Below are 144,179 nucleotides of genomic sequence, written 5' to 3' on the forward strand. Positions count from 1 at the left end.
CTTATAATCAATGGGAACATTGTCCAACACCGCCAAAAGGCAGCTCGAAAACATTTTATGAGAAATTCCCATACTTCTCAGGGTTTAATAACACTGATCTAGAAACGTTTTATTTTAAAATTATGAATAAGACAGGAATGAAAAACATGTTGACGAATACTAAACTGGTTTATTCTGCAATATTTTATGAAAAATTGTCTACATTTGGTTTTGAATTTGGGAAAAACAACATTGCGACAAAAATTGTCTGGGGTACAAAAGAATGGCAGGTACAAGGTTTGGAATCACTATTCAGAGCCTGCATGATCCCAGAACAAATAATGTTCCTGAATGACACCATTCAACAAACAACCTGTCTTGGCCTAGGCAGGATAAAGGACTTAAACAAACCGTCTATACCAAAGCCCATACCTGATAGTAATAGCACTACAGATGTGGAGATAGACGTATCCCATATTTTACACCAAAACAGAACTAATCCTGATTGGAGAAAATGGTTGATCTGGCCCACAGACACTAATAAGTGTTAAGATAGATTCCTGAACAAAACACAGGGGTTCAAACAGAATAGGTCAGACCCAAGATATTCCCAGAGACAACATCCAGGGATAATAACAGCGTACAGTGTAGGAAAACTATGCCTCGAATGGCTACAGAAATCCACACTACCTGAAATTAAGCAACACTTGACCTTACTTAAAGAAGGTTCTGACTTGCGAGATTTTTTATTGGGACATCGCAAACAGCGTCAAAAACGTTTCATATACGCCGGTATATATGCTGCTTACAACGAAGCTTGGAAAGTAGCGCAAATTGAAACTTCTGAGAAATATGAGAAATTGATCGTATTAATTTGTAAAAAACACTGTCTGTAGTGGACAATGGGTTAAAGACTCTGTCCTCCAGAATTTATTCACTGGAGAGCATTGTATCATCTTCTATTGATATAATAGAACAGGATATGCTAATATTACAACATGGCCAGTCCCAATTACGTTCTATTGTACAGTTAGGCTGGACGTTACAAAATCTCCGTTCAGGCTATGTGCCATGGCGTCTAATCAACACAACGTCATTGTTTTCTGTCTTTAACCTTACAGATAAACAAATCTCTTTGGCACAGAGAGGGGCAGACTATACGGTGCTGAGCATTGAAAAACTAGAAATATTACCATTGACAGTCTCCGAAAAACCTGTCATTGAATGGATAATACATGGCACCATTACAATTCCGATAACGACTTTTCAGTTTCAATATTGCCAAAAGCACATACCAGCGGGCCTGTATGAAAGGTTGGGTAAAGGGTACATCAAGTCAACCTGGAATTTACCTTACATACATAGATGTTGGAGTGGGGGGGAAAAGAGGTATTTCTTAGTGGTAACAACTGTAAAAATTCACCTAGCGGTACACTTTTGTGTCAAGTAATTAACTTGCATGGAGCCTGCGAAGGTTCATCAAATAACCTTTTGTGCCACCTGCACGGCACCCCTGCTACACAAATAGAGCCTTTTTTCAGACAACTTTCCAACGCAGTTACGTTATGATAAGTGACCGCAGCTGTTGTGTTATGGTGCCAGGTACGGCCTATCTCGTCAGTGTTACATCCAGGGTCACTTGCTGTATGCAAGTATTGTATCCAAACAGCAAACCAGACAAGGAGGCAACAATTTGGCCTTCGTTGAATATCTCTTCCATTTGAATTGATACTTTAAGCGGAATGAAGTCCATTCTTTTGCAAACAACTGTGCCTTTAACCTTGTCTAGAGAAACGTATGATCTGCAAGTTGCAGAGATACATGCATTATTATCGACAAATTGCTCCGTGCATTTCGTAGAAATGTTAAGTCAAATCTTAAACATGTCAGATACCAGTGGCATCGCACATGTATTTAAGACAATTTTTTCGGGACTGTTAGCACCCTTTGAAGCAGTCCTGAGCATCTTCCCGAATTTCGTGCACTCTGTGTTCGGCGGCCTGCCTCTCATCTTGGGACTCGTAGCAGGAATCTTATTTTTGTTCCTTCTGCTCCGATATGGCAAGTCAAGTCACAGACAACATTCAGACTACAATGGAAGAAACGATCCTAGCAATGCGAATACCAAGATCGGATTACTAAAGTCCTCGGCTTGGCTCGGCTAAGAGATCGGAATACTACCTGGTTTCTTTTATTCAGATCAATCTGGCAAGATTGCATCCTACCTGTTCTATGATGCCTGCTCTGCAGGGAAGAATGCGTGTTAGACGTCTGTCTCACACTACCATCAGCAGTACCTATGGATATCGATACTTTGCTTGGTTCGGTAACGGCTCATGCAACGTGTTGTCCCCAGCGGCTACTTATTCTGATGACGGCATTCGTTGAGCCCTCACCATTACGATTAGGTGGCGGTGAGGTATGAGATGAAAGCGGCACACAGGTACAACCTTCTGTGACCATTGCTGATCTAGACAACTATGAAGGCAATGCATCACACATATGCACTATTTCTACTTTTTCTGACATGGTCCAACTTTCACCTACTGTTGTAGACGAATTCTTTGCCAGCCTATCTCAGTTAATGTTCTCTCCTAACAATGAGAATAACTTTTGAAAACACGAGCACACAGCGTTCCCTGAACTCTGAATTCGGCCTTCAGTTTTGATGAACATAACTTCTAAAAAACTCTGAAACTATTTTTTCCCTGAAAGCGAAAATATATTTTTCCACATTCCCAAAATGTTTTTCTTTTGGCACATGATACTCTGCTTAAAGTAGAACTATTCTTAGAGAACAAGATTTCTATTTTTAAAACACTAGAGACAATATTTTGACTTAGCCTCTAGCCCATGTACAGTCTTGTATAGATATGTGATGAAATGGTCTCGACCTTCTCTTTTGTATTAAGAGCCATTTCATAAAATGTAAATTTCGTGATTCATTCAGTGAACATTCCAATGTACTGTATATGCAATATCTGAATGATACCACTGCTTGATAACGCACAGTATAATACTCATTTCTCGTGTTTATACCATTTCAAATGCGTTTTATGTATTTTGGGGTAGGCTGGAAAACACATGCATAGATATGTTTAAAATTGCTTAGTATTTAGTAATGATGGACATTATACGTGGAGTGGGTGTTGTAGACGAATCTAGGACTCTACTTAAATATTCCGATTTATGCCCTTATGTGGTTATATCAAATCATATCCTAATAAAGGCATAAGAATCAAACCCATATTAAGTCATAGCCAATGCAGTCCAAATACGGCAAGGCTACTCCCATAGACTCCTGGAAAGCACAACGCGTTCTTAAACAAACCAAGCCTCCAGCTGCCCGGGAATTCCCCCTGCTTCTGTATTGATTTGTCCTAGAACTCCTGGAGTCCTGAGAGAACTGCGAGTTTTTAGTGACGTCTAATGTCCAACCTTACGTCAAACTCGGCACCTTCCAGGCATAAATATATCAGCATCTGCACTAGCAAAACACACGGTGTTTTGGAGCAGATTGGCTATCTACTTGCCCGACGCCCTGCTGTAGCGAGCGCCGAAGGAAGCCGACCCTCCCATTGACGCACTGAGAGAGACGCTGTCTTTTCTCCAACCGAGAAATCCAGCTCCAGTGTTTCCATGTGGTAGGTGATAATGGGGTAAACCCTAAGTACACCGACCTGGGTCAGTATGTAGTTGCAAAAAGGAGTGGTCGGTTACAAAACAGTGTTCATTACATTTGTTTCATCAAAGAGTAATTAGAAAGGTACACATCTGTTATATCAGATTGAGACTGAATTTAATTCAGGTATAAACAGTGGTATACAAACACAGTTATTAAGTATTTTAATTCATACATTGCATAACGGTGAGTATTACTCATTATTCAAAATAGTGCTCTGTGGGTGACAAAAGGAGGGATTCCAGATTCAGTAGGGTAGGGGGTGGTTGGAATAGATAGAGGGACAAGGAAAAGGAATTGTGTCCTGTAGACAATTCAAATTTAATAACGAAGCATTTCCTTTCTGTGAATAGATCACATAGTTCCCTGTACAATCACTACACGAAAACCATTTAGGCAGATTCTAGAGTAACGTGTATGTTGGAGAAAAAATGTCGACGTTTCGACCCCGATATGTAAGGGCGGGTGTTTCCTCAGTTTAGGGTCTTCATCAGGACAGTGAAGATAGTGTTAAGGAGCACCTACGGAAATAGATATGAATGTCACTTAGTGGGTGAGTTTAAAAGGAAAAATTGAAAATTATTTAAAAAACCTATGGGATCAGTGAATGGTCCCGAAATACGTGTACCTACATGGATTCCGGCGTATCGGGTAGTCCCACCTCGGTTGAAGACTTGCGCCGTAGTGAATGTTCTGTGAAAGAACGAATTACATTAAGGAAGGTATGAGAAGGGCAGGTCAGGAAGGAAACCTCCCAGGCATGAGAAGGCCCTACTTACTAAGTTCTTTGGGATTGTCAGCCTTGGATAGATGTATGGGGTCCCAGGTCGAATGGGAAATGGCGTAGCATCTGTGGATACAAAAATATATCCTTGTATCTCTCTGCCATTGTATGGGTGCACAGTTGAACATGCAAACAGGTGAAGTTCGGAGAATAGAAGAATGATGAACTTACTTAAAAATGTCTGGATTTTGTATAAGTAGGTGAGGGTTCAGTCAAGCACCAACTCGAAGGAATTATTCTTCCACAAATTATTCTTTCAACATCTGTAAAAACCACAATGCACAAAGACGTTCAATGTGTATGGTTCCTGATTAACGGTATAGGGAGCACTAATCAAGTTAAATAAACCCCTTCTATCTCGTTAGGGACAAATCACAGTTGGGAAAACAAGACGGGGCTCTTGGGGTAGCGCGGGTGTACTGTCAACGCTAGAATAAGCGTCAAGGTTGCATGGATGCCAGGAGCGCTATACCTCTGACACTAGATCAGGGTTGGAAAAAACCACGTCCCCGGTTGCGCTGTGTAAATAGAGCGACCGGGATGTAAAGCCTCTGAAGCTGGATCGTGGTTGGGAAAATGCAACCCGGGAGTGCGGGGAAGGTGTAATAAAGTGCCCGGTTGCGCTGTGTGGTGAATGGGTTTCACCGAAGGCGGGGGGCTGTCTCGCTACACCACGTACCTGAGCTGAGATGCGAAAGCTCCAAAGCCGGTCCAGTCGGCGCCCGCACAGAATCGCTATTAAGAGGCTGGATGCGGGGGGCGTGGCTTGCAAGGCGTGGCAGAGTGCCTCGCGGTGCCGGCGCTGAATGCTGCTGCTGCCGCGATGGCTAGACTGCGCATGGGCAAAGGTGAGAACACTGTCCCTAGCGTGCGGCTGTGAGGGAATGCACTAAGGCAACCACAAGAGCTGGCTGCATTAAAGGCAAAAAGTGTAAAACGACACTGGAGGCAACCAATTTACCCGTGGAGGATAGGAAGGACATATGATTATTTAGTTAGTATATCGGTCTATGAACACTAATGGAAAAAGATGTGGGTCACCATAGAGACTAAGGTTTGGGAGTATCGGAACCACAAGGTGAATCTCAAAACAATGACCAACTGTAATACAAGTGGGGTTATCTATGCCATTATATGTCCATGTGATCTTGTATACATTGGACAAACTAAACAACATGTGAAGAAGCGCATTCTCCAACACTGTAGTCGGATAAGGTGTCAAACACCGGGCTCCCCCTTGGTCGAACACTTTGTGTTTAAAGCCCACTCTCCTGATTCCATCAAATGGCTGGTGGTTGAGAAAATCGATATTGGCCCTAGAGGGGGGGATTTGGATTCACTTCTGAACTTACGAGAATGTAAATGGATGTATACTCTGGACACTGTGGACAATGGGCTGAATGAACTGGATGCTACCTATTCCCAGCTAGCGGGATTATCACCTGACCACTGATTTCTGTTAATGCTTTAAACTGGGATAGGTTGTGACATACATGATTTGTGAATTTGTGCCTCTCTCGGGCAAATGACGCTTAGTCCATCTGGATAATGTTAATCTAGAATGCTGTACTGATTATCATGCAACATTTAGCAAATGTCTATTTACACCGCCGTTAATACTGGGGGTCCGCTACCTATACTGAACGAAAAGGACCGTCCAATGTACATAGATGATGTAGATATTTTGGATGCATCTCTCTCTTTTTTTGCCTCTATGTCCAATCATGCAACATGCAGGACCTGTGGCTTATTGTGTACTGGGAGAATCTCCCACTACAGTGGTCAATGCATGAGTACAAACTGACACTTGATGTGAATTTTTATTTAACAAAGGGATCTCAGACCTACCTCCGCCAACATTTGAAGGTTTACCCACATCTTTTTCCATTAGTGTTCATAGACCGATATACTAACTAAATAATCATATGTCCTTCCTATCCTCCACGGGTAAATTGGTTGCCTCCAGTGTCGTTTTACACTTTTTGCCTTTAATGCAGCCAGCTCTTGTGGTTGCCTTAGTGCATTCCCTCACAGCCGCACGCTAGGGACAGTGTTCTCACCTTTGCCCATGCGCAGTCTAGCCATCGCGGCAGCAGCAGCATTCAGCGCCGGCACCGCGAGGCACTCTGCCATGCCTTGCAAGCCACGCCCCCCGCATCCAGCCTCTTAGTAGCGATTCTGTGCGGGCGCCGACTGGACCGGCTTTGGAGCTTTCGCATCTCAGCTCAGGTACGTGGTGTAGCGAGACAGCCCCCCGCCTTCGGTGAAACCCATTCACCACACAGCGCAACCGGGCACTTTATTACACCTTCCCCGCACTCCCGGGTTGCATTTTCCCAACCACGATCCAGCTTCAGAGGCTTTACATCCCGGTCGCTCTATTTACACAGCGCAACCGGGGACGTGGTTTTTTCCAACCCTGATCTAGTGTCAGAGGTATAGCGCTCCTGGCATCCATGCAACCTTGACGCTTATTCTAGCGTTGACAGTACACCCGCGCTACCCCAAGAGCCCCGTCTTGTTTTCCCAACTGTGATTTGTCCCTAACGAGATAGAAGGGGTTTATTTAACTTGATTAGTGCTCCCTATACCGTTAATCAGGAACCATACACATTGAACGTCTTTGTGCATTGTGGTTTTTACAGATGTTGAAAGAATAATTTGTGGAAGAATAATTCCTTCGAGTTGGTGCTTGACTGAACCCTCACCTACTTATACAAAATCCAGACATTTTTAAGTAAGTTCATCATTCTTCTATTCTCCGAACTTCACCTGTTTGCATGTTCAACTGTGCACCCATACAATGGCAGAGAGATACAAGGATATATTTTTGTATCCACAGATGCTACGCCATTTCCCATTCGACCTGGGACCCCATACATCTATCCAAGGCTGACAATCCCAAAGAACTTAGTAAGTAGGGCCTTCTCATGCCTGGGAGGTTTCCTTCCTGACCTGCCCTTCTCATACCTTCCTTAATGTAATTCGTTCTTTCACAGAACATTCACTACGGCGCAAGTCTTCAACCGAGGTGGGACTACCCGATACGCCGGAATCCATGTAGGTACACGTATTTCGGGACCATTCACTGATCCCATAGGTTTTTTAAATAATTTTCAATTTTTCCTTTTAAACTCACCCACTAAGTGACATTCATATCTATTTCCGTAGGTGCTCCTTAACACTATCTTCACTGTCCTGATGAAGACCCTAAACTGAGGAAACACCCGCCCTTACATATCGGGGTCGAAACGTCGACATTTTTTCTCCAACATACACGTTACTCTAGAATCTGCCTAAATGGTTTTCGTGTAGTGATTGTACAGGGAACTATGTGATCTATTCACAGAAAGGAAATGCTTCGTTATTAAATTTGAATTGTCTACAGGACACAATTCCTTTTCCTTGTCCCTCTATCTATTCCAACCACCCCCTACCCTACTGAATCTGGAATCCCTCCTTTTGTCACCCACAGAGCACTATTTTGAACAATGAGTAATACTCACCGTTATGCAATGTATGAATTAAAATACTTAATAACTGTGTTTGTATACCACTGTTTATACCTGAATTAAATTCAGTCTCAATCTGATATAACAGATGTGTACCTTTCTAATTACCCAGTGTTTCCATGTCACCCTTGCGGGTTGCTGTGTTATCGAGTCCCAAGAGAGAGATACCAGACCTCCTTCATTCTATAACCAAGGTATGGAGTTGATTAGACCCTTAGAGAATTCTTGACATACCCCCAGATTCATCAAAGTCATGTTTTGCGAGTCCTTAATAGCGAATTTTAAGGATTCGCTATTAAAGACTCGCAAAACGGGATGCATGAGCCAAAGCAAATCATGAAATGTCAACAGGAGATCAACTCATTTATTTGGAACTACAAGTTCACCAGGATAGCTTGGAAGAAACTGAGGAGGAGGAGGGAAAAGGGCGGGCTCTCTCTTCCAGACATACAGTACTACGCTTGGGCCTTTCAGCTGTCATTCTCCAGAATGTTGCTGAAAACTCCAACAGACTCATCAGCAGGGAGAATGTACAGGGCCATGTTAACTGGAACAGGCTTGCCAATGGACTTTTTTAATTTAAATTTGGGGAACAGAAGTTCTTCAAAAAGGTGAGGCTGAAGGTCTTGCAGTCGCTGGCCAGGGCCTGGACAAGGATTAAGAGGACGGCAGGGTTTGCTTAATATTCAAATCTGGCTCCAATCTGGGGGTCTCCGGGGCTCCCCCCGTGCCTGGGCGTCAACCTCTCGATACCCCTAAGAGAGGGGGGATACTGAGATGGGGTGACTTAATGGCAGGCGGGGTACTAATACAGTGGGACACATTTATGAAAGGGTCGGCCCAAGATTATCAAGGTTTAAATACATACAACTTGTAAGCTGGTCTAGAGAGCTCCTTCAAAAGAACGCCCTAGTGGGGAGGTGTAGTGTGTTAGAACAACAGCTTGTGGAGAAACCTCCGGGGGGAAGGAGGTGGCGCACTGGTATTGGGCAATCCTGGAGGAGGTGGATGGGGACTTTGACCTCCCAGATGAACTGTGGGCTGAGGACATGGATCTTCGAGGGGAGGACTGGTGGATAAGATCATTCGCTCTTCTTTATAAAACTGTCAAGCCTGCTTGGTTGAGGCGGAATCACCTGTTCTCGGTTCATCGAGCCTATTGGTCACCACAAAGGCTTGCGAAGTTTCAACCCGGAAAATGCTGCAACAAGTGTAGTCTCCAGGGCGCCTCAGATGTTCACATGTTCATGGAATGTCCCCCAATCAAGGCTTTCTGGGCAGAAGTCCTGTCTACTTTGGGCTCGATACTCAAAGTAACCTTACCCTGCACATTAACACTGGTAATCTCTGGGATGGATGACAATGTCACTGGCTTAGCAAGGCCGCTGTTGTTTTATGCAATCCTACTCGCGCGGCTACAGATATGTAAATTTTGGGTCGATTCTAAGGCGCCAACACATGCCAGCTGGTTATCATCCCTATATGAAACATCAAAAGTCGATCTGGCCAGACCATGTAGTAGCAACAACCTCACCTTTTGGAATCTTTTGATTTCTTGGAGTTAGTGGTCGAGTGTCCAACACCAGGTTTTGTTTTTTTTTGGTTTTTTTTCCCCCGGGTCCTATGATTATGCCTCCAAACTCCAAGGTCCTTTGTGGTGGTTTCGATAGATATGAGTTGGGCCTGGTGGTAGTTTCTACCTTGACGGAGTCTGGGATGGGTTTGTCAGGTTGCCACTCGTCATCAATGCCTCAGTTAACCCAATTCTAGTCTCCCGCCAGGCTTGTGTATAAGGTTATGGTGGTGGAGAGTGCGCTCCATTTCCGTCGCACGAATAGGTGGTTGGCTATATAGTTTCTGGTAATGAGGTACAGGCAAATGAGGACACACAAAAAAAAACGGGATGCATGTAGGAATGGCAATATTAATTGCGATTCTTACTGATTCCTAATTTGCGAATAGCTAATTGCTAATTGATAATAAGGAATGGCTCCCCATTCATTCCTATGGGCCTAATCGCAAATGTGCCGCAATTTCAAGAGTGCCAGGGTGTCCAAAGGACACCCTGTTGCACCCCTGAAATGATAATGTTCACTTGTGTTGCGCACACACATGTCCCAAGGACATGTGTGTAACATACAACTTAAAAAAATGCACTAAAGTGCATTTTTCGAAGTTTTTGCTATTTACCACGTAGTTTGACTTCACGGTAAATAGCGGCCCCAGATTGCGAATTTGCAATCTAGGAATGGTTCATGCATTGCATTTAAGGAATTGCAAATTGCGATTCCTTAAATGCAAATAATCGCAATTTAGCGATTTCTAAAATTGCGATTTTTGCATTTGGGATGATGCATCCCAAATGCAAAAATACCGGTCGCAAAGGGCCAGATTCTCAGAATCTGGCCCTTTGCGAGCAGATTTTTGTTTGACTAATCTGGCCCTTAGATCCTTGACAGAATCTATCTTAAACTCAAACTACATCTCACTTACTCCTTCCCATGTACTAGGCTTAGGTTAGGTACACCGGGGTAGGCTTATCTTAGAAGCACCAGTTGAGTACGTTTAGTCATTGTATGTATTTTATCTATTTTAAACACTGTATGGCTTAGAAACCATACCATGATTTTACAGTATTATTTTATAATACTCCTTTTACTGTACGCACTTTACTTTATGACAAGTATTGCGATTTTAGCAATTCACTTCTCTTGCATGAGAAAGAAGACTGTTCAATAAATAACCTCTTTTATTGAAAACGCCCGTCTCTCCGTTACTCTGCGCTTCTGGTGAAACTAAGCATGCACGATTGACTGAGTAAAATTGCCATCTATTGATTCCGCGACTCTAGAGATATACTCCTTGTTCTAGGGGAGCAAAGTTATCATGTTTATGCGGTTGTCAGAAACGAATCCCTTCTTGTGTACTCGAGAAAGTTTCTAGTGACCTCTGAGCTAGCTGGCATTCATAATTAAGTCTAACATAGTCAATAGAGACCTAGTCGACCTAAGTCCTATGTCTAAACTATTGTTTATGTTATTCCAATGCGCAGAGCCTATTGGGAATATAGGAACTACACTACAAGATCCCAAGGTGTTTTTTTGGGGGGCCGTGGATCTGGTCACCGGCTCACAACAGTGGTTCAGCCGCGAGGCAGTGTGGGGACTGAGGCAGCAGTGCAGCTCAGCAGGGGCCAGTGCGCTTCCGCAAGAATCGGCTTCCGGGGGAGCCGGAGCAACACCAGTCCTGCAGCCTGCACCTGGAGCCTTGTTGGCCTCCTTGGACAGTGTGCATCTACACAAGGTGGTGGAGGTGGCAGTGAGGTGGAGATGGAGGATGCAGTCAAGAGACCCCTGATGACCCAGGTGAGGAAAGGGAAAGGGGATCGGGTGCCTGCTGGATTAGACGGGGCCCCAAGCACTCTGAAGTGGCTCTCTCAGAGAGCAAAGGGATAAGTGAGGTTTCTGCTTGGCCCACAAATAGGTATACCTTGAGAAGTAGGGACATTTGGGGAAGAGGGGAAAATACTTCAGGGGCCCCCTCTATAAGAAAAGTACCTCCCATTGGCCCCACCGAGGAGATCAAACAACAGAGCTTCTCGCACCCTCCTACTGCTCTCCCACATTCTACGGCTAAAAGATCACTCACTGATAAACCTCTATTGAGCGTAGGCATTCTAAAGCAATTGATCATTTAAAAATTACACCCTCACTCCGCACTTATTTCAAGGTTCAATCTGAAGGAGCCCAGGCTGTCCCTTCTCCTTCACCCATGTGCCCTGACTCTGTGCATACTTTTGAAAGTAGTGCTTTATCTGAAGCTATGGAGGCTACGGCCACCATTAAAGGAGGGAAAGACATATTTTTCTAGAAACTAGGTTTAGCCCCCTAGTAGCAGAGGATAATGTGAAGTTGGATCAGAATAACGCTAGGCCATTGACCACCTCGAACCAAATTCAAGATCAAAGAGGACTACTTACTGTAATTGATAGTCATGCCGAGCAAACCAGCATGGAGAGGCTTCTATCTACGCTAGTAACGGAGGTTAGGGAAAAGTTCTCAGTCTCTGAGCTAAATCAACAAAGGATCCAGAATGCATGTGAGGCTTTGGAAGATAAGATGGATAGATGGATGGACTTGATGGATAGAGTTGGGGCAATGGATGATCTCTCCAAAAAGGTTGATACTAATAAAGATGAGATTCAGAAGCTGAAGAACGGGGACAAAGAGCTTCAGGACAAACTTGAAGATCTTTGAAAACAGTGCAAGGAGAAACAACATTAGGATCCTGAATGTCCCAGAACGTCTCGTAGGAGACAACATTAGGAGTTTTACGATCAGTTTCCTGAAAGAATTCAATATGGATATGGAGGAACACAGCTTTGAAGACGACATCCAAAGAGTTCACTGCAACCCCTTCTTAAAGAGAAAAAGAGGGGAAAAATACGAAAAGGATCTTGGTGAATTTTAAATCGTACTCTCTTAAGGAGAAAATTCTCCCCTGGGCCCTCAAAGCAGGATTATACAAGAAAGGAGACTGGTCTTTCCGTATCACATCAGGCATTGCATGCACCACACAAGACAGACAGTGGGAGCTAGGGAAGTTTATTCTAGAACTGAGAGGGTTGGGCGCTAGTGCCAACCTCCGCTTCCCCGCCTCTCTAAAGGTGATGTGGAACAACAAAATGCACAATATTAGAGACCCCAACCAAACCAATACTTGTATTGCCCTTGCCATGATGTAGCGAGAGAGCTCAAATGAGGTAGTCACCAGAATACATCTAGGGCCAGATGTAGGTCGCCAATTACTGGTCGGTAACGGCCGATTTCGGCCGTTACTGACCGGTATTGGGATTTGACATGTAGGTGGGCTTATATTTACAGAATCGGTATATTTACCGAATCGGTAAATTTACCAATTCTGGAAAATACAGAATCGGTAAATTTACGGAATCGGTAAATACAGATGTAGGTGGCACTTCAAACACTGCCACAGGCCATTACCGATTCGTTATTTACCATGTAATAAAATTGCATGGTAAATAACGAATTCCAGTGTACATGCACATCTGTGCATGTACACCTGTGCCATGTGTGGCGGAACATGAAATGGGGTATACAATTTGTACAGTTTAGGGTTCCAATCAAGATGATCCCGAGGTTTTTAATCTATTGGAATTGGAATTAACTAATTGGCCAAGACCTATTATTATGTGTGGAGATTTTAATATATCTGCTGATCTGACTAATAACAGTGTTTATGGTGGTCGTAAACCTAAAGTTTTTTGTGCCTTGAGTTCTTTAATGGAATCACATGGTCTGGTGGAAGTCTGGGGGAATAAGGAGCCTAATAGTCAGGGATTTACTTATTTCTCATGTCCTTATAAAAAATATACCAAATTGGATTATTTTTAATCTCCTCCACTGAATTAAATAGGGTTGGGATTAAAAAGCTACCCAGACTCTTATCCGATCATAATCCGCTAATTTTGCAGTACAATATTGGTATTTCAGGCGAGAATCGGACAAGATGGACCTTCGAGCGGAAGCTATTACCTAACCCTATATTTGTAGAGCATTTAAGGAGCTGGGCCTTAGAATACTTTGATATAAATCGATATAGTGCTAATAGAAATATGGTGTGGGATGCATTTAAATCCGCCCTGAGAGGAGAAACAATAAGCTTCTCGACAAGAGTACAGAAACAAGATCGAGAAGTCAATGCAAAAAAAACTGCCCAGCTTGTGGATGCAGAAGAGCATCATATAAGGGATATTATCCAGGTCTGTGATGCCACTGAAAGTCAGCAGAAGATCCTGGCCATAAAAGCAGAATTATGTAAGGGGTTGGCACAGAAAGTTGCAGATGAATATCAGACACAGAAGGGCAGGCTTTATGAAACAGGGGAACAGGCGGAGAAGCTTCTAGCACTACGAATAAGGCAGAGCTCTAATAGGAATATAATATCTAATATCCAAGAAGGTACCCTGAACTATACAAAACCGGAAGACATCTTAAAGGTTTTTAGAAATTACTATCAAAAGGTATACATGGAAGAGATGCACTTCGATGGGGTTACCCCAGATTTTAAGGACGAAGGACCTCGACTGTCTGTGGCAGATAGAACTTTGCTTGATAGTGACATCAATATGGAAGAACTGATGGAGGCAATGCAAGAGCTAGCACCAGGGAAGGCCTCGGGTCCCGATAATATCCCACTCAAAGTTTATAAAAGCTTGCAGAATGAGCTTGCACCTACACTGTTAGATCTATTTAACGGCATTATTTGTTCTGGGGTTGTACCGCATTCGTGGAAGGTTAAACCGAAGGAAAAACCTGGCTCGTATCGTCCAATATCCCTCATAAATACTGACACAAAGATCTACGCCAAGGTCTAGGCTAAAAGGCTTGGAGGGGTCATTGGCGGTCTGGTCTCCCCGTGGCAGCATGGCTTTATCCCAGGTCGTGGCACAACGGACCATATTAGACGTGCCATCACGCTGTTCGATGTCCAGGCTGCCACGGGGGAAGGAGGAAGGATGGCCATGATCCTTCTGGACGCCGAAAAGGCCTTTGATTATGTCACGTGGAACTATTTGTGGGGCATATTGGGCCGAAGGGGCTTTGGCCCTAGAATCTCGAGAGCTATTAAGGCGATGTATTCCGATCCAAAAGCCAGAATTCAAGTAATGGGAGGTAGCTCAGAATTGTTCTCTATTGCAAGAGGGACATGACAGTCATGTCCCTGCTCCTCCATTCTTTTTGCTATGTACATAGATCCCCTGATACGTTGTCTTTTAGAATGTAGTCAGATTGATCCAGTAATTAGCAACAGGTTTGAAACTAAGCTGCTAGCCTATGCGGACGATTTGGCCATTATTACCCCGGAACCAGATAAGGCTTTGGCAATGATCACAGGGATAGCCAGGGATTTTGGGCAGAACTCAGGATACCTTTTAAATGAAAGTAAAACCCAGATAATCTGTACAAGGAATATCATACGGTCTGAATATAGGTATCTTAACGCAGCTGTTTATCTGGGCGTCAGAATAAGTTTGTTAACTAATGAAATTGTAAAGGATAATTTTAATCCATTGTTAAAATCTATTACGGCAGATTTGAAGAGAATAGATGTACTCCATCTTTCTATAATAGGAAGAGTTAATGTCCATAAAATGACTATGCTTCCTAAGATTTTATATATATTTCGTTCGGTCCCATATTTGATTGATGAGGCTGTCCTAAAAACTATTGAGACAGTTTTTGCAAATTTTATCTGTCGATACGGTAAGATCAGACGCTCATTGAAATACCTATCCCTACCACAACAAAGGGAAGGGCTGGCGGCGCCAAATATTAGATTTTATCAACTGGCCTGTCTACAGAGCCAGATGGCGATCTTAATTGAGCCTGCCGCAAATATATCTGATACTCGATATAATGACTAAGCAATTCCATCCATATATGAGCTGCTACTGGGCAGTGAGGCTTTGGGACTCATGCTACGCAAAAACGATAGACGATACTATAAAAAAATGCGATATAAGGTGCTGGATAGTCTCTGGGAAATATGTAAGCTAGGTTCGAAAGGCAATGGGAATTCCTAAAATCAATTACTATACATCTTTGTGGAATTCTAGTAGTCTCCCGCAATGTAGCAATGATAGAATGGCGAGAGTATGGGAACAACTAGGTGTTAAAAGAGTAGGGGATATTTTTGAAGGAGATATTTTGTTGAGCTTTGAAGAGATTCAGCAGATTTTTGGAATCCCGGCGAATCAGGGATTGAAGTATCTGCAGACTGCAGGAGTACTTGGGGGTATTAGACCTCGGATTATCCCAGGAGCTCAGATTAGTATAATAGAATATTTATTAAGGGGCGGAATTAAAATTAAGATGATTTATGGATGTCTACTGTCAAGTATACAGGATGACTTGGAAAAAAGCAAAACATCCTGGGCAACTAGACTGGGCGATCCAGGCATAGATTTAGATAAATCTCTACAGATGGCTAGTAAAGTTTTCCGCTTCTCCAATTTGAAAGCTCAGCAATATAAGACCCTCTTTAATTTGTATTTCATCCCTTCCAAATTATGTGAATGGGGGAAAAGACCCGACGATAAATGTCCAAGATGCCAGGAAGGCCCAGTTAACCTGTTGCATATGTTTTACAAATGTGATAAATTAACTCCAATCCAGGGGGAGATTGAGAAATTCTGGGAAGGGCTGCTAGGTTCTAAGATCAATCTATCCCCTACCCTAATGCTGATAGGAACCAATAGTAATTTGGGCCTCAATAAGGAGAATGAGGCATTCATTTTTATGAGTGTGGCTGTTCTCTGGATATTGTTAGCCTCCGCCTGGAAAGATGTAGCACCCCCTTCCTATCAGATGTGGCTGGTTAGGCTCCTTGGGATCTATAACATCGAATCCTCCCTCTACTTGCGGAGGGGTAAAAAGATGAGGGATTGGGGGCGGGCCATATGGGCACCGATCAGGGGCTGGTTGGATGCTCATACATAAATTTAAGGTCCCAATAAAGCTACTTGGTGGTACTATGGATGATCTTGTAATCAAATTCTGACTTGGTTGGCACTATATGATATAAATGAATTATGCTGCTCTTCTCTTTTTAGAAAACTTTAACTTGATCCAGTCCATCTTTTATACTTCTCTTGTGCATTTCTTGTAAATATTATTTCTAGATTTTTAATGAGGTTTATGAAGAAAAAATGTATGTATTTATGATTGAACCAGGTATTTTTTTTCCAATACATTTAAAAAAAAAAAAAGGATCCTGAATGTCCCAGAAGGTCTCGAAGGAGACAACATTAGGGGTATTACGATCAGTTTCCTGAAAGAATTCAATATGGATATGGAGGAACACAGCTTAGAAGACGTCATCCAAAGAGTTCACTGCAACCCCTTCTTAAAGAGAAAAAGAGGGGAAAAAAACTAAAAGGATCTTGGTGAATTTTAAATCGTACTCTCTTAAGGAGAAAATTCTCCCCTGGGCCCTCAAAGCAGGATCATACAAGAAAGGAGACTGCTCTTTCCGTATCACATCAGGCATTGCATGCACCACACAAGACAGACAGTGGGAGCTAGGGAATTTTATGCTAGAACTGAGGGGGTTGGGCGCTACTGCCAACCTCCGCTTCCCCGCCTCTCTAAAGTTGATGTAGAACAACAAAATGCACAATATTAGAGACCCCAACCAAGCCAATACTTTTATTACCCTTGCCATGATGTAACGAGAGAGCTCAAATGAGGTAGTCACCAGAATACCTCTAGTTATTTGTGGGGTTCCCTGGGGTGGGATAGGTGGGTCAATAGCAAAAAGAAAACACCAAAAATAAGCACAGTTTTTTTTCTTCACTGGGTGGGGGCGCATGTAGGTGAAAATAAAAAAAAATGTCCTCATTAGTTAAAATGGCTCAAGTGGATCCGTTAGACTCATTAGGCTCCCAGGCATGTTCATCAAACATATGCTATTGCAAACCTGCTCACTCAACTTATGGCAAATTCAGATAGAATTAGACATTTGAAAATTCTACCCTGGACCGTCAATGGTCTTAGAGAATAAAGAAAATCTTGGAGTACCTCAGACTCTCAGATAGCAAGGTTTTTCTTATACAGGAATCCCATCTGTGTAAAGAGGAATGGGCTGAGATACTTAAAGGGCAGAAGTGAATAGACCATTGCGTGTGTACCACTCAGTCATGTTCGGTAAAGGGGGTGTTGCTCCTTATTTAAAAATCCATTCAAGCTACCTTAGGGGATTGCGTGGTCGACCTTTTGGGCAGATGGGCAATAGCTAAGGCTAAAGTTTACGGCTCCTTTTTGACTTTTGTATGGCATTATGGTCCTAACTTAGATGACCCTTTTCCTCTTCGTGCCTTACTACTTCAACTGGTTGATATTAACGATCCTATCATACTGGGAGGGGACTTTAATGTAGTCATTGAGCCAGCCCAAGATACATCGTCCAGGATGGTGGTCGCCGCAACCCCTAATATGAGAATTGGCCTGAAACAGTTGATAGTGGACATTAGCCTCACGGATATCTGGAGACTTATGAGATGTACGGGAGAGATGGCAGGGGGCAAGTTTACCTTTCACAACAAAAAATACGGACATCGATCTAGGCTAGACCTTTTTCTTGTAGGCTCAGTTACTATCAAGAATATGATCAGAGTCATCCATGCCCTGGAACTCTTATCTGACCACTCTGCAGTTAGTTTTGAGATCATTCTTAGGAAGAGGCCCTCCTCTCGGAGAAGGACTCTAAATCGTTCTTTACTTCTAGATTCTCCGGTAGTGGAGAAATTGAAAGTTGAGATGAACAACGTTTACCTTTATAACATAGATTCATCTCCCCTGCATATTGTATGGGACACCTACAAGGCTTTCTTAAGAGGTATTCTAACCAGTCTAACTGTTGTGCGGAATAGGAAGATTAGGGAGGAAATTAATAAACTTGAAGCTTCAGTATACACCCTTCAGCTAGTCCCGGAACAGGCTCCCAATGGTCCAACTGTAGTACAAACTGAGCAAAAGTTACAACTATCAAGGTCTGAGCTTGCCGACTACCTTGAGGCAATTGTTAGGAGGAAATGGGAAGCCAGTAGGTTGTCTCACCATGAATACGGGGAGGGATGTGGCAAACTGCTTGCCTGGAAGACCAAAGCTAACCAGACAAGGAATATGATTAAGGAACTCAGATGTCAAAACTCAGTCAATAGAATCTCCGATGACGTTTGGATTGAAAATGCATTCGCACAGTTTTTTAAAGATCTCTATACAGAAGACCTGATAGTGGGTGGAGATCAAATTGAGAATTTCCTTTAAGACTTTGAACTTCCATCCTTACAGGGGGCCGCGAGAGACGTTCTGAATATCCCCATTTGTCTGGAGGAAATTCTCATAATTATCAGTAGCTTAAAAAGAGTGAAAGCTGCAGAGCCTGAATATCTTCCCAATGAGATCTATATGATATGAAAGGATGAGCTTGCGCCCAACTTGTACAGCTTTTTAACTTTGCTTTCACACATAGTCAGGATCTTCCGTCCTCTTGGAACCAGAGGGCCTGTGAGTCTTATAGACCCATCTCTTTTCTTCACAGTGATTATAAAATATACATCCAGATTTTAACAAAATGATTGGATAAGATGGTGGGAACTTTGATCCATACAGATCAGAAAGGTTTCATGAAAGAAAGACAACTTTATGAGTTTAGTCATGAACTAATAGGGGCAATCGACCTGGCTAGGGAATATGGGACCTTTGATGCTGCAAAACCTTAGGCAGGGTCAGTTAGCCCTTTATGTATAAGATGATTCAAGGTTTAAACCTAGGAGAGGTCTTCTTAGCAGGAGTTAGTACCCTGTATAAAAACTAAGTATGGGCGAAATTTGCGAATTCGCGTTCCGTGAATTCACGCGAAATCGAATTTGCAATCCGCAAAATCCGCGAATTCGTGCAAATTTGTGGATTTTTTAGTTTTTTACGTGTTCGCGGGGTTTTTTGCGTGTTCGTGGGTTTTTTGCATGTTCGCTGGGCTTTTTGCATGTTCGCGGGCCGCCTGCATGGCCAAGTTACCCATGCGGTCGTGTATGGGCACAGCACCCTCTGGTTCACCACTGCCACCCTCTGGTTCATCACTGCCACCCTCTGGTTCACCACTGCCAGACTCTAGTTCACCCCTGCCACCCTCTGGTTCACCACTGCCACCCTCTGGTTCAGCACTGCCACTCTCTGGTTCACCCCTGCCACCCTCTGGTTTAGCACTGTCACCCTCTGGTTCACCACTGCCACCTTCTGGTTCACGACTGCCACCCTCTGGTTCATCACAGCACCTCTGGTTCAACACTGCCACCCTCTGGTTCATCACAGTACCCTCTGGTTCCCCCCTGCCATCCTCTGGTTCAGCACGGTCACCCTCTGGTTCACCACTGCCACCCTCTGGTTCATCACAGCACCTCTGGTTCACCACTGTCACCCTCTGGTTAACCACTGTGACCCTCTGATTCAGCACTGCCACCCTCTGGTTCACCACTGCCACTCTCTGGTTCACCACTGTCACCCTCTGGTTCACCCATGCCACCCTCTGGTTCACCACTGCTACCCTCTGGTTCACCCCTGCCACCATCTGGTTCATCACTGCCACCCTCTGGTTCACCCCTGCCACTCTCTGGTTCACCCCTGCCACCCTCTGGTTCAGTACTGCCACCCTCTGGTTCAGCACTGTCACCCTCTGGTTCACCCCTGCCACCCTCTGGTTCATCACTGTCACCCTCTGGTTCATCACTGCCACCCTCTGGTTCACCACTGCCACCCTCTACCGAGACCTTTTGTGACGCAGCGGCAGCACAAAAGATGCGCCATGGTGCTGGGTATTAACACTGAGAGATGCGTCACGTTGTAAAGCCCTGCGCCATCAGGAGGCGTTCGGCGCAGGGGAGGGCGTTCCTGCGTAGGGACGCCTCCTAAAAGTGGCTACAATCTACAAGATTTCACTCAGTCACTTTTAGGCCAATGCTGCATCAAAACCCTGCGCCTGGTTGAAGCAGGCGCAAGGCTTGATGCAGCATTGGGGAGATAGGGCCCCCCAGAGCAATGCTGGAGCTGCGTCGCGCATGCACTGCTTTTACGGCACAGATGCGTGACGTTCCTTGTTTTTGTGCCCTTCTGCCCTCTGTTAGACTCGTTTTTTGTGCCCTTCTGCCCTTTGTTAGACTCGTTTTTGTGCCTTTCTGCCCCGTTAGACTAGTTTTTTGTGCCCTTCTGCCCTCTGTTAGACTCGTTTTCCCCTTGTTTTTCTGCTCTTCTGTTCTCTGTTAGACTGGTTTTTTGTACCCTTCTGCCCTCTGTTAGACTCGTTTTTCCCTTGTTTTTCTGCCCTTCTGCCCTTTGTTAGACTGCTTTTTGTGCCTTTCTGCCCTCTGCATCACCACATCATCACTCAGCGCTACCCCAGCATCACTCAGCACCATCACATTATCACTCAGCACCACCACAGCACCCCTTAGCACCACCACAGCATCACTCAGCGCCACCACAGCATCACTCAGCACCACCACAGCACCACTCAGCACCACCACAGCATCACTCAGCACCACCACAGCATCACTCAGCACCACCACATTATCACTCAGCACCACCACAGCACCACTCAGCACCACTACAGCATCACTCAGCACCACCACAGCATCACTCAGCACCACCACAGCACCACGCAGCACCACCACAGCATCACTCAGCACCACCACAGCACCACTCAGCATCACCACAGCACCACTCAGCGCCACCACAGCATCACTCAGCGCCACCACAGCATCACTCAGCGCTACCACATTATCACTCAGCACCACCGCAGCACCACTCAGCACTACCACAGCATCACTCAGCACCACCACAGCATCACTCAGCACCACCACAGCACCAATCAGCACCACCACAGCACCACTCAGCGCCACCACAGCATCACTCAGCACCACCCAGCATCACTCAGCACCACCACATTATCACTCAGCACCACCACAGCACCACTCAGCACCACCACAGCATCACTCAGCACCACCACAGCATCACTCAGCACCACCACAGCACCACTCAGCACCACCCCAGCATCACTCAGCACCATCCCAGTATCACTCAGCACCAACTCAGCACCACTCAGCATCACCACAGCACCACTCAGCACCACCACAGCACCACTCAGCGCCACCCCAGCATCAATCTGCGCAACCACTCAACAACAACTGGTTCAAACTTTATTACAAATGTCACAAAAAGATGTTAATATTTCACTTCTGTTCTTGGATTTTCGTCACAATAAAATACACTGAATATAATCTTCACAAAAGTTATTTACAAAAGTTTAATCTATTGCCATTATAAATTAAAATCACTTTTATTTAAGTATTAATTATTTAAAAAAATTAAAAGCCATTGTAATTTGTAATATCAATACAGCTAAGTCACGTAAATACAAAACATGTTGCATTACAAATGCTATAAGTGTCACATTTGCAAAAATTATAACTATTGGCATTGTAAATGACAAAGCTATTAATTTAGCTATTTTCAAAACCAACACATAAATAAAAAAAATTGTCATTTACAAGACCAATAGCTCAAACTTTCCTAATGCGAGACCTATTGCATTGCAAATGCTTGTTTTTATATCTGTCAGTGCTTCCTGTTGAGGTTTAATTTTCGTGACCGACGCCTCATTGCCTACTTGTAACTATTCTCTGACCCTGCTTCAAGGGTCAGAGCAGGGTCAGAAAATAGTTGCAAGTAGGCAACGAGGCGCCAGGAAACACTTACAGGTTTACAGCAGCAGGTGCCCAAGTTGAAGTTAATTTCTTTGTAACCCTTTTGTAAAAGGTTACAAAAAATTAGCTTCAACTTTTGCGACTGCTGCTGTAACCCTGTAAGTGCTTGGCTGAAAATTCGTCCCCGCTGATTAGCGGATTTTACCACGATTTCGCGAGATTCACGGATCGCTAAATCGCTTAAAATCCGCAAATTCCGCGAGCGGAACGAATTTTCAGCCCATGCTTAATAAAAACCCCTCGGCCACTGTCCTGGTTAACGGGAACCTTACTAAAATAATAAATTTCGGTAGGGGGACTAGACAGGGATGTCCTCTCTCCCTTCTTCTTTTTAACCTTTACATTGAGCCACGGGCGTGTAAACTAAGGACAAGCCTAGCTATCAGCTGCCGAGTCCCACAGGGATCTTCCCTGAGCCCCACAGTGTTTAATGTGTACATGCGGCCACTGGAGGAAATCATCTAGCCACATGGGATCAAAATTGTTACCTATGCAGATGACAAGTAACTGGTAATCACCCTCAATGGTCCCCAAAACTTCCCCTTTGACTTTGAAACCGGTCTGGAGAAAGTGACCTCCTGGATGGAGCATTCGTGCCTCAAGTTAAACGGAGGAAAAACAGAATTAAAGCTTCTGGGCAACACCTCTAGCAAGGATCTAAAACTGATATGGCCCAGCTTCCTGGGTCCAGCTCCAACTCCCAAGATCAGGATCAAAAGCCTGGGCGTCTGGCTATATAACTCTCTTAGGTTTGAAGACCAAGCAGTGACAGGGGACTGTTTTGGCACCATCGGACTACTTCGGAAGGTTCTACCCCTCCTTCCGATGGGTGCAAGCAGTACCCTGATACAGGCCTTGGTCCTATCGCACCTGGACTATTGAAACTCCCTCTACTTAGGAGCACCCAAGCAACAATAAGGAAGCTCCAAGTCACATAGAACTGTGCTGTTAGACTATTGCTGGGGGTGCCAAAAAACAAGCCGGCCAAACCAGCCCTGAAGAAGCTACACTGGCTACCTGTTTTGGAAAGAGTAAAATTCAAGGCTCTGTGTAAAGCCATAAGGCCTTATGGGGAAATGGCCCTGCTATCAACAGTTCTCTCATTACCTCCTACTTTCCCGGAAAAAATGCCTTTGTTCGGCCAATCTCCACCCCGCACTCATCCCTAAAATCAGAAGGGTAAGAAGCAGAGGAAGATCTTTTTCCTACAATGTTGCGAAACATAATGCCTCCACACCTTCGAGCGGAATCCCGTCATTTCCCCCGTCCGAAAACTACTCAAGACCCGGTTATTCAAACAATCTACCCTGTAAATCTAACCACGTACCCTTCTGTCTATGCGCTAGCACTGCGATGCCCTAGGGTAGCTATGTGCTTTACAAATGCTGAATAATAATAATAATGCTGGAATATCTTTCCCTTTGTTTGTAATGGTTGGAGGAAATAAATTGGGTTGTATGCCGATGACTTGATGATCTTTACAGGAGATTTGCCTAAGTCTCTCCCTACAATTTGGGAGATTTTGGAAGGATTTGGAAGGGTGTCAGGATGCTCATTTAGCAAGCAAAAAACTGAATTAATGCAGTGGAACACCCACTATACAAGTGATTTAATAAGGGAAGGCATGCGATATTTGGAAGTTCAAGTAGTGCACAATCTGGAAAAACGTACTCAAGTAAATTTCAAAAATTTAGGCACCGGTGTAAAAAAAACTACTACAGGTCTGGGGTGCCCCCCCCCCCCCCCCACTGTCCTTCTTAGGTAGATCTAAACTCCTGAAAATGTCTATCCTTCCCAAATGTACCTTCTTGTTTAACTCCATTCCCTTAGAATTTAAGAACGAGTGGTTTAGGAAAGTTTAAGGGGAGTTTACCAGTTTTATTTGGGGAGATAAAAGGCCTAGAATCTCCAGGAAGAAGCTTTGCAGAAAGAAAAAACATGGTGGTATCGCCAGCCCAGATCTTTATCAATAATACAGTGCTTTCCATCTAAAGAATTTCAAACTGCTTTTGATGGGTAGCTCGTCTGTCCCCGCTTTTTAGCGCTCTCACCGCAGGTTATCCAGATCAAGTAGATGTTTTTCTCATCAAATTTGGCCATCCCAATTTTTTTTTAAGTCAAGCTAAAGATCTTAGTGGGTGCATGTAAGATCTGGTACCAAGTAATACTTTCCCTACAAATATCCTATTATAGTGACTCAATATTCACCCCAATCTGGGACGCTCCCGGAACCCCAGCTTGTCTTCTTGATTCACTGGCAATTCCTCTGTGTGAGTGTGGTATTCACAGCTGGGGACAACTAATTGAGGATAGCCAAATATTCTCGTGGCAGGACTGCTGGAGATTTCTGAGGACTCGGTTTCAAAATTCAAATACTACCAATTAGCAGGCTGGGCAAAATCTTTGGGAAAGGACGGTAAGGGGAACCGACACCTGGAGGCCAGGATACGCTCACAACCGTTTTTGCGGAAAGAAGTTGCAGAATGGTACTGGATGTTAACCCAGGCCGTGGAAGAAGTGCACGTTTTGCTGACGGAGATCTGGAGGAGGGTACTACCAGACTAAGACCTCAAATTACTTTGGCAAGTATCTATGTCTTATATGTGGTCATATGTGCAGTCTGCACCACTCAGGAAGAACCATCTTTTTACTGTCCATAAGGCCTATTGGACGCCACTGAAACTCTTGAAGCTGGGAAGTCGGGAGGTGAAGAAATGTTCTAAGTGTGGAGAAGACAATGCGAATGATGTCCACATGTTCTGGCAGTGCCCATCAATCCAGATCTTTTGGCATAAAGTGGGTAAGACCCTATCGGGAATCCTGGGTCAAGAGATCAAGGTGAGCCTGGCTTTGGTAATCTTTGGGTGGTTCCGGGAGGGGAGTGTAATAGTTGTCTTCTAAAGATTCATAAAGCTCACATTTTTGTTTTAACTCTTCTTGCACGCAGAGAGCTGTGCATTAAGTGGATTCGCCCCTGTCCTCCTATAAAGGCAGAATAGATACGATCAGTACAAAAAATATCGAATCTTGATCAGGCTACTTTTCAAGTTAAGAGAACAAAGTTCTGGGAACTCTGGGTTGACTGGTTTCAGTTACATGTTCTTGATATGATCTCCTGAACTTTCTTAATCTCTCCCTCTTTCTTACCTCTCCGCTTTTTCGCTTCTTTTTTTCTTGTCTTTTGTGTAAAAACTACTGGTCCAATGATTAGTGGTATACTACACAGGCTGAATGGACGGGGCACCTCTGCTCCCATCCATTACTCCCGGGGTTATCTATTGCACCTGTACAGAGGAGTCAGTTCTTTCGACTAGGCAGGAGGCTCCGTTTTGCCCGGGATGTTTTGTCTACATCCCTCCCTTGCCGAGAGACCGGGTACTCATTGCCACAGTCAGCTAGATCTTTCTGACATCCTAGGGTAAGTTGATAAATAAGGACTAATAAAAGAAATTCACCACAAAATAGACTGTACATGTCCCCAAATCTACAGTCACTCACTATTTCAGACCACACACTAACACATTCACACTACGATCTCTCATTCCATTCCCTAGCCTGATCGAACATGCATATTGGAGTGAATCCAAGATAATTCTTTTTATTGTTGTGAGCCAGGATTCTCCAACATACAGTCGACGTACGTTTCGGTGGTATAAAAAATTTGTGAACCACCTTCATCAAGACCACACGAAGTGCATCTTAAAATATGGTGAGACTAAATGGGGAAATCAATCTATCCGATTTGTTTTTGCTGATGTGCCACCTGCACAGATTATTTTTGTATAATAGTGGTGCGCAGGCGTGTATGTAATCCAATGCCCTTTGCTTTAGATACTAAGTTCAATCAATCAATCAATCAAAATAAGCTTTATTCAATATCATAAAGTGAATCATAAAAGATGCAAATTTCATCCATGACATTACTTTAAAATAACCAAAATACAAGTTTAAAACAAGGTACACAATTCTTCTGTATAAAAACAAGAATGTTAAAAATGAGTAAAAACTGTAATTGCAGCACAATCATATGTTTACTATTTACAACTGCTTCCTGTAGTTGATAAGGGGCAGCAAAAAACGTGACATTACTGAACAGATACAAATATTCGGTAGCGTTTGCAGGTAAATAAACGCCGGGCGACACTGTGTAAAACCTAACTGTAATAACAAGGGCTTGATGAATTTCTGTCTCAAACCTGAGAAATGTTTACAGAAAAGCACGGTATGCATAGTGTTCTGAGGCGAAATATCATCACATGTGCAATTCCCCAGGTCAGGTGACCAGTTGTTAGTGATAGGAAAGCTAGTTATGCTATGGAAAATATCCAACCGAAAGCGGGTAAGCACAAACCTGTTACGAGGATTATACATATTGACTAGATATAGTTGCATATGAACTAGTCAGCATCATTTGATTCCTCAGCACAGTTGGTTTACAGATTTCAGACCAATAATGAGATGCATTTCAGTTTCAAAGCTTTCCTTTGCACATTGACCACACTCTCAGGGAGATTGAAATATTCAGGATGACCGAAGTCTGTCAGAAAGTTGTGCACATATTCGAGCCATGGAATGTTAAGGACGTTTGAGGATTTTTGGAAATCAGCAATTATGGCTCGATTTAAAGTTGTATATTCCAATTACCATATTTTGTGCCATAAAAGCACTGACTGGATCCTAATCAGGTCTGCTATGTAGGGGGCAGCTAGTTCAAAATGACAGGTTGGGATACTTTTCGAGAGAACAAGGAGAGACCTGAGAAAAACATTTTCTTCAAGCTGTAATATATCAATCTTTCCATGCCCCCAGAGCTCAGCCCCGTACATGGCAGAGGATCCACACTTTGCATTGAAATTGTCATCATCTCCTTTGGATGTTTAAAGCCAAGCTGCCTGGCAAAACTTAACAGGGCCATAGTAGTTTTCATGAAATGGAGTTGCCTTAATTTAATCGCCCCTTGCCAGTAACCTGATTGGTTGAAGACAATGCCTAAATATGAAAAAGACTCTGTAAACTGAATAGTGGAACCCTCAATAACGATGTCATGGTAGCTAGTGGCCTTCTTCCCGAGCTTCATGGCAAAGGTTTTGCCTATGTTGATCGTTAGACCAAGGTTTCGCATGAACTGAGCAAACTCGTCCACCAGGCGCTGCAGAACATTGGGAGTGCGGGCATTATTGGTAAACAACCTTTGCAACGCAACCATTACATCATACTACACTTACAACGCAGTCATTACATCAGAACATCCTTTTCAATGCATGTCACTACAACGCAGGCATTACAATGCATACCATTACAACGCATGACACTACATCACATGTCACTACAACGTGAGTTGTAACTTTAGTTTCTAAAAATGCAATGTAGTGTCATGCGATAAAATGGGATGCGTTGTAAGTGATGTTGCGATGTAAAAACTGCATTGTAAAGGCATGCATTGTAAATGTAAGCATTGTAACGTCATAAATTCGCCATTAACACTGCATCATTGGCATAAAATAATGCTGGTATAGGTCGGTGTCCCACCTGGGGCAGACTAAAACATTTGCTTGCCAGTATGTCTCCTATGCTGTTAATATAGAGGCAAATTAAGAAGGGGGCCATTACACATCCCTGGCGAACCCTTCTTTCTATTTTAAATGGCTCAGTACAAATACCATTAAGGCCATAACGTACTCTGCCTCTGCCGTGGGCATACAGATCTCTAAGGAAGTTCACGATGGTGCAGTCCACACACATGGTGGCCATGATTGCCCATAATTTATCATGAACTGCCAAATCAAAAGCAGAAGATAAATCCACAAAAACTAAAAACAGATTGCCCCCTTTCATGTACGCATATTTGCCAATTAATACATCTAAATTAATGGCCTGCTCTACAGTTCCCAAAAAACCCTAAACCCATACTGTAGGTCCTAGAGGATATTATTTGTTTCGGCCCAATCCTGAAGTCGTCCTAAAAGCATGCGACCAGCCACCTTGACTAGGCAGTCCAGAAGAGAGATGGGCCTGTATTGCGCTGGGTTGTTGCGGTCACCCTTCTTGAATATGGGGACAATAAGCGACTCAGGCCAGGTGGATAAAAATCCCTGTTCTTGGCAGGCTTTAAAAAGCAAAGTAAGGATGGGGCTCCAGAGCTCAATATTAAATGTTAACAGATCAATGGGGATCCCATCGGGCCCTTGGCCTTTGCCCCTCTTACTTTCTTTCAATGCCAGAACAACTTTGTCCAGGGAAAACTCTGGCTATCTTGAAGCCTCGAATGGGCCAATGGAATTGGCTGCATTGGCAAGAGGAGAGGGCCCATTATGGGCCGAAGCACTAACAGGGTCAATTACAGTGCCTTCCCTAGGGGAATACTGATTAGTAAAATGAGCAATCCAAGCGTCCTCTGTGATAGCTATCTCTGCACAGGGAGAGTCTGGGAGATTATGAGGTGGAGAATTGATGACACGCCAAAACATGGTATTATCCTTAGATAGACTAGCCTCAAGTAACTTATTCCAGATGTCCAACTTCAAATTTCTTTTCTGTCGTTTAATGGCTGATTTATATGTAGTCTACACTCCCGGACTTTCCTTGCAGTTCTAGGTTGTTCGGCTAGGGCTAATTTCAAATCTATGTGAGCTTTTGTACACGCTGAGTCAAACCAGCCACACACACCCGCCCTGGGTGTTTTCTGTTTTGCAACAAGCCCCTCGCCCATGCCCTTTTTGATACAATTAAATGCTGGAATAAATGTGTGCGCCACTGTGGTTTCATCTAGGCATACTTCAAAAGCCTCCCTCTCTTTACGAATCAGTTTAACTAGGAAGTTTGATGGATCCACTAGAGACCACCTTAACGCATACCCATTACGGCGAGAGATCACACTTTCCTCTAATGCAGTAACTTTTGATGCGCCACGTGACTGTCCAGCAAGATCAAAATTCAAGGTGGCACTTTGGGTGAAATGATCACTGAGTGCTATGTCATGAACAGTAAACTCTAAAACCAGTGTTGAATAACGTTGGGGGAACAATAGGAAATCTATCACATTGTTGTTCCCCCTTCCATTGTAAGTACACCTCACTATAACCAGTATATGAATTAATTCACTGCCGATCCCTAAATTGTGTTTAAAAACTTAAATCATTTAGAGTATCCCCATACTCCGAATGAAGAAAGTGAGTAATCTCACAATGGTCAGGGGATGTCATACCACATGCCATATTAGATGCCTCAGGGCATGTGCATATGTTGAAGTCTCTACCTCCAGAATCTTTTTGTATAATAGGGGCGCGCAGGCGTGTATGTCATCCAATGCCCTTTGTTTTAGATACTAAGTTAAATTCTGTGGATTTCCATCCATTATAGGTGCATCTTTTTCACTTATAATGGATGCCTATCGATTGTCCAAATAAAAGGAGAAGAGAGGCCTCTGCCTATTCCAACTCTTGATCTTGCCCCTGTAGTGAGAGAAAAGTGTGTGTGGGGGAACGACACACGCCAGCCCCAACACCCTCTTGTTGTGCATTAAGTGCCTCCCAAGAAAAATAGAGAGCGGTACGCATCAGTGCTGCACCTTCTCACTATTACGATGGCAATGGAACCGTTGGCCCTGATGCTCAGTACTGGTCTTTATTTCCATTGGTTGCAGATTGGTATTTCTGCCCTTTTGTATCTCATTGTACGCAGATGACCTCCTCCTTTACATGCGGGGAGAATACTCCGATGTAGAGGGCTCCATCTAAGCACTCGAGCGCTTTGGTACCTGTTCAGGTTTTTTAGTCAACTGGAATATGTTCTGTACTTCCCCACTGCACATCTTGCCCTCTAAAGCACCCCCACCCCCGAAAAAGATGTGTTGGGAGGCAGTTAAATTCCAGTATCTCAGAAGCAATGCATGACATACCAAGATGGAGATAATAGAGTGTAACATTAGAGCCACATTGGCTTCCTCACAACCATCCTGTGCATTTCTGGCTATCCCTCCTACTATCTATGATGGGCAGGGCTGCCTTATCAAGAGCAATATTTCCCCCCCACCTCCTTAATCATTTTGCTGCCCTCCCAATCCGTTTTCTTAAGTTCCTCTTTATTTAAAAGAATGGCCTATTGACTCAGTTCATTTGGGGAGCAGAATGTCACCAGATTGCCCTAAATAACCTGTGGCTGCAGATCAGGGGTCCTAGCAGGCTAAGATCTTGAGCTCTGCTATCTTGCTGCATAGTTAAAATGCACTACCTTTTGGAGGGACAGGCACTAGAGTGGGGTGGCAGATGGGCTGAGATTTATTCTCACTTGTTCCACCCTACTAGATCTATTGTTTTTGCCGTGACCCCAAAAACATACAGGATATGAGGGCCCACGGCTCTCTACCCTAACGTTTGCATGGACTCAAACACTCCAGAACACAGGGTCAAAGCTGCTGTATGCAAAGTACTTTCCTTTGATAGTGCTGCTGCAATTGCCATACAAGAATGACTGGTCTGGCTTGCATTACATAGAAAGGTGAGATATACACTGTCAGTAGCTGGCCTTCTACTTCTCATGCTCCCATAGACAAATAAACCCCTGTAAATAGTCTTACCAGTAGTAGGGGAGGCACTTTCTGGATCTTGAAAAGGAACTGCTTATTTTTCCCTGCAACTGGACATTCTGTTGCTGTGGTCTTTAGTTAGCAACAAACAGAAGTTGCTAGAAGGAACGCTTGAATTAGTCTCTGCCAATGGCGATTGCCCAAGGCTCCATTCCAGTTCTTCCATTTTTGCCCACTGTACCAACTGTAGACAGAAACCTGCCATATGAAACTCAGTTTTGATCCTGCTACATTATAAAAATGAAATTAAATTTAACAACACTAAAAGGAAAATTGGGTTAGATGTCAACATTTCAGTCTCTGTTACGATGCGACTTTGAACTCGTGCTGAGTGCCCACAGAGAACCCCGAAGACGGGCTGCGGCTTTATCCAATTTAAAGAGAGATCATGAAATGTTCTCCTTAAATTGAGCTTAACTCTAATACCATCTATAGCTTCTTTTCCAGATATATTAGAAATGCAATACTTTACAAGAACAGAGAGTGACTCACTCGTTAGGGGTCTTGAATCTTCATTTGAACCAACTGTCCTGAAGATGGCCCTGAACACACTAACAAAGGGGTTTGACATCTATTGCGACCCCAGACAATATGAAGCCAGGGTAGGGAAGCCGGAAATTCCAAGCACCTCGGGATGGTGGAAAACTCTAGAAGTCTCTCCTACTTCAAAGTGGGCATCAGATATAAATATTGCACCTCAGACCCCCAACTCTTCAGATCACTTCTGGACCTGTGGACTCTGCCAGGAAGAAAGACTGCCCAGCTGTGACGTCTGCCCTGCTGACCTGCTTTTCTGCCCAAGAACTAATGTGCAGCCCAAGGACTGCTGTTGCTATACCAGGACTCTTCTACTGTGAGCTGACCTGCTGAAACCAGTCTGCCTGTGTGTCCCAGGATTCCAAGATCGTCAAGGGCTAGTCAGCTGAACTCCTGTTTTCAAGCCACAGGGACACAACAGGCTTCTCTGTGCCAAGCATCCTTGACACAAAACCACGTATTGCCTTGACAGTTCCGCAAACTTGATCCAGCACAATCGATCTCGACGTCATCAACCTGCCCAGTGCCTGCTGCACCTCGCAGCCACAATGCAGTGCCACACACTGCCTCAGCAGGTCTACTAGCCCAACCCAGCTCAACGCATCTTGATGCCAACAACTGGCTCAACTCATGCAGCGCGGTGTATCTTGGTGAAAGTCCTTGCAACCCCTAGTGGCTTCACCAGCATCAGGCCTTCTAACAGCTGTGTGGCATATGTGATTGTGTGTTCTGGCTCCCTTTGCAAGACCATCAAATTGGTGTACAACTGAATATAAAATCACAGGGAATTTTTTTTTGATGAAGGATGACTTTGGTGATGGGTGATTTATAAAGAAAACCCCAGCATCAGTCGGATCATGCTGATGAAATTTGGTGAATACGTCTCATATTGAAACCGCTCAGCCAAAACTTAAGAGCATGGCATGGTGCTTGCACTGCTAGGACCAGGTTTCCCTAAGGTGTGGTGCAGATTATGGGTCCCCAATGTAAAAGCGTGCAGAATGTAGAGAGTAGGTAACAGCACACAGCATTTAACACCTTGCTTAAAAAGAAAGCCAGCTCTATTGGCTTTCCTTATGCATGTTTGATTATTTGATCCATATTTGCAACTAATTTTCATTATGCTTCAGCCACATGACCGCAGAGATTGTACCACATCAACATCATGTTGCTCCTGTCTACAACGACATTGCCCTTCGAGGTTTTCATATCGTCCTTTTTGCCTTAATCCCTGTCCATGGCCTACAGATGGTGCTGTGGTATTGTCATGTGGACTGTGTTGGCAAAGGCAGTGAACATCTGTTACTTATCTGTTGGTCACCTGAAGGACCTGAAATTGGTTTCTGTAAGTAATGCTGTGATGCTAGATTCCAGGTAGCCCGAAACGTTACCGCACACAATCCACTGCTGTTAACCTTTATTCCCAGGATACACTGATCTGAGCAGATGGAAAATAAAAAAAATACACTATTTCCAACCACTTAAATATTGTAAGTCTACAAAAAGAAACCGCGGCTTCCCGGATGTATCAAAAATAGAACTAGAAACTAGTATGAAACCAGAACCTCCCCTGTTCAGCATTCCCCATACCATAATTATGCAGCTAGAAATTACAGCTTCCATGATGCATTGTACTGAGAAAGCCGTACTTGCAGCGACTACCAGAAACAGCCTGAATTATCACCCAATGAGAGCCGGGACAGGAGGAGCGGTCCTGTCGGTAAGTGGCTCTCATTTCTGCAGATGAAGCTGGTCCTAGAATTTAAAATCAAGTTCATGACATAGATTTGAGGTAAGTGCAGACCAGTGGTGATCCCCTGTGGAAGCTTGATAGACCTTTCTCATGTCAGTTACAGTAGATCCCTAAAAGAGTTTGTTTGTGACAAGGCCCAGGCGAAGTTTCATCTGCAACGGCATCATATCACAGAATTCCCGGCATTTCACATCAGGCTGGTAGCTCATACTACTCAAGATTATACCATTTCACCACATTTTATGATTTAGATGCATTTTGGGTAAAAATCCTCTTGCAGAAGCATGGAAGCACTGCGAATCAAGAGAGCGCGAGTGGCATCTGTTCATTCCATACAAAATTTGGTGCTATTATTTTTTCACAAAATGTATCCCTGCATCACACGACGCAAGGATCTCTGAAATCGATTCAGTTATGCATTTCCCAATAAAAAATAGCACAGAATGATGCACCGACATTATACAAACTTCTGCATAATTTCTCATATCGTTGTGAGAAATTCCATTGAGGCCTACTTGTGACACCAATGTCTGATTCCAGATGGAAATAGCTCTTGGAAGAAGTATCCTTTGTTTCTTGGTGAAAGTGAGCAACAGCATTATTCACTCCCAGCATGCTTTAATGCCTTGTTTTCTTAGATTATCCTTTGTTTTTGACTTGATGTAGCCCGGCGTGCTGTTTCTTTACTTAAATTTCCTTTTAATCAAGGTGGACTGGCTCTTCCGGACTTTAAGCTTTATTATTGGTCGGCTTTTTTGATTCGTCTTCGTAGTTTAACAGTTAGCGATAAGTGCCTCTATTTTCATAAGTTTTTACTTGGACAGGATGCTAATATGTTTCTTTACAGGCTAAACGACCCTAACTATTTTAAAAGGGTAAAATTCAAGACGGTTCGAGATACCGTCAATATCTGGCGATCCATTTTGGCTAAGTGTAATGTTTCTCATCTACATTGTAAAACTCCTTTATGGGGCAATCCGGGCTTTCCTTTAATCTTTCATGATACATCTTGCCGAATATTCTCAGATTCAGGCATTAGATTCTTGGGAGATGTATATGATCATCAGGGATTTATGGCATTGGAAAAAATGAAGCAATGTTATAATTTACCTGAATTGGATAGGTTTAAATACTACCAGATTAAAGACTATCTAGTGAAGAAATTAGAACTTAATATGGTTTTAGATTCTACGCTATGGGACTGTATCTATAGAGAAGAAGACAAATCTATGATCAGTATGGGATATAACATTCTTTTTGGCTTTAACACTAATGATATCGTTAAATTAACTGAGAAATGGAATAGAAAATTGGCCTTGAGTGTACCAACTGATCTAATTACTTCATCTCTTAAAAGCTTAAATGTGTCAGTTCAATCCTCTAGTCTAAAACTGCAAATGTTTAAAACAGTATGTCAACTATACCATACTCCTGAGAGAATTCTTAAATGGACAACGAATAATAATTTTGGTGATCGTACGAAATGTCCTAAATGTGATCTGAGTGGTGCGGATATTGTCCATATGTTTTTTTCTTGCCCTCATCTTAGTGATTATTGGGATGGAATAATTAAGATAGTTTCTGATAGACTTGCTCAAACTATCTTATTATCACCCATTGATGTGTTGGTGGGTATTTGTGGGGGCATTTGCGCATTCAGGGATTTGCTGAATATCTTAGTCACCTGTGCAAGACTTACTATCGCTAGAGCTTGGATTAAAAAAAATCCACCCATGGTTATGGAATGGTGGAGCCTAGTTAAGGAAACATATAATATGGAGATAGCACTCGCTGCTTCAAGGGGTATACAGACCAAACTAAAAGTTGACAGAATTTGGGGTTTGTTTATGTCTTTATAACAGTTTGTGTCACTGTTTTTTTATGAAATGTCCTTCCTTGGTTGTGATTCCTTTTTCTTTCTGTATGACCTCTTTTTTTGTTTATGACTCATGGAATAGTTAATGGAATATCTAATGTTTACTTACTGCTGTTACAGATATCGATTGATTTTGTAAATGAAGGCTTTCTTTTTTCCTTTTTATGTGTCTATTTGATGCAAATAAAGATATTTAAAAAAAAAAAAAAAAAAAAAGATGTAGCTCCAGGCCTGAAAAGTGGTTTCATTCTGATGGTGAACTGTCCCTTGTGTAACCCAGTTACTTGCTTCTAAAAACTGCAAGCCTCATTTATGAGGCCCCTTTCCGCCATCGGAACGTCACTTTTTGTGAGTGACGTTCCGTGGCGCAGAAGCCTGCGTGATATTTATCAGGCAGCACTAAGCCACTTTTTTCGGCTTAATGCTGCCTGATAAATATCAGTCCCTTTAACACATTGTTCTACGTTAAAGGGGCGTGCAATGGGTGTTGCTGGGGTCGTTCCCAGCAACATCCATGGCCTTTTGACACGGCCCCAGATTTAAGATTTCTGGGGAGGCGTAAGGGAAGCGCAACAGGGAGAAATATCTTTATTTCTCCTCGCTTTTCCTTTTTCTATGTGTACTGCATTCTGCAGCACACATAGAAGAGGCAAAGCCTCTTGTGATTATTTTTGTACAGAAAGGTTACCATTGTGTAAAGGTGATTGCGTTGGCGCAGGCAGCCCATTGTGCACCGGCGCAGGGGAAAAGGACAGGAATGCGCCATATCTTATAGATAGGGCGCATTCCTGCCCTTTTCTTTTGCCATAGGGAAGCGCAGCAGGAAGAATGTCGGACAAAATATCAACAGACAGAAAATCCACCTACAAAAATATCGACACAGAAATATCGAAGGCAAACATATCGAGAAAAAAAAGAAGTCATATCTACATAAAGGTAAGTACAAAAATATCGAGGAAAAAATATCATTGTCAAAAATATCGCTGTTAAAAATATCGTTATTTAAAATGTTTCAATAATAATGTAAAAATAAGTCAATACTCCATATAATTAAAAAAATTATAGATATAAACATAAAAAAATATAAAAACATAATAACTATTACATATAATTTTTAAATTAATTAAACATCTACTTATAAATTAATATATATACTTACTCCACATACTGCAACTTTAGGGAAAGCGTTGGATAGTGTCAGGGTAAAAATTACTATTCCAACTCCAGGGAGTGCAACAGTAGGGAAAGCGTTGGATAGCGTAGGGGTAAAAATTTCTATTCCCACTCCACAGAGTGCAACAGTAGGAAAAGCGCTGGGTAGTGTAGGGGTTAAATTCACGTACTTATCAATTAAATAATAAAAAAAAACATATAAATTAATATATATACTTACTCCACATACTGCAACATCAGGGAAGGCGTTGGATAGTGTCAGGGTAAAAATTACTATTCCAACTCCAGTGAGTGCAACAGTAAGAAAACCGTTGGAGAGCGTAGGGGTGAAAATTACTATTCCCACTCCAGTGAGTGCAACAGTAGGGAAAGCGTTGGATAGCGTAGGGGTAAAAATTACTATTCCAACTCCAGAGAGTGCAACTGTAGGGAAAGCGCTGGATAGCGTAGGGGTTAAATTAACATACTTATCGATTAAATAAAAAAAACCATAATGATTAATTTACAAAAATGTATCAATAAATACCAATAACATAACATGAATATCTACTTAAATAACATTAAATTACATCCCACACTATTCCCCCTTTAACATACAACAAACAGCACATACAAAAAACCAATTAATTTAACTATCAATTAATCAATTATTAACAATTAATAATACATGAAGTATAATTAATATAATTATAAATTAACGAATTAATAAATATTAATTACCAATTAATAATTAATCACCAATTAAATATTAATCAGAAATACATTATTTAACAATAACAATAAATAATTATAATTAACTGATTAATAAAAAATGAATTACCAATTAATAATTAATTAACAAGTAATTAATAATAAATACCAATAAATAAAAATAATCTCATTAGTTAATTTAATTTAATTACTTCCCACCCTATTCCCCTATAAACCCAGAACCCACTACACATAAAAATAACATAATTCATTGAATTATCAATTAATCACTTGATAAACATTTATCACAAATTCATTATTAACAATAAATTAATTAACCGTATCAATGAATAAAATGAAAAATACATTAAATACAATTCATATAATTAACTAATTAATAAAAAATAAACTACCAATTAATAATTAATTAACAATTAATTAATAATCAATATCATTTAATTAAAACACATTAAATAATTAATTATAATTAAATTACTTCCCGCCCTATTCCCCTAGAAACCCACAACCCGCTCTGATACTAAATCGCAAAATTTCTTTAACAAAATTACTAATTTTTAAACAATTATTCTAATAACTAGCAGCCCGTCCCGACGTTGTCCGGGTATAAAATAGAATGTGTGTAATGTGTGTATTTGGCAAGGGCAATTTATTTTAAAATCTCGCGGTAGCCAAAATGTTTTGTTTCATTAGAATAGGGATGGAGAAGGCCCTGGTTGATGTTAGCAGGCGCGTGTAATTGGTGTAGTGATCCACCGCCTGAGCCCGGCTACAGCCCTGGTTGATGTTAGCAGGCGCGTGTAATGTCGTTGAATGAGAGAGTTATCAGCCGCGGGTAAATCCGTTTAATGAGAGAGTTGAGTGACATCAAGTAGGAGAGGCTGCAGTAATTGTCCATGCAGACACGCTCATTTGCGTGTCCCACCGCTTGAGGCCCAGATGCAGGCCTGTTTGATGTTAGCAGGTGCGTGTTCCCCCGCTTGAGGCCCAGCTGCAGCCCTGGTTGATGTTATCTGGCGCGTGTAATTAGTGTACTGATCCGCCGCCTGAGCCCGGCTAGAACCCTGGTTGATGGTAGCAGGCGCGTGTAATTTTGTTGAATGAGAGAGTTCAGTAACAGCGCGCAGGGGAGGCTGCAGTAACGTTACTTACCAGGCCTCCAGGTGAACGCGTTAGTCACGCCCCCAGCAGACGATCTTCTGATTAATGTACGACCCACATGGCATGAAGGGCGGAATGTAGCACACACCCCCAGCGTTTCTCATGCCCCCAGCGTGCCCCTTGATGTGGCTCAATTGTGTTCACATGGCATGAAGGCCGGACACACCCCAGCGTTTCCAACGCCCCAAGCGTGCCCCTTGATGCTGCGCAGCAATGTAATTGGCGCTTGTATGTACCACTCACATGGCATGAAGGGCGGACACACGCCCCCAGCACACGCCCACAGCCCATGATGTGATGGCCGTACCACACGCCCCCAGCGTTAGTCACACCCACGCCCACAGCACAATGCAAACACACCCACAAGGGACTACTTTGCTGGCACGGTTCTTTTACCTTTTAAATGTATAGAGGAGTTGTCCTAACGGCTAAGGCACTCGACCTCGGACCTGGGGATCTGGGTTCGAGTCTTGGTAACGACGCCAAACATCCTGTGATTCTGGGCAAATCACTTAATCTTCCCGTGCCTAACAAAAATGAATTTGTGTCCTCATGTAACGTAACTGGTGCTATGTAAAGCGATCTGATACCTGATTCAGTTCGGGTCAAGTTCGCGCTATATAAAACTCTGCAAAAAAATAAAAAATATGGTGGCCGTGAACATAGCCTATGTCCTTCTGCTGCAACTGCCCTTTCCAACTCTGTATTGGGTGTTGTGATTGGTGCTGTGGTTACTGATATTACCCGCCTCGAAGGTTTGGGCTCTCTCTTTATAATATTAGTATGGATTATGAAACTACATAAAAAATATTTAACATACATATAAAATACATACTAAATATATAACACTAAAAATAGCAATATTATTGACAAGGATATTTTTGCTTACGATATTACTGACTTCAATATTACCTAATTCAATATTAAATAAAATAATATTACTTACCTTGAGGTCGATATTCTGTTCAACGATATTCTTGACTTCGATATTCTGTACCTACGATATTAAAAACTCGATATTAATGTAGGTCGATATAAAAAATCGATATTTTGACTGCTCACTCAGCAGGAAGGCCTGCTGCGCTCCCCTACGGCAAAACCTCATAAATGAGGCCCTGATATTCACTTGTTGCGGTTCTCTGTGAGGAATTCCTGTTGGTGTGCTGCACCTTCAATCCTGGTCTTCTTTTCAGTGCTTAATTTGTGCCAATGTTTGCCGATGTACAGCACTGGCATTTCATTCTTCAAATCAACACTTGTTTATGACATTCCACCACAATGTGACCTAGTCTGACTATTTTTAGAAGCAGATCATTTAGCAATTCAATATATAGGAAAAATATATAATAACATTGAGTCCAAATTGTCCCACATGAAAGAGTACTATGGCATTTTGCAGCATTAGTGGGTGTGGTTGGTGGGTGGGGCAAGCAGTGGAGGCCTCCTGACAAATACCTTAGGCTCTAGCACTGAGGGCCTGACTTAGATCTTACTGAACCGGTTACTCTGTCAAAACCGTGACTGATATCCCTTCCACTGATAGAACGGACCACACCATGGTCCTTGCGTTGCTACGCCTCTTTCCTTCAAAGATTTTCATCACCTTCTCTATGTTATGATAAGGGCCAGTGGCACACAGTGGCTGCCAGTGTATTGAGTTCAGTCGAGGGAGGTAAAGACGTATCAGTTATCCTGATGTCCTGCTAAAGACCAAGGGATTTATCTCAGCTTTTTTGGCTTTAAAAGCCAAGAAAGCAGAGATAAAATGATCTCCCTATCAGCAACACGGTGCTAGCACGCAAATTCGCATGTTAGCACCCTTTTTCTCTACGCTCCCCCTTGCTTCTCTAATGAGATGCAAAGGGGGCGTTCCAGAGAAAAATAATAGGAGAAATGTTGTTAAGCGACATTTCTCCTATTATCAAGGATATCGCTAACCCTGTTAGTGATAAAAAAGCAGCGATAACCGCGGTTAGCTCTGCTTTTTTGTAGAACCTTGTATTTTCCTGACTTAGCCATGATATCCTATGGAAGGTGGGTATCATGGCTAAGTTTGTGAGCCCCTATCATCAAGCTAACGCCAAACATCGAGAGATTATCGTTAGTTTTCCAGCGATATTCTCTCATTTGGCAGTTAGCGTGAGGATTTTTATCACTTCTGAGATAAACGTTGCTAATAGCAAGTTATCACAGCGATAATTTCCGGCGATGCTTAGCGATAAAAAAATCGTTGCAAAGCCTAGTTAGCGATAAATATTGCTACTCGTTGGTAATATGCCCCCAGATTCATTCATTGTCCTGAACAGACATCAATTTTGAGCAAGAGCTAAAAAAGGTGTTTTTTTTGTTGCACAAATCTTTCTATATGATCTTTGTTATATTGAAAGTAAAATTGGCACAAATTGAAAAAAAAGCCTTTCTTAAATGTTACTTATTTGTTCATGGTACATTTGATAAAGTTTGTGTAAAAAAAAAAACCACAGCAAAAGCTTGCTTTTCACATGAATGCACGTTAACAGGTGAGAAAAATTGTGGACAGATGTTGAATTCATGATTAAGGGGCCTATTAGGATATCGTGCGGATCGCCCGCCTGCCAAATGTCCCTGGTCCACCCCCACCATATTAGTATGACGGGGGGCTCTGCAGCGGACGGAAAGACCGTCCGCCGCTTTTCCGCCGGTCGGATTGCCGACAGGGCGGAAAAGGGACACAATATTGTGGTGGTGCCAGCCATATTACTATGGCTGCGGTTGGATGCCTTTCCATGGCGGAGACTCCGCCATGGAAAGGCTTGCGAGAATTCACTGTTGGGTCCTGTTATGGGCCCCAGGGGGTGGATGGATTGCACTTGGGGGAGACCTATGGTATGCACAAGGTGGCAGGCACCGCGCAGTGCCTGTCACGTTGTGCAGGACAATGCACAAAATGCATTTTTGGCATTGTGGCGGGTGCTGCACAAAGCATCGCCCGCCACAATGTTAAATATGCAGGATGCGACCTCCAGGGTGGCGGTCACATCCTAATGGGCACAGCGGGACAGCCGCACCTCTAGCGGGCGGTCCTGTTTACCGTTATGGTATCCATCCGCCATCGTAATGGGCCCCTTAGTGTTTAGCAAGCAAGATTTTTTTTTTTGCTTAAAAAAACGTGCTTGCTAAAAAACTTTGTTCCAATTCGACATCTATGGGATTAAAACACCAATTTTACAATTTCACGTCAGAGTCTCCCACCGAAGGACCACAGAACTCTATATAGATGAGTCGTAAATGTGTAGATAAGAATAGCATAGGTATAAGTGAATATTTTAACCTTGATATTCTGATATACAATCCCCGATGGCCAAGGTGTATTTAACTCTTCCCAAATGAAAGCGCAGCTTCTCTACCGGCTTATGCAATTATGCAAACCAATGCTAGGGAAGGAAGTTTACAATAGAGGTAGAGTGCAAAGAAAGTAAGTTTATGTCCATATTTTCAAGCGAAAATGTACAAATATGTAATGATTTTACAAAATTCAACAGCAACTTGGCAAGAAATGTGGTAACATATTGTTAAATTAAAAAATATTTTATAGTTATGTGCTGTCCGGCTCTCAAATGCAGGTTGCAATGTGCAATATCAGGCACAGAGTAATCCACATGTGGACCAGTGTAACAAAGACCCAAAACGTTGCCTCTCCTCGGATGCTTTTGGAGCAAGTGACTCTCAGTTGGGTTAAAATGTTTATATTCATGAAATGACTGTTTAGAATCCTATTTCTGAGTCAGGCCTTGCAGAGGAAATGTAATGTAATTTTATGCCATTTCAACCTGCGTCAATCGAGCTCAAACTTCCCATCATTTCTGCTTTTACAAAAAGGGAAAGTGCTGTAAAGTAAAAAGTTGGAACCTAATAGGCAAGGACTGCGCAACATTGTCAATTAGAACTGAAGATGTTGAAACAATGTCTGAAACAGGACAGGGGTACACCAGAAACACCACCCTGCTTTGGTTATCATTACCATTGGTAACTTAAGTCTGGTGGGCTGCTAATACAAGCTGCTGAAATCTTTGGGTAAAAGTCTGACCAAAAATGAAAAATTGCCAGTGGAATTGGATCCAGAATTACAGATTCTCCTTGGTGACTCCTCATTTGTTAGTTGGCCTTCCAGGTTCAATCACAGTCGATCACATTTTCCCACCCAATGAGCACTTCCAAAGTGCAGGATTCTGTAAAGATCTTTCATATTAAATCCAACGATGTGCTTAGGTTTGAGAGTGAGGCATTGCTCCTGTACTGCTGATGAAAACCATGGGGCATATTACCAAGGGCCTTATCGCCGCTTTAGCGGGAATTTTTCCCGTTAAAGCGGCGATAATTTCATCGCCCTATTACCTAGCTGTCGCTAACACCAGTTAGCGACAGCTAGTAGGAGATAGCGGGCATTTAGGTGCCCACTTTGCATGTCAGCGATAATTATCGCTAATGACATGCAAAGTGGGCGTGCCAAGATGTTAGCGACTGGATACAGTCGCTAACATCTCTATCTCCTATTACCTACTTTTGGAAATAATCGCGCTAAGCGCGATTATCTCCAAAAGCTAACGCCTGCCCAGAGCTGTTCTTAGCCATGTTATCCAATGGTAGGTGGATTACATGGCTAAGAGCATTTGCTCGGTAATGCATGAATATCGCTGACTTTACAGCGATATTCATGCATTTCGTCCGATTTTTATTGCTTAGGAGATAAACCTTGATAATATCAAGGCTCCTAAGCGATACAAATTGGCGATGCTCGGCGATATAATTTTGGCCGCTAACCAAGCTGAGCGATATTTTTCGCTCATACTTGGTAATATGCCCCCATGTTTCTTAGATGTGGCACAACCAGTGATGCCTCTAAGGAAACACTTTCAACACTTGATGCAAGCAGATCACATAGTGATGGCTGGAGACCATAACTCTGACAGGACACTTGTCTCAGACTCCTACTACCCCCACTTGAAACATGAAGGAAACCAATTGTCTTCGTACCAGATTAGGGTGCTTTTACCTTTGTTATGGCCGAAGGAAGCAAGGATTTGTATTATAGAGAGGAATTTGAGTTTTTTTGTTTACCAGGCGTGGGTAGCCGAATGTGTAGAACGCCACACACTCTTGAATGTCCGTATGAGCTTGAGGAACCACTATTTTTAGAAGTTCCAAAATTCAAATTCAAAAGATTATAGATTGGTTGTTTAATATTATCATACATATATAGTTCTCATTTGGAGGGTATGCAGTGTTTACAGCTCGTAGGATTCCTGTGTCTTGCTGGGATTGCTCTGAGTCTTTGCTTCTGCGCACACGTTTCCAAACATTTACCTGGGCTCATAGACTGAAAGCATGAGCATATCTGGTCATTGTATGAAGGAAGCGGGATCTGATCCACAGCTACAGGAGAACACCCTGTTTCACTGAGCGGGTCTTCCAACATGCCCTGTAGAAATAATTTACCCAAATTAAATCTCATTAGCACCCTGGGCTCCCTCTCCACCCAGAGACTTCTTTCTCTTTCGTGATATTATCCAAGTGGTTACACCTGTAAGTGGAATTAAACCAACCAGGGCAGCTTACACCTGCCACTGGAGAACCAGGTAAGATGAATGTGAAGTTATTGGAGTGTGGGTAGCAACTGAGGTTACAGTGGTGGTGTTTAATTCTTCAAGCGTGGAGCTTCAAAGCCCTGATGAGACAGAAGCTGTGAATGGCAGACCATTTATTGTGGTTGATGTCTTTTCTTTTAGATTGAATTCAGGATCAGATTTGGGAACAGTCACTTTAAGTTGGTAGAGTGTTATCAGTACCTCGCCTCCCTGTACCGCAGCAGTACAGCCCCCGAGTCCTCCTCATTGAGGTGTGTGATGGTCACTGTGAATATACGAGTTGTGTGATTGTCTTTGATGGTAAACCGCCCCTTCGTCACCGCCTTCTCAGATCCTGTGCTTTGCATAACTATGGAGCCAGAGAACCAATAGTCTCCTTTACACAAGTAATGCAGATACTGTACACAATCCTCTACGTATCGACAGCCCACTGTGAGGAACCCTCCCACCTCTTCAGCATAGCTTCCTGCTGCTCCAAAGACATCTTAACATAGTGATCAAGCGAAAGGCCAGGGATAAACACATCACAGTCAACAAAAATTCAAATGGGCCCATATACACATTTAAGTTTCCTAGCTGTTTCGCTGGGGGGTCAAGTTTTGTAATTCACTTTGTTAATGATTAGTTAGCTCACTGTGGACCCAAAATTATTACTGAGAAAATGTATTCAATGTCTAACTAATCTTCACAGATCAACACTCTTCCTTTGGTCGATGGACTATTAGTTGAGTAGTTGATGGTGATATTAACAATTAACTAACTAACTTACAGATCTTAGTGAAATAACTACAGACTCTGGGTAAGATTCAATTAATTTTATTTAAATCTCAGTCATAAATGATCGCTCATTTAGTACAAATTCAGAGTGCACACTCCATCAACTTTAATGGGAAGGAAAAATTCATTTATCAATACATTCCATTCACAGAATCATTCAACAAATCACTGCATTAAGAGTGTATAGATGAAGAGACAAAAGGCATAATAATGCATTCATTTGTAAAAGAGATGCAAATTTAAAGACAGAATAATAGTTACCCAAGGTGATAATGGGAAAACCAGCACTCTGGCCAAAGGACTGGTGGAGGTCCCCTGATTAAGAATCAGGAGGCAAAGACTATAGGACAGGATCAGGACGGGGCAATATTTACTAAACTTCTCTATAGACCTGACGCACCAGGGCGCATCCCTCTCTTAGACTCACTCCCTCCTCGATATTCTTCCGGATTCTTCAATCTGATCAGGTTGTCATCGGGTATGAATCTTCCCAGTCTGTTCTCTCCTTCTCATCAACAGCAGATCTCGCCTCTCTCTCTCTCTCTCTCTCTCTCTCTCTCTCTCTCTCTCTCTCTCTCTCTCTCTCTCTCTCTCTCTCTCTCTCTCTCTCTCTCTCTCTCTCTCTCTCTCTCTCTTTCTCTCTCTCTCTCCGTCTCTCGCTCAATGAACAAACACCAACTAAACTTAAATCATTCTAGTTATAGTCTTTATTTCTGCATGTCCCATCCTCAAATGTTTCTAATATCAATGGATTACGGACTGTGATTGGGCAGGGACAGGGGAGTTGTCATCACCTCATGCTGACACAATCACTTCTTTAATAAACTCTTTTGTCATGCAAACCCCTCCCCTTTAGCTCATTAAGGGCCAGATGTAGGAGGCCATTTACTCACCGGTAACGGCCGATTTCGACCGTTACCGACCGGTAAATGGGTATTTGTGATGTAGGTGGCCAATTTTACCGATTCGGTAAATTGACCGAATCGGTAAAATACCGAATCGGTATTTTTACTGATTCGGTAACTGCCAGATGTAGGTGGGACTCTTCTGAGTCCCAATGGCCTTACAGATTCGGTATTTTACCACCCAATCCAATTGGGTGGTAAAATACCGAATCCAGGTGTGCATGCACATGTGTGCATGCACACCTATGCCATGTGACAGACAGACATGCCCTTAGGGCATGTCTGTGTGCCACATGGCACACATGCCTGTATTTTATGGTGCTAGAGGGTGTCAAAGTGACACCCCCTGCACCCTTGCTGGAATCGGTATTTACCGAATCTGTAAATACCGATTCGGTAATGCCCATTGATTCCTATGGGCTTCAATGCCCATAGCAATCAATGGGCATTACCGAATCGGTATTTAAAGAATCGGTAAATACTGAATCTTAACGATTCGGTATTTACCGATTCAGAAATACCTACATCCCCCCCCCCCCTCTATTTTACCACTTCTTAAATACCGAATCGGTAAAATTCGGTATTTAAGAAGTGGTAAAAAAGAATTACCTACATCTAGCCCTTAATATTCTATCTTATTTCCTTTCTCATGTATTTAATGTTACAAATCAAAACACATTTAAATACAGTTCCACAGTCCAGAAGAGGTTTCACATGGTGGTTGTCCTTGGCTCTTGGCAGCCTGTCAGTGACACGGTCAGCGGGTCACATCACTATTACACTGTGTTTGTCTCACTCGCCTCCATCTCCGACGACATTTTTTCCTTTGCATGCCATAAAAGGCCCAAACGTGCGCTATTAATAAAGGAATCATAAACAGATGTTAATTTCTCAAATATGTGATAATCACTGTTCAGCACCCACTTCTACTCTATCCCATGTTATTTTCTCTTTCTTTAAGCAAAAGCATTAGCAGCAACAGTCTACTTGAATTCAGGCAAGCATATGGAAGTCATGCCTCAGAATTAATGTTAGTATTTTTTGTGCATGCGTGAGAGTTTTCCCTCTCAAATGGGTTAGTCACGTTGTTATCTACGTCATTCTGGTTTGCACATGTGCATAAGCATTTCCCAGTTTAAAGCAGGTTTTAGTTGTGTTGCATTATATTCTTCATTAATTAAGCATGCGTAAATCTCCTTTCCCCATACGTAAATGCTGTGCGTATGTTAATTTAGTTTTCTATACTATTTTTACTGATTAGTACTGTTAATGAGAGATTGTTCCGAGCAAGTTTTGTTTTCTTGAATCCGTGCTCTTCAGTAGAGCAGGGCTGGAGGTCTCAGCTCAGGACAATCTTAGACTTCACCTGTCAAGGTTCCTTCAGCTCCACATTTGCATCTCCTCTAAAGCACCTTCATGGACCAGCACAATCCCAGGTTGCGTCGTCTGCGCAGCTCCTCATGTCATTCTGATTCACTCTATGGTCCAGTGTCTCTGCTGACACTAAAGAAGAGCTATTAGTTGTTATGGAACACTGATCAAAGGCGCTTCCAGTGGTGGGATATCCTGTGCATCTGCAGCCCCTTCTCTTGGAGGAAATGGCGGTCTATTTTGAGTCTGTCACTGGTTCACATATATTGCTGCTTGACGACACCTGCGAGAAATGTAATACCACAATGCTTTTCATTTTGATAAATAATAGGTTTTGAAGTTTCTTTCCCACATAGGATCTTATTTTACTACCAATACTAACAAGCATCATCAAGGCCAATTGTTTTGTCGTTTGTGCACTTCAAGGTGTTTGGTGCTGTGCTAGGTAGGCCTTGGTGTGTGTTCCGAGACACTTAACTTACAGCCCGGGGTTTGTGGAGACATTAACTCCCAAAGTCTCAAAGTATTGAGAGCGCCTTAGAGGAAAATGTTGCTCCCACTCAAACTTTTCACTACAATGCATTGGCCAGGTTGTAAGAGCATTGGTGCAGTGGCACCAGATCACAGGAGTGTATTGGGCCCCCTGTACCAAAAAAATGGCTATCTCTACTATTTAACAGCGTTTTTTTTCAGGCCTGTTTCCATGACTGTATTTGGGCCCACAGCATACTTGCCGCTACACTGCCTGGCTAGCTGACCATTTTCTAAGGAAGTTCATTATGTTTCTCAGTAGAAATGTGATTAAATGATATTCTTTGAAGATCAGAAAGAAGATTTTAAAATTAATGGCACATGAGTCCTTCCAAGTCCCCCACGCACTGGCACACAGAGTAGAGCTATGGGTGGGTGTGCTCATGTCTGGAACTGGTCCTGGTGGACAATGCCAGAAGCTGGCATGGATTGGTAGTGTACAAAACTGGAATTGGCTGCCAGTGCATGTTGTCTGAAAAGCTGACAATGGGAGTGGTGTGAGAAGCTGGCACTGGTGGGCAAATGATGTGCTGGCTGGTTAGGGCTTATAATGCAAGGAGGCTACAGAGATGAGCTAATGAGGTGCTGAATTTGTGGGCAGGGTGATATGGCTGCAAAGGTGGGCATTATGAGGAGCAAGCATTGGTGGGCAGTGTGAAAAGATTAGTCTAGTGGAAGATATGAGGTGGCTGCTTGTGTGTGGGATGTAAGGAGACCCTTACCCGGCAGAGAGAAGAAGGAGCTTAAACTGGTGGGCAATGTAGACTCAACACTCATGGGCAGTAGGAGGATCTAAAACTGGTGAGTGATGTGAGTGTGGGCATTGGTGGTCAGTAAAAGAATCGGCATTGGGGCAGTGTGAGAATCTGGCACCAGAGAGCACTATGAGCAGCAGACACTTGTGGACAGTTTAAGGAGACAGCATTGATGGGCAGAATGAAGAGTGGGCCAGTTGCTGCCAGCATGACGGGCGGGGTGGGAGGGGGTTAGAGGCCTAGGACGGTACTTAAAATAAAATAGAAAATGTACCTTCCCCCGGCCGGATCACGCGCCACTGCCTCAGCTCCTGCTGCTCCTGGCACGGTATGCTTTCGTTCTCCACTGACAGTGGGCACATATATGTAAAGTCATGAGTTAGTACTAGTGGGCAGGGTGAGACAGGTGCTGATGGAGTTAGTATTAGTGGGCAGGATGAGACAGATGCTGATGGAAACTGTGACACCTGTTGGTGGGCAGCATGAGGAACTGAGTCAAGTGGGCAGTATGAAAAAGAACACATTTTGGTAGGTTACGTGAATTGCCTCCATTGGCAGTGAGAGTCCATCAGAGCCTGGCTGCTACACCCTGCACTAGTTTCACCTCTCTCGAGATCACATGGAGCATGAAAGTGCCCTTCAGATACTACCAGAAGAAGCCCTTGTGCAGGTAGGGTTTTTTTAAAAGATAATCCTGATAACATGGGTTGCGATCTTGACTGATTCACTTGATCACATACTTTGATCCTGGGCAAATTGCTTAAATTATGTTCTTCGGTTTCCATACCTGCCAAAATGTGTGACACTGAGATGAAGGCTAAATGTTAAGATAACACATTAGAAGGAAGATTTACTAAAGTTTTGCCTGGGTCCACGTGTATATAGGCACAACATAAAAGTAGTGCTTATTTACTATAAATTATTAACACCCACAAGAGCAAACAAAACTGCTTTCTTATGCGACCACCGCTTCATCAAGGTCTGCTAATCAGCTCTGAGGTAGAAAGCATAAACTAATAAATTATCATACCTACTTGAGAGCATATGCATTTTAAATAATGCAAGCACTGAAAAGGAGATTCTGCTAAAGCTGGAGTTATAAGGGCACACCAGTATCCAATCTGGGGTGTACCCAATCTGCCGATGTTCACCTCTGAAGTTTGACTTACAGTATTTATTAGAAGAGGAAAGGTGGATTCCTTTGTATGTCTCTGTATTAGCATGACGCAAAATGAGGGAGAGGATAGTTTCCCCAGTGGAGGAGCTCAGCCTGCATTCCTGCGGCAGGGGGGTAGAGACCCTAAGATTGAAGTGATGAGCTAGTAGGAAGGGCCCCTCTTTAGAGATTCCATGAAGACATTGTTATCAAGGGGCTTGTGATCACTTCTTCCTGAGTACTGCCATTTGGTGGATGGTGGAGGTGAGGGTGCAACTAAACAATTTGTTGTCAAATGTGAGGAAGTATGGAGACCAGGCCAGCACTTTGTAAGTCCCTAATTGTTGCTTCGGGAAGGTTGATGACAAACAACCAGGTACTCGATCTCACACCTCATTGTGCTTATTCTGTGGGTTCTCCTGCCTGGAGACATGCCCTGTTTATCCAACGGTGAGAAGCATCACTTTACACAGAGGCTGTGTCTGGAGACAAGGCTGTGGAGGGCATTCGAAAGGGAACCAAGCCAAACTGATTCTGCAACAAGGGGTAGGGGCTGCGCTATACATCCACTTTTAAGTGCCAGGAAGGCAGGGCCGGACTGGGAACTGAAAGCAGCCCTGGCAAATTTTTCCAGAGCAGCCCCCATCTGGCGAGCGAGCCTGGCCACTACTAGGAGGGTTTGGGGGGACAGTTTAGGAAAAAGACAGACCAAAATAGTGCATTTTACAGCACATTTTTTATTACAAATTTAAGTGTACTCACTTTTAAAGCACAGTAAATAGTACATGATGACCTTAAAGAGCACCTGGTTATCCAGTCATTATGACTACAATTAAGGCAGGTCAGGTGCCTCAGTGCCTGCCTGGTCATGAGGGGAGGTGGTGGTAGACAGTGGTGTGGCGCTGAAAGTAAGTGTACGCGGGCCGCAGCCTACACGCACAGTGCAGTAGCTGGGTGGATTGGTATGGTAACTTGGGTTGAATTTAGTATTGCGTGTGTGAGGCACATGCACTACTACATTCAACCCAACTACCGCACTGCAGCACCTCTGTCTGTCTGTGCGGGTAAAAAGCACCACTGCCATTTATGATTGAGAGGTCACCTCACCAATGGCAGTTGTGCTTTTTCTCCGCAGAGCAGAGGCAGGAGTGCACACTGCACTGTGCATTGCTGCCAAGGTTTCAGATTGCTATGTGTGACATTTTCATAAATTCAGTGTAATTATGTGTGATATTCAATGACTATGAGTGACATGTTCTCGTGAGCAGAAATCGAGCAATGAACATTAGGAAAACATATAAATATCTGAAATTGCACCTATTTGAGCAACCAGAAACTCTAAGACCTAAAACTGTTGCACTAGTGCTGCTGGAAAATTCCATCTGTAACTGGCTCTGAGTGAGACTGCGATTGCACCAAGCAACCCACCCACTGCTCTAGTGGTCTCAAAAGGACAGAATATTAAAAAAATGGCAGTAGTCTGAAAATACAGACAATTAGAGCTTGTATGATAGCGGTTATAGTTAGTGGAGCTCTGTAAAGCTATGCAGACCAATGATTTGTCAAATTTCCAGGATTTCACTTCTGAAGTAGGCTGAAAAGTGCAAAGATGCATTTTAGCTTCCAGTACAGCGCTATAAAAAGTTCACAAAGAAATATAGTCAACAAAAGTGTATCATAATCGTTATGTGAAATATTAATTCTAAATAAAACATCAATATGAGGCAGGGCAGTACAAGAAGTTCAGGCAAAAAGCTAACAGCAACTGGTGGTGCTGTGGTTTGCGTTTACGCGCTTACGTCAGACCTCTTTCGCATAGCTGCCAAGGTTTCATACTGCTTATGTGTGACATTTTCTTAACCCGTTCCACGCTGATGACGAGCCCAGCTCGTCATGCAGTACACTGGTCGTGCGCTGATGAGGAGCTGGGCTCATGTAACGCGGCTTTTTTTTAAATGCCGCGCACAGCGGGAAAAGCCGCCGCAGCGATGCGGATAAAATCTGTGTAATTATAAGTGACATTTCAACAACTATGAGTGACACTTTATCCAGAGCAAAATTAAGCAATGAAGATAAGGGAAACATAAATATCAGATATTACACCCATTTGAGCAACAAGAAACTCTAAGAAGATGTTAAAACTGCTGCAAGATCACTAACCAGAGACAGACTGCATGACTGCAGTTCACAGTAACAGAGGGCAGCAGGCACTGCAGCAGCTTAGAAGATGATCTCATTGATCTGATCATTCATAGCCACACACTAGCCTAAAAGCTGAATTTATAGCATAGCAGTCACATTTTCAGATTGCTTATGTGTGAGATTTCCATGATTGTAGTGTACCTGTGAGAGACATTCTACTGCCTAATGAGTGGCAAAATCAGTGGCACTTTCTCCACAGTAGAAATAAGCAATGAAGTCCATATTGAGAGTTAAATATCACAAATGACTCACCTTTTGGGTAATGAGGAGCACTTACCAGACAATATTGTCCCTTTTAACACCTTTAACAGCCAATCAGGAGTAGCTTGACCCACTCAGTGCATCCTAACTTCTTTGCCCGGATCAGAAACAGCCAGGACCAGCCCAGTGTGTTGGAACCCTGAACACGTCCAGCAGAATTGCCCCCGCTCAATGCACTCTAACCCCTTTACCTCCATCAGTGCCATCCCAGCCAGCTGAATTTCATTCTAGCTCATTCGTATCCACCAGAACTAGTGTGACCCTGCCCAGTGCATTCTAAACCATTTAACCCTCAACACAACCATCCTGGCCCTGCCCAGTCCAATCTAGTAGCCTTTTCCCAGTATGATTTAGTCAGCCCTGCCCAGTGCATGCAAACACCATATCTATGCAACCCAGTCAGTTTAAGCAAATCCGGCCCACAGATACAGCAACCAGAATCAAAGTTGGTGCCTGGCTGTTTTTAAATCTGGCTGATTACAATTTTAATGTCTCAGCACACAAATCACCAAAAGTTTGCATTTTTCAGTGCACAATTAAAACAGCAAACATAAGAGTTAAAACACATTAAAATGTGAGGAGGAGCTGCTTTGATGGTCCCTGACTAATAAAGTAATAAAAGGCAGAAACTCAGTGTTAAAAAGGAATACGAACTATTTTTTATAGAGTCCTATTTATCATGTCTAGGTTTATGGAGAATCTTCCAACATTAGAAAGTGCCGGTATTATTCCCTGGGTAAGTTGGAAGCCGTACTCGTCTATCCCTCACCACCTTATCCCATTCACAGCACAACTCACCGGTGACAAGTGCCCCTCATTGCCTAACTGCCAGGATGAGCATCAACGTGTCCTCATTGGGTCGGGCTGGGGGCGACCGGGCGGTGCTCTTCTGTGCTGAATATTTATTTTTTTCAGACTTAATGCATTTGTATTGTGAAGTTATTGCTGGGTTTGTATTTTGCTCCCACTGTCTGATTCTCACCACCCCGACCCACTCTCCACCCGCTGTGTATTTTTGCTCAGTGCACAGGAGTTTGTGAATGCAGTGATCAGAGAACGGGCTTAATGCGTTTTTATTTTTGAAGTTATTGCTTTGATACCCAGCCTTACCTGCCTTCAGCTGCTTGAATAGATCCCTCAGAGCACAGCACTGACCCTCTCTCATCCCGATACCCACTGTCCTCAAGAAGAACCCTGCCTCTCTAGCTTTCGGACGGATGCGGGACTTTGGGTTTGTGCTGCTGAAAGCTAGTCCATTGACCTGTCCTCCTGATTTTGGAAAAGTGCTTTGCCATGATGCACATGATTGCCCAAGCACTAGTTTGCCTCTTCCAGCACGTTGAGATCGCTGTGCTTGACCTCACATTAGTAATCTGTTGAAGATGCACCTGAAAGCAACAGGGCCTCACCATGAGATCTATGCTGTACTGTGGACTTTCACATTCGTCCAACAGGAGTTGGGGCCATGAGGCGCTATAAAGCAAATAACCCCTTTACCTACCCCTTGCCAGCTTTGAGATTAAAAACCGTATTTCACTGACTTGGATGGAACGAGAGGCACTGATTGTAAAACATATACAGCAGCTACAGTTGCTGAAAGAAGTGCTTTTCACAACAGTCCTTAGAGTACAATTGCTCCCATTCTGGATGCATATGGCCTGATGTCTTCATACATATGGGTCCATCACATTTGAAGGTTGATTGGGTTTGAACCCGGTTTTTACGTTTTTGTATTTTTTGAGTAAGTTGTCCTTTTAAGATAATGGAAAAAAACTATTTCCTTTCAGCAAATGCTCCACATTGACAGTTATGGATATGTTAGGCATTGCGCTGGTGTTGTATACTGTATCTCATGCCCCACCGCCTGCTGTTCTTTGTCCTTCTCCTCTGACATCGCTGCCAAGGAGAAAGAATGAAGCAGAGAATGCAGGATGACCCCGATCAATGGATTGCAAGGCAGCTTACACAATATCCAGTGCCATCTTTGATACTTACTAGTTCTCTCAGCACTACCATGACTAGCAGCCCAGACCCAAACTAACACCCGTACCTAAAAACAAAAGTGCCTTTAACTAGGGTAACAACCAGGCCCGGCTCCAGGAATTTTTAATTGGGTGGGCCAAGGACGCATTTGGGTGGGCCACTGCGGGTTCGATTTGTCGCATATATGTCTAGGCAGGCCTGCTTCAGGGCCCTCCTTTACCTCTTCTTAGTCTTACAAGGCCCAGTAAAACTCACTCTTTTCCAAATCTCTTTTTAATGTTATCACTCACAAAAAGTGTTTTTTCTATGTAATGTTCCTTTGATGGGAAGAGGAGGTTTCTGAGGTGGGAGTATCAGGCAAGTGACACTTCTCTGGCTCCCTCTGTGTGAGCCTTCAGGGAGAATCCCTCTTCATTACTACCTCCACCTGACCACGGACTCTTCAACGCACTCCCTTACAGGCTTGATTAGCCACTATTCCTCTCCAGTGCACCTTATCTCAAAGATGACCTTGGGCCCCGCCCCATGTCAGACACCATCTCCCGGTAAAAACATTAGTAAAATCACCTTCATACTTAAAACATTGAATAGAGCAATAAATATAATTAGCACGCACTTTCAAGTATGTTCCACAGTGGCCCTTATGGCCCGACTGCTAATTAAATAAACAAAAACAGAAAGGCCATGACAGGGCCGGCTTCAGCGCTGATGCAAAAGTCTTTTTTGGCGATGCACCAAAAACCTCTTTCTCCATAAATACCTTTACTACCACCTTCCAACAGTGTACCTCATCCGTCCATGCCCCCCTATTGACCTCTTCCTCGGATTCCCTCACTGCCACATGCCACAAGTGCCCCTCACCTCCCCATAGCCCCTCCCCTTTATGACCTCCTCCTCGGATTCCCTTACTGCCACCCTCCCCCAGTGCCCCTCGTCTCTCTGTAGCCCCCCCCCTCATGACCTCCTCATCAGACTCCCTCAATACCACCATCCACCGGTGCCCCATATCTCTCCCTAGTTTCCTCCACCCCATGACCTCCTCTTTGGATTCCCTCACTGCCACCCTCCACCAGCGCCCCTCTTCTCTCTGTAGCCCATCCCCCTCATGACCTCCTCCTTAGACTCCCTCACTGCCACCCTCTACCAGTGCCCCTCATCTCTCCCTAGCTTCCCCCTCCACCCCATGACCTCTTCCTCGGATTCCCTCACTGTCATCCTCCAACAGTGCCCCTCATCGCTCCATAGCCCCTCCCACTACCTCCTCCTCGGATTCCCTCACTGGCACCCTCCACCAGCGCCCCTCATGTTTACGTATCCCCTCTCTCATATGCATTTAATTTGTTGTATAACGCTGCTCATATCAATGTAGTGTGTGTCAGTACTTTACACCACGCACACACTTACAGAGACAATGAATCATGCAAGTATGTAAATCAGTCTACAGGGAATGTCACATCAGCCAATGAGGATTACAAGGTGTAGGAATCATAGGTCATCCATTCTGGTGTAGTATATTTTAAGAGGGTTTGGTCTGGGGAAACACAACCTTAGGATTTAAAGAGTATTCCATGGGGGTCAGCTTTACTGATAAAAATGTATATCTGCCCAAACATACTCATTTTAGTAACATTAGAATTATGAAAAGACTAGGGAAGTTCTAACTATATCACAAAACACAAAAAAGCGAAGTTCTAATTATACCATTCATGTTTGTTTGCAGCTCTTTGGTGGCAGTTCATTGTTCACTGCCTTTTGTTAGGATTGTAACTTCTGAAGTAACACAAGGATCTCTGTGACAAAGGCAGTAACCCACTGAGCTATCCACATAAAATACAGTGCGTCTGCATTTAAAAAATACTAACAGACAAACGATTGCTCTAAAGCAGGATCATTAATCACCAACTTTATCTGGATATTGCCATTTTGTATTGTTTTATTGTTGACCAGCATCGGCTATGATGAAATGATAAAAACTGTTTAAATGAAGCACATACGAAGTATGCGTCCTGCTGGGCATGTGCAGATTTTAAAAAGAATTTTTTTTTGTAACACATTCTCTTACCTACTCCATTAGTCATATTTTGTGTCACCGCCTTAAGTGATAAGCAGCTGCAGGGGTCAGGGGGTGACTAGGAATAAACAGACCACTTTCCACTGCTCTGCATAGAAAAAGAAATATCAACGCAGAAGGACAGTAGGCAAAGGTTACCAAAGGTTACCGTTGTCAAAGAAAGGATTTGTCCCCTTTCACCATGCAGAGATGAAGGGGTGAAAAAAGTAAACAAAGCCTAATTAACATGTTAATGGTCTTTTAAAGACCTGTTAAGTACTTTGGTGCGGCTGCGATAATCTTAAACTGTCTGTATGTGTGTATGCGCCCGGGAAGCCGTCTCCCCGGGCTGACACACACGACCTGCGCGTTGCGCCTGCCTTCAAGCCCTCACTGCGAGGGCCAAGGCTCCTGTTTGGGTGGGCCAGGCGCATCTTTGGGTGGGCCGGGCCCACCCGGCCCACCCGCTAGAACCGGGCCTGGTAACAACACACAAGCTCAACAAAAGGGCTTCCAGACTAGGTACTTCCAAACCAGATTCTGTGCTGAATATTGCACAGAGAGTGAGTCCAGGCTGCCTTCCTTTAGAGCCTCCGTTGCTGCTAAAAAAAGGCTGCCCTGCTACCCAGCACCTCACACCTCACACTCTGTGTGAGACCTGGGAGTGACCCGGATGTAGGTAGAGAGCACGTGCAGTACTCCAACAGCGATGCTCTAATACACCTTCTTGAATGTGTGATTTCTGGCTGAGTTTTTGTCATATGGATCAGTAAAATACTGTGAGGCAGATAATGTTAATTCCCCAGGACGCAAACACCTAAGCAGGCGGGGTATACTGCTGCCGCCTGTTACTGTATTTTATTTGTTTTATTGAAATGTTTTCGTTTTACATTAGGAACATTTCAGTGTGAATATTTTGAGGTGCCCCGACATGTCAGGAGCAGGGTCGTTGACACCTAGTCTGTTTGTTTAATCCCAGCCCGGCCCGGCCCCCAGTGCCAATGCCATGATAAATCTGGTGATTGCAAATGCAATTTTCAAAAATACAAACAACATTAGTGACTCACGTGCGGGCGGCGCAGCAGGGAGGGACAGGCAGGCAGGTGCTAGGAAAAATTAGAGTATGGGGTGCCTGGGCCTCACTCAGTCTCTGGCTCAGTTGTTCTGGAATGCTCCTCTCGACCTGGCCTCACGTCACGGGTCACACAAACTTTTTAGTGTGTGAACTCCAATGCGCATGTCACCCCCACCAGCCGCCCCTGCCTAAGGTGGGTGAACTGAGATCTTGGAGACAGAAGCGGCGGCAGAGACATGTGGGCGCTGCGCGCAACCCACCCCCTAAGCACAGACATGCTCTCAATACATTTTACAGATGATAAATTATAATGATTGAGAAAGAGAATTCCGAAATTGTGCTTTGTTTTGCTACTGCATGGAGTGCGGAGCGAATTAACGTCTCAGATTTATTTTATCTGACTAACGCCAGACCAAAAATCTCCCCGAGGCCGAGCAACAAAAACGGCCCCCTGCCAATAAAACCGGCCCGGCGGCCCCCACCCCAGGCAGCCGACCGGGGGATTGCCCGGTGCCCGGCATTGCCAGTCCGGGCCTGCAGGAAGGTGTATCTACACTTTTTGCTGGCATCAGGAGAATGCTCATGTTGAAATGTCAATGTAAATACCAAGAGTATCCATGGCGGCTGTGGTAAGTAATGCTTTTACATGCATGTTCTGTGCATGCAGGTAAGAGTGTGTTTGTGTGAGAGAAGCATGTGTATGAGTGAGCATGTGTCTGTATGTTTGAGCATATCTTTGTGTGTGCACGTTATAGTGAGTGACAGTGAGTGACAAGTAGTGAAAAAGACTGTGATTGAGGGGCCGATTTATAAAGACTTTGCACTGGTGCAAAGTATCGATAAAGTGTTTGCTTCCCAGTGCAAAACTTTTTTTTTTAAATGAAAAATAGCTTTAAAGTAGCACAAATAATATTTTGTACTGCTTTGTGCTACTTTGCACCATGGGTGCTAAATGGGCACTCTCATGCTACAATCTAGGATTTGTGATGCAAAGTATTGTCTACTAAAAATGTTACACAGGGTTTTGCTCCTAAAACATAACATTTTCCTGAGGCAGGTGTTATGAAGGAGAAAGTGATTGACTAGGCACAGTATTTTGTACTTTATATTGGAAGGTTAGCTCGCAAAGACAAAACCTAAATCAGACATCATGTGCATACCTTAGCACCATGGAGCAAAATGAATGTGTGCATGGTGCTAGGTAGCCTGTTTGTGCACCAGTTGTGGAGAAGAGAGCAGTAGTGTAATTTCTTAGTAGTCATGGCTCTGCAGTGCTCGAATCCTCTAGTGTAATACAGCAGATCAACGTTGGTTAGTTTGCAGCATGTTGCTATTTTTTTGGTAAACGTTCTCCTAAGTTTTAGGGAGTATGAATAAGTAAGTGAGTCAAAATAAGTGAGATAAAGAGTGACTGATAAAAATAAATGAGCATGAATGTGAGAGAGTGTGAGCAAGAATGAGTGAAAGCGAGTAGCAGTGAGCGAGCGCAAGTGCAAGTTAGTGAGCATGAATGAGAGCGTGATAGTAAATATATGTGAGCATGAGTGAGAATGTGGTGTTATGCTTGTGAGTGTGCTTTTAACCCTGACATACTGAAGGTAATTTTTTCCTTATAGAGGCACCAAAGCAAAATTCTGGCATGGCATACTGGAGGCAATTCTTTGTAAGACAAGCACCTGAGACAAAATGCTAGCAAACGAGGGCACGCTAGACATTATATATGGCTTATGGAGATATCTATGAGAAAATGTTGGCATTTTCATGCTGGGTGCAGTTTGTGGCACTGTAAAATTGCTGGCGCTGGCACACTGCAGAAACTTCTTGGCATAGGGGGCACTCGTGACTAAGGGGCTCATTAGGATCGCGGACGGACTTGAGTCCGTCCGCGACCCTTGAGGAGGAGGGAACGTCCGCATGGGCTGCGGCGTTCCCTCCTCTGCAATTAGGATGTGACCGCCACCCTGGCGGTCACATCCTCTATTTTTAACATTGCGGCGGGTGCGGCTTCAAGCTGCTCCCGCCGCAATGGTAAAAATGCACACATTGCATTTACATGCAGAAAGCTGCAGGCACCGCGCGGTGCCTGCCGCTGTCTGCATGTAAATGCAAGGGGGTACCATAGGTACCCCCCATGTGCACCCCCACCCCCCCTTCACCCTGGGGGCCCGCAACGGGCCCCTGAGGTACACATCCGTATGCTTTTCCGCGGCGGGTTCATATCAGATACACAATCCTAATATGGCTGGCGGTGTCTGAGAGACACCGCCACCATATTAGAGCTTTTCCGCCGCGGTTGTAAGCCGACCGCGGCGGAAAAGCGGCGGACATAAACCAAGACCCACCAGCCATCCTAATTTGGCGGTGGGTCTTTGGAGGCTCCGCAGTGGTTTTCCCGTATCCTCCGGGCCGGCGGTGGCTTCCGCCGGCCCGGAGGATGCGGGAAAACCGCGATCCTAATGAGCCCCTAAATGCTGGTGCTGGCACATTGAAGGTCATTTTTGGCATATTGGAGGATAAACATGGTCATATAGCAGGGTGGATATTATGATAATGTGCTGGCCCAGATCATTTTAACATTTGGGTCACCCATGGTTTATTGACGCCACTAATGGCAAAATTCTGGCAATCAAATGCAAAAACAACAAGGTGATGGGTGGAATGCTTGAATTATTCTCAGCTACTGGCAATTGCTCGGGCCACATCCCAGTCCATTGTTATTCATGCGCCAAGCCACCTCAGTTGGGGACCAGCTATATGCAAATAACTCTTGCACCTGTTCCCAGGAAGACCATTTAAAAAACGGCACCACTAAGTGCATGGCAGAACTAGAACAAAGGGTCCTGCCAGGCACAAACCATCTCAGGCTCTTCCTAAAGCAGATGAGCCCCTGCATATAAAGAGTCTTATAAGCCATACATAAGGCTTAGAAAATGATTTGTTTCTTCACTGTGAACAAGTGCAGTGTGCTGATGGCTGCTGCTGCGGAAGGAAATGTAGGAATTTTCAAAAGAAAAAGCGCAGGCATGTGTTGAAGGGTTTGTAATGTATTTAAAGTGTTCTAGGCACATCTAAATAAAGACTATTAAAGTAATCCAATCTAGCCAAGACCGGTGTGATGACCACAGTTGGAAAAGATCAAGGGCCAGATGTAGGAGAGCAAATATCGGTCGGTAACAGCCGATTTCGGCCGTTGCTGACCGGTATTTGGTGTTTGACATGTAGGGGGCTTGAGATGTACAGAATCGGTAAATTTACCGATTCTGTAAATTTACCGATTCGGTAAAATACAGAACCGGTAAATTAACCGATTCTGTAAATCCAGATGTGGGTGGCACAGTAAACAGTGCCACAGGCCCCTAAGAATTTTTGGGATCACTCTAAGTGCATGGAACAAGGACGTAGTAACCGTACTGACTTAATCCTTATATTTCAGTTCATCTTCTATCAACAATCCAATCCAAGATTTTTGACCTTCGTAACAGATGCTGGAAGCTAACCCAGATCGTCGGGCCACCATGTAGGGGACCAAAAAGAAGTCTTACTCCCAAAAGAAATGATTGCTGTCTTGTGAGAACTCAGCTTTAGTCAACTGCTGTCCATCCATTTGCTGACTACGCTCACACAGTTCCTAAATAGATCACTATTTATGTATCATCCACATAAGACGCTATGAGAAACCAAAGGATTTTATCAGAGCAGTTAAAGGTATTACATAAAGGTTGAACAGCGTTGGGCTCAACGACGAACCCTGTGGGATGCCACAAGGCAAAGAGCAGGGTTCAGAGGTGAACCCATCAAAACACTCTGATTGAACCCGTCCAAACCAAAACGACTACAGCAATTCCAGCGCCGGGCCGTCTATTCCAAATTTATTGATACGGTCAACCAGAAGAACATGATTGACCAAATCAAAAGTTGCAGACAGATCTAGGAAGATAAGGGAAGCATTTCCACCCTCTCTACCACCGATCTGATTTCCGCAGTAGTCATTATTAGTGTATATTCTGTGCTGTGGCCTTGCCTAAAGCCAAACTGGTTATTGTTGAGGAGATGATTAACACCAATGAAATGAGCAATTTGCTCAATTATCACTTTCTCCACCAGTTTGAATGAAAAATGAAGCTGATTGATTGCATGATAATTAATCAAGTCCAGCACCTTTAAGTTGGGGATTTTTTAGCACAGTGAGAACTGAGGACAAATTCCAGTGAGTAGGAAAAAATCTTGCCTCAAACATGACAGATATGAATCTACTGCCTCTGATACTAAGTGAACTACTTCAGGTGGACACGAGTCCTGGGGAGATCCAGATTTAGTGGTCGATTACAATGTTGTTCAGAAACTCTTCTGACCAAATCAGTTTCGTAATCGTTTCCGACCGACTAGGGTTCTGCGATTCCAACCGACCGATGACGATGCTTCCATACATCGTTTGGTAGGATTCGCATTGACTTCAACGGGAGCCTGTGTTCTGAACGAGAACACAGGCTCCCATTGAAAAAAGGGGTGGTTGGGGAAAACCGTGCACCCTGTGACAGGCACTCCATGGTGCCTGCCACACGGTTCATGGTTGGTAAGAGGGGTCCTTTGGGTACCCCCATGGGCCCCAACCGAAGGGCTAAAGGTGAAGGGGCGCCTGCTACGGTCCCCCAAAGTAAGATTCCGACAGCTGTTTCATGTCGGGCAGACCAAATCACAACGGCTGTCCGAATCGGTCATCGTAATCGCTCGTTCGGAAACCATGTCCATAGAGCTGTACGATTTGGCTCCAAACGACTCAGGCTGTCCAAATGTCATATGGAACCAATTCAGACAGCCCAAACGGTTTTCTTGCATCAAAATCGGTTATCCGGAAAGGTGTCCGATACGGTCGGAAACATAGGATCAGGTTCTCTGAATCCAAATCCTGTTTGGAGTCTTTCCGGATGGCATTGTAATCAGCCCCTTAGTGCTAATGATGACAGCTTTTAACTGATCTACTGTGGGAGCCTCAAATTTCCATAGGTCCACATTTCCAGAAATCAGCTCAGATGACCGATTATTGTTATGGCAATTTGAGCCAACAGCAGCAAATTTTTTAAAGATTGTCACCATTTTCTCCTGAGAAAAACTCACTAGCGATTCACAGAAAACCTGACCTACGGCTGCTGAATTACTTACTAACGGCGAGGGCAATTTTTTTATTATCTGAAAAGGTGTTTCATTCAAATCTCTAGTTGATTTTATTTACTACAAATAGTATGTTGATTTGGCAATAAAATAAAGTTTTATATAATCTGCAATGCATAATTTATATTTTCCCCTTCTTTCAACTCATAGGCCCTGTGCCATATCTGCTCCTTCCCCTGACACATTTGTTTGGATGCCGTAAGTGACTAATCAAACCACGGTCAAATAGATTTTTTGATGGTAATACACCTAACTTTGACAGGAGTAATAGCTTTATGTGCAGAATTTAACAATTTGAATAATCCTCCACCATCTGGTCTATGTTGTGTGAAATTTCCAGTAGGGAAGCAGATAAGGAAGAGTTTAATTTGAGGGCTTGTATCTTATGTCATGCTTGACCTAAAGGCTTCTTATTACACCGTAAAGAAGGAGATTTTTTCTGAAGCTTCATCTCCCAAAGCACCGCATGGTGATCAGACTAAGTCAGTGGAGGATATGGGGACTACCAATGTATGGGCTGTTTATAAAAATCCCATCAAGCGTATGCCCCGCTAAATGAGTAGGACCATCAATGAATTAAGAAAGTCTAACGCAAGATAGAGTATCTATCAGACTCTTCAAGTCTGGATACAACTTGTTTTCCAAATGGAAATGAAAGTCATTCAATACCAAAAATTCAGATTTCCAAATCAATGATTCCGGACGCTTACTAATTTTACCAAAGAAAGTAGCTCTGGGCAATGGAGGGTGATAGATGAGGAGTCCATTAAACGATTGAGTCTTGACAAGCTCAATGGTAAAGAACAGCACCTCAAGCCCATCCAGAGAGGCAGGCGTAAAGATAGCAAGGAAACATTCACGATAAACATCCACCAACTCTCGACCCCTTTTACAGGGTCTAGCTAGACGAAAGATAAAATAAACAAAGGAAACTGCTGCCATGAACCCGAGGCCCGAAGTGTTGTGACAAGGACAAGGACATAACTCTACTATAAAATCAAATCTCACAGTGACATCCTTCATCTTAACATCACATTGAGTATGATTCAATCTTGGTTTTACTCCTACCATCTAAATTGAAACCCTAACAAAAAGGAAAACATTCAATCCTCCCCCAAAAGAAACCACACCCCTATCCAAAGCTGGATCACGCACCTCAAAGCCCTCAACTGTCCGCTCACTCTATCCAACACAGCTAAATCCCTAGGTTTCACCCATTACAAAGATCTGTCACTTTAGGACTGTTAGAACTGGGGGGTCTCTAGTTGGCAGAGGTAGGAACCACTGTCCAAATAGGAACCCTTGCTTCTAGTCAGGGTAAGGAGGAAACCCTCTGAGATAACCCCTGCTTACCCTCTAGGTAGCTTGGCACGAGCAGTCAAGGCTAATCAGAAGACAATGTGTAAAGTATTTGTACCAACACTCACAGTAACACAGTGACAACGCCACTAACTGACTCCACAAGAGTTTAGAAAAATAAAGGTATTTAATCTAAACTACACAAGACCAAATCAACAAAAATCCAACATACACAGTTCAAGAATATGATTTCAAAAGAGTTCTTAAGGTTGCGATAAAGTTCTTTAGGTTGCGATAAAATAATCCACAGTTGCGTGAAAAGTTCACAGTTGCGTCACGTTTAGCTCACAGTACCTTTAGTTGCGACAAAGTTCCAAAAGCAGAAGCTGGTGCGGTGGAAAACAAGTGATGCGTTGCTCCTGAGACCCTGGGGAGGCATTTGTGACAGCCCCGCTGCAGCAGCGGGCGTTTTGCGACGAATCCGGTCTGTATGGGGAGGAAGGCCACTTGTCTGGATTCCGGTGCGTAGGTTCGATAGGAAGTTTGTTCTCGAAAAGGCACGATGCGACGATCTTTGGAGTTGCGACGATCTCCGGGGTGATGATGCGTGGACCAGCGGTGATCTTCTCTCTCGCAGCTCCTCGATGCGATGGCTTCGGCGATGACTCTCGCAGCGACGTGATGCGGCCCGGAAGCAGGTGGTGCGGCGATCTCACCCGGCGACGACATGCTCTGCGACGACACTTGCAGCGATGTTAGACTTCCCGCACTGATCGGGTGCGTCCCGCACACAAAGAATGCAACGGCTCTAACAGCGGCAACAGGCGCTGCAACGATCTCGACCTTCGTAGCGGCGGGAAGTTCCTTGCACTGTCGGGGATGCGCTCCGCATGAGCGATGTGATAACTTTTCTGTAGCAAAGTCTCTCAAGCTTAGTTTCCAGCTTCCCAACACAGGTACAACTTCCAGAGGCACCACACATGGGCCAAGCACTCTAGGTAGGACAGAACTCTCTCAGTAGAGCTCAGGGGAAGCTAGGGGTGAAGTCCTTTTGTTCCTGGGGCTTCAGAACAGGTAGCCAGCTCTTCTCAGGCCCTTGGAGATTCCTTCAAGCAAGGGCACACAGCACAAAGCAAAGTCCTTCCCCTCTCCTTGGCAGCAAAGCAACAGCAGGGCAATCCAGCAGAGCAACAGCTGGACAATCTTCCTTCTTCAGTTTCATCTTTCTCCTTGGCAGAGGTTCCTTCTTTATTCCAGGATGATCTAATTTTCTGTTGTCCGGGGTCCTGTACTTATACCCCTAAAAGTCTTTGTTCTCTTTGTGCAAGTAGGCCCTGAGCCCGGTCTGAACCAGTTCTGGGTGTTTCTTGAGCACTTTGTTTTCCTGGCTTCTCCTTTCCTTTCAGAGTGAAGGGCAAGGGTCGTCAGCCGCCCAGCAGGCGGTGGAGCCAGCATTGTGGAAGGCAGGCACAGCCCCATTCTGGCCCAGGTGCTATCTCCACCCACCACTCAAGTTGCAAATGCAGTCCTTCAGCCTAGGGCTGACTCAGCCAGCCTCCTGGGGAATCCCCAGCCCATGTCACTCTCAAACCAGACAGTCAATACACAAACAGGCCAAGGCACACAGAAAGGTCAGACAAGAGAACAGCAACTTTCTAAAAGTGCTGTTCTCAAACACAGGTTTTAAAAATAACCTTTCCTAAAAGATGTGTTATTGAATTTTGAGTTCAGGGATACTAGACTCTTATGTCCTATCTTGTTCCTATGGGAAGATATGCTTGTAGCCACTGTAGCCAGCATCCCCCATGATAGCCTATGGAGCAAGATAGCCTTGCAGCAGTGAAAAACGAAAATGGCTGTAATTCACTGCCAGAGCATTTCACCTGCACAAGCACATGCTCTAACTTTCACATACACTGCACCCTGCCCAAGGGGGTACCTTGGGCCTTCCATAGGGGTGACCAATGTGCACAAAAAGGGAAGGGTTAGGTCTGGTCAGTGGGGACACTGACAGGGAAGATATGGCAGTTCCCAGATTGCACACAAGCACTGGAGTGGCATGCCTGAGACACAATTTTAGGGCTACTCATGTGGGTGACACAATCAGTGCTGCAGGCCCACTAGTAGCATTTGCCATCACCAGCCCTGGCACACCCAGTGCACTTTACTAGGGACTTCTTGGTGATACAAATATGCCAATCATGTATATCCAATCACAATAACAATTTACACAGAGAGCATATGCACTTTAGCACTGATCAGCAGTGGTAAAGTGCGCAGAGTCCTATTGCCAACAGCCACGGGTCAGGAAAAATAAGGCAGGAAGAAGCAAAAAGTTTGAGGATGACCCTGCAAGAAGGGCCAGTTCCAACAAGGACCATACCAAAAATGCAGCCAAAAGAGAGCTTTTCACTCTTAAACACCTCAACAAAATCAAACCTTTCATCCCTTCTCCAATGTACTCCCGTTACTAAAAAAGAACTCTACCTTGACTCGCTCTTTCTCAGGCAATGCTACCAGCATCTGGAATGCCCTCCAGAGGGACCGTCTCTGCAACCCTTCCTACCCAGGCGTCAAAAGATACCTGAAACACCATCTCCTCAATAAATACTGGAGCCCTGGAGCTCCGTTATCATTGGCTCTTGTCGATCCAACACTTTATGTCCCCTAAATTGTTTATTGTTTGGACTTCATTATCAGCAACTTGCTCCCTGTTGTCCCTACAAATCGTTCTTTGTAGTGATTTATGTGTTTTCTTTCTCTATTACGCTTCCCTTATTTTTAAGTGTATGTAATCATTGATCTTAAGAATATTACCTTGCTCCACATCTGTATTGACCTCTCACTTCCTTTACCATTTTGTATGTAACCCGTTCCATTGATTTTTGCCTGCTCTTAATTCTTTAAAGAGCTCTGATTCACCTTGGTCAAGCTAGCAATACATAAAACCTCTGAAGAAAAAAAAAAATTGTATGTTATATTTTGTTGCTAATGTACTGTTTAACCCCTTAGCTGCTCCGAGCAGCGCTAAGGGGGAGGTGGGGCCACGTGGCGCTCCCGTACTTGTGACGGAACCACTCCGTCACGAGCCTCGGGTGGGCTGTGCTTGTGACGGAACGGTCCCATCACGGCCCGCCCGCCTAATAGAACGCTCAGCGCAGGCGGGGAATTTGTGCCGTGCAGGCGCGGCCAGCGGGCCGTGACGGAACCGTTCTGTCACCAGCACAGCCCACCCGAGGCTTGTGACGGAACGGTTCCGTCACGAGCACGCAACGGGTTAAAGAAAGTTCGTATTGCATCGATATATATGTAACCCTCATAGGTTTTTATGTTATAGAGTAGAGGGACCAACATTTTCTGAAGATAGTTCTCAGTACTTGTGCCCCAAAACTTGCCATGGCAATTCTAAATTTTTAGTTCACTTTCTTTGGGATGAAAACATAAAAGATGTATTCACAAATGTAGCTAAAAAGACTGTATTCCTCTTCAACAGAAGCCTGAGGGGGTTTCGATTCCTGTTTACAAGGAACTCAAACTGTCATTGGAGGACATCGTTCAGAAATACATTATAGAAGAAGCTGAGTATTCTGAATGGGTTTCCTTATTGTTCTGATGAAGAAGAGCAATGGAGACATAACTTTGTATGTAGCCTTCAGGTCCCTTAAAGCTTCTATTGCTATGAACAGCCAACCTTCTACAACAAAAAGCGTAAAATATGTTGTTTGCTAGAAGGAGCTATGGTGTTTACTACACTTGATCTAAACATGGGCTACCACTATATTTAGTAAGAACATGAATCCAAACCTTTACCTACATTTGTCGCCCCTTTTTGTCTTCAGGGTTGAAGAGAATGCCTTTTGGGTTGTGTTCTACAACTTCAGTGTTACTGATAGGTATGTTTCATTTGTTTAAAAATTTGAAAAATTACAGAAAATGTATCTGAGACTCTATCTTGGTATTCACTAAAGACCATAGCTCACATTTAGATGTTCTTCATGAAGTGTTGTTAAGTCAGGCAGAAACCGGTTTTTCGCTGAGTGCAAAGAAGTGGCATCTATTTAAAATGTAAGCAAGTTTATTAAAGGCAATCAATTTCCAGTAAAAAAAGTTCTGGTGGATGCTATTAAGGGCGCACTCATACAGGACATCAAGAAAAAAATACTGCAATTCGCTGGGCCCCGCTATAGTATAGCAAGTTCATAGAGAGTTTTACTGGAGATATTGAATCAATATCACTTTGATTGAGACCAAATCACCTTGTATCATCACAGTGGATGCTGCTGCATTCAGACTTAAGGACATTATGTCACAGATTACCGGGGACAACAATTGGGTAATAGCTCTGGTCACCCATGCCCTCACTGCCACTGAAAGGAGATATGCTGTAACTGAGTGTGAATGGTTAGCCTACATGTGGGCAATTTTTTCAGGCACGATGCATTCACATTGATGTCTGACAATTAGCCATCAACGGCCATTCTTCCTTCAGGTGAGGAACCTTCTACCACTGCTCGTATCACCCATTCTTATTCTAGACTTCAGGAATTATATGATGTTTGGGACCAAGGAATAGTATGGATAGTTTGTCTTTTCTTCTGTGCAGAAATTGAAAAAGAATATATCGAAACAATCTGATGCGGTAGCCACAGTCCAAATAATCATAGATCTTTCTGGGGGAAATATTTCTGAAAAACAGTTGATGAATGCAAATCATCTTGCCAAGACTCTCACACTAGTAAGGAAACACATTAGAGAAGGGTGTCAAGATTTTTAAGGGGCCTTTAAAGTTACATGCCCCAGTGACATCTGTATTGAGCATTGTCGGATATTTCGTGATGAGAAATATGAATGAATGAATGATTTAGGCTTGTAAAGCACGTAGCTACTCCCACAGGATGGTCCCAGTGCTAATAGGTCTAGGTTTCTAGGAGGGTCACAAAGTCGTGGAAGAAAAGAGAAATCAGCCTGCCTAAAGAGCCAAGGGGCAGATTTACAAGCCCCTTGCACCACTTTTGCGTCACTTTCCCCATGTTAACAGTGACGCAAAAGTGGCGCAAGGGGCTCGTAAATCTGTCCCCTAGTCTTTAAATTCTTCCTTTCAAGTGAAGCGGAAGAGAGTTAATTAATGCATTTCACCACAAGGCATTAGGGATGTTTTGCTTCAGAATAGGCACTATCGACATATGGGCCTGTCAGCCCTAAAAAACAGTTAATAGCATATTTTATGGTGGAATGGAATGGATAATATGGTGGGTCAACTGACAACCGTGTATGCTGCCTCATTACCTCAACTAACACAGCAAAATTGTTCATTTGACATTGCTGGACCATGCATGCTCTATGCAGTATGCTGCTGTCCTTATTTATTTCCACTCCAAAAGACTTAAGATCATGTTTGCTGATAACCCAACCATATCTAACACTATAAAGTTTCTCATGAGTATTCAGTAAAGACGGATTACCTGAGATCCTAGTCCCAGACAAATGGATGAAGCTTGTGTCTGAATTGCCAGAATTATTATCTAGTCACTGTATAAAGCACATTACTAGTGCTCAGTTTTACATGGGCAGGTAGAATGTTTCAGTGGGTATCTTAGATGCTTGTAGTTGGATAAATAATGGGGACATGTACAATTACACCCAATTCTTTGATAGGGGTTAGTCTGTTTTGCCTTTTGAGAGATAAGACCCTATCTTTTGTTTTTTGTCCATGGTGAATGAAAAGGAAACGTGATGGTATTGATTCATAGAATATGATAGTGCAGATTGTCAACTCAGTAGAGAAAAGAGAGAGAAGGTACAATCAATAGAGTCCAACTGCCAGGAACCGTGGAAGAAGAGTGGGTCAATATCAGGTTCTTTTTGTCAAACAACTCTCCTCCTTTCCTTTTGGTCTCTGAAGGGTGGCTTTCACTCGGTCTCTTCTTTCAGTGCTAGGGCGCCCTTAGGGGGAGCAGTTTGCTTAATAAGTTAATAATCATTATCATCATCATCTGGGATACCCTACAAAAATGCAGTTCCAGATCAATAGAAACCACAGCAATGGAGCGCACACCGCTAGCCCTTCCTCCGGATCGCCCCTCGGGACTCTGGTACTTGTAGTTCAATAGTGGATCACCCAGGTGGGTGCAAGTCGGTACTTGTTGGACTGATGAATCTCTAGACCCGATACATGTCCCGGGTTTTTGGGTATTGCCCGAGACATGGCTCGGGTTTCGGGATAACTTCCCTCATCAGTAGAGAAAATGGTTAGGGGTGGAGGAGAAGGCCGCCAAAAAACCGTCAATGGCTTCGATGCCCGAACCGGCACGCAGGGCAGCATCCAGGAGCCCGTCGGCTCAACGCTCAAGGGAGCCAATTAATAGAAACCACAGCAATGGAGCGCACACCGCTAGCCCCTCCTCCGGATCGCCCCTCGGGACTCTGGTACTTGTAGTTCAATAGTGGATCACCCAGGTGGTTGCAAGTCGGTACTTGTTGGACTGATGAATCTCTAGACCCGATACATGTCCCGGGTTTTTGGGTATCGCCCGAGACATGGCTCGGGTTTCGGGATAACTTCCCTCATCAGTAGAGAAAATGATTCGGGGTGGAGGAGAAGGCCGCCAAACAACCGTCAATGGCTTCGATGCCCGAACCGGCACGCAGGGCAGCATCCAGGAGCCCGTCGGCTCAACGCTCAAGGGAGCCAATTAATAGAAACCACAGCAATGGAGCGCACACCACTAGCCCCTCCTCCGGATCGCCCCTCGGGACTCTGGTACTTGTAGTTCAATAGTGGATCACCCAGGTGGGTGCAAGTCGGTACTTGTTGGACTGATGAATCTCTAGACCCGATACATGTCCCGGGTTTTTGGGTATCGCCCGAGACATGGCTCGGGTTTCGGGATAACTTCCCTCATCAGTAGAGAAAATGGTTAGGGGTGGAGGAGAAGGCCGCCAAACAACCTTCAATGGCTTCGATGCCCGAACCGGCACGCAGGGCAGCATCCAGGAGCCCGTTGGCTCAACGCTCAAGGGAGCCAATTAATAGAAACCACAGCAATGGAGCGTACACCGCTAGCCCCTCCTCCGGATCGCCCCTCGGGACTCTGGTACTTGTAGTTCAATAGTGGATCACCCAGGTGGGTGCAAGTCGGTACTTGTTGGACTGATGAATCTCTAGACCCGATACATGTCCCGGGTTTTTGGGTATCGCCCGAGACATGGCTCGGGTTTCGGGATAACTTCCCTCATCAGTAGAGAAAATGGTTAGGGGTGGAGGAGAAGGCCGCCAAACAACCGTCAATGGCTTCGATGCCCGAACCGGCATGCAGGGCAGCATCCAGGAGCCCGTCGGCTCAACGTTCAAGGGAGCCAATTAATAGAAACCACAGCAATGGAGCGCACACCGCTAGCCCCTCCTCCGGATCGCCCCTCGGGACTCTGGTACTTGTAGTTCAATAGTGGATCACCCAGGTGGGTGCAAGTCGGTACTTGTTGGACTGATGAATCTCTAGACCCGATACATGTCCCGGGTTTTTGGGTATCGCCCGAGACATGGCTCGGGTTTCAGGATAACTTCCCTCATCAGTAGAGAAAATGGTTAGGGGTGGAGGAGAAGGCCGCCAAACAACCGTCAATGGCTTCGATGCCCGAACCGGCACGCAGGGCAGCATCCAGGAGCCCGTCGGCTCAACGCTCAAGGGAGCCAATTAATAGAAACCACAGAAATGGAGCGCACACCGCCAGAATTATTATCTAGTCACTGTATAAAGCACATTACTAGTGCTCAGTTTTACATGGGCAGGTAGAATGTTTCAGTGGGTATCTTAGATGCTTGTAGTTGGATAAATAATGGGGACATGTACAATTACACCCAATTCTTTGATAGGGGTTAGTCTGTTTTGCCTTTTGAGAGATAAGACCCTATCTTTTGTTTTTTGTCCATGGTGAATGAAAAGGAAACGTGATGGTATTGATTCATAGAATATGATAGTGCAGATTGTCAACTCAGTAGAGAAAAGAGAGAGAAGGTACAATCAATAGAGTCCAACTGCCAGGAACCGTGGAAGAAGAGTGGGTCAATATCAGGTTCTTTTTGTCAAACAACTCTCCTCCTTTCCTTTTGGTCTCTGAAGGGTGGCTTTCACTCGGTCTCTTCTTTCAGTGCTAGGGCGCCCTTAGGGGGAGCAGTTTGCTTAATAAGTTAATAATCATTATCATCATCATCTGGGATACCCTACAAAAATGCAGTTCCAGATCAAGCAAGCTTATCAATGTGGTTATAATGAAGAAAGGCAGTGTTATTATACATGTTGGGAAGTGTTGGAGTATGCCATATGGAAAGAGTGGATGACATTTCAAGGAGATGGAGGAGTATACATTTGGTGGAAGTTACTGAATGCTCAAATGGTTATAATTTCACCAATGTGAGATTACATTGTGTGAGTGCCAACAGACTTTTACTTATGCACAAATCAAATTACAAGGGCTCAATACCTGCAGACCCTTCAAGATATCTAGTAATCGTCCAATACACAGCGACAGGCATCTCCACTGTTGCATAGATCACGATGCCAAAAATATCCTATGGAGGAAGGTTACGCAAAATGATACCCACATAGTCATGGACAGATATCTACTTTTGTGTCTGTCTTTGATGGGAATACTCCATTCCTCCCTGCCACCTGCATTAACCCCGTGCTCTGTGCAATGATGCTGCAATGGAACTACCCGACTGTTTGAACAAGTAATCCCTGTGCTTTGCGACAGTACCTGTGCTGTAGTCCACGTACAGTGGGTGTCCCTTCCACATTTCCAAACACCACTCGTATAACGTGTTCTGTTGCCCAATAAACTTCTGAACAGAGGACCAACACCCAGACTGAGTCCTAATTCCAAGTTCTCGGGTCTGCTCCATCTTCCCCTCCACATACCTCCCATGAGTAGTCTCTTCTCTTGCAGTGCTCCTCGAGTTTATCAGGCCTGGAGGTATCTGCCCTGGGTAGACACCTGCCTCCCTTTTTCATGTTTTTTTGCAGCGTAATTCTCTTGATGCTCTTTCTCAAAGTGTCTTTGTTGGTTGGGCTCTGGAGTCTGGTATCTAGGAGTCTCTGGAGCTCTGACATACGTTGACCTGATGTCATTCTTTAAGGCTGAGCCTCACTCCCATCCTGTTTTATTATATATGTTTGCTTATAGTGACCATCGCTGGTGTGACAACCTAAATGTAGGGAACTTTACAGGAACTCAAGCCTTATTCTGACCACTTCACCAGCTGCACCGTCCTACCTCTTTTCCGGTTTTAAAATTATTGACCTTACGTTTTGATCAAGTACAATTTGTCACTGACATGCAGCAGATCTCTGGCGGTGGTTGAGGGCTACTTATGACAAAGAAAGAGGCCTATCTAGAAATAGAGAGATTCTTGGTGACCATGGACGAGAATTCTGGAGCTTCCCATGTCAAATTCACTGGGCAGTGGTGTCAGCACTGGCTGCTGGGCTGGATGAGCCCATTAAGGAGGGTGGGCAAGGACAGGAAGGGAGCTGAACCAAGTGAAGTGGTCAGAATATAAGGCAATGGACAAAGCTATGGGTTAATATCGAGGAGAATCTCAATCTACCTTCCAGTTGAAAATCATCGAGAGAAACGGACCAGGAGCAATGGATGTGCCCCAGCTCAGCTAAACACTGAGGAACATATGGAACAGTGTTTGAGGGCAGATTGCCTATTATGTCCATGTTCTGGTGTCAAGGGAGGTATGGCAGCAGTGGAGATAAAGCTCTTTTTTATATGTGTCAGTGTGCCACTGTGAGTCAGTTTGCCATTAGGTGTGCCAACACACATGCAACCAATATTTCATGAGTGGGAGTTTGGTTAAAAAAACAGTGTGTGCCAGCAAGTGGTTCATGTGGAGTTGTGCCACTGATGTGCTCACGTAACCCTATGCCTGTTGGTAGAGGGTGGATCATTGATGGAGTATGACATGCATGGCCCTATTGAGGATGGACCTTCTTCACCACTTGCATTATGACACTGGAGAAAGTGGGGACCGTAAGGAGAACATTGTCTTCAGGGCATGCCTGTTGTGAAGTTAGGGATCTCTTCACTGCAGGAGAATGGTGGTCCTGGAGAGCAAGAAACTTACAATCGCAGTGCTTAAGCAGAAGGGCTTAGTGTAGGTCACCAGAGAAGCCAGCGTGCGGCTCCTGTGAGTGCAAACGTTGAGTTGCTCAGCATGAGTCATCAAGAAAAGACAGTAGCACCACCAGGGCTCACTGATGTGAGGGTGCTCTGAAGAAGAGCTCCCAGGAAGGTCATGCACATGAGAGAATTCAAGGAGGGGGTCTTATTGTCTTTATAGGGCGAATAGGTTAAATGACTGCAGGCATTTTGCTATCCCTGTCAATTGTTGTTTTGTTTTGGTGACACCCGAGTTCTTGAAGAGAGTAAGAAGCAGTAGACATAGATTAGATTTTCATGGATGGTTAAAGAGATATATTTTTCAGAGCACTTCTCTCTAGTGTGTGGAAATTGAAATGTATTGATACTAAACGTGAAAATGGATACATTTCTGTTTTTAGAACTTGCTAAATCTAGTCAGTAAGGTAACATTTTTTGGATTCATGCAAACACGGTTACCCAGTTGGGAGAGCTAAAGTGTTCTTCGCTTTTGCATTTTTGGGATTTTTCTGTGTGTACTAGAGTTTGGGAGGCGTGCTTGTTATACACTGCTGTGGCTGGTTAGAGAAGTGAGGATAGTTCACTCCTGCAGGCTGATGTGTGGATGTCAACATTGTGCATCTGTAGTGTGACTCTATTTGTGTTATGTGATATGTGAGTGTCCCGTTAGCAGGACAAGGGGAGCGGTTCTGGCTGTAACTGGCATGTTATTTGTATATGTAAAGGCAGTGCCAGGATTTAAAAGCAATCTTTGGACATGGATTTGAGGTAGAGGAAGACCAGTGCTGAATCACTTAAAGAGCTTGATATACCTTTCTCTTGTTTGTTACAGCAGATCCCTAAAAATATTTGCTTGTGGTTAGGCTTAGGGTAAACTTTGATTATACTGGCATAATGTCACCTAATTTCTGGCATTTTATGTGACGTTGTAGCGCAAAATGTCCAAGATTATGCCATTATGCCACATTGCATAATTGAGATTTTGCTAAAATCCTATCACCGACATATATTAACAATGTGAAAGAATAGAAATGTAGCACGGATTGCATTTTTGCATCCAAAATGGAGGCAAGAATGTATTTTGTGCTAAAAAAATACGTAAAATGCTGGACTAACGTCTTGCGAAATAATGTATAATCATATGGGCTTTTTGCAGAGTGTCAGCAAAGGAAATTACAAAAATTTCAACCAGGCCAACTTGTGACAGCAGTGTGCCTAATTCCAGAGGAAAATAGCTCTAGAAAGAAGTATCCTTGTTCCAACTGGCGAAAATAAGTAACTACAGTGTGTTCTGGCTGCAGCTCCTAGAACTTTGGACTATCCTCAGTTTTTGACTGGTAGCAACTCTAGGTCTGGGAATGGTTTCTCTCTGAAACTGAACTCACCCTTGTGTAACCCAGTTACTTATTTCGTGAAGCTGGCTATTCTGTTCCCGCAGTTCTCTGCCAGGGATTTCCCTTGGTACCCTGCACCTTCCTTTCTAATCCTTCTTTTAGTCCTTCAGTTTTAGGTAAGCTTCGTGTCTTCACTCTCATTGTAGCCCAATATATATATATGTATCTTTTTAAAGCTCAACTTTGTACTAGGATTCAAGGCCAGATTTTATCACCCAGATATTCCACCTGCTTAAACAAAAGGTGAAATGTGCCATAGAAAAAAAGCCAGGAAATTAGGAAAAGCATGGAGGAATCTGCATGACAGCAGCCATTCACCCTGTTATTCATCATTTTTTTCAAGATAGATTTGTTCAACTTACAAAGATCACAGAATTCCTAAACATAGCATTGAGAAAAAAATCCACAATACAAAGCTTAAGACAAAGATAAACCATACACCAGAACAGAAGGAACATATAAAGAAAATAGAATTGGTAAATCTTCGACTGGAGGGATAGAGAAAATACATCAAGAAAATGAAATGACAGTATTATACATGATTAAAGTTTGAGAAATCCCAGCTAAAATTAACCCAAATGTTTATAAATTTTCCCGAGGAAGGGAGACCTCTAGCTTTAGCCAAAGTTAACTCAGAATCATGGATCTGTGGGATGAGGGTGCACTATTTGAGGGGCCGTGAAGACCTATGACCTTGCAATGCATATTAAAGCACAGAATAACATTATCATGGTTACGCGGGTTTGCCCAGACGTGGGTCCCATGCTCTCCATGTCACTGGAGTCAAGCTATCCTGACTGATATTGGGTGAAACCCCCAAACCGGTCCTAGGATGCTTGTTTCCAGTCCAGGGAGGACCTTGGCGGATTTGCATATGACTGGGTCCAAACTGGAAAGGCATGGTGAGCAAAAAAACAATAAATTTAGGCCCAGATCTCTGTACTGGGGTGAATGTATGACATTGTTCTGCATTCTGTCCATCAATTTTTCTTTTTGCATTTGTCACACCGAGTGGGACAGGTATGCCCAGACATGGGCCTGGTGCTCTTCATGCCACTGGAGTCAAGCTATCCTGGCTGATGAGGGGTGGAACTCTGAAACCGGTCCTAAGATGCTTGTTTCCAGTCGAGGGAGGACCTGGCCTGGCAGTTCGGGCTGAACTGTTCCCATTGGTCGCAGGGTCAAGACTGTTTTGCATATGGCTGGGTCCAAACTGGAATGGCTTGGTGAGCAAAAAAACACTGGATTTAGGCACAGATCTCTGTACTGGGGTGAATGTATGACAGTGTTCTCCATTCTGTCCATCAGATGTTCTTTTTGCACTGTAGGTCACCCTCATAATCAGACTTAATACCTAGCATAGTACGACTCGATGGCCTAAAACTGTATGACATAAACTGAATCATCCCAAAATTCTTGTAAGACAGGACATAACACAAACATATGTACAATGTCTGCGGCGGATAGCTTGCATATGGGACATGAAGGACCTAATTAAGATGTTGGTTGGATTTGCCTCCGACCAACACTGTTTCAAGGAAAGAACCGCCCGACCGAGGGTTGGCGCTTCGGACAACCCCATTAGGATGAGACCGCTCATTGTGCGGTCTCAAACTTCCATTTTTCAATGAAAGCTTGTGCGGAAGGCTAAAGCCACACACAGAACACGGTGCAGGGACGTGTAGGGGGGCACCTAGGTGCCCCCCAAGCCCAAATGAGGAAATGCAGGGATTAAGGGTACCCTAGTAGGGGCCTCCAAAGTCAGTTTCTGAAAGCCAATCCATGTCGGAAAGGCTGACATGGATTGGCTGTCGTAAACCACCATCATAATCGCGACGGCAGAAACTCTGTCCTTAAGGGATTATGAGCACTTTCCGACAGGCCGACAGGCTCCTTGAGGGGATTCCCCCGCCAGTTTAAACTCCGACCGCTTTCATCATAATACAACGGTTGGACTTTGAACCTACCATGTCAGTCAGAAAACCTCTGACCAGCGGTCGGAGGCTTCCTGATAGACATCATATTCATCACTTAGTCTTATCTGTAGTAGAATGTATTCCCCATGAAGAAATTATTTAGGAGACAGATTGCCCGAAGCTGTTACATTTGAAGGTTGGCAAAGTATATAGACCGATCGAGTATCTCTGATGCGCTCTGAATCTCTGAGAATAAAGTCTCAGATCCAAGAGACCGGCTCCATTTTTCGCTTACGAGGCAGTATCATCAACAACATACTGGAAGAAGCCTTGGTACAATATACTAATCAAAAAGTTTCCTGGCAGATTTATAGTAATACAACGTCTGTTTTGAGCCTCCTGAGTTCTGAGATTTCCATATCAAATGAGTGTTCAAATCCTGACAGTAGATAGTCCCTAATTTGTAAGTACTTAAAGGAAACATGACAAGGGAGTCTGTTCTTATCTTGCAATCAGAAGAAGGGTAATATATCATTCAGGTCGTACAGCTGGCCCATTATTAAAACCCCATGCTGTGCCCAAACCCTACGTATTGAGTCATGAAAGATTATGGGGAAAAAAAGATTATCCCAAAGGGGTGTATCATTGTTTAGAAAAGCTATTGAACATTTAGAGCAAATCCACAACCAAATATAAATAATATTGCTTATTATTTGAGAGCGTACCTTCTTAAAGTAATTAGGATCTCCGAGCCTATAAAAAATCCTAAACTCAGATCTGAGAGATAGCTGGTAACCAAAAGGTGAATCATCTGGACCAGCTGGGATTAATGAACTGCACAGACAACCGGTTAAGGCCACCCAAAAATATAACTTGAAGTCTGGGAATTGGAGTCCTCCTTTCTTGTAAGGGAGGTTCATAAGACGAATTGCGTGACTTGCGCACTTGGAGCTGTTGTATGGCGTTTTAGGATCCGAGCGAAATTTCCCGATTCATGCCCTTATATAGGTACAATTCACATTGCCCTAATATAGGCATAGAAATCATACCCATATTTAGACATAGCCCATGCAGTCCAACTACAGGCATGGCTACTTCCACCCCTACCAGAAAGCCAAAACGATTTCTTGGAAAATCGGCTTAAGCAGTCAGGGACATCCCCTTGCTTGAATATTGATTTGCCCAAGAACTCATGGAGTTTTCAAACAACTACCATTCCCTTGGGGTTCTTTGATAACGTTATTATGCCCTACTTTACATCAAATTAGGCACCTTTAAGGTATAAATATGCATTCACTTGCTCTAGCAAGGACACAGTGGTTCGGAGCAGCTCGACTATCTACTTGCCCGACGCAGTTCGCTACAGCAAGTGCCGAAGGAAGCCGACCCTCCAGCTGACGCACTGATCGAGAAGCTGTCCTTTCTCTCGCTGAGAATCCAGCTCCAGTGTTTCCAAGCTCCCCTCACGGGGGGTTGGGAAATCGAGTCCCGAGAAAAGAGATATCAGACCTCCTTCATTCAAAAACCAAGGTACAAAGCTGATTAGACACTAAAGAGAAATCTTGGACAGATTCTTGGCAAAGAAACTAAACCTATGCTACACCACACTTACTTCTTCCCTCGTACTAGACTTAGGTTAGGTACATTGGGGTAGGCGTATTTTAGAAGCACCAGTTAAGTACTTTTAGCCTTTGTTATTTATGTATGTATTTATCTATGGTTCAAAAACCATACAATGCTTTAACAGTATTATTTTATAATACTCTTCTCGCTATACGCATTATACTTTACAGCCTGTATTACGATTGTAGCAGTTTACTTTACTTGCATGAGAAAGAAGACTGTTCAATAAATCCTTTTATTGAAAACGCCCGTCTCTCTATTTCTCTGCACCTCTGATGAAACGAAGCATGCACGATTGACTGAGTAAAATATCTACCTATTGGTTCCACGACTCTAGAGATATATTTCTTATTCTTGGGAAACAAAGTTGTCATGTTTATCCGTTTGTCAGAAACGAATCCCTCGTTGTTTATTCCAAAAAGTTTCTAGTGACCTCTGAGCTAGCAGGCACTCACAATTAAGGCTAATATATTCGATAGAGACATAGTAGACATAAGTCCTATGTCAAATCTATAGGATATATTATTCCAATGCGCAGAGCCTATTGGGAATATAGGAACTACACTATATGGCACCCAACGTTTGGTAAGGCACTAATTTAACACTAGATACTAGAGTAACTCAGTCGTGCTTTTCACAGAGACCCCTTTTTCCCCGTAAAATACTCCAATAGACGTCTGGAGTGGGTAAAAGGATAAAATATCCGCCCTAACTGAGTAGGACGAAAATCCTATGTATTAGTTTTTGGTTTGTTCTACGTTGAAGGATACAGTGTTCCAAAATATTGTGCACCTTATCTTTTTTCCCTTCAAACTTGCTCTGCAAACTTTCAGTCAACAAAATGAGTGACAAAGAGAACAGTGGAGCTGCAGGAACTGCAGCCCTACCGGGCTAAGATGTTACAGGTTTCCAACAAAACGATCCAGATGCTATAATCATCCCGGAAAATGTAAGGAAAGCCATCACTATAAAGCTTATAGCAAATGGCCTATCACCAAGAGGTGGTAGGGTAATTTTTGTCATAGAGGCACATGGATATCGGCAGACAGGTATTCTATTCCTGGATTTTCTTCCCTGAAGCAAATTCAGTAACACATGTGTTTCACTTCTACAAAGCGGAGGAACCTCCAACGGAATACACTCCGCATGCGCTCTGGTTTAAAGGCGCCCTACAACATCAAAATCACATTACCAGGCTCGGTCCACTAGGTAGACCAGAAGCAACATGGCCGGTACTAGCCAGCTATACACCACACTCTGCCATTGAAGAAATGTCAGATGCGGAACTATTAGTTCAACTAAAACAACTAATTAAAATACATAGACAATTGGTTCAATATGTCATGCGGACTCTAACAGTCCAACCTACTATAAGGATTCCACAACATACCCCTCACCAGGGGAACACAAATAAAATCACACCACAGACTACACAATCAGTCGTAGGGAAATTGCCCGCAAAAAGGGAACAAATTCCATTCTGGATAGCTCAAAAAATTACTCAACTCGAGGCAGTATTTCCGGATACTACCCCTCATGAGAAACACAGAATTCTAACAATCTGTTTACCAATGGGGATCGCACTACACCTGGAGGACTGCAACACTTGGGGTACAGTCTTTGCTGCAATCTAAACAAAAACACATGGTGTTACGTCTATGGCGGTTATACCAGATGTCCTGAAACAGATTCACAATGAATACGGGGCAGAGCCTGCTTTAAAACTGGGTATGAAATTACTGAGAGATTTCAAACAGGTCTCAGCTATAATATTAGCTAATATTAAAGGAGAGGCAGCATCTGTGGCAATCCGACAAAAATTCAGAGAATTTGATGTAACTGAGCAACCATATGAACTGGCCAGAATAATTGAAAAATCCTATGAAGAACTAGATAAAGATAGATTGAGTGGGAAATCAATTAAACCCCAACTAAAAGAAAGTCCTGAAAAGGTCTTTGTTAAAAATACTCTCACTACTCCTAAAAAGAAGTGGGAGAATACTAAACAAACTTCTAAAGAGAAGCGTTCTCAGTCCCAAGGAAGGTCTCCTCAAAAGGAGCCTTCTGAAAAGAGGTATAACCTCAGGAACAGGGATAATTTGAAAAAAACCTGATAGATATCAAGATACTGATACACGTTCCTCTCGTACCTTTCAGACTTCCTCACAGAAATTGGAAAGAAGAGGACGGTCAGAACACAAAGAAGTGCGCTTGAAGTCCAAAGACGATCAACACGTTCCAAAAAATAAAAAAAAACAATTCACCAAAAAGAAGGTAGCAGGTCTAAAAATCAGACATGCCGAGGATCTTGAGGACACAACTCAAGAACGGACAGCGCAGCAGCAGTCACCAAAGCTCGGAAGATCTTTAAGGATCATCTGGTGACAGTGGACTTGAATGAGTACATCCAAGTTGAAACAGCTGATACCAGGGTTAGTGTACCCCATAAGTTATATGAAGTAACGCTCCGGATGGAGGGGGACATTACTAGGAAAGTAAGAGCACTCTTTTGGGAGAAGCTCTCTAAGGGTTATGACATTCTTCTATCTGAAAAAGATGGCCACCAAAATTTGTCAGGGAATGCCCACATGGCAAAGACATCATTATGCCAGCCTTCTCCAATCATAAAGTACACCTTAAAATACACCTATGCCAGACAATGGGCTGTAGCCCAGGTTCCAGCATTATATAAAAATCATGTAGGATGGGATGAGGATTCTCCTCACCATAAAATCCAGTTAAAAACACAACCAACTGCACAGAGGCAATATCCAGTAAAGCAAGAAGCTAAAAACAGGTCAGGGAGATATTAGATCAACTTGAATATCAAGGGGTGATTGAAACATGTAGCCCATCAATGAATAATCCTTTGTTTCCTGTCTCTAAACCAGACAATACATATCATCTAGTTTTGGACTACAGACATTAAAACTCTTGTTGCAAAACCTTTGCAGTACAAAATGCACACAGTGCAGCATTAATGAAAAACATTGTGCGTAAAAAATATAAAACAACATTAGATATTTCTAACGGTTTCCTCTGTCAAAACATTGCACCTGAAAACAGGTACTTGACCGCTTTCTCAATTATGGGGACACAGCGTCACTCCTGTCATCTCCCCCAGGGATTCAAGAATAGTCTGGGGTTATTTTCAGCTATAGTAACAGAGTTACTACAAACGTATGAAGATGAGGCATTATCTTATGTCGATGACATCTATCTAATACGCGATGACTTGGACAGGCACTTGAACAGAGTGAATACCATTATACTTGGATTAGCTTCTGAAGGGTATAAATTCAACTTTAAGAAATCAAGAATTGCCCACCTCAACGTCCTTTTTCTAGAATACCAGTTATCAAGTGAAGGCAAAAACCTGGCAGCCAACTTTTTAGAAAAATGTGCGCTGCTCCAACCTCCAAAAATGCTGAAAAACTTACAGTCAATTCTAGGTTTCTTAAATTTTGGAAGAATTTACATTCTAAATTACGCAGAAAGGGTTAAACCTCTCTACGAATTAATCAAACCTGATTTCAAAACTACTAATTGGACTCAAAAACACACAGAAATTTTGCGTTAAGTGCAAACAGACATGTTAGCAACAACACATTGAGAGACACGCGTAAACGTATGCAACCTTGTAATCAGAATAATCCCAGGAAGATGCGGATTCACGTACTTAACCTTCAATGAAGGTGAAGAAGTACCAATAGCTTACAAATCACACTTGTACACACAAGCAGAAATGAAATTCACTTCAACAGAAAAAATTCTGACAGCGGTTCGAACTGCAGTAGCAAAAGAGAGAGCCCTCGCACAGGGAAAACGAATAATGGTTGTTACTCCGGTACCTGCCCTAGAGGCAATGACAAAAGCAAGCATTCCGAATGCAAAGGCTTTACATCCAAGATGGATACACTGGGTTAACTATCTTGCTGCAACAGACATTGAATACTTTTTTTACCCCTATTTGAAAACACAAGAATTTCTACGATGCGAACAAGAATGTCCTCTGCCCACTGAGATTCTGCCTCTAGAACAGTGCGAATGTATAATTTATACAGACGGATTGGCAAAACCTGCAATTGGGGGTAAACAAGCTTATAGTGCTGCGTGCGTGATTGTCAAAGGTCACTGGCGCGATGGTAAATTCCGACCTATGGTCACAAAAACACAATCCCTCGGAGACTGTACAGCTCAGCGAGCTGAACTACAAACATTCAAGATGGCTCTTGAAAATACCTATCGCGAATTCCCCACACTCATAGTGTGCGATTCGTATTACTGTGTTCAATCTTACAATGAATACTTGCAGAATTGGATTCAAAACGGTTTCAAAGATGCAAAAGATGGCACAATCGAACATAAGTTGCTTTGGGAACAAGTAGTTCAATTACAGAAAGAACTACAAAAGACTCACGTGATCCATACACTGAGTCATCAGCTTCATGGCGTTCACGTTGAAGGGAATTCATTGGCTGATGAAGCCGCAAAGGCAGCTGTGCAAATGGCTTCCGTAGCTGCAATTACTCGTTCTAAAACAAAAATAGATGGCGAAATAATGCTAGCTGTCAATGCCACAAGCAAAGGCAGTGGTCTCAGTCCCGAGGAAGCGTTACCTCTAAAATATCCACTTGAATATTCATACATAATTAATGCCAATTCCGTTACTTTTGCTCGAATCCCTGGAGTGGGGGATAGGGTAATTCCAAACAGGAGACAAAGAGTAGCTTTAATACATCAAGCACATTTTGGAGAGGGTCTGATACATCAAGGGATCTCTAAATCCTTACTAGAATTAAAAGAGACATACTGGTGGCCAGGGATGAATGCCCACATTCATGAATTTGCAATTAATTGCCATGACTGCAGCAGAGATCGCAGCAAAGAACGCTGCCAGATACCTGACTACAGTGTAGCCAGCCCAGTACAGACACCTTTGTTAGACGGCATTAGACTATCTACACGCAGACGTTCCTATGGACATATGCGGTTCCATAACTATTAAGACAAGATTCATTTGGATGAGGCCTCAGCGCTCGACTGACGCCCAAACTGTTATTAAAGATTTGCGAGTCTTTATCGGCACATACGCAGTCGGCACGCTACATTCTGACCAGGGTCCTGCGTTTAGCTCCAAAGCTTACAAGGAGGCCATGGCCTATCTGGGCGTTGCATTGCGGTATTATAGTCCATTCCATCTTAAGGGAAATTCTGAAGTGGAAAGAAAAAACCGGGACATAAAGCAATCTATAACAGCTAGTGTATTAGGCTCGGGTGACGAGTGGGTCAAACATCAAATAAGCGTCCAACGTAGTCTAAATAATCTGCCAAGAAGTTCTCTGGGTGGAATCACTCCATATGAAATCCTTTTTGGTACTAGAATGATTGTCCAGGACCTTGATCATCACACTTCAGTGGTAGAACGAACACCTTTTGATATCAAAGACAGTTTGGCTGTTTTGCAGGACTTAAATGAAATATGGAGAAGTCAAAGTAACACATTGCAGAAACCAACGACCACTGTAGGGAAACCACCCATCCCAGCACGGCCTGCCTGGATTGCAAAGATTGGGGATCTAGTTAGAGAAAAGATCGCGGATAAGAAGGAATTTGGGCCCTTTTACAGACAACCAGTACCTGGGCTAGCAATCCACGAATCAAGAACAGTGTTACTGCCGCCCCTTGCTGGAAGAAAGGAGAACAGGTTTATATCTATCGCCCTGGTAAAACCACATCATGTGGCCAATAATAAGTAGTAGGCCCATTGGACTCCAAAGATGTAGCAGACAACCAAATCTTGCTATATCCAAGAGGTTCAAACTGAGAGACGCATCACCTTTGAGGAATCTGTAGTGCGAAAAGAAGGACTAAGCAATAAAGGCATGGAACTTGTGCCCCTTGAGACCCAAATAACAGTACATCATGAAAAACCTGTCTACAATGATGTAGCATCTGACTATACTAATATGACAAAGGATTCAGTAGCTCCAGTGATTTCAAGTAATCCTGATGAAATACCTACAATTGACAGAACTGCCTCTGGCTATTTCATTAACTTTGATACATTTTCCGAGGATCCCAGTGAGCCTGAAACGACGCCAGCGAAAACAAAATTCAAAAAGCAAGCAACAGAACTTTTTCAGCAACTTGAAAAACGTATCTGGTTTCACCATGGGTTAAACTTTGGATTGTGCTAGGCGTACTTTTTCTTCTATTTTGGCTAATTCTTGCATTGAGTTTGGGAATGCTGATAAATGAAAGATATAGTAAAATGGACACAGCAAGTAAGAACATCAACTTACTCCTCAAGCCACACAAATCATCTCATCGTGAACAAAGAGACTTGACATCAGTGAACATCACAGCAGTTCCTATACCTGGTGGTATAGCTTGGGACATAACTGATTATGACATTGTTGGCCCTGCAGAGCTGTTGAAGATTCTACATCAATTCAAGGTTTCTTGAGTGACTTTGTTTCACCCAGCACATTTTCTAATGACTGGGACTTTGAGACTGTTAATAATATGATGTCAGACTTAGAGATGTCTGCCAAATTTACAAAACATGAATATTTAGAAGTTTCATCAGATTATGAACAAATGTACTGTTATAATCACTATGGTCATCATTATTTGTACAAATCTGCAAACCTTAGAAATGTTTATACTTTCATTCAATGGGAACACTGTCCAACGTCACCAAAGGGTAGCTCAAAAACATTCTATGAAAAATGTCCATACTTCTCATGTTTCAATGTCTCAAATCCGGAAACATTTTACTTAAAAAATGTTAATAAGACAGGAATGAAAAGTATGTTGACTAATACTAAGCAAATTTATTCTAAAGCCTTTTATGCCCAGCTGTCCTCGTTAGGTTTTGACTCTTGGAGTGACAACATTGAAACAAAAACTGTCTGGGGCACAAAAGACTGGCAGGTGCAGGGAATAGAAGCTTTATTTCGAGCCTGCATTATCCCTGATCAAATAATGTTTTTGAACGACACCGTGCAACAGACATCCTGTCTTGGCCTAGCTAAGATAAAAGATTTCAACAAATTGTCAATACCTACACCTACACTAATAGTAAAAACACTTCTGAAGGAGGGGTAGACGTAAAAACAATTTTACTTAAAAACAGAACTGATCCTGATTGGAAGAAATGATTAATCTGGCCCACAGACACAAACAGCTGTCAAGATAGATTCCTGAATAAGACACAAGGGTTTACATTCACTAGGCCAGATCCAAGATATGTCTAGAAACAACATCCAGGGATAGTAACGACATACAGTGTAGGAAAACTGTGCCTTGACTGGCTACAAAAATCTACACTAACAGAGGTAAAACAACACTTATCTTTACTTAAAGATAGCGTTGATTTAAGGGACTTCTTACAAGGTCCTGCGAAACGGGGGCATAAACATTTTATATACGCTGGTATATATGCCATTTATAACGAAGCTTGGAAAGCGGCACAAGCAAAGACTGCCGAACGAATACGAGAAATTGATCATATTAATTTAGAGAAAGCTCTCTCTGTAGTTGACAATGGGTTAACAACTCTGTCATCCAGAATTTATTCTTTGGACAGCATAGTATCCTCTGCCATAGACATAATGGAACAGGACTTGCTCATGCTACAGCAAGGACAGTCACAATTGCGTTCTATAATGCTTTTAGGCTGGACGTTACAAAATCTTCGTTTTGGATATGTGCCATGGCGTCTAATCAGCACCACGTCATTGTTTTCTGTATTTAACCTTACAGATAAACAACTCACTCTGGCACAAAGAGGAGCAGACTATAAGGTGCTGAGCATTGAGAAACTGGAAAGATTACCATTAACTTTTGGAAAAACCTGCAACAGAATGGTTCATACACAGAACAATCACTCTGCCTGTAACAATTTTTCATTTTCAGTATCGTTTGTAACATATACCAGCTGGCGTGTATGAAAGGTTGGGTAAAGAATACCTGGGAATTACCATATACACACAGATGTTAGAGTGGGGGAAAAGAGGTATTTCTTAGTGTTACAAACTGCAAAAGCACACTAAGCGGTACACTTATATGTCAGGGTATTAATTTACATGGAGCCTGTGATGGTTCTTCGACCAACTTATCCTGCCACTTGCAAGGTTCTCCAGCTGCAGTGATAGATCCAATTTTTAGGCAGCTTTCTAACAGAAGCTATATTATGTAGAATGATCAGAGCTGCTGTGGCATGTTGCCAGGAATAGCCTATCTCGTAACTGTGTCAGCCAGGGTCACTTGTTGTATGTAAATATTGTTTCCTAAAACTAAGACAGGCGGGGAGTTGCCGCTATGGCCTTCACTGAACATCTCTTCTATACGAATTGATAATTTAAGCAGAATGAAAGTCATTCTTTTACAAAAAACTGTGCCACTGACCACGTCCAAAGAGACGTATGAACTACAAGTTGCAAGGTCATCTGCAGAGATACATGCCCTTTTATTGACAAACTGCCCTGTAGATTGCGTAGAAATGTTAGGTCGTATCTTAAACATGTCTGATACCAGTGGTATTGTACATGTATTTAAGACAGTTTTTTCGGGACTGTTAGCACCTTTTGAAGAGTTCCACTGCATATTTACAAACTTCGTGCACTCTGTGTTCGGCGGCCTGCCTCTCATTTTGGGACTCGTAGCAGGAATATTATTCTTGTTCCTTCTGCTCCGATATTGCAAGTCCGGTTACCAGCGACACCCCAATTACCATAAAGAACACTCTCCTTGCAATGAAGTGTAGTGAGCGCATGATACAGATTCTGGGCTTAGCTCATTTAAGAGATCTGAATACCACATGGTTTCTATCTTTCCGACCAATCTGGCAAGATTGCATCTTACCTGTTCTACGATGCCTGCTATGTGGAGAAGCATGCGTGTTGGACATTTGTCTGACACTCCCATCAGTCCTGCCAACGGATGTTGATACTTTGTTTGGTTCGGTAACAGCCCATGCATTGTGTTGTCCCCAGCAGCTGCCAATCCTGATGGCGGCATTCATTGAGGTCTCACAGATGCTATCTGCTGACGGTGAGATACATGGATCGAAAGGCACACAGGTACCATCACCATCTCCATTGAACATTGCTAATGCGGCTAACACTGACGGCGATGCTTCACATTTTTGTGCAATCTGTCTACTTAACGAAGTGGTCCAAATTTCACCTACTGTGGTAGACAAATTATTTACCCGCTTAGAAGATTTTATGTTTTCTCCTAACAACAAGAATGACTTTTGAAGTTAGTACACAGCGTTCTATGGGACTCTGTATTCAAACCTTCACTTTTCAAAACAAAACTTCTAACTTTAGAACTCTATTTTTCTACGATTTGACTTTTTCCAAAATTGAACTCTTTTTTGGCACGAAGTAATCCGCTTAAAGTATAACTATTCCTAGAGAACAAGAATTCTTTGAATACTTCCGAGAGACAATATTTGAACTTGTGCACAACCAAAACAATTTATATATTCTGTCATGGAATGGTCTTTTTCTGTACTTCAGAGCCATTTCGTGAATGTAATTTCATGATTCATTCAGATAGCATTTCCAATATCATACTGTATGCTTTGAATGAAAACATTGCTTTTAAAATGCGTACAGCACAAATGCTCATTTTTGTGTACAAACTTTTTCGAACGCATTTTATGTATTTTAGGTGGGGTTTTACGCATCATGCTTTAGATATGTTTTAAATGCTTAGAATTTAGTAATGTCGAACATAATAAAGTGGAGTGGGTGTTGTATGGCGTTTTAGGATCCAAGAGTAATTTCCCGATTCATGCCCTTATATAGGTACAATTCACATTGCCCTAATATAGACATAGAAATCATACCCATATTTAGACATAGCCCATGCAGTCCAAATACAGGCATGGCTACTTCCACTCGTACCAGAAAGCCACAATGATTTCTTGGAAAATCGGCTTAAGCAGTCAGGAACATCCCCTTGCTTGAATATTGATTTGTCCAAGAACTTATGGAGTTTTCAAAGAACTACCATTCCCTTGGGGTTCTTTGATGACGTTATTATGCCCGACTTTACATCAAACTAGGCACCTTCAAGGTATAAATATGCCTTCACTTGCTCTAGCAAGGACACGGTGGTTCGGAGCAGCTCGACTATCTACTTGCCCGACACAGTTCGCTACAGCAAGTGCCGAAGGAAGCCAACCCTCCAGCTGACGCACTGATCGAGAAGCTGTCCTTTCTTTCGCTGAGAATCCAGCTCCAGTGTTTCCAAGCTCCCCTCGCGGGGTGTTGGGAAATCGAGTCCCGAGAAAAGATATATCAGACCTCCTTCATTCTAAAACCAAGGTACGAAGCTGATTAGACACTAAAGAGAAATCTTGGATAGATCATTGGCAAAGAAACTAAACCTATGCTACACCACACTTACTTCTTCCCTCGTACTAGACTTAGGTTAGGTACATTGGGGTAGGCGTATTTTAGAAGCACAAGTTGAGTACTTTTAGCCTTTGTTATTTATGTATGTATTTATCTATGGTTCAAAAACCATACAATGCTTTAACAGTATTATTTTATAATACTCTTCTCGCTATACACATTATACTTTACAGCCTGTATTACGATTGTAGCAGTTTACTTTACTTGCATGAGAAAGAAGTTTGTTCAATAAATCCTTTTATTGAAAACGCCCGTCTCTCTATTTCTCTGCACCTCTGATGAAACGAAGCATGCAAGATTGACTGAGTAAAATATCTACCTATTGGTTTCACGACTCTAGAGATATTTTTCTTATTCTTGGGAAACAAAGTTGTCATGTTTATCCGTTTGTCAGAAACGAATCCCTCGTTGTTTATTCCAAAAAGTTTCTAGTGACCTCTGAGCTAGCTGGCACTCACAATTAAGTATAATATATTCAATAGAGACATAGTAGACATAAGTCCTATGTCAAATCTATAGGATATAATATTCCAATGCGCAGAGCCTATTGGGAATATAGGAACTACACTATATGGCGCTCAACGTTTGGTAAGGCACTAATTTAACACTAGATACTAGAGTAACTCAGTCGTGCTTTTCACAGAGACCCCTTTTTTCCCGTAAAATACTCCAATAGACGTCTGGAGTGGGTAAAAGGATAAAATATCCGCCCTAACTGAGTAGGACGAAAATCCTATGTATTAGTTTTTGGTGTGTTCAACGTTGAAGGATACAGTGTTCCAAAATATTGTGCACCTTATCTTTGTTCCCTTCAAACTTGCTCTGCAAGCTTAGTAGATAGTCCCTAATTTGTAAGTACTTAAAGGAAACATGACGAGGGAGTCTGTTCCTATCTTGCAATCAGAAAAAGGGTAAGATATCATTCAGGCCGTACAGCTGGCCCAATATTAAAACCCCATGCTGTGCCCAAACTCTACATATTGAGTCATGAAAGATTAGGGGGAAAAAAAGATTATCCCAAAGGGGTGTATCATTGTTTAGAAAAACTATTGAATATTTAGTGCAAATCCACAACCAAATATAAATAATATTGCTTATTATTTGAGAGCGTACCTTCTTAAAATAATTAGGATCTCCGAGCCTATAAAAAATCCTAAACTCACATCTGAGAGATAGCTGGTAACCAAAAGGTGAATCATCTGGACCAGCTGGGATTAATGAAGTGCACAGCAAACCGGTGAAGGCCACCCAAAAATATAACTTGAAGTCTGGGAATTGGAGTCCTCCTTTCTTGTAAGAGAGGTTCATAAGATGAATTGAGCGATTTGCGCTTGGAGCTGTTGTATGGTGTTTTAGGATCCGAGTGAAATTTCCAGATTCATGCCCTTATATAGGTACAATTCACATTGCCCTAATATAGGCATAGAAATCATACCCATATTTAGACATAGCCCATGCAGACCATCTACGGGCATGGCTACTTCCACCCCTACCAGAAAGCTAAAATGATTTCTTGGAAGATCCGCTTAAGCTGTCAGGGACATCCCCTTGCTTGAATATTGATTTGCCCAAGAACTCATGGAGTTTTCAAAGAACTACCATTCCCTTGGGGTTCTTTGATAACGTTATTATGCCCTACTTTACATCAAACTAGGCACCTTCAAGGTATAAATATGCATTCACTTGCTCTAGCAAAGACACAGTGGTTCGGAGCAGCTCGACTATCTACTTGCCCGATGCAGCTTGCGACAGCAAGTGCCGAAGGAAGCCGACCCTCCAGCTGACGCACTGATTGAGAAGCTGCCCTTTCTCTCGCTGAGAATCCAGCTCCAGTGTTTCCAAGCTCCCCTCGCAGGGTGTTGGGAAATTGAGACTCGAGATAAGAGATACCAGCCCTCCTTCATTCTAAAACCAAGGTACGGAGCTGATTAGACTCTAAAGAGAAATCTTGGATAGATTCTTGGCAAAGAAACTAAACCTATGCTACACCACACTTACTTCTTCCCTCGTACTAGACTTAGGTTAGGTACATTGGGGTAGGAGTATTTTAGAAGCACCAGTTGAGTACTTTTAGCCGTTGTTATTTAAATATGTATTTATCTATGGTTGAGAAACCATACAATGCTTTTACAGTATTATTTTATCATACTCTTCTCGATGTATGCATTATACTTTACAGCCTGTATTACGATTGTAGCAGTTCATTTTACTTGCATGAGAAAGAAGACTGTTCAATAAATCCTTTTGGTTGGTGATATGCATCCTGATACTCAAAAGACCAAGGCAAAGGAAATGGGATATCTTTGGTTGTAAAGGCAAGGAGAGGTTTAATAATGAGTGAAAAATGAGGGTTCCAATGATGACAATAGGACACCACGCCAATTAATTGTCCTTTTGTGTTTGAGGAATAGGTATATGTATGATAGCCTGAATTCTGTCTTTGGTCAGCGTCCTTCCCTCCTTTGACAAGAGGCTACCTAAATAGGTAACCTCTGGTCGACAAAACTGCAACTTCTTTCTCGATACTTTGTGGACCAATTTCGCAAGGTGAGTCAGTAAAAGCAGGGTAGCCTCACTACAAAGCTCAGTGGTGTCGGCTGCTATCAGCAGTTCATCTACGTATTGTAACAATGAAGTGCCCGGGGGTAACTGCAAGGTATAGAGTTGACGTTTAAGGGCCTGACTATGAATGCTCAGACTTTCTGTATACCCCTAGAATGTAGGCATCCAGTTCCTGCTGTTCAGAGGCCAATAACTTATGCTGATTGCCTACATGGACGATGTGGCAGTCTTTTGCACTAATCCGCTACCAGCTATTCAACAGGTTTTGGATGGAGCCGCTAGGTTTGTCAAGTTCTCTGGGAACAAGCTTAATTTATCCAAAACTTAGGCCCTCTTGCACTTCAAACCAGATTCTCTTATTCCTGGAGTAACAGCAACAATGGTCTATCTTGGAGTTAGACTGTGCCTGTAGCCACAAATATATTTAAACTGAACTAGGAACCTTTGTTATTATGAGCCATTTATAAGATGAAATCCTGGAATACGCTCCCGTTTACTATTCTAGGTTGAATTAATATTATTAAAATGAATATTCTCCCAAACTTCCTTTAATTGTTCTGTGCTATTCTTTTGAGAGGCCCTGAGTCTGTATTTAAGCGCATTGAGGGTGCCATTGGAAGTTTCATATGGGGCTCTGTAGTGTAGTTCCTATATTCCCAATAGGCTCTGCACATTGGAATAATATATCCTATAGATTTGATGTAGGACTTATGTCTACTAGGTCTCTATCAAATATATTAGACTTAATTGTGAGTGCCAGCTAGCTCAGAGGTCACTTGAAACTCTTTTTCGAATAAACAAGAAGGGATTAGTTTCTGACAACCGCACACACATGACAACTTTGTTTCCCAAGAATAAGGAATATTACTCTAGAGTCGTGGAAACAATAGATAGATATTTTACTCAGTCAATCGTGCATGCTTCGTTTCATCAGCGGTGCAGAGAAATAGGGAGACGGGCATTCATAAGAAACGACTTTGGGTATGGGTCCATGTATATGGCTAACAGGAGGGGGGAAAGCAGGCACCCCCTTGGGAAGTCGGAAATATGTTTGAGTATTTACTGGCGTAAGCCACTCTGGCATGCGAGATCTTATATTGTGCTTGGGTCAGGTTAATGAAGCCCTAAACAAGGTCAAATGAGCCTACAGTGGCCTACGTACGCTCTCATGCTACTCGATTGAAGAATTTTCGGCATACAATAGGATCATGCCTATAATGGTGTTAGACTTGCTGACAACCTCAAACGTTGTGATTGCTGTATTGGTGTGGCCAGTTGTGTCCCTGCCTGGAAACAACCCATACTGTTGTTGTTGTTGTTATATTAAGGTTGAAAGTATGGGGGTGGGATGCATGGCCAAGATTTTTGTGAACTATTTTGCATTTGAATTAAGATATGGGCTGGTAAGACCCCATATCTTAGAAAGGATTGCCATTTTCAGAAATACTACAATATTAATAGTATTCCAGGTGTTGAGAACTGCGCTGCCTGTATGAACATGTTGAATTACCTTTAAGAATATGGGCTGCTAAGGGATTGCAATTTTTCGTTCGACCTGACTTTTGCCACCAAACTGTGGAAAAAAGATGGCAGTTACGTCAGCTGATAAACACCCTTCAGGGGAAGGGAGCGCAAGTGTTCTTGTTAAATCCTGCCACCCTTAAAGTACTTTTTAAGGGCCAAACATGCTTCTTTACATCAGAGTTGACAGCGAAAGAATACGTGGCCTCAATATGATTGTGTATTTTTGTATTTAAGAGCAATTTGTCCCGTTAGCCGTGCGCAATGCAGTAGTATTTTATAGCTGGTATAACTTGGCATAACTTGACTTTGTCAATATTAAGTTTGTGTTATAGAATATGTTATGTGACCTGAGAAATTATTTGTGATATATTTTATTTTGGTCTATGCCAGCTAGATTTGGATTGGTAGGATAGGGGGGCACAGGGGGAGATCTCACTCGACATCACAAGGCCTCGGCCCAATTACCTGAAATCTGAGGAGAGGGAGCTGGGTGGAGGGGTAGGGTGGGAGGTTGGGGTCGGATGCACAGGGGCGTTTCAGGGATGGTGTGAAGGAATGGTGGGGGGGCATTTCACAAAAAATCAATCCATGTGCAAGTATTTCTGTTTTTTTGCAAGACAACTAACAAGCATTAGAAAAAGATTAAGAATGAGTCAGTCATTACTGGTCCTCTATTTGAGATATGGCGGCTAGGGGGATCCAGATACCTTTTTTCAATGTCTGCGGCCTAAATAGCAGTAATAAAAGGCGTAGGATTGCCATCAGAATTACGTATTATAACACCACAAATCCAGTGCCTTCAGGAAACACACATAACTTGGGCCAAACGCAAACTGATATAATAATTAGGTTATACAACTCTTGCTGCGACTAGGCAGTCCAATACCATTAGGGGCGTAGCAATTTTGGCCTATGGTGGCATCAGAGGGACAGGGAGGGTATCGGTTGATGCTGAATGTTTAATAGGAACAACTAGGTGTACTATCTGTTCGGTTTATGGGTCAAATGCAGATGAAGCTGATATACTGGAAAATCTAAATGCCGAATTGGCATTATGGCCCACTCCATTAATTTTATGTGCGGATTTTAACATTCACTTAGAGGGACAAGTCTTGAGTTCCAAATATAAGTATGTGGGCCGCAAACCCAAAGTCTTCCAAGCTTTAGTCCAAACACTGAGGGATCATGGGTTAGTGGACACATGGAGAACGATACACCAGTCAGATCCCGGCTATACGTTTTTTTCACACCTGCATACAAAATTGGTAAGATTAGATTATATTTTTATGTCCAGGGCACTCATAGCTGGAGCAAAAATGCAGGTCTGGCCCAGAATTACAGCTGACCATGGTCCCCTCCCTCTGGATTTGTATATGATTAGGCAGAGGAAGAGTGGAAGGACATTTACTTTTAATAGGAAATTATTGAACGATAAGGCATTTAGAGATCATATGATTAAGTGGACAAGGGATTTTCTTGATATAAATAGGGGTTCAGCTCCTGTTCATATTGTATGGGATACTCTTAAAGCAGGACTACGGGGTGGGGTACTTGGTTTTGGCTTTGCCAAACTAAAATAAGGGCAAATAGTTATTCACCAGTTATTGGACGACCTCCGGGAAGCGGAAAGGGAATTGACACAGATTCTCAGACAGGGGGCAGATGTTAAAAGTATATATAGTGACCTGCCATCTGCTAAAGCCAAAATAAATGCAGTTTGGTGCATGGAGATTGCCCTTCAATACAATACTTAAAAACAAAGCAGATATGAATACGGAGAGTCAACTGGCAGGGGTCTTGCACAAAGACTCAGAGCTAGACAATCTTCTCAAATAATTTTGTCTATGACTGACGTGGCGGGTTACACTTTAGAAACAGAGGAGGGTATTACGAGGGTTTTTTATGAGTTTTATCAAGAGTTATACAAGCAACATGACCTTAATGAATCAGATATTTAACTTTTCTGTCAAAAATTAGTATTGAGGGGGGCGTGGCTTGACCGGCGATGTGAGCAGACGTGTGCCTGCGGAGCTCCCGCCGCCGTTGGGCCCATCATTGGCTATCTGAGCGGAAATCAGGGGTCCGGACCCGCCACACACCTCCCTGGTACCCCTGACCACCTGTGCAGCGTGTCTGGACATCAGGCCTCTGCGCTCCGCCTGGTCAACGGCAGGAACGAGCAGCCGGCTCGCGGCGCGAAGATCCGACCTGTCCATCCGCCATCTTGTGACCGCGGAGGAGGCGGTCTGCGGCGGAGCCCAGCGGACCCTGGGGCTGTCGGCGACCGCTGACCTGAGCGACCCCCGCCCTCCCCGCACAGAAGCCTGGCGACGCCCTTACCTTGCCTGTGGCCGCAGCGGTGTGGCGGAGTGGCTGGAGAGGGGCCCCTGAGCAGCGGCTTTCGGATCCGGAGCGCCCAGCTTCCCGCGCTGCGGAGTGGAGCTGAGAGGCGGCAAGACCCGAGTGCTGACCCCAGCGAGGATCGGAGGCACTGCTAGCCTCACCCCCCCTGTGGGCTACTGAGAGAGAGCGGCCCTGCGAAGCCGCGGTAGACAGCGGAGGGAACGGTCGGAGCTGCGAGCTGAGGCAGACGGTGCCCCTGGGGCACTTTGGAGAGCGGACGGCGCCGGCCTGTGGGGAAACGCCGTGACAGCGCGTCTTCAAAGCGGCTCTTCCTTGGGGGTGAGTGCAGGCCCGGAACAATAGCGTGTGACACTTTCTGGGGCTGACCCCCTCTAGAGGACTAGTGGCCCCCGCTGGAGGCGAGTGGACCTGCGCATTTACCTGGCTGGCCGTGCATTTAGAGCAGAGGCGCTGTGACCTGGGGATCCCTAGACTACCTGCTCTGCTACGTGGGGTGTGTGCTGGGGGCTCGCTGCTGCGAGGTGTACCGTCCCGGGCCCGGACCCCCTGAGTGCGCTGTGTCTTTGGGCCGGTGCTCCCCACCGCCCCCCTCTGTTTTTGGGCTTTTGTCCAGGCGGCCTACGTCGGGCGAGGGCCCAGACGCGGCCTAGGCGACAGCCTGTGGACCACGCGTAGGATGACGCGCACGAACAGGACCAGCAAGGCGGAACCAGCGCCGACCCCCAAGGGGAACCCGGTGATGGCCATGTGGGGCAAAGTGGGAGCGCCGGCGGCCAGTGGTGGCCCACCTGCGGAGATGGCAGATTCTCCCCCGGTTACGCAAGCATTCATGGCCGCCTTCATGACCAACCTTAAGACGGAGATCGGATCCCTGAGGTCGGAGGTCCACTCGTGTGTCACGGAGCTTCGGAAAGAGGTTACGGAACTGGGGGACCACGTGGACAGTTTGGAGAGGACGGCGGACACGCGCACCGAGGACCAGGAACATCTATGGCAGCGCCTAACGGCCCTGGAACAACAGAACATTGAACTCCAAATCAAGCAGGAGGATTTGGAGAATCGGGGTCGACGGAACAACCTCCGCATCCGCGGCGTGCCACTCGGAGAAGAAGGGGAGGACGTAATGGACTTTGTGGCGCAACTCCTCCACGAGGTGCGGGGCGACGAGGATATATCGCCTCCCACACTGGACCGGGCTCTTCGGGTAGTGGCGCCTGCGGGGAGATCGGGGCTTCTCCCAGACATCATCACGAGGGTGCATTTCTTTGTGGAAAAGGAGGAGATTTGGAAGCGTGCTCGAGACAAGCCGGACCTGCAATACAAGGGCCACAAGATTCAGCTCTTCCAGGATTTGGCGCCCAACACCCTGAAGCGGCGACGCGCTTTCCGCCCAGTGACGGAGAAACTGCGCTCCCTGAATATCTCGTACCAATGGGGCCATCCCTTTGCACTTATCTTTCAATGGGAGGGTAAGCGTAAATCCTTGCGGTCCTACGATGAGGCGGCACGACTCCTCAACATAACAGGCTCTCCTCCGGGGAGCCCCTCCAGACGACCCCCGAGCAAGAGGACACCGCTTACCCCGGACTGGACCACGGTGCCGAGGAGACAGCGTGCGACACCTGTTGACGTGCCAACGACGAGCCAAGCCAGGCAGGAGGTCATCGCCCACATTAGAGCACTGGAGGAGGCAGAGATCGACCGTGCGGACCGCTCCCCTGCGGGCCGGTCCTCCACATCGTGAGATGGTCAACATTCATATGTCACTCTACTTGAGGTACTGCTCTTATACCCCTCCGGAGGGCGGGGATGGATGTGGGGCGAGAGGGGGTTGCTTGGACTCCTGATCTCCTTGTGCTGGGCCTAGGCGGGTGGGGGCTCCATACCTTCTAGTGTTCCCGGCCAGTCATGTCCCACCGAGACTGTCTCCTGGGGAGTGACATCCCGATGGACATTCAAACCCGTGGGTGTAAGATGCCCTGCTCTGGAGACAGTGTACTTTGGCCCAGTTGGCCACGTCTTTACGGCCTAGGCCGTCAGCCCTTCAGACTGCTGCATGTTTGGCTGTCTTATTTGGCTTTCCTTTTTCTCTTTTTTCTGTCTTTCCTTCCTTTCTCTGTCTACTACGGGGGGCTGGAGATGGGGGATGGTGCGGGGAGCGGGGGTGGGCCCTCTGGATGGGGCTCTGGGCTGGTGGGTGTTCTGCTGCGCGAAGCTTTGCGTTCTAACCTTAGAGACCCCCATGATGGCGGGTGATATGGCCAGACCCCTTAAGATCTTATCACTCAATGTTAAAGGCCTTAATTCACCTAATAAGCGCCAACAGCTCTGGCATTACTTCTTGCAGCATGACCCAGACGTCATTTTCATACAGGAGACCCACCTTCTCCAGGCAGATACAAAGCGCATGGCGCACCCTAGATACCCCCTCCAATTCTGGGCTGCAGCGGATACGAAAACGGCTGGGGTAGCGGTTTTGTGCAAAGCTGGCATCAGGCGGGGTTCTGGCAAGCTCTTCAGGGGTGGTGACGGTCGCTTCCTCAAGGTTTCGGTCGAGGTGGGCTCCCGCTGTCTTACGTTGTGCAATGTGTATGCGCCCAACCTGGCACAGGATCGCTTCCTTCGGGATCTTTTGAGTGCCCATGTCCTTCGGGGTGGACCCTCGATTATTCTGGGGGGCGACCTTAACCTGGTGTGGTGCCCTGAGATGGACCGGAGTGCGAGCTCCTTTCATGGGGCGGGGGCGATGTCCTCTGCGCTGCGCAAACAGATAGGCGATTTGGGTCTCTTCGACGCATGGCGCTACTTCTCCCCCGACAAAAAAGACTACTCTTTTTATTCTAGTGCTCACCGCTCATATTCCCGCATTGATCATTTGTTCGTATCGCATGACCTGCTCTGTGATGTGCTGGATGTGGAAATGTCGGACATATCCATTTCGGACCATGCGCATGTGGAGTTGCACCTTAGAGATCTGCGGAGTGGTCCTCCTAGGGAACGGAAGTGGCATCTGCCCCCATACCTCCTCAGAGATCCAGCGTCGGTTGACAACATCCGCACGGCCATCGCCTCCTATTTTGAATTCAACGATCTGCCGGAAACGCCGTTCCCGGTGGTGTGGGACGCCTTCAAGGCTACCATCCGGGGTCACATCACCTCCCTCGAGATTGCGAGAGCGCGTGAACGGAGGGCAGTGGAGGAGGGCCTGGTGGCGGATTTGCGGGGGGCTGAGGCGCAGAATCAAGAGGAATCCACTCTGAAGACGCGGAGGCGCCTAGCGAACCTACGGGGGCAATTGCGCATGCTACGTGCAAACCGGGCGGAGAAATTCCTCTTGGCACTGAAGCGCATGCACTTTGACGGTGGGGACAGAGTGGGGAAGCTCCTGGCGAGACGACTGAGGGTCAAGGCGGCCAGATCCCACATAGCGAATGTGATGCTCCCTGACGGGTCTCGGGCAGCGGCGATGGAGGCTAAACTGAAGGCGTTCCGAGACTATTACGCCTCCTTGTACACGGCGGCCCCGACGGGCGCTACCCCGCCAGAGGAGGTTCTGGAGAATTATGGTGGGACGCGCTTACATTCCGAAGTGGCGGAGAGGCTGGAGGAGCCACTTTCGCTCGCCGAGGTGACTGAGGCCATCAAAGATCTGAACTTGGGGAAGACACCGGGCCCTGATGGCTTACCGCTTTCCTTTTACCGCCTATTCCGGGACCAGCTGGGTCCTTATCTCCTCAGACTCTTTGCTTCCTTCGATGGTGGCCAGGGTCCCTCTCCGGACATGGGAATGGCGGAAATAGCTTTAGTCCCTAAGCCCGGGAAGGATCTGGCGCTCTGCTCGTCATACCGCCCGATTGCACTGCTTAATACTGATTTTAAAATTTACACGAAGATGCTGGCTAAGAGACTTGATCCCCACATGCCGGACCTCGTTGACCCTGACCAGGTGGGCTTCATCCGGGGCCGTCAAGGGGCAGACAATGTGCGGAGACTGCCACATTTGGTAGGAAAGGTGCATCACTGGCACATTCCGGCGTGCCTCCTGTCGTTAGACGCTGAGAAAGCGTTTGATCGTGTGGACTGGGGGTTTCTCCAAGCGGTCCTCTGTAGGATGGGGCTCGGCCCAAAGATGATTGCCAGGATCATGGCACCTTATGTGGCGCCGAGGGCAAGGGTCAGGGTGAATGGAAGATTGACGGAACCGTTCGCCATTGGCAGAGGGACAAGGCAGGGCTGCCCTCTATCGCCATTGCTGTTCGCCCTGGCGATTGAACCACTGGCGGACCTGATCAGGCGTAACCCGGACATTTGCCGTGTTCGGATGGGGGGGCAAACTCATAAAGTGGCGTTATACGCGGACGACCTCATCCTCACACTAACGGAACCGCGACAGTCCTTGCCGGCGCTTCATGCGGTGCTCTGCTCCTTCGAAAGCGCCTCTGGCTTGAAAATTAATCACGATAAGTCGTGGGTGCTTAACCTCACAATCCCTCAGGCCGATGTTCCTCCCCTGGAATTGCTGTGCCCCTACCGGTGGACGGACCAACATATCCGATACCTCGGCCTCTCCCTGACTCCATCTTTGGAAGGCTGGTCGGCGCTCAATTGGGCGGAATGTCGCAAATCCGTTCTCACTGATCTCCAACGGTGGAAACCTCTTATCCTCTCTTGGCTGGGCAGGTTGAACGCGATCAAAATGTCTATATTGCCTAAAGTACTCTACCTGTTCCAATGCCTTCCTACACCTATCCCACTGCCGAAGATTAGAGCCTTGCAAAGGGATTGTACTAAATTCATCTGGGGGGGCAAAAGACCCTGCTTCTCTCAGTCACTCCTTATGGCCCCGCGGGATCCTGGAGGGCTAGGGTGCCCGAATCTGGTGGACTATTATTGGGCCGCTCACTTGCGGTTTGTAATAGAGTGGGGTATTAGGCGGAGTGAGAAGGGGTGGCTACATCTGGACCGGGCGGTCACGGGTCGCACGATCTGGAACCTCGCTTGGACCCATAGGGCGGGCCGGTCCCCTAGTGCTTATTTGGCGGTTCCCACGAGAACGGTCCTGGACGTGTGGGACAAGGTGGCAGTGCGGAAAGGCTTGACGACCTTCCCCTCACCGCACACCCCCATAGAGGATAATCCATGGTTCCCACCGGCTAACCACACTCCCGCCTTTCGCAGGTGGACACGAGAAGACTGCAAAGTCCTTACGGATCTCTTTGACGGAAGCTCCATCAAATCCTTTGCCCACTGCCGGGAGGAGTTCCATCTTCCCCCGGAGGCTGAATTGCAGTTTCTGCAGTTGCGTCACTGGGCCTTATCGGAGGCAATATACCCTGGGGCCGCTCGGGCCTTCACCCCGTTCGAGAGGCTGGCTCGCTCTGGTGCGGGCACGAAGGGCCTTATATAAAAAATTTATCAGATTCTGCAACATCCTCTTACTCCCCCTGCCCACCCATATCAGCGGCAGTGGCAGGAGACTCTAGGTGCTGATATTGATCAAGCGCAATGGACCCGCCTCTGGAGGGATGTTCCTAAGGTGTATCGCATTGTGCCACAACAAGAAAACGCGTATAAAGTAATGACACAGTGGTACTATACTCCTCAACGCCTGCACAGGATGTTCCCCTCTGTACCGCCCGGTTGCTGGAGATGCCGTCATGTGCCTGGCGACTTCATGCACATCTGGTGGACCTGCCCTGTGATCGCTATCTTTTGGAAGGAAGTGTTGAGCCACATTCGGGGGGTGCTGGGATTTCCTCTGCCTGACGATGCTAGCACAATACTGCTGGGACTCAAACCTGTTAGCTTGCTGGCCCTGACCCGCAGTGACTGGACTTTAGCGATGCAAATGTTGGGTGCTGCCAGATAACTTATCGCTCTGTATTGGAAGAAGGTGGAGGCCCCCCCTCTAGCTGTATGGTTCGGCAGACTGTGGCACGTCATCACCATGGAATTGCTCTCGGCTAGGCTACAGTCTCGCACGACCCGCTTTGAAAAGGTCTGGCGGCCACTAGTGGCTTATCTTTGTAAGAGCGAATATGCTAGGAATATGCCCCCAGCGCTGCGAGCATTGCAATTGGTGGAAGATGCGGTGCTCCCCTATACCCCTCGCAACCTGTGACGCCCTCACTGCTGTGATTGTCCCCCCTAGCTTCCCCTGCTCTTTCTCTGCTCTCTCTCTCTGCTTCCTCTGACCTCTGCTTTACTCTTTTTGACTGCCTTCTACTAGGCCTCTGGTTGAATGTTGGGCCCTTAGGGCCGGTTATATGTTGATGTTGGTTAAGTTAGTACCTGCCCGCTTCGCGGGACGATATATAAAGCGGGGTATCACTGGGGGGTGCTGGGCAGCGCTTTTTGGCCCCCTTCTTGAGCGACTTCATGGGATCTTGACTGATCTTGACGAGCAGATCGGCAAGTGTGTTTGGAGTTATCAACCCGCACTGAGTTTGCACCATGAGTTCTTTCACGCGGCCGGCCCCATGAGGGTTGTAGGCTTATCGCTGTGTCAATGTGACCCTTTTCTTATGTGTGTCTCAAACTGAGACTTAATAAAAAGATGTTGGAATAAAAATTAGTATTGAATCGGATAAGTGCTGAGGAGCAAGCACGAACAAAGTAATAGCTATTGAGGAAATTGAGACAGCATTAAGTCAGTTAGCACAAGGAAAAGCAGCTGTTCCAGACAAATTACCTTTAGAAATCTATCAGTTACTTTTTCCAGTGCTGAAAACAGATATGTTGGGTGTTTTCCTGGAATCTCAGTTGGGGCATGCACCCCAATATTGGGATGAGGCTACAATTGCAGTGTTTAAAAAGAACTATAAACCCCCTAACATACCAGGATCATATAGACCGATATCCTTGTTAAACGCTGACGGGAAAACCTATGCAAAGGTTTTAGCTAACAGGTTAATGTGGGTTATTACGCCCTTGGTCTCAATGTCCCAACACGGTTTTATTCCAGGTAGAAGTACCATTAATCATATCCATAGAGTTATTGCTCTTATAGACTATGCTAATGTGCACCATAAAAAGCTGGGCTTCATATTCCTTGACGCAGAAAAGGCGTTTGACCACGTTTCGTGGGTCTTTATGTGGGGAATCATGCACAGGATGGGGTTTGACCTGAATTCCTTATGTCAATTCGAAGTATGTATGAGGCGCAGAGAGGTAGAATCTGTGTTATGGGCAGGGAATCTCAGCAAGTTTTTTATTAATAGGGGAACAAGGCAGGGATGTCCCTGCTCCCCACTATTTTTTGCATTGTATATAGCCGCTTTCGTTCAGATGCTTGAACAAAGTAATATGATAAAGCCAATGGAATGTGGGCTTTGCCAGGTATGTGTTCTAGCATATGCTGACAATATTGTTGTAGGCCTCTGAAGACCCGGCACGGGCTTTAAGGTAGATAGAAAAGCTGGCCCTAGAATTTGGGGAGGTGTCTGGATATAAATTAAATGCGGCCAAAACACAGATAGTGTGCGCTTATCAGGCTTGTCTGGGGGAGAGTCGGATAACTGATGAAGCTCGATATCTCGGCATAAAAATCAGAATATCCCTACAAGAACTTATCGAGGTTAATTGGGGTAGCATTATCTCAGCAGTTAAGCATCAGTTAGATTGTCTAGAATGTTTACATTTGACGTTAGTCGTAAGACCAAATATCTAAAAAATGATTGCCCTTCCTAAAGTACTGTATTATTTTAAAACTGTACCTCTAGAGTTAACAAAAAAACAGCTACAAGGGATTCAATCCATTTGTGATCGATTTATGTGGGGGCATCGCAAAGCCAGGAGAGCTTTTAAATATATGATGTTACCATTAGATAAGGGAGGGTGTTCAGTACCAAATTTCTGCTTTACTATTATGTTTGTTTATTGCAAAATATATGCATCCTGTTGACAGGGGAAGATGTGATAGAGGCAGAAGCTCCTTCAATATTTCAGCTTTTGTTAGGGCAGGGAGCTAGAAATGTGGTAATGAAATTATCCGAGCCAAATTATTATAAAAAGACCAGGTTTATGGTTATGGTGTCAGTTTTTAAGGCTTAGAAACGGTTATGTAAGTGGCTGAACATATCACAATTTAACTATTATACTCCATTAGATTCAATGATTAGGTTCCCGGAAATATTCTGGGATTATAAAATGTTGCGTTAGAAGATGTGGGGGATTAAATATCTGGGTGATTTATATAGGGGGGGGAGTTATGCTCATTTGAGGAATTAGTTGAAAGCTATCAACTTCGTCATCATGAATTCTTTAAGTATTTGCAATTGCGTGATTATCTCTTCAGACATCACCAATATGATGGATCGCTTCCAATGGCAGAGGCCATTAGAAAGAAGGCTGAAATGGGGTACTATATTCTATTTTAATGGAGTCTCAAAAGGATGATCTCACTATTCATGACCCCAAATTGGCCATACGTTTAGGGCTCGATGAAGGGGTGATGCAGACCTCTATAGATATGGCAAGAAAAATACTGCTTTCATCAAATTTACAAGTGCAACATTTCAAGACTATCTTTGATTTATTTCACACACCTGAACGTATGATGAAGTGGGGTGGAAACAACGATGGTAAATGGTTCAGGTGTCGAAGTGAGGGAGAAGATATTGTGCACGTTTTCTTTGATTGTACAGAATTGTGGCAATTAAAGCAACAAATGGAATTGTTTTTTCAAGAAGTGACAGGGTTGCCTATCCCAATTATGAAGGCTACGATGCTATTAGGAATAGGGGTCAATATTTCAAATGATCAACCAGTCTTCAAATGTAGATATTTATTATTTATTGCCACAGCTGTGGCACATCTATGTATTGCTTCATGTTGGCTTCAAAAGGCGGCTCCCACTTTTGAGATGTGGAGGGCTAAATTGTATCATGTTTTTAATATGAAATATAGTCTATATACCCTAAAATCTACTAAATGTCAAAAACTTGTGATTCAGATATGGGAGTCTATGATACAATATTTGAAATAAGTGACTGTTTTGGACTCAATCAATCAATCAATCAATCATTTCTAAAGCGCACTACATACCCGCAAGGGTCTCAAGGTGCTGGGGAGTGGGGGCGCTACTGATCGAACAGCCAGGTCTTGAGTATCCTCCTGAAGGTCAGCAGGTCTTGGGTCTGTTGTAGGCTCAGTGAGAGGGTGTTCCATGTCTCCCACCGGTGGTTGTTCTTCGGATGCGCCAGACGGTGGCGAGTGAGAGGTCAGTGGAGCGTAGCTGGCGGTTGGGGATGTAGAAGGAGAGCCGTCTGTTGAGGTAGGCTGAGCCAGTCTTGTGGAGTGCCTTGTGTGCGTGGGTGAAGAGCTTGAAGGATATCCTCTTGTTGACGGAGAGCCAGTGCAGGTTTCTCAGGTGGGGGGTGATGTGGCCGTGGCATGGTATGTCAAGGATCAGTCGTGCCGAGGCGTTTTGGATGCGTTGTAGTCGTTTGATGAGCTTTGTCGGGGCTCCTGCATAGAGGGCGTTTCTGTAGTCGAGTCTGCTGCTGACGAGGGCCTGGGTGACTGTGTTTCTTGTATATGTTGGGATCCATCTGTAGATAGATCTTGCGGAGCATGCGGAGGGTGTTGAAGCAGGAGGAGGAAACGGCGTTGACTTGCTTGGTCATTGAGAGCGTTGAGTCGAGGATGATTCCCAGGTTGCGTGTGTGGTCGGTGGGTGTAGGGGCTGCCCCCAGTGCCATCGGCCACCAGGAGTCGTCCAAGGCTGAAGGGTTGGAGCTGAGGATGAGGACCTCCATCTTGTCCGAGTTCAGCTTCAGATGGCTGGTCTTCATCCAGTCGGCGACGGCCTTCATTCCTTCGTGGAGGTTGGCTTTGGCAGTGATGGGGTCCTTGGTGAGGGAGAGGATCAGCTGAGTGTCTTTGGCATAGGAGATTATGTTGAGGTCATGCTGTCGGGCTACGTGTGCGAGCGGGGCCATGTAAATGTTGAACAGCGTCGGGCTGAGGGAGGTTCCCTGGGGTACACCGCAGATGATCTGGGAGGCTTTGGAACAGAATGGGGGAGGTGGATGCTCTGGGTTCTGCAGGAGAGGAAGGAGGGGTCCAATCCAGAGCCTTGTCTTGGAACCCTGCGGAGTGGAGGCGTGCGCTTAGTGCACGGTGGCAGACGGTGTTGAAGGCGGCAGAGAAGTCTAGTAGGATGAGTGCTGCAGTCTCGCTGTTGTCCAGCAGGGTCCTGATGTCGTCGATGGTGGTGATGAGGGCAGTCTCGGTGCTCTGGTTGCTGTGGAACCCTGACTGGGAAGGGTCCAGGATTCTGTTTTCTTCGAGGTATCGGGTTAGCTGTCTGTTGACGGTTTTCTCGATGACCTTGGCCGGGAAGGGGAGCAGAGAGATGGGCCGGAAGTTCTTGAGGTCTCTTGGGTCTGCCTTAGGTTTTTTGAGTAGGGCGTTGATCTTGGCATGTTTCCAGCTCTCTGGGAAGGTCGCGGTCTCGAGGGAAAGATTGATGACATTGTGCAGGTGGGGTGCGATGGATTTGCTTGCTCTGTTGAAGACGTGGTGCGGGAATGGATCTAATGGGGAGCCGGAGTGGATTGAGCGCATGGTCTTGATGGTGTCATCGATGCTCACGCTGGGCCAGGCTAGCAGGGGGTTGTGGCCGTTGGTGTATGGAGTGCCTGTTGTGTTGCTGTCTATTGGGGCTGTCTGGGTGTTGAAGCTGTCATGAATGTCTGCTATCTTGCTGTGGAAGAAGGTGGTGAGGACATCGCACAGGGCTTGTCCGTTGGTGTTGGAGAGTTCCTTCACGATGTTGAAGAGCTCCTTGCTATTGTGTGTGCTGTTGTCGAGGCGGTCTTTGAAGTAGGTCCTCTTGGCCACCCTGATGAGGTGGTGGTGGTTGCGGATGGCGTCCTTGTGTGCTGCGTGGCTGTTCGGAGTTTGTTCACTGTGCCATTTCTTCTCTAGTTTCCGGCAGGCTTGCTTGGAGGCTAGGAGTTCTTGGGTGAACCAGCTGGCCCTCTTGCTGGTGTCTCTGTGGGGGGCTTTCTTCAGCGGGGCGAGGGTGTTGGCGTAGTCCTCGATCCAGCGTCTGAGGCAGTGGGAAGCGTCGTCGGTGTTGGAGGGTTTGGTGGGTGGGCTGAGAGCAAGGTTTGCGTGTAGTTGGTCTTCGGTGATTTTGCTCCAGCAGTGGCGGGGGAATTGTTGGGTGTGGTGGTGTGTGGTGGGTTTCTGGAAGGCGAAGTGGATGCAGCGGTGGTCAGTCCAGAGGAGTTCGGTGGTGTGGCTGATGGAGACGTACGAGCTTGAGGAGAAGACGGGGTCGAGTGTGTGGCCGGCAGAGTGGGTTGTGACGAGTTGCTTCAGTCCGAGGTTGGCGAGGTTATTAATCAGGGTTGTGGAGTTGTTGTCTTTGTTGTTCTCAAGGTGAAAGTTCAGGTCTCCGAGGAGGATGTAGTCGGTGGAGGTCAGGGCTTGCGTGCTGACCAAGTCAGCGAAAGAGTCTCTGAACTGGGTCGGGGTCCGGGGTGTCGGTAGACGAGGGTGCCTCTGAAGGTGGAATTAGGGTCTGTGTGGATCTGGAAATGAATGTGTTTGGCAGTACGGAACACATCGTCGGTGCTAGTCGAGACCCTGATGCTGTTCTTGTGGACGATGGCGATTCCTCCTCCGGCTCCGTTGGTGTGGTCTCTGTAGGTGATCTCGTAGCCGTATGGGATGGCTATGGCGAAGTCGGGTGTGGAGGAGTCGTTAAACTAGGTCTCTGTCAGGAAGGCGACGTCCGGGGAAGTTGTGTCAAGCAGGTCCCAGAGCTTGACAGCATGCTTGCGTGCGGAGCGGGTGTTCAGTAGTATGCATCGGAGGTGGCTGTGGTCTTTCTTGGCGGGTGGTTCGTCGGCTCTGAGGCTGGTGTAGCTGCAGTTTCGGCAGATGAAGGGGCCCTGTGTGCGTTTCAGGGCAGCCATGAAGCAGGTGTGGCTCCGTTCAGAGTTGAGAGCGTGCAGAGTGCTGGCGTCGTAGTGGTGGCAGTCGTCGTGGCGGGTGCTGGGGCAAGGGGTTGCAATGATATCAGAATCTAATCTGTTCTGCTGCTGGGATCTTTATGTTATTTTTTGTTGTTGTTGGGCTTGTCAATGTTATTCTATCAGATATTTTGTTAGTATTGACTGTAACTACTAGGACCAATATCTGTTACACAGATTTGCGACATGGATTGAACCAATAAAAAATCATTTTTAAAAAAGAACTTGGAGTTATTATGTCTTTAAATACCTTATAGAATTCTAAAGGTATGGCATCCTCGCCCGCCACCTTGCCTGTAGAGAATTAATAATGCAGCTTCACTCTCAAGCAGAGAGAACACAGCTTGCTGCTCACCAGCCTGATCTTCCCTGAGACAGGTGAGGCTACACTGCCATAGGCAATCACCAAGTCCGGCTTGAACAATTACATGGGACCAACTGTATAACTCCTCGTAAAACCGGGATAACTGCTCTAGAATAGATGTGGGATTTTTATGCACTGAACCATACATACCCTTAATTGAATGGATCATACATTTAAACTGTCGATCTGAAATCTGATGTGCCAGGACTCAGCCTGCCCTTCCCCATACTCATATTGAAGCGCTCTGTATTTCGCATATCTAGTGACTATTTGATCTTTTAGCCTACAGCCAAGGAGAGATTGATTTTTCTATTAATTGAAGAGAGGTAGTCTGTTCTTCTGCTTCTACTTGAGCAATTTTCAAAGCATGTAACAACTCAAGTTGAAGAATAGCTTGGCATAGAAGACAGGCTTCTTCTGCGGCAGCCCTATTTTGGCTGACCACACACTGGAGAGTAATAGCACAGACATTGGCCTTCATTGTATCCCAAATTACTACAGGTGACTCTGTACCAATGTTAACTCCTAAGTAGCCCTAAAACATGTCTTCTATAATCATCATTAGACAAAGGATGATAAGGAAATGTAAACTTGGGGTAATTATACCTAGTCTCTATTGGAGCAGATGAAAACAGGATTTGATTGTGGTCTGAGGCAATCCTAGGACATGCATCTATTTCCACACCATCCACTGGAGAAATCCCAGTGAAAACCATACCTATCCTAGAGTACTGCCTGTGTGGGCATGAATTAAAACTATGGAGAGTCCGCCAGACATCATGTAACCGAATCAAGCCCTTGATTGGTGCCCTGGTTCTAGGCTTATGAGGGGTCATAGTATGATTTGTAAAAGCTATGCTATAATCAAGCACACAATTAAACGTGCCCATTATGATCACTTCTCCACCCCAATCCAACAATTCAAGGGATAGCATATCTAATACTTTTGGGTCATCAGTATTTGGGCCATAAAACACACAGATAACAAACTTTTGTTGGTTCAATATTAATTGCACAAGTACCCAGTACCCTCTTGGATCAGCAGCGGTTCTCAGAACTTGACAATTCAAATATTTTTAGCTGAGAGCATGGCAATCTCTCGAATAGAAACCATTTGCCAAGTAAAAACAATTGTGTCATATCCCAGCTACTTTAATAAAAGCTGGTTTTTATAGGCCAAGTGTGTCTCGTTCAATGCCACCAATTGAGGTTTATAGAGTCTAACCTCCTCTCGAACCAGTTGCTGTTTATTCTGTGCATTAATCCGAGAAGTATTCCAACATATAAAATTACCTTACCTATGGGTCTTAAGTAACTTGTTTACGAACCCCCTCCCTACATATATAAAACTATGGTTCCTCCAAATTGAAGCAAATAGAGTATGATCCCTGAATAATTTACAAACATTCTGACTTGTTTTACCTCCCAACACGCGAACGTTCTCTGCATCGTAACTTTCAAGCAAATTCACCTCTCTTAACCCTCCCCCGAACCAAACCCAAGCTGTATGCTCTGTGAAAGGAATCAACCCCATCCTTGGCTGCAGGGTGAAGGCAGCCCTGGAGGAGCACAGTCTTGGCTCGTCCATACCACCTCCCAACCACCATGCACTAATACTTATACAATTTACCAAACAAACAGCCAAGAGCACCATATTGTTGCTGCTTACTGGAACTTAGTGGAGTCAGAGGCTTAGACGCAGCCTAAATCAGTAAATCAGCCACTATAGCTTAAGAAAAAGAAAGCGAGAGAGAAAGAAAATGAAAAAAGCAAGTAGAGTAAAGAGGAAGAAGGAAGAAAGAAAAGAGAGAGAAAAAGGAGGAAGAACATCCTGAGACGGGGGTTCAATTTAAAAGTAGTAGGGGGAGGAGCACCTTTCAAAAGACTCAAAGCTTGCATAGCATCTGCCTCTGACGAACACATCTGAGTCCATCCATCCTTCATAATTTTAAGGCGAGATAGCTCCTGCAAAAAGACTTGAGCCACAACGGTCTTGAGAGGGTCTATAAGTGGACGGATTTTCCAACGACGATCCATTGTAGATTTGGAAAGATATGGTCAGGCTACAATTGACATCTTATTGATCACAACTGGTGCAGTTGGACTTGCTTTAAGGGAGAGTGTCTGCCTAAGAAGAAAGTTCCCAATATAGATTAGGATTGTGCAAGACTGCAGTGATCTAGTATTGGAGGCATTCTGATTGAGGGGGAGATAATGGGCATGCTAGATTTGTGAGTCCCAGTACCAATTCATCAGATTGGGGAAGGCTTTTTTGAGTAGTTGGGGCATATATTGTCGGGGTCAGACCCCTCCTTGCCCTCTACAATTCTGAATATCCTCAAAATATTTCTTCACTGATGGTTCTCCATATCTTCGACCCTAGTCTGGGGATATTCCAGCTGAACTTCATGGTTCCCAATTGCCTTGACTGCTGCTGATCCTGTCCCCTCAACGTGGGATACTATTTGCTGCAGTTGAGTGATTTCTGCTGTTATTCACCATTTCTAAGAAACAAAATCAGAATGGGCTGCCATTCCCATATCCTAGAAGCAGCGATATTCATGGTTTTTGTACTTCCATGTGCAGGAATACCTATGTGGGATAGTCATTAACCATTATTTATTTTTCTAATTATATGGGGCCAAATAATCTCATGCTCTGCCTTGCAAGTGTGATGCATATGATGCTATAATTAAATATAATGTTAGTAATTGTTTTCAGGGACACCGTAATCCCAACAAGATTTTTCTTCTACAAACCCATGTCACAGTTAACTGTATTTGATGTGGTTCAGTGATTTGAACAAGAAAAACAACTATCAGAATGTATTGAAATGTTAAATAAATGCCCGGAACTGGAAAAGGGGGTCATTATAGAATGATAATCAGTGCTAGATGCGACTATGCATGACAAGTGGCTCACAAACATAAAAGTAACAGCTCAGTGTACTTTATTGACTTTGTTTGAACACTGAATCCACTCCAGGAACTTTTTAGAGAAGATCAATTGAGGAGGTTGGGGGCACTGGTAACCGTAATCAAAGAGTGATAAGAAAGATTAATATTTGATCCTTGCCCTTTTCCAAACTTTTATTCTGCTTGGAGGTGTCTACTAAAACAGCTCAAGTGAACTCTCTTTGCATGCAAAATATATCTAAAAAAGGAAGATGAAATACAGCATAAAGAGTTTGATGCAGACACATCCCCCACTCTATTTTCATTTCTTTCCAACACCTTAGTCAAGAGCAGGGTTACCATGTCCACTGTCATAAGCTGTCTATGATCCTGCTTCCTTTGCAAGCGCAGTATATCATAGGCAGTTTTTTATATCACTTTGCCCCCTTCTACATACATAGTTAATGACCCTGTCATTTCAACTGCCTGATCAGGTAGAATGTACCACACCACGATCACTGTCTTTGAAAGATTTTCGCTCCCTTTCTAGTGTCAAGAAGTGTGTCACTTGCATTCCACTCTACGAAATGTGCAACTTAAGTTGGTTACTCTACATAGTAAGTTTCCTATACATTTCAAATGTTTGTGAAAAATGACGCATTAAGATGCACAATATGTTTGGAGCATTGTGGGAATACATATATTTCCTTTCAAACAAAACACATCGTATTGAAATTACGCAATGAGCGATGAAAATCTTCCTGTATGACAATGCAGCTGTCATATTGAAAAGGAAAGCTGGCACAAGTTGGAAAAAACGTATATGAAATATTACTCAATTGTTCATGGTATGATCGAGATAAATAACTAATAATCCTTTACATAATGTGTTATATAATGTCCATAGTGTTCTCTTGTATTTACTTTCACTATATAAGTGAATAAAAATGGGACACAAGGGAAAACAGATGTCGAATTTCAAGAAAAGCTTATTTACCTATGTCTAAATAAATCTACAGCTCAATACAGGTTTATACAATTTTGCAGATCAATGTTAATAAAACATGCTTACAAGGAAGGTAGAGTACATAGAAAATATAAAGTAGAAAACAAAATTAAATAATGGTTTCATAAATGTAAACGGAAGCTTTGCAAGAAATCGGAAGCTTTGCAAGAAATCGAATAAAACAACTCAACACTTCAACACAGAAAACAGTAACGTCCTTCTATGTAATAAAACATTCTGAGAAAAAAATGAACGTTAGGTGCTACTTCGCCCTGAGAACCAACCCCACACGCTGACCTGTCTTCTACAAACCCAAGAACGTTGGCCTCTCATCGGACAGTCCGGCGGTGATTCCCTTGTATGACTGATTTTCAGTGGGTTTAACATGAAATGGTACCCTAGAATCTTCTTTCCGGGTCAGGCCATGCTGGTGAACTGTTCTTGTCTGCAATAATCAGAATATCATGTTGTTTAACCCTTTATCGACGCAACTCACAAGTCTCATCCCTCTGCATTTGCAAAAAGAGGACATGTTGTGAGGTTATCAGTGTAAGATTAACCATTAGGAGTGAAGCCCTTGATGTGGTGTCTAAAAGCGGGCTAATAATGTATATAAACATAGCGGCATATTTACAAGCCCCTTGCGTCACTTTTCCTATGTTAAAAGTGACGCAAAAGTGGCGCAAGGGGCTTGTAAATCTGCTCTATTGTTTTCCTCACTTCCATGCAACGCTTCCGTGTATGCAGCATGTTCAGCTGTTTAGCGTTTTTGTGTCCTGCTGGGGGTGCTGTGAGTCTTTGCTTCTGCGCACAAGCTTCTGAACTTGCACCTGTGCTCATAGACTGTAGAAACTTGAACATGTCTGGTTATGTATGGAGGAAGCGGGATCTGTTCCATAGCTGCAGGAGCACACCTCAACATGATTTGGAAACGACTTAACAAATTGATATCCCTCATCGCCCTAGACACCCTCTCCACCCGGAGACTTCTTTCTCTTCCTCGATACTATCCGGATGATTACACCTGTAAGTGGAATTAAACCAATCAGGACGGCTTTCACCTGCCACTGGAGAACCAGGTAAGATGAGGGAGAGGCTGCTGGAGTGTGGGCAGCCTCTGGGATGACAGTTGCGGTGTTTACATTTTCAAGCACAGAGCTTTGCAGACCTGGAGGTGTGCGGGGTGAGGCAGGAGCTGTGACAGGCAGACCCTTCGTTGTGGTTGATCGCTTTTCAGTTTCATGAAATCCAGGATCAGATTTGGAAACAGTCACTTTAATTTGGTGCTTGTAATCTGCAACTCCAATCCTCTCTGTCCCGCACCAGTACATCCCCGAGTCCTCCTCTCTGAGGCCTGTGATGGTCACTGTGAATCTGCGATTTTTGTGATTGTCTTTGATGGTAAACCGCCCCCTCGTCACCGCCTCCTCGGATCCGTTGGTTTGTACAACGATGGAGCAGGAGCGCCAATCAGCTCCTTTACACCAGAAATGCCTGTGTTTTACAAGGTCCTCTGGGTATCGACAGCTCACAGTGAGGGACCCTCCCGAGAGGCCCTTCACCTCTTCAGCATCGCTCCCTGCAGCTGCGAAGACACCTGCACATAACATCAAAGCCAGAGCGGTGACAGTGCTCATGGCGCTGCCTCGGTTCACTGGTTCAAACACCGTTCCTCTCTTCTTAATTGAGGGCGTCTCGTCTCTGACACTCTCTTCAGTGGATGAGGGCTGGAGGTCTCTGCTCAAGACAGTCTTCTGTCTCATCTCCTCGGGGTCCTTCAGTTCTTCTTTTCATCTCCTCTGAAGCTCCTTCTCTGCCCAGGGCAGTCCCAGGCTCGTCCTCTCCTCGTGTCCTTCTGCGTCACTCCGTGGTCTCTTCGGCCTCTAAAGAAGAGGAGCTCGTTTTTCTGGAACAATGACCCATGACGTTTCAAGGGGTGTGATTTTCGGCGCATCTGCAGCCCCTTCTCTTACAGGAAACGTCAGCCTATTTTTATTCGGTCAATGATTGCCACATGTTGTTCTGCTTTTATATACAATTGTAATACAGAAGTGTTTCATTTATGTGCCAAATTAAAGAGTTTCGCGGTTTCTTGCTCACATAAGATCTTATTTTACTAACAGCTGTAATAAGCATTGACAAAGCAAATTGTTTTGTCGTTTTTGTACGTCAAGGTGTTGGTGCTGACTGTGCTAATGATGCCTTGGTGTGAGTCCAGAGACACTTTACCTACAGCCCGAGGTTTGTGGGGACATTAACTCTCAAAGCCTAAAAGTCCTGCGAACCAAGCAGAAGGAAATGCTGCTCCAACTAAAGGTTTACAAGGGCAGTGCTCTCATTAGTGCAGCTGGTGCAGTGGCACCAGGGCACAGGAGTGTATGAGGCCACCACCCTGTAAAATATGGCTGTGTATACTACTCAACAGGGTTTGGGGAGACCGGTTTTCCGTGACTGTTTTTGGGCCATCGACATTCTTGCTACGCCACTGGCTGGTTAGTTTGAGGTTCTAAGAACAGGTGGAGAAGTGTGGCTCACCGATTAGAGCGACAGACCCTGAGGCGGAGATCTGGCCCGGGACCAGGGTTCAATTCCCGACACGGCAGGGTCTTGGGCTCAATGTCCACGGACTCGATAATTCTCGCCTAGGTGCCTACTCTAATCATGGGTCCCACTCTGCAACTCTGGGCAATAGCTTGCTTAATCTCCACAATGGCCCCGAAAGCGCTAGGATGCCTGGCTTCACCTTGGAGGTGCCCAGTAAGGGGGCATCTCACAGGGAAAGCCAGGAAGGGTTCCACAGCGGTATACAGCGCCAAGATACCTTTCAGGTGATAGTGCGCATTACAAGTATACACACATTTACAAGAACAAATGTGGTAAGTGAACTTTGGTGCAGAAAAGGTATTTTAAAATGAAGGGCACACAAACACCTCCTAGGCCCCTCGTGATGACGTCTCTGCACTGCCTGGCACACAGAGCAGAGATACAGGAGGCAGTGCCTTTGTAGAGAGCTAATACTGGTGGGCTAGTCCTGGTGGGCACGGATTGGTGGTGTCGAGAACATTAACTGGTTGGCAGTGTGAGAAGGTGGCCCTTCCTTGTGTGCTGTGTGAGAAGCTGGCAGCGGAAGTGGTGTGAGAAGCTGGCTGTTAGACCTGGCACCTTGGCGTGAGTTTCCCTTCAACTTTTTGCTGATGTGCCTCAGATGTTTTTGCTGGTGTCCGCTGCTCAGGGCACTGCGCCACAGCCAACCCGTGCCGCAGTGCAAGTGCTCCCTATGAAAAGTGTAACTGTGATTGATATTCCTGATTGGTTCATTGGATTTACTGTCAGTTCCCAGTAAAGTGCACCAGGAGTGCCAGGGCGTGTGAATGCCAATACTGCTAGTGGGCCTGCCGCGCTGGTTGCGCCACTCACAGAAGCAGCCTTAAAATGTGTCTAGGGTCTGCCATTGCAGAACCTGCATGCAGTCTGGTACTGTCATGCTGGCTGGGCAAGTGCACACACTTGCCAGCCCCTAAACCTTCCCTTAACTTCATATTAGTCACCCCTATGGTAGGCACAAGGGCAGGGTGCATTGTAAGTGTAAGGTAGGACATGCTCTGATGAGTGTGGCATGTCCTAATAGTGAATTACTGCCAAATTCGTTTTTCACTATTGTAAGGCTACCTGTTCCCTTTAGGCCAGATGGGCTGCTGGAATTATTACACTCTATAATCCCAGCAGGCTCAGGGAACATGGTAGAAAATAATGTTTAGTATGCCTGAACTCAGAATAATAAAATACTTCTTTTAGTAAAAGTTTATTTTAATATCCTGTGTTTGCAAATGCTACTTTTAGAAAGTTAGCATTTGCTTGCCTAACCATTTCAGCCCGCCTCTGCTTGGATGTGTATCTGACTGTCTGGGTTGTGTGAGTGACAGGGCTGGGGGATGACAGGTGGTGAATGCAAGGATTACACCTTAGTGGGAGGTAGGAGTGCCCCTGGACTCTTAATCAGGCTGTGCTCTGCCACCACAATGCTGGCTCCGCCCCCCTGGGGAGCGACTGATGACTCAGCCTGCACCTGGCCCAGGAAGGGCGAAGCACTGTCATCAAGGTACTCCTGGCTGCCCCTGTCCACACAATGCTGGCTCCGCCCCCCTGTGGAGCGTCTGATGTGCCTGCCCTCACACTGAAAGCAGCAGCCAGAAGTACACCCAACAAGTACTCAGAGACTGAAAGCAGTTATGCAAAGGCCCCCCTGGCCTGGGAAGACAAAAGAAATGCTGTATAAAAGTAGGAGCCCTGCTCCTTGTAAATCAGAATCCTGCTTCCCACAAAGAACCTCTGCCTGAATAGAAGGAGAAGAAGACGCTGGAAGGACTGGCCTGCTGCTTGCCTTGCTGAGGAAGGAGAGGAGAAGACTATGCTAAAAGACTTTTCTGACTTGTGCTTGAAACATTCTCCAAGGGCTTGATTGAGCTTGCCCCCTGAACTGAACCCCAGGACCAGTGGGTTCTCCTGTGCTTTGGCTCGTCCCCTGCCTGAGGCCGAGTATTTCCTCCCGCCGGAGGTGAAGTCTGCCCCCTCTCGCCCCCTCCTAGGGCCGCGAGATGTCTGCAGCCTGGACGGCCGTCCGTGCATTCCTTTGCACCCGGCCGCCCCGCTTTGCTCTGCCCCCCCCAGGAGAGGCCGCGCCGCACTGAGAAGGGAGCCCCCTCGCTGTACCGTCGGTACTGAGGGCCCCCGTGCTGCGTGTCACCCCGGAGATCCTCCGCTTCCCGAAGAGATCCCAAAGTGCTGAACGGGCCGAGTCGCGCTGTTCGAAGCCGACTCGCCCCAACCGTGAAGAAAAGAAGCCTTCGCCAAGAGCTACATCGGGCTAGGGGCCCACAACGTTTGCTTTCCCCCTTCGTGACCCAGCAGCTGCCACTCCTGCCAAACCGTGAGTAGATTGAGCGCTCACACCCCGGCACGCCGGCCCCCAGTCACCCGCCTCTCTGCTTGAATCACAGCGCTGGCGAGAGAGTGACCGGGGCCCTTCCCTGAGCGAGCGGGACCTGTGCATCCCGCGGCCTAGTCCAGTAGTTGTACGCTCCTCTCCTGACTAGACGGAGTGGACGCCGCGTACGAGGGCTCACGCCGGATGCGTGAGTCACGATAGGGTATTCCGTCTCTTTACCGCACGGAGGACACAGAAGCGCTGCAAAGCGCTCAGACGCCCCAAGACTGGCGGTAGGCCCCAAAAAGAGCAAGAAGGGAGCCCTGGTGGTTGGAAGATCATAACAGAGAATAAGAGAACTGTTGGGGAAGCAAATTGAGAAAGAAATCCACATTTGAACTTGCAACTAAAGAGAAGCGTGCCTATTTACAATCTGTTGGCATCCTAAAACGTTATTGGTCTTGTATTAAGTCTGAACTGCTCATATATATATATTTTTACATAAAGAATCGTATTTTTATATATTCACAGCCTGGTGTCCCTTTGTGGGGGGATTGGTACATTTTACTGTGTGTGTGATTGCAAATGCTTAACTTAATAACGCCTGAAGAATAGCCTTGGCTGCTCACGCCACGCACCTAGAGGGTGAGCAAGGGTAATTCTAAGGGGTCATCCTTCGCCCTGACTTAGAGGAGAGGGTCCCTGCTTGTCACAAGTGCATACTTGCGCCAACCAGAGACCCCCAATTCTAACATTGGACGCAGCGGTGAGGATTTGCGAATTTGCATTTGTAGTTGACATACAGTGAATTACTAATCACCACATAGTGAGAGCAGACCTATAACGCAGCCACAGATTTCCATTTTTATAATTTTGTTGAGACATCTGCCATTGCTGAAGCCATGCCTGGCTCACTCCCTGCTGGAGGATCACCCTCTGTGATTTCTGGAATTGAAGATGTGGACTGGGAACACAGAGGACTAGAGGGTTACACAGTGGAGCAGTTGAAAGGCTACTGTGTAAAATTCAGAGTTGCACACACAGGGTGCAAAAAGAAAGGTCAATTCATCAGGGCGCTGAGAGCCTGGAAAGAGTCTAGAGAACCACAGAATGCGGTGGATATCATACCACCAGATGGCATTGTGGAGCCCAGCAGTGGCCTGTCACCAGAGGAGCTGGCGGACAGGGAAGCAGACAGGGCACATGCAATGGAGATGGCAAAATTAGCTGGGCAAATGGAGATGGACAAGCAAAGATTGGTCATGGAGGCGCAGCAATGCCAAATGGAGCATGACCTGAGATTGAAGGAGTTGGCAACAACTCCTTCTGGTGGCAGCACAACACCAGTGCAGGTAGAGTCCAGGGTGTACATACCCAAAGATGTAGTGAAGGAGTTCTTTAAGGGGGATGACATAGGACAGTGGTTTAGGGCTTATGAAGTAGCCATGTCCTCCCACCGGGTCCCTGACAAGGATTGGGGAGCGGGGTTGTGGGGAAAGTTCCTTAGCGAAGGGCGGGACACCCTCCTAGATTTGCCCCTTGAAGAACAAAGTTCCTACCCCCGCATGAAGGAGGCCTTAATGACCAGATATGGGCTTACCCCTGAAATGTATAGACAGAGGTTCAGGGGTTGTAGTAAGCTTCCTGGGAGTACGTATGTGGAGTATGTAACTTTCTTTTGCAGAGCACTGGATGGTTGGGTGAAGGGTAATCAGGTGAATGATTTTCAAGGTCTCTTTGATTTAATTGCATAGGAGCACTTGTCCGGTAATTGTTTTCCTGAGCTACGCCAGCACCTGATTGATAGCAAGCTGTCCAACCCGAGGAAGCTTGCTGAGGAGGCGGACCGCTGGCTCAGCACCAGGGTCCAGTGGGAGACTCCGCCAAGGGTGGGCAGGGTCCCCAGCAGAAGAGTGGGGGGGACAGGGGTAAACAAAGAGGGTTCCAGCGAGGCCTCAAAGTAATCCCCAAGGGAACCAGCAGCGAGGTTCTCAGCCTCCCCCACCCCCAAAGCAGAATGGGGCCCGACAGGTAGGCCTGTTCCAAAGGGGCCCTTCAATTATTTCAGATGTGGTGACCCGGGGCACATTGCCAGTGACCCCAAGTGTCGCCTGTTTGGTAAACCAGCACCCACTGGTGCTCCACCCTGGCAAGTGACTAGTGTTCACTTGGGAGAAGAAGTGGTGATCCCAGGGGGTGGAGATCCTGTCCAGATGACCCTAGTCTCGCTAGGAGACAGTGAGATGGTCCCTGAAAACTACCTGCCCTCTAACACTAAAAAATATGGGCAGGTGGTGACCATCAATGGTAAGAAAGCTCAGGCTCTTAGAGATACAGGAGCCTGTGTGACTGCAGTGAGGCAGCACCTGGTGTCTCAAGAGCAGGTTGTACCCCATGCCTACTGTAGGATTATCAATGCTGATAATTCTGAGAGTCAGTGTCCGATGGCTCAAGTTCCCTTCGAGTGGGGGGGGGGTCTCTGGTACTCTGCAGGTCTGTGTGAGGAAAACCATGCCTGTGGACTGTTTGCTAGGGAATGACTTGGAGGACTCCCCTTGGGAAAAGGTGGAGAAGACGACTCACCTGAAGATGGTGGGTCTGCCTGACTGGGCGTGCGTGACCACCCGGTCAATGGCAGCCAGTAGGGGTGCTCAAGAGATCCTGGGGCCTGAATGAGAGGCCCAGGAACCGGCCTTAGAGAGAAGGCGCAGGGGGCGCGGGAAACCGGCCCCTGAAGTTTCCAGAGTCCAGGAGGAAGCAGACCTTGAGGGGGATGCCCTGGAGCCTACTGGGGAACAGATTGCTGAACTGGGGGACCTGCCTGAGCTGACCCATTGGCAGCAAGAAGGAGGCCCCTCCAGGGAGGAATTCTGCATGGATCAGAAAGAATGGCCTTCTCTCGTGGGTATGCGGCAGCAGGCTGCAGACCAGGCCAATGGTGTTCAGGCCACGACACATTACGTGTACTGGGAGAATGACCTCCTGTATTCAGAGTCTAAGGCTGCTGAACCTGGGTCAGCCCGTGTGCTGGTGGTATCCCAGAAGTTCAGAGCCTTCCTACTGGGGTTGGCTCACGATGTGCCGTTAGAAGGACATTTGGGGATGGACAAGACCTATGACAGGCTTGTCACCCACTTCTATTGGCCCCAAATGCACAAGAGCTCAGATGCTCATTGTAGGTCCTGTCAGACTTGCCAGGCAAGTGGTAAGAGCGGAGGGAGGCACAAGGCTCCTCTGCAACCCTTCCCAGTGGTCGGTACGCCATTCCAGCGAGTGGGTATTGACATTGTTGGGCCTCTGGACCCCAAGACAGCCATGGGCAACAGGTTCATCCTGGTCTTGGTGGACCATGCCACCCGGTACCCTGAAGCCATCCCTCTGAGGACAGTGACGGCCCCCGTGGTGGGACGTGCACTGATGGGAATTTTCTCACGAGTGGGATTCCCTCTAGAGGTGGTGAGTGACAGAGGGACCAACTTCATATCCAAGTATATGAAGTCCCTTTGGCAAGAGTGTGGTGTAACCTACAAGTTCACCACCCTTTACCATCCCCAAGGAAATGGGTTGGTTGAGAGATTCAACCGAACCCTGAAAGGCATGATCATGGGCCTGGAAGGTCCAATGAGGCGTAAGTGGGACGTCCTCTTGCCATGCCTTCTCTTTGTATACCGTGAGGTGCCACAGAAGTCCCTAGGGTTCAGCCCCTTTGAACTGCTGTATGGTCACCCAGTGAGAGGACCTCTGAGTTTGGTAAAGGAAGGCTGGGAGCAATCTCCCAGGAAACCTCCCCAGAATGTATACAGTTACATGCTGGCCTTCAAAAACCAGACCAGGCGCTTCAGGCGACTTGCTGAGGCAAATCTGGAAGCCAGCCAAGAAGAGATGAAGCGGTGGTACGACCAGAATGCCACTCTGGTAGAGCTTCAGCCTGGGCAAAAGGTGTGGGTCTTGGCCCCAGTGGAGCCTTGTGCACTTCAGGATAAGTGGACAGGTCCATTTGAGGTTGTGGAGCGCAAGAGTCCAGTAACCTACTTGGTGGACATGAAGTCTCCCAGGAACCATTTGAGGGTCCTACATGTTAACCGCCTTAAGCCCCACTTGGAGAGGTCCGAAGTGGGCATGTTGTTGGCAACTGATGATGGAATGGAAGAGGAGTCTGAGCCTCTTCCTGACCTCTTGGTAGCCTCTGAGAAAGATGGGTCAGTGGATGGAGTTAACCTCTCACCCACCCTGACGCCTGAGCAACAGGAATACTGCCGCCAATTGCTGGGGCAGTTTCCAGATCTGTTCTCCCTGGTTCCTGGTGTCACAGATTGGTGCGTCCATGATGTGGACACAGGAGACAGCTTACCTGTGAGGCATAAGGCCTACAGAGTAACTGACAGGGTCAGGGCCTGCATCAAGGAGGAGGTCTCCAAGATGCTTGCTCTTAGGGTGGTTGAGTCCTCCAGCAGTCCTTGGTCCAGCCCCGTGGTCTTGGTCCCAAAGGCTGCTGCGCCGGGAGCCACACCTGAACTCCGGTTCTGTGTGGACTACAGAGGACTCAATTCAGTCACCAAGACTGACGCGCACCCTATCCCCAGAGCTGATGAGCTCATTGATCGGCTAGGGGCTGCCCGGTTCCTCAGCACGTTTGATCTAACGTCTGGGTACTGGCAGATCGCCTTGACCGATGGGGCAAAAGAGAGGTCAGCATTCTCTACACCAGATGGGCATTTCCAGTTCCGGGTTATGCCATTTGGAATGAAGAATGCCCCTACCACCTTTCAGAGGTTGGTCAACCAGGTGTTGGTTGGACTGGATGAGTTCAGTGCCGCCTACCTAGATGACATCGCAGTGTTCAGTGGTACCTGGCCAGAACACCTGCGACACCTCTGGGAACTGTTGATGGCGCTGCGCAAGGCAGGCCTCACAATCAAGGCCAGTAAGTGCCAGATTGGGCAGGGTTCAGTGGTGTACTTGGGACACCAAGTGGGGAGTGGCAAGGTGGTACCCTTGCAACCCAAAATTGAGACCATCCTGGCTTGGGAACCCCCCAAGACCCAGACTGCAGTGAGAGCCTTCCTGGGGCTAACTGGGTACTACAGGAGGTTTGTCATGGGCTATGGCACTATTGTGACCCCCTTGACAGAGCTGACTTCGAAGAAGCAGCCCGGGAATGTGATTTGGACTGACACCTGCCAGAAGGCTTTTGACACCCTGAAAACTGCCATGTGCACGGCGCCCGTGCTCCTGGCCCCTGATTTCTCCAAGGAATTTCTAGTGCAAACAGATGCTTCAGAGCATGGTGTAGGGGCTGTTCTCTCACAAATGACTGAGGAGGGCTGGGACCAACCTGTAGCCTTCATCAGTAGGAGGTTACTTCCACGGGAACGTAGGTGGAGTGCAATAGAGCGAGAAGCATTTGCTGTGGTCTGGTCACTGAAGAAGCTAAGACCCTACTTGTTTGGGTCTCACTTCCGGGTTCAGACAGACCACAGGCCCCTCAGATGGTTGATGCAAATGATGGGTGAGAACCCAAAACTGTTGAGGTGGTCCATCTCCCTACAGGGTATGGACTTCACGGTGGAACATCGCCCTGGCACAGATCACGCCGATGCTGACGGTCTGTCCAGGTTTTTCCGCCTTAGTGATGAGGAACTCCCTGGGGAAGGGTAGTTCCCCCCACATTTCAGCTGGAGGGGACACGTGTTAGACCTGGCACCTTGGCGTGAGTTTCCCTTCCACTTTTTGCTGATGTGCCTCAGATGTTTTTGCTGGTGTCCGCTGCTCAGGGCACTGCACCACGGCCAACCCGTGCCGCAGTGCAAGTGCTCCCTATGAAAAGTGTAACTGTGATTGATATTCCTGATTGGTTCATTGGATTTACTGTCAGTCCCCAATAAAGTGCACCAGGAGTGCCAGGGCTTGTGAATGCCGATACTGCTAGTGGGCCTGCAGCGCTGGTTGCGCCACCCACAGAAGCAGCCTTAAAATGTGTCTAGGGTCTGCCATTGCAGAACCTGCGTGCAGTCTGGTACTGTCATGCTGGCTGGGCAAGTGCACACACTTGCCAGCCCCTAAACCTTCCCTTAACTTCATATTAGACACCCCTATGGTAGGCCAAAGGGCAGGGTGCATTGTAAGTGTAAGGTAGGACATGCTCTGATGAGTGTGGCATGTCCTAATAGTGTATTACTGCCAAATTCGTTTTTCACTATTGTAAGGCTACCTGTTCCCTTTAGGCCAGATGGGCTGCTGGAATTATTACACTCTATAATCCTAGCAGGCTCAGGGAACATGGTAGAAAATAATGTTTAGTATGCCTGAACTCAGAATAATAAAATACTTCTTTTAGTGAAAGTTTATTTTAATATCCTGTGTTTGCAAATGCTACTTTTAGAAAGTTAGCATTTGCTTGCCTAACCATTTCAGCCCGCCTCTGCTTGGATGTGTATCTGACTGTCTGGGTTGTGTGAGTGACAGGGCTGGGGGATGACAGGTGGTGAATGCAAGGATTACACCTTAGTGGGAGGTAGGAGTGCCCCTGGACTCTTAATCAGGCTGTGCTCTGCCACCACAATGCTGGCTCCGCCCCCCTGGGGAGCGACTGATGACTCAGCCTGCACCTGGACCAGGAAGGGCGAAGCACTGTCATCAAGGTACTCCTGCTGCCCCTGTCCACACAATGCTGGCTCCGCCCCCCTGTGGAGCGTCTGATGTGCCTGCCCTCACACTGAAAGCAGAAGCCAGAAGTACACCCAACAAGTACTCAGAGACTGAAAGCAGTTATGCAAAGGCCCCCCTGGCCTGAGAAGACAAAAGAAATGCTGTATAAAAGTAGGAGCCCTGCTCCTTGTAAATCAGAATCCTGTTTCCCACAAAGAACCTCTGCCTGAATAGAAGGAGAAGAAGACGCTGGAAGGACTGGCCTGCTGCTTGCCTTGCTGAGGAAGGAGAGGAGAAGACTTTGCTAAAAGACTTTGCTGACTTGTGCTTGAAACATTCTCCAAGGGCTTGATTGAGCTTGCCCCCTGAACTGAACCCCGAGACCAGTGGGTTCTCCTGTGCTTTGGCTCGTCCCCTGCCTGAGGCTGAGTATTTCCTCCCGCCGGAGGTGAAGTCTGCCCCCTCTCGCCCCCTCCTAGGGCCGTGGTACCCGGGAGCCAGCCTGCCCTCTTGCCCTTGAGAGCCTCGCTCCACTCGGAGTCGCTCTCTGCCCCAGGGCTAAGGCCGGCCGCTCCTCTACCCCCGCCTGCTTCACGGAGCCCTTGAGTGAGACTTCAGCCCCTCCCGCCGGAATCCCGGGGGCGCGAGCTGTCTGCAGCCTGGACGGCCGTCCGTGCATTCCTTTGCACTCGGCCGCCCCACTTTGCTCTGCCCCCCAGGAGAGGCCGCGCCGCACTGAGAAGGGAGCCCCCTCGCTGTACCGTCAGTACTGAGGGCCCCCGTGCTGCGTGTCACCCCGGAGATCCTCCGCTTCCCGAAGAGATCCCAAAGTGCTGAACGGGCCGAGTCGCGCTGTTCGAAGCCGACTCGCCCCAACCGTGAAGAAAAGAAGCCTTCGCCAAGAGCTACATCCGGCTAGGGGCCCACAACGTTTGCTTTCCCCCTTCGTGACCCAGCAGCTGCCACTCCTGCCAAACCGTGAGTAGATTGAGCGCTCACACCCCGGCACGCCGGCCCCCAGTCACCCGCCTCTCTGCTTGAATCACAGCGCTGGCGAGAGAGTGACCGGGGCCCTTCCCTGAGCGAGCGGGACCTGTGCATCCCGCGGCCGAGTCCAGTAGTTGTACGCTCCTCTCCTGACTAGGCGGAGAGGACGCCGCGTACGAGGGCTCACGCCGGATGCGTGAGTCGCGATAGGGTGTTCCGTCTCTTTACCGCACGGAGGACACAGAAGCGCTGCGAAGCGCTCAGATGCCCCAAGACTGGCCGGAGGCCCCAAAAAGAGCAAGAAGGGAGCCCTGGTGGTTGGAAGGTCATAACAGAGAATAAGAGAACTGTTGGGGAAGCAAATTGAGAAAGAAATCCACATTTGAACTTGCAACTAAAGAGAAGCTTGCCTATTTACAATCTGTTGGCATCCTAAAACGTTATCGGTCTTGTATTAAGTCTGAACTGCTCATATATATATATTTTTACATAAAGAATCGTATTTTTATATATTCACAGCCTGGTGTCCATTTGTGGGGGGATTGGTACATTTTACTGTGTGTGTGATTGCAAATGCTTAACTTAATAACGCCTGAAGAATAGCCTTGGCTGCTCACGCCACGCACCTAGAGGGTGAGCAAGGGTAATTCTAAGGGGTCATCCTTCGCCCTGACTTAGAGGAGAGGGTCGCTGCTTGTCACAAGTGCATACTGGCGCCAACCAGAGACCCCCAATTCTAACACTGGCACTGGTGGGCAAAGGTTGAGCTCACCCGTGGTGGTCGACAGTACAAGAAGCCTGCAGTGATGGGAATACGACTGGCTATATTTGTAGGCAGGGTGATATGTCTCCAAAGGTGGGAAGTCAGAAGAGTCTGAAAAGTGGGCACTATGAGAAGCCATCATTGATGGGCAGTGTCAAAAACTTTGCAACAGTGGAAGGTATGAGGAGGCTGCATGGGAGGGGGGATGTAAGGAGCCCCTTCTCCAGCAGGTAGAAGAAATAGCTTATACTGTTGGGCAGTGTGGCCTCAACACTCGTGGGTAGTAGGAGGATCTGACACTGGAGAGCAGTGTGAGAGCTGGCATCAGTGGGCATTAAGGAAGCTGACACTGGAAGTGTGAGAATCTGGTACTAATGTGCATCGTGTGCAGTTGACATAGGTGGACAGTGTAAGGAGACAGCACTGGTGGGCAGAATTGAAGGAGGGGAACCCAGTTAATCTCATTAGTTAGAGTTGGTGGACAGGATGAGATGGTAATGTTGATGGAAAATTGGCACCTGTGGGCAGTACGAGGAGCTGAGTCAGGTGGACAGTATGAAGAAGAACAAATGTTGGTAGGTAAAGTTAAGAGCCACCATTGGCAGTGAGAGTCCGTCAGAGCCTGGCTGCTTCACTCTTCACTAGTTCCATCGCTACGAGCTAAGATGGAGTATGGAAGTGCCCTACAGATACTACCAGACAAATCCCTTGCACAAGCAAGATTTTACTGAGATAATCTGGGTAACATAGGGTGTAATCTTGGCTGTTCCTCTGTTGATCCTGGTCAAATTGCTTCATTTATTTGCGTCGGTTACCATATCTGTCACAATGTGTTGTACTGAGATGAAGGCTAAATGTCAGGATAAACCATTAAAAGGAAGGGTTACTAACGTTCTGCGTGGGTGTTAGAACTGGGGGGTCTCTAGTTGGCAATGGTATACACCTTTGTCCAAATAGGGACCCTTGCTTCTAGTCAGGGAAAGGGGATTACACTCCTGGATAACCCCTGGTCACCCCCTTGGTAGCTTGGCACGAGCAGACAGGCTTATCTCAGAGGCAGTATGTTAAGCATTTGTGAACACATACAGTAATACATTGAAAGCAATACAGATGGACACCACATAGGTTTTATACAAATAAGTATTCTTTATATAGACTTAACACAAGATCACAAACGACAAACATCCACAATACTGTACTCAAAATAGACTTAAAGATGGTTGAAGTAACTTAGTTCAAGTTGATGATAAATGTGACACTTTTCTCACTAAAGTACCTAGGGCCCGATGTAGGTAAAATAGATTTACCGATTTTTAAATACCGAATCATACCGATTCGGTAATTAAAAATCGGTAAATCTAAGGGGTGGAGATGTAGGAACATCCAGATGTTCCTTTTTCCGAATCGGTAAATATCTGTATTTACCGATTCGGTAAATACCGACCAGTAATGCCCCATTCATTCCTATGGGCTTTGAAGCCCATAGGAATGAATGGGGCATTACCGGTCGGTATTTACCGAATCGGTAAATACAGATTTTGCCAAGGGTGCAGGGGGTGTCACTTTGACACCCTCTAGCACCCCCAAAAAAGATTCGGGGGCCATGTGGCAGGCATACCTGCCCTAAGGGCAGGTCTGCCTGTCATATGGCACAGGTGTGCATGCACACATGTGCATGCACACCTGAATCGGTATTTTACCATCAAATATATTTGATGGTAAAATACCGAATCGTTAAGGGTTGTGGGACTCAGAAGAGTCCCACCTACATGTCAAAAATACCGATTAGGTATGAATACCGATTCGGTATTTTACAGAATCGGTAAATTTACCGATCGGTAAATTTACCGATTCTGTAAAATACTGGGCCCTACATACCAAATCAGATTTACCGGTCGGTAACGGCCAAAAATACCGATTTTCGGCCGTTACCGACCGACCTACATCTAGCCCCTAGATGCGTAACACAAAATAAACAAAAGGTCTGCAGGGAGGGAGATGCATTGGTTCCTTGCTTCGGGGGAGGCGATGCCTCGCGCCTCAATGCTTGTGCAGAGTAGGGGATGCGTCTGTTCCTTACCGGAGAGGAGGTGATGAATTGATTCTCGAACTGCGTTCGGTTACGATGCGGCAAGATGGTGCCTCGATGCGATGCAACAATCCGGTGCGATGCGATAAGATTGTGCCCTTGATGAGATGCAATGTGTGAAGACGATGCGGGCACGCCTGACTGCCATGTAGCAAACTCTGTAACTTTGGAGCCACGACAGGCCCTGCGACATGCTTCCCCGGTGATGCGATGGTGACCCTTGCGGTGGCGACACGCTTCTCCGGTGATGCGTCGGTAAACAGCTGCGACGAAGGCACACTTCTCTGGTGATGCGGCGGTGACCTCTGTGGCGGTGACACACTTCTCCGGCAATGCAACAGCTGCAACTGCGACATGCTTCTTCTCGTTGAGCCGCTCTTCTAGCTCCCAGCGACACGCAGGCTTCTGTAGACAGAATTCCCAGCAAGGAAATTCAGAGGGGAGCTGGTAGTGAAGTCTTTTGTCCCCAAGATTTCAGCAGGAGGCAAGCACAAGTTCAAGCCCTTGGAGAAATATTCTGCAAGATGATGGAAGTTCTTTGAAGGTTCCTTCTCCTTTCTTTGGCAATGAAGATACCACTGTAGGCCAACCCAGCAACACATCACAGTAACAGGGGGCAGTCCAAACTCCTGCAGCTTCCTTGGTTCTTCTCCTTGGTAAAGGTTTGTCTTGTTGTTCCAGAAGTGATCTAAAGTCCAGGGGTCTGGGCCCCATTATTTATACTGCAACATCCTTTGTGCTCCGAAGGCAGAGGGGCCTGTACCTAGTCCAAACCAGTTCTGTGTAGTCCTGGAGCACTTTGTTTACAGGACTCCTGCTTTCCATTGTCAGGGTGGGCCAGGGTCCTCAGACACACCACAGGAAGCAGAGCAAGCATTGTGGAAGGCAAGCATAGCCCTATTATTCAGGCCCAGGTTCTATTCCTCCCACCACTCTACATGCAGATAGGTCTATTCAGCCCTGTGCTGACTCACCCTGTCTCCTGGAACCTCCCAAGCACCTGTCCCAAAACAGACATGCAATACACAAGCTAGCAGAGGCAGGCTGTATGGTTAGGTAAGATAATGCCCACTTTCTAGAAGTGGTATTTTCAAACACAGAATGTTAAAACCAACTTCACTGAAAGATGTATTTTATCATTCTTCAGGCATACTAAATTTGAATTTCTACCATGTTCCCTGGGTCAGTTAGGATTATAAGATGTTATAATCAAAACTGCCATTTCTGGCCTATGGGTGCAGGTAGCCTTGTAATAGTGAAAAATGAAAATGGCTGTAATTCACTATCAGGACATGCCACACACGTCAGAGCATGTCCTACCTCTTACATACAATGCACCCTGCCCTGGGCCTACTTTAGGGGTGACTAAAATGTAGAAAAGGGAAGGTTTAGGGACTGGTAAGTGGGTGCACTTACCAAGTCAACATGACAGTACTAGACTGCACACAGGCTCTGCAGTGGCATGCCTGAGACACACTTTAAAAGCTGCTACTGTGGGTGGCACAATCAGTGCTGCAAGCCCACTAGCAGCATTTGAATTAGAGGTCCTGGGCACACAAGGTGCACTGTTCTAGGGTCTGACAAGGAAATCAAAGAAGCCAATCATGGAATCACTAATCAATACATCAATTTAACATATGGAGCAATTGCACTGTGGCAATGAATAGCAGTGGCACAGTGCCCAAAGCACCTAAACCAGCAAACAGATCAAAAACAGAGGAGGCAATCAGTGGAAAAATGGAAGGGAGACTCACGCCAATGGTACCAGGTCTAACAATGGGTTATTGCATAATTAGGCACGAAACAAAAATGCATAAACTCCCATAGGAGAAGCTCAAACCTGTAATGTGAGCGCCCGCATAAACATAAGTAAATCTACACTATGTAAATAACAAACATTCTGTTTGCAGCTCTACAGCGACTATCAAACCACCCAGGTTGGAGACTTTTCACAGCCGTATTACGAACTGTGGGAAAGTGGGTTTCTGTTGCAGTAGCCCCCCCACGTTTTGCCAGACAACTGGTGCACCTTTCCTTGGTGTGCCCTGGGCCCCTGCAAATCAGGTTCCCAGGGCCTCTGTTCTTCCCTCACAAACTAACCCAATTGGAATCTCTGGCAATAGGTCAGCCCCTGGTAAATGGTACCATAGGTACCCAGGGCACTGTGACCAGGGAAGACCTGTAAGGGATGTAGCACTTATTGTGCCACCCTGAGAGGCCCTGTACTCTGACACTCACAAACTGCCTTGGCAGGCTGCGTGTCTTGGTGCAAGACGAAGTGAAGAGTCAACATGGCACACATCCCTGTGTGCCATGTCCACAAAACACTGCCCTGGCATAAATCAATCACCCCTCTAGCTGGGTGCCCTATGCCAGTGGTGAGGATACAGGTGCACGAGCCCTGTAGCCCTACAGTACCCATGTCCATTCCTGGGCACTGTAAGTGCAGTGCTGCCATTAAGAGTATATAGTGCTGGAAGTTTGTCATCACGAACTCCACAGCACCATAATGGCTGCACTGAAGACTGGGAAGTTTGGTATCAAACCTCTCAGCACATTAAACCCATACTGATGCCAGTAGGGGATTTAATGTAAAATTCACAACAGAGGGCATCTTAGAGATGCCCCCTGAACCTCGACCAACCCCTAGTGACTTGACTGTGTGGCTGCCTAGGCTGCTACGACCAGACTGGTTTCTGGACCCCTGGGTCAAGAGCTTGCTGCTCTCGGGAGCCTGAAACAATGCACATCCTGGGACAAGGTGCCAAGCCTCCTCCCCCAGGATGGGCAGGGTTCACGAAGGAGAAGCTTCAAAGGCATACCACCTTTGTGAGCCTCTCCAGACCACGTGCTGTACTCAGCAACTGGTCCCCACTGTTTGTACCCCCCACTTTGGGCAGGAGACCCAGCAGGAAAAACAAAGTGAGGAAGAGAGATGTGCCCACCTCTGCCAACTCCACCCCTAAGGTGGGGGAGGCGAGGTGAAGCACAACCTCGAGTCCCCACCATCTTGAGGATGGGCGACCCAGCCCACCAGGGACAGGCTCCTACCCCCCTTCCACTGGAGAGTAGCAGAATAGGGGGTGCACCCACCCCAGGGAAGGGACCCATTTGTCACTGCCCTTAGCCTACCTATAACGCCCCTAAATTTAGGAGTTAGGGGCCCCCTGAACCTTCCTTCCTCAGATCCAGCAACCACAAGAAAAGAAGAAGGAGAAGATAGACGAAAACCATGCAGAAGCTAACAAGAGGACGAAGCCCACTGACTTGGCCCCAGCCCTACAGGCCTGTCTCCCCTCAAACCTGTTCCTGTGAAACCCCAGCGTGTCCAGCGGCCAGCAACCTCAAAATCCCCGGAGGACCTGCCTGCATTCACTTTCCAAGCTGTTTCTCCCGTGAACACCGGACGTGTTTAAACTGCAGCTTCTGGAGCCCACTCTGCACCCGCCGAGCCTGGCCCGTGTTTGAGTGAACAAACACCACAAGGAGGTCCCCCCAGCGATCCTGACCTGAGATCCGGCAACCCCTGACCTGCCTCATGCCTCCAGACGACGCCTAGCCTCAATCCAGCGGACCTCCCTACCGCGACCTGAGCGAGTAAGAAAATTCAATGTCCCAAGGCACCCCTGCACCCGATGCTCCAAAGCCTTGTGTGCCCAACCCAGCGGTGCCTAACCAACCCTCTACATCCCTACTTACCTCTTGAAGTGTTAGTATCTCCAGGAAGATCCTTGTCCCCGAGCCTGCAGTGTTTCTCTGTCCCGGAGAATCTCCTTTGAAATCAACAGGGCACCCAACCTCAAAACAGCACTCTACACATGGCTTCACCTCTGAGGGTTCTCCTTTTGTGCTAACTTGGTTCCCAACTTGCCCGGAGCTTAACCCTAGGAGATTTTCTCCCACAACCCTGTGGCCTGCTTGCCAGCCACCACCAACCGGAGCCCCTCTATCCTCCATAGGATAACGTTGGGTCTCAACACTCTGCACCCGGCTGCCTGAGTGCCGCTGAGGGTGGAACAACAGTACATCACTGACCCAGAGAGACCCCTAAGTCTTACCCCAGAACCCTAACTCAAAAGACCAATTTTTCTCCCAAAAAGTTTCTACGTGTCGACTTCTGAAAACTACAAATATTCCTTACAAATCAGCATTTTCTTAACTGTTTTCAGGAAATGTCCCAGTGCTGAATCCAGGATCCAGCACTGAGTAAGAAAAAGTAATGATAACCTAACTTACCTGCTAAGTGAATTTCCTCCCATAAGATAACATTGGTGATTCTATGTGAAAAAGTTTCTTAGTGTCAACTTTTGAACTGCAATAATAGTCCCTAAAAATCGTACCTTTAACCAAAACGCAGTTACCCACCTGTTTTCAGGAAATGTCCCAGGACTGAATCTAGGATCCAGTCCTGCGTTAGCAAAAGTAATCTGAAAAGTAATTAACTGCATTTTACTTTAAAAAGCCCATTCAATTGAATGTACTATAGCTGCAATGTGTTGCAAACTGCTTTCGTAAAACTGTAACCAAAACCAGTACAAGTTACACTGCTATTTTGAACTGTGTTCATACAAGTTATTTACTACTGAAAAGTATTTTTATGCTTACCTGCACCAGGCTTGCTTGGTTCTAGAAATAAAACAACAGTATATTTTTTATACAAAACATTTGGCCTAGAGTTCAGTTCTTGACTGTGTAAGACCATTTGCTGAGTGTGTACATCACATGCTTTACACTGTCCTCTGATACTGCCTTACTGCTCGACCAAGCTACCACTTTAGAGAGTAAGGTTCTATCTAACTTTAGCCTCTGCCAAACCTCTGGAGACCCTTGGACCCTATACACACTGTACCTCACTGTGGTGCAGTATATATAGAGCCAGTTTCTTACACGAGCTTTAAAAAGATTTCTAATGCAGTAATTTAGTTCCCCAAAGGCTAGTAAGATGTCCAATGGTCGAGGGTGAATTACTAACAAGCGTTCAACTATAAAGTCGTGATTTGACTTGACGAGTAGTCAGCAATGTAGAAGTATAGATCGCTATCTTAAGCTCGTTATCTTTTGGGCTAAGGTTTGTAACACCCTAGGGTTTAGGGGGCTTGGTACAATCAGGTAGACTAAGCACCAACTCATTGGGATTATGATCACTGTGACCACTTTCAATCAATCCCCCAAAATGAACATACCTGTCCAAATCCTTAGAAATACACATGTAGGGGCATATTTCCAAAGAACTGGCATAGGGCAGTACTGCAAGTCATTTTGCTGTGCTGCCCTACACCAGTTTTAAAGGACAGAAATGCACCATATTTACAAGATATGGTGCATTCCTGTCCTTTCAGCCATTCCTGGCTCAAAAATTGCAGCCATGTGCCAACGCAGACACCTTTGCACCATGGTGCAAGATTGTCTGTGTTGTTGGCATGATTGTTTTTGTGCAGGAAGGGGCACCTTCCTGCAAAAAGCAATCACAAGAGGCGCTTTCCTCAATGTGTGCCCTAGATTCATTTAATGTTATAAATCTGGGTCAGTGTCACATTCCATGGGTGAAGCTTAACGACTCCAAGACGGAGGTGATGGTAATCGGAGGGAATGATTCTAGCTGGACGGTGGATTGGTGGCCAACCTGCCTAGGCCCTATACCCACCCCCTGTAAAGAGGCAAAAAATCTGGGTATATGGGTCGATCCCAAACTTTCCTTTGATGGTCACATTCATAGACTAGTGGGTAAATGCTTTGGGGTGCTGAAAACTCTCAATCGCACCCTAGATCTACTTCCGCTGGAGGCCAGACGGACCATGACACAAGCCTTGGTAACTTCCCGTATAGACTATGGTAATGTGCTATTTTTAGGCGCCACTGAAAAAAGCCTGGGGCGGCTGCAGGTACTCCAAAATACTGCAGCACGCTTGGTCCTAAAACTCCCCAAAAGAGCAGCATCTAAGCCCTCTCTTGCTGCTCTGCACTGGCTCCCTATCAGGAAGCGAATCTTGTTTAAAGCACTCTTAATGTGCCACAGGATCATATGGCACAGGGCTCCGCAGTATCTTCAGGACCTTGTCCACATCTACGAGCCAAACATGGCACTCCGCTCTAAAGGCACTGGCCTACTGAGGATCCCCCGTGTAAAAAAAGCTAAATTGGGAGGCCGATCTTTCAGAGTGCTAGCAGCCAATAACTGGAATCGCCTTCCTGTTGGACTTAGGCTAGTAGAAACAGAAGCTAAGTTTAGAAAACTCTTAAAAACCCACCTTTACAAGCTTTAGAGCGGAGCCTAACATACACTGGACTTTCTCATCTCCACAGCGCGGGGACACGCCGAGAAGGCATCACCATGCGCTTGATAAACCCCTTTATTATTATTATTATTATTATTATTGCGGGGAACACCAACAGCAGCACCCATGGCACGCCTCCCTGCTGCAATGTAAGGTAACGCAGCAACTTGCGCTGTGTGGCCTAACACCTTATCTACAAGACCATGGAAAGCCACACAGGGTGGCTTTGCGTGACCTTGTGGATATGGGCCTGCACTGTGCCCCACCGAGCGCACAGTGCTCCGGAGCATCAAAAAAGTGACACTCTGGTGGCGCATGTTGCTTGTAAATGTACCCTATAACCGATAACTGTGCCCTGACCCCAACCAGCAAGGTAAGAGTATGTTTAAATAAATCCCTCATGATTTTCTGATCCATTATTTAACCCAAAATGAAATAAAGCATGTAATATTTAGAGAAAATATGTTGGCATTTATAAAAGACAATTGAATATCAACTGCCCCGGTGGGTGTTGGACACCGCTGCGGCACAGACTCCAATCAGAGTTGTAGAGGTTTATAAAAAGAACGCGGGACAATATTAATGCTGCTGAGCTTATATTGTTGTTGACTGTTGCATAAAATCAACCGGTGGGCTAAACCTGGGTACCTTCAGTTATTGACAATACAGTCCTCAAGATGTTTAGGCGAGGGGCCAATCCATGATACCCTCCGCGGACTCAGGCTGATCGGGCCGCTCACATGTGAGGAGAGCGGCCCCGCGGTGCGAAGGGGGATCGGGTGGGGGGAAAGCGGTGGGGCTCTGGTACCTGGTCAACAGGAAGAGCTGCGGGGAGTGGGAGAGAAAGGCAGCCAGGCCCTGTGGTCACCAGATGGGGCAGTAGAAGGAGCCTTAGAGCCTGGGCAAGAGAGGCATAGGCTTTGGAGTGGCATGAGGGAGGGGCGGTTGAGGAGACTGTGGGGACGTGGCGGGCAATTTGGAGGCTGAGCAGGAAAGGGCTGTAGGGGACGGAGATGGGTTAGAGGTTGAGGGGGAAAGGGGGGCTTCCCCCTTGTTGATTGAGTCAGAAGAGGGTGAGAAGGACTGGAACAGCCTAGACATTTTGGCGTCTTGGGCAGAGGTGTTATGGGTGTGCAAGGAGGTGGCGGGATGGAGGGTGGCCGCAGGAGGGATGAGTCGGTGGGCTCGCTTGGGGGGACGAGGGGTTGCAGGCCTGAGGCACCAATGGGGACACACGGGGAGCTGGGGGATGGCCAGTTGGAGGAGGAGGCCGGGCCAAGTTGGGTAGGTATGCAGGGGGCAGCCAGTTGGGAGTGGAGCAATGGGGAGGGGGAGCCAGGGGACAGGGAGGAGGTGGTGGTGGGGCGGGTGTGGGCGTCTAGCACCTTAGCTGTAGGCAGGAAGCAGAAATGGGATGGGAGAGAGAAGAGATTGGGGCCCAGCACACCAGACCATGCTTTTCTTTTGCAGGCGGCGGAGTGACGCAGGGCGCCAGACTTGGTAGGGCTGGGAGCGACCCGGTGGCGCCAAGGAGAAGGGAGGGTGGAACCTTGGGCGGCATGCCCTGTACCGGCGGGGGATCCCATCGCAGCTAGCAGTAGTCGGCCCAAAGCGTGCTCGCTGGCCCCACCACCCACTGGGCCAAAACGGTCCGGGGACACCGCAGGAGGAGGAGCACCGAGAAAGTCAATTTAAATGATTTTAGGAGGGAGCAGTCGGCATCCCCAGCTGTGAAGGCCGGTTGTTCTAGAGAGGAGGAACTGAACTATGAGGATGATAGCATGGAGGAGGGAGAGTTGAAAGAAGGAGAAGGCAAGGGAGAGGGGGGCCAAGTAATGGTGTTCATAGTGTTTTTCAGGTGTCACGTGGGTGTGGGGGAAGGGGGGCAGGGGGTAGGTTGAGCAAAGGTACGTATGTGATGGATGTGGCAGTAGGGATAGATGACCGAGGTAAAGGGTCAGCGGGGGGCACAGGTAAGGTATTCGGGGGCACCGGGGCAGCGAGACTGACAAGAAAGTGCCGATAGAGGTAACGATGGGGGAAAAGGAGACCAAACTTAAAAGTAAGTAGTTGAAGATTAAACGTTTACCATTCATGGGCGTCAGAAATCCATTGGGTGCCCATTTAATGGTGACAACTAAGGAACGCATCTGGAAGAGTTAATACGTTGAGATCCTTAAGCTCCTTCACAGAGAAGTCATGGCAAAAGAAGGGTCAAAAGAGGAGGAAAATGAGTTGGCAAAAAGGCCGAAGGTACCTTTGACGATAGAGAATTGGACGGTGGCATTCCTTATTTATGCCAGAGTTTTCTGTGAGAAATTTCCGAGAGGTCTGTGGCCATGTTTAAGTACATGGACGTTATTAGGAAGGCCCAGATTACTGGGGGCGGTTACGCATGGGCACAATACGATGACGAGTTTCAGGCACGCATGGCTTGGGACTCAGAGGCAAAATGGGGTGAGCTGGACATGGACTTGAGGCAGCATACGATGGGTCTAACCGGGTCAGGGAAGACCATTTCTACAGAAAAGGGGGTGGTGATGAACAGAGTGTCTGAATTAAGCAGACCACTCTTACCCAGTCCAAAGATCAGGGCTTGATCCATCACCGTTATTTAGCTCACTGCCCCATCCCAGCTCAGAACCTGGCTATATGCAAATTAGTCTGTCCCTGGCCCAGTGCATCATGGGAACAGGGCAGACCAAACTACCAAGCCAATTCTTCACCAGAAAGGAGACAAGCTTCCGGGGACCGGTTTCTGCCATTTCAGGCGTCGTCGGCCCGGCTTGCTTGAATCCTGATGGAGCAGTGAGCAAGGGACTCATGTCTGAGTATACCCTTCCACGCTTATGGTGGAAGGGTATTGACTGGGTGAGAGTATTCTGCTTAATTCAGAAACTCTTCCATCACCACCCCTTGTTGTTAAATATTTTGTCCACCCTAAGCGTGGAAGGGTATACTCAGATGTGAGTCCCTTGCTCATTGCACCATCAGGATTCAAGCAAGCCGGGCCGACGACGGCTGAAATGCCAGAAAACGGTCCCCGGAAGCTTGTTTCCTTCCCAGTGTAAGAATTGGCTTGGTAGTTTGGTTTGCCCTGTTCCCATCATGCACTGGGACAGGAACAGACTAATTTGCATATAGCCAGGTTCTGAACTGGGATGGTGCAGTGAGCTAAAAAACGGTGTTGGATCTAGCCCTGATCTCTTGACTGGGTGAGAGTATTCTGCTTAATTCAGAAACTCTGTCCATCACCACCCCTTGTTGTTAAATATTTTGTCCACCCCAAGCGTGGAAGGGTATACTCAGATGTGAGTCCCTTGCTCATTGCACCATCAGGATTCAAGCAAGCCGGGCCGACGACGGCTGACATGCCAGAAACCGGTCCCCGGAAGCTTGTTTCCTTCCCAGTGTAAGAATTGGCTTGGTAGTTTGGTTTGCCCTGTTCCCATCATGCACTGGGACAGGAACAGACTAATTTGCATATAGCCAGGTTCTGAACTGGGATGGTGCAGTGAGCTAAAAAACGGTGTTGGATCTAGCCCTGATCTCTTGACTGGGTGAGAGTATTCTGCTTAATTCAGAAACTCTGTCCATCACCACCCCTTGTTGTTAAATATTTTGTCCACCAAAGCGTGGAAGGGTATACTCAGATGTGAGTCCCTTGCTCATTGCACCATCAGGATTCAAGCAAGCCGGGCCGACGATGGCTGAAATGCCAGAAACCGGTCCCCGGAAGCTTGTTTCCTTCCCAGTGTAAGAATTGGCTTGGTAGTTTGGTTTGCCCTGTTCCCATCATGCACTGGGACAGGAACAGACTAATTTGCATTTAGCCAGGTTCTGAACTGGGATGGTGCAGTGAGCTAAAAAACGGTGTTGGATCTAGCCCTGATCTCTTGACTGGGTGAGAGTATTCTGCTAAATTCAGAAACTCTGTCCATCACCACCCCTTGTTGTTAAATATTTTGTCCACCCTAAGCGTGGAAGGGTATACTCAGATGTGAGTCCCTTGCTCATTGCACTATCAGGATTCAAGCAAGCCAGGCCGACGATGGCTGAAATGCCAGAAACCGGTCCCCGGAAGCTTGTTTCCTTCCCAGTGTAAGAATTGGCTTGGTAGTTTGGTTTGCCCTGTTCCCATCATGCACTGGGACAGGAAAAGACTAATTTGCATATAGCCAGGTTCTGAACTGGGATGGTGCAGTGAGCTAAAAAACGGTGTTGGATCTAGCCCTGATCTCTTGACTGGGTGAGAGTATTCTGCTTAATTCAGAAACTCTGTCCATCACCACCCCTTGTTGTTAAATATTTTGTCCACCCTAAGCGTGAAAGGGTATACTCAGATGTGAGTCCCTTGCTCATTGCACCATCAGGATTCAAGCAAGCCGGGCCGACGACGGCTGAAATGCCAGAAACCGGTCCCCGGAAGCTTGTTTCCTTCCCAGTGTAAGAATTGGCTTGGTAGTTTGGTTTGCCCTGTTCCCATCATGCACTGGGACAGGAACAGACTAATTTGCATATAGCCAGGTTCTGAACTGGGATGGTGCAGTGAGCTAAAAAACAGTGTTGGATCTAGCCCTGATCTCTTGACTGGGTGAGAGTATTCTGCTTAATTCAGAAACTCTGTCCATCACCACCCCTTGTTGTTAAATATTTTGTCCACCCCAAGCGTGGAAGGGTATACTCAGATGTGAGTCCCTTGCTCATTGCACCATCAGGATTCAAGCAACCTGGGCCGACGACGGCTGAAATGCCAGAAACCGGTCCCTGGAAGCTTGTTTCCTTCCCAGTGTAAGAATTGGCTTGGTAGTTTGGTTTGCCCTGTTCCCATCATGCACTGGGACAGGAACAGACTAATTTGCATATAGCCAGGTTCTGAACTGGGATGGTGCAGTGAGCTAAAAAACGGTGTTGGATCTAGCCCTGATCTCTTGACTGGGTGAGAGTATTCTGCTTAATTCAGAAACTCTGTCCATCACCACCCCTTGTTGTTAAATATTTTGTCCACCCTAAGCGTGGAAGGGTATACTCAGATGTGAGTCCCTTGCTCATTGCACCATCAGGATTCAAGCAAGCCGGGCCGACGATGGCTGAAATGCCAGAAACCGGTCCCCGGAAGCTTGTTTCCTTCCCAGTGTAAGAATTGGCTTGGTAGTTTGGTTTGCCCTGTTCCCATCATGCACTGGGACAGGAACAGACTAATTTGCATATAGCCAGGTTCTGAACTGGGATGGTGCAGTGAGCTAAAAAACGGTGTTGGATCTAGCCCTGATCTCTTGACTGGGTGAGAGTATTCTGCTTAATTCAGAAACTCTGTCCATCACCACCCCTTGTTAAATATTTTGTCCACCCTAAGCGTGGAAGGGTATACTCAGATGTGAGTCCCTTGCTCATTGCACCATCAGGATTCAAGCAAGCCGGGCCGACGACGGCTGAAATGCCAGAAACCGGTCCCCGGAAGCTTGTTTCCTTCCCAGTGTAAGAATTGGCTTGGTAGTTTGGTTTGCCCTGTTCCCATCATGCACTGGGACAGGAACAGACTAATTTGCATATAGCCAGGTTCTGAACTGGGATGGTGCAGTGAGCTAAAAAACGGTGTTGGATCTAGCCCTGATCTCTTGACTGGGTGAGAGTATTCTGCTTAATTCAGAAACTCTGTCCATCACCACCCCTTGTTGTTAAATATTTTGTCCACCCCAAGCGTGGAAGGGTATACTCAGATGTGAGTCCCTTGCTCATTGCACCATCAGGATTCAAGCAAGCCGGGCCGACGACGGCTGAAATGCCAGAAACCGGTCCCCGGAAGCTTGTTTCCTTCCCAGTGTAAGAATTGGCTTGGTAGTTTGGTTTGCCCTGTTCCCATCATGCACTGGGACAGGAACAGACTAATTTGCATATAGCCAGGTTCTGAACTGGGATGGTGCAGTGAGCTAAAAAACGGTGTTGGATCTAGCCCTGATCTCTTGACTGGGTGAGAGTATTCTGCTTAATTCAGAAACTCTGTCCATCACCACCCCTTGTTGTTAAATATTTTGTCCACCCCAAGCGTGGAAGGGTATACTCAGATGTGAGTCCCTTGCTCATTGCACCATCAGGATTCAAGCAAGCCGGGCCGACGACGGCTGAAATGCCAGAAACCGGTCCCCGGAAGCTTGTTTCCTTCCCAGTGTAAGAATTGGCTTGGTAGTTTGGTTTGCCCTGTTCCCATCATGCACTGGGACAGGTACAGACTAATTTGCATATAGCCAGGTTCTGAACTGGGATGGTGCAGTGAGCTAAAAAACGGTGTTGAATCTAGCCCTGATCTCTTGACTGGGTGAGAGTATTCTGCTTAATTCAGAAACTCTGTCCATCACCACCCCTTGTTGTTAAATAAGACCATTTCTACAGCCAGCGGGCTACCGCTCGTTTATCGTCTGAGGAGGGGTGGGGGAGCTGGAAGAGGACAGGTGGGATAAGAGATGGCCTGCTGGAACTACAACAAGGGTTTGTGCACTCTGGAGTACTGCAGTTTTCGGCATGACTGCTCGGGGTGTAGAGACAGGCATGCATTGGTCAACTGTTGGGGGGAGGACAGAGACAATAACAGGGGAACCAGCAGTGGCAAGCAGGGGGAGTTTAGGTCAGGGAATCAGCAACAGCAACCGCCGTGGGAGGGCGAGGGGCTAAGGAGTCTGGGCCAAAAGACTTGTACGCCAGTTAGAGTTGAGAACTTGGTTGCAGCCCAGCAAGGGTATACTGACGTGGAGGCTGCATACCGTTTGAGGTTGGGGTTTCTGGAGGGTTTCCGACTGGGGTACGACGGACCAAGGACAAGAAGGTGGGCGGACAATTTGAAGTCAGTAAAGGAGCACCCAGACATAGTACAGGACAAAATGGATAAGGAAGTGTGTGAGAACCACATGACGGGACCCTTTGAGGATTGGCCTCTAAAACATTTAATTGTGTCACCCATTGGAGTGGTGCCGAAGAAAGAGCAGGGGCAGTTCCGCCTAATACTGCATTTGTCGTGGCCCGAAGGGGGCTTGGGGAATGATTTCATTGATGAGCGTAAGGCCACAGTGTCATATTCATCAGTTGATATTGCCCTGTCACTGGTAGGGACTGCAGGCGCAATGGCGATGATGGCAAAGTGCGACATAAAGTCGGCTTTCTGGCTGCTTCCAGTCCATCCAGAAAATTGGGACCTTTTGGGTATACAATTTAACGATCACTGGTATGTGGACAAAGCATTACAATTGGTCTGTTCTATGTCTTTCACACTTTTTGAATGCTTTAGCACCTTCCTGCAATGGTTGTTTTTGGAACGGACGGGTCACCAAGGAGTAACACACTACCTGGATGACTTTTTCTTTGTGGGCACCTCAGACTCCACGGACTGCCAGAAGGCACTGGAGAATTTCAATGAGATCATGGGGGAATTGGGCGTGCCGTTGGCACCGTAAAAAACGATGAGGCCCTGTACGGCTTTGTCCTTTTTGGGCATTGAGTTGGACTCTCAGGTGATGGATGAACGCCTTACGGTGGACAAAAAGCAGCAAATGTTGGGGCTGCTGGTGACAATGTTGTTGAAACATAAGGTCACGGTGATGGAGATTCAGGTGCTATTGGGTCACCTTAACTTTGCTTGTAGAGTGGTGAGAGTAGGGAGGACATTTTGTAGGCGACTGGGTAGGGCACTAGCAGTACAGAGACCTCAATATCATCATGTGTGTCTGTCGGCCGGGGTGAGGGAAGACCAGAGAATGTGGCAGTTTTTCTTACAGAACTTCAATGGCATCCCCTTGATGTGGGTGGGTGACATGGTTTTGGATGTGCAAATCTTTTCTGATGCGGCAAGGAGCGAGGGTTTTGGACTGTACTGGCACGGTAAATGGTGTATGGAGCAGTGGTCTCCAGAGTGGGCAGGAGGAGGAAGGAGCATAGCCTTTCTGGAGTTCTTCCCTCTGGTGGTGCCGGTCACTCTATGGGGTGAACAGCTGGCACACAAGAAGGTAACGTTCAGAATTGACAACATGGCGGTAGTGGAAATTGTGAACCGCCAGTCTGCTCGGGATGAACAAGTATTGAAATTGCTGAGGGTTTTTGTGTTGGGCTGCTTGCGGCATGATATTGCCTTTCGCGCAGTGCATGTGCCCAGTGTGGAGAATGACATAGCCGATGCTTTGTTTCGTTCACAGTAGGGGAGATTCCATGGGATAGCCAAGGACACGGACAGGACCCTGACCAGTATGCCGCAGCATTTGTGGTACGTAGGCAGCACAGGATGTTGCAGCTGGCTTTAGGTTCACTGGCGCAATCAACGAAGGCAGCATATGGGACAGCATGGGAGGAATTTTTGTGCTCTGATGCTAAGCGGCGGGATTCATTGGGGTGCCGGAGGGAAGATGTGATTCAGTTTATTCTGGATCTGATTGAGAGGGGACTTACGAAGGTGACAATAGCGGGTAAACTGGCAGGTATGCTTTCGTTAGGAAGTTCTTGTGGGGTTATGCATCATCCACGGGGGAAATCGGAATGCGCATGCTGGAAGGATGGGCCCAGGAATGTGGTTGTGCGTCCCGGGTAAGGAACCCCCTGTCTTGGGAATTCTTGGAGAGGGTTTTGCAGACTTTGCCGGGGATATGCAAGGATGGTCTTGAAGTTTGCCTTTTCTCTACGTTGATGTCGCGGATGTTCTTTGGGGCCTTTAGGGTCCCTGAACTGTTGGGTTAAAAAGCTGAAGAGGGGCTGTTATGGAGTGAGGTCTCCCTTAGTGGGGATAGGGTCAGCTTATGGCTTAGGAAATCTAAGATGGATCAGAGGGGTGGGGGTAAATGGATTTCTTTGCAAGCTGCCGTGCCGCAGCTGACTTGACCGTACAGGTGGGGTGTGAGGTAGAGGTCCTTGGCCCCAGATACGCTTGGGTGAGTTTTTAGACATTCAGATGGGCGGGTGGTGAAAGCTTCACAGCTCTTGGATGTATTGAGGAAGGCGCTGGCCAGGCTTGGGATTGACGGTAAAGGTTTTGGGACGCATTCGTTTTGGATTGGGGCAGCATGAGAAGCAAGCAATTGGGGTTAGGGGCAGGGGGACATCTTGAACTTGGGTTGGTGGTCCACTGACTGTTACCTGCATTATGTGCACAGTGCATCTGGGGTATTGTAGCGCGGTTATGTGGTTTTTCTTGTGTTCATTCATGTTCCTCGTTTCAGGTTCGGTGATGGGTCCCCTTGCCAGAAAGATGTCCATATGGATTGTGGGACTTTCCTTTGTGAAATGGGCACAGGTCCAGGCCTGCGCCAGTTATTTCGGGGAGAATCTTGGTTTTAATAAGGAAGTGTTTACCGTTTGTTGGAGGGGAAAGAGGGGTATGTGTTGGAAGGAGTTGCTACAGGTTTTGAAAGGGATTTTGATGGCTGGTAGGTGCCCCGACATTTTGGTCAGTCATCTAGGTGGAAATTACATGGTGAAGGAAACTGGCTTGGCGCTGATGAGATGCATGAAACGAGATATGGGCTTGATCAGGTGGCAGTGGTCTGGGTGTGCTGTCCTTTGGACAGAATTTGTTCCTCGTAGGGTCTGGAGAGGAGCTGTGAATCCAGGAACAGTGGACAAGGCCAGGAGGAAGGTAAACAAAGAGATGGTGCGCTTTTGTCATCAGTTAGGGTTTTCTAGGATTACTCACAGGGACATCACATATGATACGCCAGATTTTTTCAGTGGTGATGGGGTCCATTTATCTAGGCTGGGCATGGATTTGTACTTGTTAGAACTTAGGGAAGTCCTGGGCAGGTTGTTGGGGGTGCACAGATACTGAGGGGGGTTCAGACCGAGGGGGCAGGGTGGGGCAGGGGTTCAGACCTAGGAGTCAGACGGGGCAGGAAAATGGGGAGGCGGCGTTTCCGCCTACCCTCCCACCTTTTCCTGGGTGGCGGGGTTGTTGAAAGTTGGCCAAGTTTGGCTGTAGTTTTTTGTTAAGTGTGGGGAGTTTGTGAACAGGAGCAGGAAAAGGGCAACCAGGTAGGCTAAGTTTAGATTAGAGGTTTGTTAGTTACAGTTGCATAAAGGCAGGTAGGGGTTTGGGTCATGGGAGGTTAGGATTTGTAAATGCTATATTGTGTAAAATTGTGTAATATTATTGTTATGTAATGTTATTTATTGTATTTTGCATTGTGAGGGTTCTGATGTGGGGATTGGAGGGGTGGGGGGGAACAAGGGGTCAGGTAATTTATGTATAGTGAGGTTTTAGTTTTGTAAGGCAATTTGCCAGTGTTAATACATTGTGATATGCACATGTTTCAATATAGCGACCTTTTACACACACACAAATTGGTCTTGGTGTGGCTTGCCCCCTCCCTCCCAAGCACTCAGAGTGAGATTTAAATGTGGCTCATCTGACCAATAGGGGCAGAAACTAGTTACATATTCATGACTATAGGAGTTATGCTGATTCCCGATACTCCGCTTAGGTTGATAGCCTGTATTCTGAGGCTTCTAAATGGACAGTCGAAGGGATAAACAGCAAAGTCAGTTACAGTGACACCTAAAGCATTGGGGAGAATGTTGCTCACCTCTAGCCCAGCATTGTCCAGCCAACTCTTGCCACGGTCTTGGCCCGGGAACATACCTGGGCATGTCCCATGCACATTCCGTGCTGCGGCTGTCTGCCACCAATTGGTAGGTTCCAGTGGTGCCTCCTGGAGCAGAGCACCAAATGGGCTTTGAAGTCCTGTCCAGAGAAAGTGCAATGTGCCTTTGAGGGCGTCCCCAAATTAAGCACTTTTTTCGAATTCTAAAGTGTAATTGAAATAAAGACACTTTACTTGGTGATGTGCAAATGACAAATTTTCACTGAAACCAAATTTTCACACATTATTGTTTGTGCACTACATTATTTTATCCATAAAACAGTGTCGAGCGAATTGCATGGCAAATTTGTGCTATTTGTTCTTTGAGTAATACTTGGATTTTTCAGAATCCCTATGAGTTCACTGTCTACTCAGGCCACAGGAGATCTTACTGCACT

The sequence above is a fragment of the Lissotriton helveticus genome, chromosome 1_1 (genome assembly GCF_964261635.1).
Source record: "Lissotriton helveticus chromosome 1_1, aLisHel1.1, whole genome shotgun sequence".
Taxonomy (NCBI): domain Eukaryota; kingdom Metazoa; phylum Chordata; class Amphibia; order Caudata; family Salamandridae; genus Lissotriton; species Lissotriton helveticus.